The sequence below is a fragment of the Brassica rapa genome, chromosome A06 (genome assembly GCF_000309985.2).
Source record: "Brassica rapa cultivar Chiifu-401-42 chromosome A06, CAAS_Brap_v3.01, whole genome shotgun sequence".
Classification (NCBI taxonomy): domain Eukaryota; kingdom Viridiplantae; phylum Streptophyta; class Magnoliopsida; order Brassicales; family Brassicaceae; genus Brassica; species Brassica rapa.
In genome coordinates, this window is record NC_024800.2 from 23,857,638 (window position 1) to 23,981,643 (window position 124,006).

The following is a 124,006-nucleotide window of genomic DNA, read 5'->3' on the forward strand; positions in this document are numbered from 1 at the left end:
CCCACTGGAGGATAATTCCAAATAGAGTAGAAGCTTTAGATTCCGTAGAGAAGATGGTAGATGAGATCCCGAAGTCACGTTTAAGCTCAAAAATCTCAAATGAATGAGATTGCCAATGCTGGAAGGTATTCTCACTTTAAACTCAGCTCCACTATCTGATTCTGAACTCAGATCTAGGACCCTAAGTAACTGTAAATTTCGGAATCCTTGAGCTGACTGCTTCCACAAGTTGCTGTCGAGTCCAAAACCCAAAACCGATCTAGCTTTTTTATTGCTTTTACGTCCCAGCAAATTAAGTGCATTGCCACCATGAACTACGAGTCTGCGAGATTCACGAGTATGAGCATTGACAGTTGAAGTGGAAGTAGGGGCTTTGATGACTTGAAGAAAATTCTCTTCTTTGGCCTTAGATAAACATACTTCTCTCATCATGTCATGCATTTGACAATATCCCTGACCCCAACTCATAATGCTTTTTTCTACGATAACCATATTTCTCCTTATTAACTCTTCCATGTATTCTTCTCCACTCTCTCGAATGGTTGGTCCATCGCAACTTGATGTTATTATTCCTTCGGCTGCCCATAAAAAATACAGTTTATTGACTGATATCTTGTAATCTTCAGGGAAATAAGCTAGGAAAAGAAAGCAATGCTTTAAATGCATTGGCAAATCTTCATAGCTCAGAGACAATACTCGGTAAACCGAATCTTGTTTGTTGTCATCTGAGCGAATGATCTGAGTTTGAATATTGTCATATACTCTTTTCCACGCTTCAACCGTATATTTCTTGTTAGCTAACAAGCCTCCCAGCACTTTAACAGCTAACGGTAGTCCTCCACAATATTTAACCATTTTTTTACCCATAGCTTCCAGTTCTTTATCAACACTAAATTCTGCAAAACAAAAAGCATATATTATAAGATAATAGCCATGAACCATATATGTACATCCCTGAACTACTCCACAAGATTTTTGATAATAGGAGGTAAGAGATATCACATTATGTGTCGTAACGGATTAATAATATTCTATTATATAAACGTACCAGTTTTGTCTCTTCTAGATAATGCTATCTGCTCACACAACTCCCAACTTTCCTCGGGAGTAAGGATTGTTGGTGTAAAGGCAAAACATGTTGGGTCTGCATGTAAACCAACACCTCCATTGCGAGAAGTAAGAATCATTTTCCAACCTGCAAATTGTAATTTCCTTTTAAGTCAGGGATTAAAAGGCATTTATGAAACTTTTAAGTAGTGTATGTACAATTAAAGAGCTTGCCTCTTTCTTGGGGGAAAACGTCTTTTATTCTATCCCAGTCTTCATTTTGCCATACATCATCTAAGACAATTAAATGTCTACGTGCTCCCAGCAATGGAAAGAGCTTCTCCTGGAGTTCGTTCTCATCCATTTGTTTGATAGCCTGGACTTCATTCTCATCCATCTGTTTGATGTCCTTACCATGTGGTCTAAGATCTTGCAAGATCTTTTGCCAAATATCCTTCCGCCGAAACTCTTTTGAAACACATACCCATGCGAATCCATCAAAATGACGTCGAACAATGTCATGATGAAAAACTTGTCTTGCCAGAGTGGTTTTGCCAATACCACCCATCCCTGATATGGAAACCACTTGAATGTTATCATTCTTCACCAAATGACCAACCAATTCTTCAACACTCTCTTCCACCCCAACAAGGCCCCTTTCAGAACTCTTAGGAAATGTTTGTCGGATCTCCCTCTGCACCCTTTGTCTCTCTTTTAGAGACAGTGAACGACCATCATACATGATTTCTTTTATTCCAAAGCTCTGCATTTCCGCAACAACCTCAGACATTCTCTTAGTTATGCCTTCAATTTCTATAGAAATATCTCGGCGCTCCACTAAGAAACAAGAAAGCCCTTTCACACGCCTCTTGATCCATTTTTCGTTACCACTAGATTCTTTCAAAAGAAAGGATTCAATTATATCTTCAGCATCGTAAACAATGTCTTTGACATCTTCCAAGAAGCTTCTCACAGCTTGATTCTCATGTTTCTTGGCATCTGCATCTTTCAACAATGACTGTAACGTTCTCATCCGGCGTTTTAGACCAGCAACATGCTCATGCACTCCCTGCAATCGCTCAGTTTCTCCACTCCAAACGATACAACTCCCTCAACCATCGCTGACACAACTACCTCAGCCATCACTTTTAATCAAGCAAACGAATAATAAGATTTGAGTAAATGCCTCAAATTCGTGAAACAAGATTTCTAATAATCCAAGTTATTTTTAAAAATAAATCTGATTCAACAACAACATAGGGCAAAAGACAGATCAAAGCAAGTTAAGCAGAAAAAAAATATTTGATATAGAAAAAGATAATTTACCTTTTATGAAACAGCTCTGCAACTCGCTTAGCGACGTTATTTGGAGAAGAGATGTGAGTGGCAACGAAAGAGTAGACTCCAAGTCCATCTTATCAACAGAGTCAGTCTATTATGATCTGTTATGAGTCAATGACTAATCAGCAACTGCCACCTGTGGTACTAATTTTGGATAAAAAGAAAATATGTGATTTTTTAAGTCTTTGAAGATAATGGTTTTTGGTAAGGCTAATAATGCATTTGCTGTAGACCACTCGATATTTAACAAAAATTGAGGCCGCATTTACCAAAATCTCTTAGAACGATAGCTCTTCTTTTTTTGGGTATGAAATGCTAGTTTAGACCATCCCAAACAAAAAATAGAGTAAAAAATAGAGATTGATGTTTTTTTTCTATAAATAGAAGAAAAAATAGCAATTTCTATCTTAGATAAAGAAATAACAATGAATTGGAGTTATTTTGCCTCTAAATGCTACTATAGAGTAAATAGTAATGGGTTAGAGATACTCTTATTCTAAGCTCTTAAAATATACATTAATATTTTAACATTATATTCTTAGAATTTCAGTATATCTTTCATCTTTTACCAAAAAGATTTGTCTTTCATTAATTTTCCTTATCTGTAATAAGTAATAACTAATTAATTATCAATTTAATATAACTAACAATATAATCATGAAAAGAAATTACGGGACTGGTTCAAAATTAAATCTTCAAAATTGCTAATTTCAAAATAAATAAAATAATTTGTTTTATGACTTCCACAATATATACTTTATTTCTATTATATATTTTATTTATTGGCTTTTTTCTTTAATTTAATTGTATTGTTTAACATTAGGTACATCATTATCTAATCTCTATTACAAATGATAGTAAACTACATGCAATATATCTGATATTGATAAACAACTTCACAAAATTAAAACGATGAAGCTCTGCCGCTACATTTGGATCGACAACAGACGGTTCTGCATGTATGATATTTTTGATGGATTTGTTCTCTCTGCATCACACAATCAAAACGAATGACTCTATTTGTAGCACTCTGAAATATCCTATAAGCTTACATCCTATAGCTCCTATAAGCTTACACCCTAGCCATCAGGAGAGGAAGAGAGAGATTTTTCTATAGTTCAAGCCAATGGTCGGAGGCTTCTATAACTCCAACATCGGCTTGTTTGATTCGTTTTGCTTCTTTTTCTTTGATTTGCTTTACTTTCGGTCACTTGTTTTGTTTGATTGTCAATTTATTTTAAATCTCACAAAGTTTTGATTGTTCTTTTGTATGTTTCTTACCAATGGATTTGATAAGATAAATTTTTCTGTTCAATTGAACTGTTTAGAAAAGGTAATTGACAGATCTACTACAGATGGTGACGATAGATCTTACCGGCTTCTAGTTGATGATTTTTCATTTAATGGTAATGAAGTTCTTGCTGCAAACTATGTTTATTTTAAAAGGCAACATGAAATTATATGGAACGGTAATCTCTTTGACTCTATTATTATCAATAGAGCAATTAAAATTTTTGTCTTGTCTCGGTGACTCCTACGGGAGTATTAAAAGCTGAGTGGCAATCGTTTTTCATTTCAGTCTGAAGCGTGGTGTTTTGGATTAATACGAAGATTATCTCCCTTGAGATTCAACTATTCCAGAAGCAAATATGAAGTTTTTATATGAAAATCTTTAGTCATCCATACGCAAAATAGATGTGTGTTAATTTATTTTGGATCCCTACGGTTGTATCATTTTAACATTTTTTTTGTTTGTTCTCATTGTTTAAAACGGTTTGCCAAAAAAAAACTTAATAATACAATCTAACGTTAAAAAAGGTTTACATCCTATAATATACAAGAAATTGCATTTTTGGTTCAACTCTGGTTTGATGTAAAAGCTAGCTTTTAAACTTTTACCACTAAATCACAGTGCTCTACAAATTTAGTTGTTTTAATAAATCCCCTACATATTAAAAGAGAAGCATTACAACGTATTTTTGTAGCCACATGTCATCACCACAATCATTCTTAAAATCTTTAGAAAAACATGTTGGTCCATATAAATATATACTAAGCTTTTTATCAAACTAACCATAAATTAATCATAAATGTGATTCATTGTTTCTTTAAATAAAAATCACGGAATTACATAATGTGGTTAAAGTATATATGACAATTAATGACTTTGAATAATAAAGATTTGTTAAAAATTAGTCTATTCTCTATCATTTTTTTAAATCTTAATTTATTAAAATAAATTAAACAATTACATTAACTATATAATAAAATTTTAGATTTTTTCGTATATGTTATATTTTGAATTTTTAAAAACGAATATAAATGACTAAAGTTGTTAAAAATCTCATATTGAAATTTTTGTGATCCATGCTTTAAAATTTATGTTATAACAAGATACAAATGATTACGAAATTACATAAGTAGAAAATCTCATTTAATAAATATTATATATATGTATATTAATATTTTTTAAAATAAATTATAGAGAAAATGACTAAGATAGCACTATAAAAATTTTTGTTACAAATATAACATCTAAGAATAAAAATGACCAAAATAGCACTTAATGTTTTATCAAAAGAGATAAATATACACTTATACCCCAATGGTAAATTAATTTAGACATTAGGGTTTAGAGTTTAGGTTTTAGGGTTTAGAGTTGGGAAGTGGGGTTTCGGGGATAAGATTTTAAATTTTAAAAAATAAAAAAAAATTAAATTTTCAAAAGATAAAATGCTATTTTGGTCATTTTAGTTTTTGATGACTATTTTTGTGACATAAACATAGAAATGTGCTATTTTGGAGATTTGCCCATATTAGTATTTATTAAATGATAAAATAACAACAATATTCCAAACTCTAAACCTTCTTCAAACGCAACCCCCTAAATATAAAACCCTATTGGAAGAAAATGGTGTTTGAAGTTATTTTAGGACCTTTTTTTTTTGAAAAAGGGTTTATTTATGAGAAAAAGACTAAGATAGCACAAAATCAAGTTTTTGTTCCCAAAGTAGCACTCAAGGCTCAAAGTCACAAAAATAGGTTTCATTAAAGAGGTAAATATACACTTATACCCATTGGGTTAATTAATTCAAACCTTAGAGTTTAGAATTAAGGGGTGGGGTTTTTGAATTAAGGTTTATAATTTTATAAAAAATAAATACTAAAATAAAATAAAAATTTTAAAAACAGTTTCAAAAAGTATTTTAAATTATAAAAAGAAAATTTGAAAAAAAAATAAAAAACAATTTTGAAAAAAAAAATTATAAAAATTTCGAATTTGAAAACATATAATCTGAAACTATAAAAAAAAAATTCTTTTTTTCATTTTTTTAATTTTATTTATTTATTTTTTAAAAAAATTTTAAACCAAGGGTATTAGGGATATTTTACCCTTTAATGAATGTTATTTTGTGACTTTCTCCTTCTAGTGCCATTTTTGAGACATAAACTTCAAAAGGTGTTATTATTGACAATTGCCCTAAATTATATACCATATAAAATACATAAGTATTTTAATTTCAAATTTGCTTTGAATTTTTTTGATAAACATCTTGAACAATTATTGACAACTTAATATTTAGATTTTAAACTTTGCATTGAATGTTTTTAAAATTATAAATTATTAAAACTATTTTTTTGATGAAATGTGAACTTTATTGATCTTGGCAAAAATGAGCATTTACAAGAAAATAGAAGCCAAACTAATTTACAAGGCTATAAGTATGAATCCTAATTACTAAAACTATTAAACATCCCACAAATTTTTTATTGTTATCATTGATTTAAAAATTTTGTTATAAAGAAATACAAATGATCAAAAATATTTTTTTAACAGATGTCAATATTAAAAATGTACTATATATCTATGTTAATATCATTTAAACTTAATTTTATATTATATAAAATAGAAAAAATGTTTGTCTTTAATAAAATTTATTTAAGTATTTGTACCAATTTAATTATATACGTAATAGTTACTAAATTTTTAATTATTCAATATATATTTATTATTTTATAATATGTAAAAAATATATAATAAATAAAAATAATTTATATATAATATTTATTTATGATCTAGTTTAGTTGTATTTATAAACCAAGATAGCTTTAAACCTTTAACCATGTAAATCTCGGGTAATTGGACCTTACACATATTGTTACCGTGTTGGGCTCAATGTGTCTATGGATGTTTAGAACCAAGTTCACATTGTAGGATTCTTAAATGTAAACTTGAAGGAAAATAGTTCAGTTTAGGCATGGGCATTCGGGGTCCCAATCGGGTTTCGGTTTTATCCATTCGGGTTTCGGTTTTTCGGGTTTATCAAAATCAACCCCATTCGGGTTATATAAAAGTTCGGTTCGGGACCGGTTCGGGTTCTATCGGGTTCGGGTCGGGGTTAGTAAATCTTCAAAGAACCGGTATAACCCATTGTACTTTCGGGTTCGGGTCCCAATCGGTTCTTTGGTTTAAAAATATCTGATTTGTACCTATTTTGTAACTAAAACATAAATGAAATCGGTTCTTCGAATTTAAAATACATGATTTCTACATATTTTAATAGCCAAAACATAAGTAAAATCGATTCAAAAATAAGAAAAAACATCAAACGTGATCATTCAAAATCAAGCGAAATATAAACATAGATAGTGATAGAAAGAAAACCAGATAAATGAAATCATAAAACAAAAAATAAGTTCTCATGAAATGAGAAACATTATTCAATAAAAACAAAACCAAAACCTAAAAACTTCAGGCATCAACCGCCACATTCCACCATCAACCTTCATGTAACATATAATTATTTTAGAAGTTCAATAATATCTTAAAGTGTTTTGGATACATATTAAGAATTATGATCATATTTGGTAGAAGTTCTTTTTGTGATTTTAAATGTTTCGGGTTCTATCGGATATCCATTTAGGTCCGGGTTCGGTTCGGATAATACCCATAACCCAAAATACCAAAAAACAGGATCCATTCGGTATTTATATCGGATTCGGATCGGTTCGGATTCATTTTTATCGGATCGGGTTCGGTTCGGATTTTCGGATTCGGTTTATTTGCCCAGCCCTAGTTCAGTTTATTGAATTACTACTGGTTTAAACCTATTGAAAATTGTTAATCAAAATTTATTTATAATCAAAGTTTAATTATTTTAATCATTTATAAACAGGTTAAAAGCTTATTAATTTGAAAAGAGTATATTGTAAAACTGAGTATTATAAAAATATAATAAAAGACAGAATTGGACAGTTAAGAGTTAAGACTGTTGCACTATCTTGTTACGAACCACACGATCCTTTCTTCTTTCCTTAGACGAAGAACTCGCGAGTCACCACCATGAACCCAACGCAGACGCTTTACTCCTCCGGCGGAAACCCACCGTCATCTCATTCAACGCACCCGTCTTCCCTCTTCCCTCAAATCAACAGATGCCGAACCATGCGCGACCTCTCCCAAATCCACGCCACGTTCGTCAAATCAGGCCAAATGCGAGACACTCTCGCCGCCGCGGAGCTCCTCCGCTTCTGCGCCACCACCTCCGATCTCCTCCACCGCGACCTCGATTACGCTCACAAGATCTTCACCCAGATGCCTCACCGCAACACCTTCTCCTGGAACACTATTATCCGAGGCTTCAGCGAGAGCGACGAAGAAAACGCAATCATCGCAATCACACTCTTCCACGAGATGATGAAAGACTCGGTCGAACCGAACCGGTTTACCTTCCCGTCTCTCCTCAAGGCCTGCGCGAAAACCGGGAGGATCGAAGAAGGCAAGCAGATCCACGCGCTGGCGTTGAAGCTAGGGCTCAGCGGCGACGAGTTCGTGATGAGCAATCTCGTGAGGATGTATGTGATGTGCGGTTTGATGAGAGACGCGTGCGTGTTGTTTTACAAGAACATTATAGGGAGAGATATGGCTGTGAATATGATGGTTGATGGTGGTAGAAAGAGAGACGGTGAGGTTGTTATATGGAATGTGATGATCGACGGTTACATGAGGCTTGGTGATTGTAAAGCTGCGCGGACGTTGTTCGATCAAATGCGTGTGAGAAGCGTTGTTTCTTGGAACACTATGATCTCTGGTTACTGCAAGAACGGGTGTTTCAAGGAGGCTGTGGAGATTTTCTGTGAGATGAGGAGAGCTGATTTGCGTCTTAGTTATGTTACTTTGGTTAGTGTTTTGCCCGCGGTTTCGCGGATAGGGTCGTTGGAGTTGGGAGAGTGGTTGCATTCTTATGCGGGGAGTAATAGAGTGGAGATTGATGATGTGCTTGGCTCTGCTTTGATTGATATGTACTCGAAATGTGGAGTTGTGGAGAGAGCGGTTGAGGTGTTTGAGAGGTTACCGAGGAAGAACGTGATTACTTGGAGTGCGATGATAAACGGGTTTGCTATACACGGCTTAGCAAGTGATGCTATTGACTGTTTCTGTAGAATGAGGGAGGCTGGAGTTAAGCCTAGTGATGTTGCGTACATCAATCTCTTGACCGCTTGTAGCCACGCTGGTTTGGTGGAAGAAGGGAGAAAGTATTTTAGTCAGATGGTGAATGTGGATGGTTTAGATCCTAGGATTGAACACTACGGGTGTATGGTTGATCTATTGGGACGCTCGGGTCTTCTCGAAGAGGCTGAGCAGTTTATACACAACATGCCCGTGAAACCAGATGACGTGATATGGAAAGCTCTTTTGGGTGCTTGCAGAATGCACGGGAACGTGGAGATGGGGAAACGTGTGGCTAATATTCTGATGGATATGGTTCCTCAGGACAGTGGAGCTTATGTGGCTCTCTCAAACATGTACGCTTCTCAAGGAAACTGGTCGGAGGTTTCGGAGATGAGGCTGAGGATGAAGGAGATGGATATAAGAAAAGATCCCGGGTGTAGCTGGATCGACGTTGATGGTGTGCTTCATGAGTTTCTTGTGGAAGATGATTCTCACCCGAGAGCCAAAGTCATTAACTCGAAGCTTGTGGAAATCTCAGAGAAACTGAGACTGGCTGGGTACAGACCCATCACCACGCAGGTTTTGCTGAACTTGGAGGAAGAGGATAAAGAAAACGCGCTTCATTACCATAGCGAGAAGATCGCTGTTGCGTTTGGGTTGATAAGCACAACCCCGGGTAAACCAATACGCATTGTTAAGAACCTGCGTATCTGTGAGGATTGTCATTCGTCTCTCAAACTCATCTCCAAGGTTTACGAGAGGAAGATAACGGTAAGGGACCGGAAACGGTTTCACCATTTCGAAAATGGATCATGCTCGTGTATGAATTATTGGTGAAAGTAAACAAAAGTACTTCATTGTTCATAGTGTATACACATGCTCTGTTATTTCTTTGCTCTCATAACAATGATAATAATTAAATTTCTTTAGACCTGAGATGCGTTTAGACCCGTTGATACGTTAAACTGTTTATAATTTTTTGTAAATTGTAAATATTATTATCCATAGTAACATACAGTATATTCAAAATTTAAGTCATTTAACATGGTCGATTGCTGCTGGTGGTGGTTTCGGACAATTGTACATACAATTACATGTATAATTATCAGAGCCTGGTGGATTCTCAACGCAAGTTCCGAATCCATTCAACGTCTTGAAACACTCTTCCCTACAATTTAACAACAAACATTGTGTCTCGGGCGCTATCACTTTTGTGCATCTCTGCTGTGCCTCAGTTTTAGGAATGATCAATAACACTGCAGCCAATTGTGAATTGAGTGTTCACAGTTTAGAAACGTCTGCTTCTGTTTTGGCATAATGTATCGTCTAATGTGGATTTCGATGGGATAGTAGAAAAAGAATAAACAAAGTTAATTTACCTGAGAAGAGAACCATCAAAGCCATGCAAGAAGAGACTAATTGATTGGACATGGTGAGAGACTTTATTTATCTATGTATAACCTTCTTTACGATGTATGTAATATATGTTTTTTTGTAACGGATTCAAAAGAACCTCTCTCTTCTCTCTAGAGAGAGGAAATCCTCTCTTTTCCTCTTATCCATAAAAAATCTTTCAGAGGAAAGATTTGGATTTCAGAGAGAGTGTTCGTAGTCTTTTGCCGGAAGGAATCAACGGGACGATTGATGAGTTTCTTCATCGATTCACCGGATTCTCATCGGCTTATGACTCCCGGTTGTCGGGTTTCGACTCTGGAAACTGGTGGCTTGTTTAGCACCATGTTTGCCGGCACTCTCACTAGCAAATCATCGTGGCTCTATGATGATTTAGTCTAGTTCTTACCGGATTTATATTCGGTTTTGTCTGTTTATTTCTTCTTTTTTTGGTTTGACCTTGATTCTCTGTTTTTATTTTGGATCTCAATTGTGTTACGTTTACCAATTTAGATAGCGTTATCCTATTCCCGTTTTACGGGTTCTTCATCTTCAGGCTTATTTTTATCTTTAAAGATGATCTGAGCTGAATTAGAAGGATTTAAGCTATCTCTGATGTTAACTTGTTCGTGATACAACTGGATTCAAGCTTTGAATCGATGGTTCGGCTTGGCTCAACCGTTCTGGAATTGGTTATCCGATTTGCCTTGGTCCCTGTCGATTTCCGGTAACGGAAATTCATAGCATCGGGTTTCAGGCCGGTGGAGGAAGGAGAAGGTCTTCTATGCCGTGTGTCTTTACTTTTGTAGCAGCCCTACACGTGGACATGATCTGGCTTTGGACTTTGTCCTTTTTTCCTTTTGGGTTTCTAAAATTTGGGCTTTTTCTTATGCCTCTTTGTATATATGTGTTACTTATAGCTCTTCATGGGCTTTTTAATAAAATGAGATGCCAAAAAAAAAAAAAAATATATGTTTTTTTGTCCCATACAAATACTATTATATACAACATTTTAGTCAACCCACACTGTGGTGGTCAAATGAATAGATAGAAATTATAACATATGATAAGATATTATACCATATATTATAAATGCATTGACTCTTACGCATCATTTGTTGCCAGATAATTTCATGCTGAATCTAAAAGTATTGTAAAATAAAATGGGTTGTCATGATATTCTCCCCCCCCCCCCCCCCCCCCTTTTACTTTCATGGAAGACTTCCCCAAACTAAATAATCCAACCTAATTCTGCATATCTAATAAAATCAGTAGAACATGTTTTATACTCTTAACAGCGTTTAAGAAACTGCTAAAGCATAAGACCATGCTTCTTCCTCTTATTTTGTATGTGTAAGTCCGCATATGCTTTTGTAACATGTGTACACTATTTATCAGTCATGTACGAGACTAGAGTACGAGAGAGACCATGTTCTATATTTACTAACTGTGTTTGTTAATGGTCAAACCCTTTTCTTATAATCAAAACCATTTTCTTGTATCTTGATTACACCAACATGTAATTATCAAGTAAAGGAGACCAAGCATGAGCTTTCTCATTAGATTGGAGTTTGAAGATTTTTGAGTAACCATCATGCGATAGAATCTCAATACTAATTACCAAGAATACTTTCGACTTAATTATAGCTAATAGCTCTCACTAAGGAAGATGATTCGTTCTGCTAATTTCTCTATAGAAGCCAGACCAACAAGAGAACACTAATTAACTTGGTTATACGTTCATTCAAATGTGAATATTTAAAAACACTTAAAACTGTCAACATAAAGCAGAGAGTTGGTGCAGAGAAAGTTAGAGAGAAAAAGTTAGAGAGAAATTTTGGGGTTCCGGCGGTCGGTCGGCGCGTGAGCGTCCGTGCCGCCGCCGGAGTCTTTTCCTCCTTCAGAATAAATCACCAGTCTTTGTCTCCTTCTCTCCTTCTCCGGTTTCTGTCTGTCGGAGCTCTGGTCACCCAACAATCGCCGGTGGTTGTGGTTCTGGAGTCACGACGCGGTTGCGGGAAGGAGGGGATGGTTTAGTTGAGTTTTCGGTTTCCGGGAGACGGAGGCTCTCACAGATCCGTCATCGCCGGACTTTGCATCCGCGGCGGGGAAGCTTCCTTAGTTCCGCCGTCGTCGGCTCTAGTCCCCGGGGGGTGAAGGCTTTCACAGCTTCGCGTCGCCGGATCTCGTCCCCTTGTCCTTTTGGGTTTCGTCCTTTTAGTTTAATTTTTTCTCTTCGCTTAGTTTTAGGTTTTTTTGTGTTTTTGCCGGAGGAGAGTGAGGCTCTCCGGTGGAATCGGTTCAAGTTGCATGCGTTAATTTCTTTGGGTGGTTGCGGTGAACTGTGTTGGGGGAGCTCTCGCCATGGCGATCGATGCTCTCCGGTTTCAGAGGCCCAAAGAGGTTTGAAGTGAGGTTTGGCGGAGCTGCAGTGCTCCGTTTTGGTCGAGAGATCCGAAGGCTGGATCTCCGACGAAGATGAGAGGTGGTGGAGATGAGGCGTCCGTGTGACACGTGCCCCTCGTCGTCGAGGATGGCAACACGTGTCCGTGCTTCGGAAAAGCTGGACATTCGACGCGGCTGCTCTCTTTCCTGTAGGGAGATTAGGGTTTCTCTTGTTGGGCCGGAAGGTTATGGGCCCTTTTGGTTATCGGGTTTAGTTGTAGTATGGGCTTTTATTGTAATGATTCTGGGCTTGGCCCATATCCTTTAATATATAAAATCATATTGACGGGAAAAAAAAAAAAAGCAGAGAGTTGGTGTTAAAGTAGAGAATATAACACCAATTCAAAGACGTCGGGAAACAGGGTTTAAAGTTGACGGATCAGGGTCAAGTTTAATAAATTCAGATCTTTTCCCACTGGTCTAACAATAAAACGCTAAGGTTACAAATGGAGGGAGAGATCAAGACAATGATCTCTACCGTTCTCACTAGTCACCACGTTACAATTATGATCCAAAATTTGAACACGTTGCTGCTGACCAAAATACCCTCCTCTGCTATCTCTGCCTTGGTGGGATGTCGCCAACACAGCATGCACGTCGTTGGATCTGAAGATTGGATGGTCGGGTTGAGCAGCTGGAAAGCAGCCAAGGGAGGCTGATGAAGGGTAGCTTAAGAAGGTCAAGTGGTGCGGAGAAGGAGATGGTAAGAATACAGGTAGCGTGTGAAGAAAGTCATTGTTGTTGACTAAATCGTAAGCCCTTTTGGCTCTTCTAGCAGCGGTTCGCTCCTTCTTGTGGGCGTTCTGGTGGCCTCCTAAGGCTTGGGAACTCTGGAACTTTCTAGAACAAAAGAGGCAAGAGAATACTCTTGATGAAGATGTGTCTTCTTCTGCCTTGCTGGCTTCTTTAGTTTCGTTGATCTCTTTGTCTTCTACTTGATGGTGATGATCATCTTCCATTCTATGTTATCTATACAGAGGAAAAGGTACTAAGCATAAGATTAACTTCCAGTGAGTGCCAAAACAACATGTACAGCCAACCATAAACCGAGATATTAATGAAAACGATATGACTATTTATTTATATACCTTGAGTTGAAGACTAAGAGAGAGAGAATGTGTATGTTGTGGACTTGAGAAGATGAGTTTAAAAAGGCAGTGGAGAAGATGTGAAGTAGAGAAGAAGTCAAGTTTAAGATGGTGTTTGAGGAGAGTTGGAAAATGTGAAGAATCTGAATCTGTGAGTGGATTCATTAGGTGCTGTTACTGTCAAGTGTTATGTTCTCTTCTGTTGCAGAGCCAACTTTGGGGGCAGGTTCTATTACCCGTATGGGCTTGGGAACAGAGGAGATAAGAGAGAGTCAGAGATAAAGAGAAAGAGTTAAAGGTCTTGCATGTAGATGAGAAGAAGAATGATTGGTGGGAAAGAAAGAGACTTTTAAATTGGGAAATGGAACTTCTTTTTCTTCTATCTTGAGATGAGAAGTTTTTGTTCTGTTTTGCTACTAGTTTAAATGGAACTCATATTTGCTATTGGTCTAATCATAAACTTCCTCCTTTGTTAATGCTGACCATGCCTTTAATGAACTTAAGACTTCTTCACTTGTCTTTCACAGATCACAAGATTAATTGGTTTCTTTAAAAATGTGTAATTGAGAAACATACTAACAAACACACATTAAGGACACTTATCTCTTGACCAAAGATTTGGAAAGTGATGCCAAGTTGGTGTAAGAAAAAGGAAGAATGCTCCATAACTTGAGAAAGCAAATGGGTAGACATAAAGACTGATAATGTGTCCTGACTGGTCTTCACGCCCACTTCCCCTTGCAACTTGTCTTCACCTAAAAAACGCTTTATCAAAAAAAAAAAAAAACTTGTCTTCACCTAGTTGGCTACTTCTCAGTCGCACAACAAAAAGGTATTAAACCATTAGGGTTTATGTTTATGGATCTGTTGCGGCCCATTTAGCCTTCGTACAGTGGTTTTTCCATTGGCTGGGCGTTATATGTTTTGGGCTTAGCTTTAGTAGTTTGCAAGAAAATCTAACGGTATCGTTAGATGTGAAACAATGTAAAAGAGTAAAGACATCAAAGAGGATGTTATACAATAAAACCCTCAAAGTATCCTTTATTTGCAAGATTGACTATCAACTAGAAATTATATATAAGCCACCCGTCCATCGAATTTTTTGACCAAACTGTACGCAAATACGTATATATTAGGTGTTCTGCCCGCATATGCGGGCATAGTGTTCTTCTATTTATAACTATTAAATCAAAACAAACACAATAAATTATTAATTATGATTTCAAAAAGATAAATCAGACATTAAAAATTATATTTTATAATAAAAAAAAATATTTTCAGATAAAAACACAACATATTTAAGAATTATCTTATGTTTTATAAATATATTTTATTTTTGATAATTTTATTATATTTACTTATAGTCAATTATCTAATGTAACATATAAATAAAATATTATTAATATATATTCATTCTTTTTTATCAAAATATATAAATGGTTATTGTTGTGTTAAATTTTAAAAACATTCACATATTAGAATTATTTTAGAAAATCACTAGCATTTAATTATAAATTGTTTTATCTAACTATAAATTTTATAATAAAATATTATTTTCAGATAACAACATAATATATCTAAGAATTATCTTATGTTTTAAAACGTGTTTTTATTTTTGAAAATTTTATTAAGTTTATTTATAGTCAATTATCTAATATAATATATAAATATAATATTATTAGTACAAATTCGTTTATAATTATTTATATTTTAGATAATTCTTATTGTTATTAATTTTTAGATAATTCTTATTGTTATTGTTATTAATTTTAATCACTTATTTAATCAGATAATTCGTTTTTATTTTTTGATTAATTTAGATAGTTTATTCATTAAGATTATAAACGATATTAACCGCTCTAACTTTTAACGTGAGAGCTCCATTGCAAAAATTTACTTCGCAAATAATAGTATAGATATATATGAGAAATTCTTTAAAATAGCCATTTTTAAGTTTTTGTCACAAAAAATAGCACTCATTGAAGAAAATAACCAAAATAAGTTTTATTAAAGGGTTAAAAATATATTTTTAATTTTGGATTAACTAATCTAGACTTAGGGTTTAGAGTTAAGGGGTGAAGTTTTGGGATATTGTTTCAAATTAAAAAAAAAATTGAAAATTTCAAAATAAAAAAGGGTTATTTTGGTTATTTTTTTTTAAGTCTATTTTTGTGACAAACACTTAAAAATAGCTATTTAAGAGAATTGTTTTATATATATATAATTATGTAATCAACAGAAAATAATATTTTACACAATTAGGTAAATACGTAAAAGAAGGAAAAGCACGTGATTAGAGTTAAACTATTTTGTATCAAATTTTAGAAGCAACATGTAAATTGTAAATAATGATTCAAACACGATGATGGCCCCAACGAAACTTATATCATTGTAAGTTTGGTCCCAGTCGGGCTTTCTAACACGTTGATAAGTCTAAAGGTAACTTAAATGCTCTCATCTTCTTATCCTCTCTGTTACTAACACATTTTTAGTTAAATAATCGTGGATACACAGAATCATCATCTAGAAGGCTCGTAACTTGGTGGGTGAGAGACATGACAGTATGTTTTAGTGCGCCACATGAGCTCGTGACACTGCCTCAGCAGACGTCATTTTGACGAGCTCATGACATTGCTTCGTGTTTAACGTGTTATGTTCATGTTTTAAACCTACTAACTTTAAATGAAAAGACAACTGTCGGCACACAAACAAAAAAGTAGATGAAGGACATGTACATGTTTTATTCGGATCATTATCCAACTAAATACTAATCTCTCTGTTTCTTAAAAATAGATGTTTTGCAAACTTATATCCCACTCAAAACAAATGCAAAAGTATCACTGTTCCGCTCACAAAAAACCTACAATATCACTCTTGACGGTAACAGATTGTATATTGACACAGCCGACAAAAGTAAAACTCCACGGCCGTCACAAATTGGTTTTCGCGGACTTACTCCACAAAATTTTTGCAATCGTGTCGTTATTCTCCTTATTTAATAGTATTTTTATCGTGTATAATCCAAAATAGTAATGGCTTATTGTCTGTGGTCCTATGTCATCAGTATGATGATTTCTCTGGTGCAAGCGGCAACGTTTGTTGACTAGTGAATACCGCTTCCGATAATGTCTAGATTCATACATATACGTCTGAGAGTGACGATGATTTTATTTATTTATTTATTGATGTGGTTTTTCTTTTTTTTTGCTAGAATTTTTATTGATGTGGTTACAACTCAGATATTTTAGTTATTTATTTGAAGTGATTCATATGACGAGGGATCATTAAAATTATATAAATATTGAGTTCTTGAAACTTTTCTCTTGTAATTAGTGACGGATCCAGTGGTTTACTTAACTTATATCATATACTCCTTTTGTTCCTTAAAATAATAATATTTTCTAGATTTTTCACACGTTTTAATAAAACATATTAAATTTATATATTTTTTTGTGTTTATCTTTTTCATAATTTAAGCTAATCAAAATTCAGCTAGTATAGTTAAGTTTTTTGAAATTTGTAATTAATTAATAAAATATGCATTGAAAATATAAAAAATAGATTTTTTTGAAACAAATTTTTTAAAAAAAATATGTAACTTTAAGAAACAGAAGAAGTATGTATAATCCTTGAAACTAAAAATGGAAAAGTGTCAATGGGAATTTGAACCTTCGGTTATGGGGTGTTAATAATAACATCACAACTATTTCTGCTACAATTTATTTAATAAATTTTATACAATTTTATTTATTTGATTATTTTAGGGGTGTCATGTGACTCCCTATAGCCTTAATAGATCTGCCTCTGCTTGTAATGAAAGGTTGAAATGCCTTGCACCACTTGCTGCGAATCTGCTTAGACTGTTCTGTACATTACCCCCTTTGACACCTATTAAATTATCATTCGACCAAGTAATCAATAGAAATAAGAGTGTACATGAATCGGACTGAACTTTTTCCCCCTAGTTTGGAATATGAAATGTGATTAATCTAAGCTACAAAAACGCCAAGGGAAATAATAGTGAAATGTTTTTCTATAAACCATAAATCTAAAAAGAAAATTTATATTATTATTTAAAATATTGTTAAAATTCAGGTTATAACATATGCATCTAAATTCTGAATATACTACAAAGGAAAAAAAAAGTCGAAATGATGGAGAAGATAACAATTACATAAAGTTTTTGAAATATTTGTTAAATTTAGCTACCTACAAATTTAGTTAACATTAAATATAGTAATATGTAAATTACATAATTGAGATTAGTATAACATAATATACATCTATATTTAGATATTGTATACTATATACTTAATGTTATAATCTGATATGAATTTATGTAAAAGTTGCTCAAAAAATTAAAATGTTAAAATTTTCATTTAAATTAGTTACACATATGTCGTGAACCAATGATCTATATCCATGGAACTGAAAAATGACAGGCGTTATCATTGTCACAAAACACATTATATTTAACTTCACATAGTAAATGTTATCGTTGCAAACGGTTGACGAAAATAAATGGTCTTGTAAATTAGTCTCTTTATTTCATAATAAATGTCATTTTAAGTTTTTAATTTTGTTTCAAAATAAGTATCATTCCATAATTTTAATTAAATTTTGTACATTAAATCTACTTTTTACCCTTTTGAATAACCAATCAATTTTTATTTAAATCATTATCATTTAATTAATTATACATTAAATAGGGTTATCTTAGGGGGGGGGGGTTAGTGGGAGTATAATTTTTATAGAGTTGGTTGATTTTAAAAGTCAAGAGATTTGTTAAATTTGTAAAGAGTTATAAAGAGTATTTCATATTTTAAAAGTTTATGAAAATGTACTAATTCAAGGATTTTAAGAATCTAAAGGAAATATGCAAAATTTTTGAAGTTTTGTCTTATGAGTAAAATTATCTAGAATTCAATTCCCGATAACTCTAGATTTGATGGAAACTTAGAATCATTAAAAACCAAACTTTTTGAATAACAAGAGATTTTGTAAGTCATTAAACAATCATCAAACCAATAACAATAGATTTTAGTAAGAATCTTAGAATCCACCAACCAATAACAATAGAATTTGAGAATTTTAACAATCACTACAAATCCATATCCCACTAATACCCCCTTAGTGTATTATATTTTTTTTTAATCTCCGATGGAGAGAGTATTGGAAGGAAGCCAACAAGAGCGTGCAAAGGCAGTGTCCCACAAGGTAAATCGATAAGCCTTTAGCTAAAATATTTGACTGAGCGGTCAGAATTGCTAGGTAATAAGAACAACGAGAGGCTTTTGATACACCGTATGACACCGTAACAATATGAGTCGAATAAATAGAAATAGAACCTTTTGGCTTTTAATAACCTATAATATACCAATAAAGGTACCAAAAATATAGAGAGAGAAGACGGCAATGGTAAAATGACACACATTTAGCTCGGTCACCTACGTGTGGTAAGAAGTCTTCAGGTCACGTGGCATATACTAAGAACAAAGCCGAGATATTGTCCGAATTCATTTACTAAAGTTACAACAGAACGCATATATATATATATATGTATATTTTTGAAGTTGTCTCTCCCAGCGTGTATAAATTAAGACACTCTGTATAGGCTTTAATTATTCAGAGAGAGAAAGAGATGGAGAGAAGCTTGAAGAAGATGAAGAGTAACAATACCAACTCAACAAGAAGCAATCTGATGAAAGATAGTGAACTGTTTCATGTGATTCACAAAGTTCCATGTGGGGATACTCCCTATGTCAAAGCCAAACATGCTCAGGTACATATTCTTCTTCTTTGAGTTTTGCTTTTTGCTTTTTGTTTTTCAGTTTTTTTTTTGCGAATCAAACTCTTACAAGATCACACATTCATTTATATGGTAGTTTCTACCGATTTCATCTACTACTTTATAGACTTTATAAATGAAAAGTATTCAGATATAAGATAGAAGTATGGAAATACATATGTTTAGTGTGAATTTTGGTGTAATTTGGATTGGATACTGTTGTATTTTTCTGTTTGGATTAAAAATTAGTGAGTGACTTGGTCGCTAATTATAAGACAAGCCATACTTGTAATCTGTTTAAAGAAAAATTTATGCCTGAAAGTTTGGTATTCCCTCCGGTTTTAGGTTTGTACATACTATTGTGAAAAAAAAAAAGGTTTGTAAATACTACAAAGACAACTAAATTGAAACGACAACTAAATTGAAACGGAGTGAGTATTAGTAGTTGCAAAGTTGTTAAAACCGAGTTTGAACGATGGAACAAAAAGGTAGTTTTGTTACTATAATCTCAAATCTTTTTCCAAATTTTTAGCTAATTGTGCAATAAAACCAAACTGATTAATATGTTACGATGTAGACTACAGCACTAGAAAGTAATCTTGTGGTGTGCGTACGAGAGTCACTAGTTTTCTTTCGGTAAAACGAGAGTCGCTACTTGCACCAAAACGTGCGGATTCATTATTATTCGCGTTTACTTTTCATTCGAGTGGTGCAAAAAGTCTCACGTCCCAAAGATTATTCTTCTTTACAGTTTTATATTAGCACATCCTCTCATACTTTTGATGCTCACACTTGCTCACATATGATATATATATATGCACATATATAAATATTTAATGGGAATAGTGAAGTTAGATTATTAGCAAATAAGAGAACGTAAATATATGCAATTTAACCTTTTTTAAAACGTATATATATGTTGGTTTGCAGTTGATAGAGAAGAACCCGGAGATGGCAATAGTGTGGTTTTGGAAAGCCATTAACACAGGAGACAGAGTAGACAGTGCTCTCAAGGACATGGCTGTTGTAATGAAACAACTTGACCGTTCTGAAGAAGCCATCGAAGCCATCAAATCTTTTCGTCCTCGTTGTTCCAAGAACTCCCAAGATTCCCTCGACAATGTCCTCATCGACTTATACAAGGTCCTACTATAACCGCACATTTATCTACTTGCACTCAAATATAAATAAACTGTGGGTCTTGGAGATTAATTAGTCTTAAACTATTATTAATAATATGTTATCAAAGCACTCATATGTGGTGATTTCTTACAAATGAATAGAAATGCGGGAGAATGGAGGAGCAAGTTGAGTTGTTGAAGAGGAAACTAAGGCAGATCTATCAAGGAGAGACTTTCAACGGTAAACCCACAAAGACCGCTCGATCCCACGGCAAAAAGTTTCAAGTGACCGTTCAACAAGAAATCGCAAGACTACTGGTATATAATGATCCAATAACAACATGTGACCAACTTATGTTTGTTTTATTTTCCGCATGGTGGACTAACCATTTAACATGGAATAAATATACCAGGGGAACTTGGGATGGGCATACATGCAACAAGCCAAGTACTTGTCAGCAGAAGCGGTATACAGAAAAGCACAGATGGTGGAGCCAGACGCTAACAAATCTTGCAACCTCGCGATGTGTCTTATCAAACAAGGCAGGTTTGAGGAAGGAAGATCGGTTCTTGACGATGTTCTCGAGTCTAGGGTTTTGGGTGCGGATGATTGTAAAACAAGGCAACGAGCTGATGAGCTCCTGAGTGAGCTAGAGGCTTCCCTGCCACTTCGGCGAGATGCTGAGATGGAGAATGTATTGGGGAATATCTTAGACGATGATTTTGTTCTTGGGCTTGAACAGATTACGACCACTAGTTTCAGATCTAAGAGATTGCCAATCTTCGAACAGATCTCTTCTTTTAGAAATCAGCTAGTTTGCTAACAGTTTGATTTTATGTTTCCTAAATGTATCATATATATTTCGTGTTTCATAGTTTAATGTGTTAGAACATATAATGTTTTCTTGCGTAAATTCTGTAAATACAACAATAATAGTGTCACCTTGAGGACTTCTAGTTGCTTTACTTACGGTTGATATCAGTGGTTGAGTGTTAAGACTCCAGTGGATCATCGGTTGGATACGATATAAAGTTTAACATGGTTTATCCATAGATAAAAAATAAATATTTATTACTGAAGACGAACATATAAGAGTTACATGTCTTAAAATCTTTATTACACTGGATTTTTAATCACGGTAAATATACAAATATAAATTTTAGTAGGAATTGCAAAAGACGAATTTCATCCGATAAAGAACGGACGTACTGACATGACATAGAGAAAACACGCTTCTTTGTTCGAACTTGTATTGCAAGGAAATCTATAGGTACTGGATCCGGTCTCACACAGATTTGAACTCACTTACCTCAGATGCAAAAGCTGGCTTGATAGCTTTCAACTTCTTGGTTCATAGAGCCTATTACTGTGGATAAAAAATTCAATGATTAGGCATAATACCGCAATTTAATGAGTTAAATTCCATGTGCTCACTAATTGTACCGGATTAAACCAAATTCAAAACATAGCACCAGGTTCATTAATTTAAATTAGTTTGAGTACGAATCCAAAGAACCAGTTATAGTCAAATGTTGAAATCTATCGAACCGGTTAAAAGTTGAAAGCTATCAAACCAGGATACGTTTTTGGTCAAACCGAAATACTTGGTTTTGTGTTCTTCTTGGTTCAGAGAGCCTATACCGGAGAGCCATTTTTTATCTGCTCGGGAACAGCGACAAAACACCTTAAACAAACATCGAGTTCTGTCTGAATCTCCCCCAAATCCGTCACTTCAGCAGACCATCCAAACAATGGAAACCAGAGAACCAGAGGTCATCAGAGATAAAGAAGCGATGAGAAGATGGTCAAGAAGCATGAGATCTCAAGGGAAGACCATCGGTTTGGTCCCCACGATGGGCTTCCTCCACGACGGTCACTTGTCTCTCGTCCGCCAATCCCTCACACTCTCCGACGTCACCGTCGTCTCAATCTACGTCAACCCAGGCCAGTTCTCCCCCACCGAAGATCTCTCCACTTACCCTTCCGATTTCTCCGGCGACCTCGCCAAGCTCGCCGCCGTTTCCTCCTCCGGTTCTGTAATCGTCGTGTTCAACCCGAAAAACCTCTACGACTACGACGGCGTTAGGAATGAGAAGACAAACAGCGGCGGCGGAAGTGGAGGAGGGAAGGTGGTGAGCTGCGTGGAGGAAGGTGGGTTAGGACACGAGACGTGGGTTAGAGTAGAGAGGTTGGAGAAAGGTTTGTGTGGGAAGAGCAGGCCTGTCTTCTTCAGAGGTGTAGCCACTATTGTTACGAAGCTTTTCAATATCGTCGAGCCTGATGTTGCTATGTTTGGCAAAAAGGATTATCAGCAGTGGCGGCTTATCAAGAGAATGGTGAGAGTCTTACGAGAATGAACGCTTGTGAGATTTGACTTGTTTCAGATTTAATGTCTCTCTTCTTATACAGGTTCGAGATCTTGATTTTGGGATTGAGATAGTGGGATCGGATATAGCTAGAGAGAAGGATGGGCTTGCTATGAGTTCTAGGAATGTTCATCTTTCAGCTGAAGAAAGGCAAAGGGTATAGCTAACACATCCCATGTTTTGCATTACATTGCTACTACTTGCTGATTGAACGGTTCTGTTTTTTCTTCTTCTTAATGTTGTGGCAGGCGTTGTCTATAAGTAGGTCACTGGCCATGGCTAAAGATTCTGCACAACAAGGGCAAACCAGTTGTAAAGAGCTTAAGGATATGATAATTTCAGAGATTGTTGGAGCTGCAGGAAGAATTGATTATGTCGAGGTAAGCATCATATTATGACGGAACATACATTTAACTGAACCAGCAAATTTGATTGGAAGTGGAATAATCTGGTGCGAGTAAAATAGGCTTTATGCACATAACATTCAGTGTTGATGTGAGGAATGATGGTGTGTACAACATGCAGATTGTTGATCAAGAAACTCTTGAAGGAGTAGAACAGATAGAGAGTGGAGTAGTGATTTGTGTTGCTGCCTGGTTTGGAACGGTTAGGCTCATAGACAACATTGAGATCAATGTCGCAGTCTAATTCCCACTTTCCGCATCCATCTCTGGTTCGTTGACAGGAGCTTCTAAGCTTTGTTGAATGTGATTGACAATTATGCATCTGAAGCCTTGGGAGAATCAACATAAACTATCAGCTGAGGTTGGAAACACGAACGACATATGACTCGTAATGTCTATCTTTAAACTCGAACATCAAGTGTGGGAGTTTTGATTTTGTTATTCTCCTAATACAGAGTTTCATTTTATACAAAACAAGTTAGTCACGCTTTGAGGATCTATCTAAAACGTTAATTATGTTTACCCAATGAATGGAACTTGTCATGCCAATCACTTTGTCAAGCTCCTTGTAGAAGAAAACAAGAGATCATGACAAGTAGACTGAGTAAGAAGAGGCTCAAAAATAAAAAAAATAAAAGCCCAAAAAAAATTGGGTTAGATCCACCCGAGGGTGGAGAGCCTTAACCGGATGTGTTCAGGACCCGAAGGTCAATCCCGTCTCTGTCAGAGGAGATGCCAACCATCTCTCCTTTCTACGAACACGTTTGGTTATGCTCTACTCACTACATATATACTCAAAGTAAAACGACTAACTAACCGATGTGGGACGAAATATAAATTAAGTCAGCGTTTCAGTTGAGAAACAAAAAGATTAATGGGGTGAGAGAGGCTCGAACTCTCGACCTCAGGATTACTCAGATAGCTATGAGACCTACGCGCTAGCCAACTGCGCCACCACCCCTGTTGTTTACCTAGCTCAGAAACATTCTTGAACTACGACGATGAGACGAAAACTCTTCTAAGGCAATATCTCTGCTTCTTTCTCAATTCGTCCTTGCGCTGTTCTCCTTCTGAGTTTTACAGGTCTTGGTTCTTGGTTCTTGCGAGTTTTACAGGTCTGTTCGCCAGTTTCACACTCTAGCTTATCTGAGTTTTATTGTCTCTCCCCGAAGCTGACTATTTGACTCTTGAATCTCAATGTAGATTAGCCTCCCTCCTTAATGAATGTAATTTCTGTTTCTTCGGATTGTATTCTATACGTTATCTGACACTGGATATTCAAAACCTCCTCAAACTGAATGTCTTAGATACAAAACTTTGTCTTTTCTTTTCTTAGCCTAAAGCCTTGTTGCAATTCTTGTTTCTGAAATTTTGATATACTTATTTTTTTCTCCTTGTGATGTAGAGATTGGAGTGTGGGATGATCTCCTTGCGAGATTAAGCATGTGTTTGTCGTGAGTTCTAAGGTTTTACCAATGGTTGGACATGCTGTATCTCCATCACTATGCATTCATCTACAGATGCCTACGGTTCACTTTAGTAAAATAAGCTGTCTCTCTAAGAATCCTTGTGCCCAAAGGTTAGATTTTTATTCTCTACATTATCAGCTAACTACAAAGCTGCTCTGTTGTTCTTGGACATGTGATAAAATTCAATGCCGTTTCGTAGGAAGCCTTTTGGGAGTTGCGGCATCACTTGTAGACCATCAGGGGAAGCTCGCAGACGTTATGTTTCTACCTCCTTGAATCTTGGAGATTATTTATCTCGTGGAGAGTCTTCTTGTAAGTGTACTTGCTTGGCATCTCTGGCAGAGTTTGATGCTGTCGCTGGTTCCGGTTGGGTCCCTATCGGTGACCAAGTTCTCCTTATAGCCAGTGTTTTCCTTACATATATGGCTGGAGTGATTCCTCTTCAAAACTCTGCTTACTCTTCCACAAAGAACACCGTGGAGGAGAATCCAGATGTTGGGACTTCAGAATCTTCTGGTAGGTAAGAGTAGTATAGCTGTATAGTACCATCAATACAGCAAATTGTTGTGTATTAACACAGCCCCCTTTGTTCTATACTTTTGGCTTTGGGGACACAGATTTTGAGGGTGATTTGAAGTCTGTATGGGATGTGGTGAAAGCAAAGCTTTTAGATTCTTTAGACGCCATCAAGCGTGAGAGTTCACTTGGAAGCAGAGTCCTGAAAGCCAAACCGCCTCAAGGGAAACCCCCGCTGAGCTTGTATGCGATATCTGAAGGGCCACAGATGTACTTGCTCTGGTCATGTTTTCAGAAACTTGAAGAAGAGGTCAGCTTTGTACATGCTTTCTTCAGTTTTTCAGTTTGAGCATATTTGGTTTTTAAGAGTTTCCAGTGATTTATAGTTCAGGGGTGTATATCATCATTACCAAAAAATAGTGTATCAGCAAAAAGCAGCATATCCATTTTGAGTCAAGTAATTGCATCAATGTCCATGTTCTAGCATAGAAGATACCAGTTCATGTAAAAATGTTGAAACACACAAACCTGCTTAAAAAAGTTATTGTAGGTGAAGATTTGAATCAAACTTCCTTTAGCAAGAACTTATTGACTCATTTTTTTTGTTTCCTCCTTCGCTACTAGCAAGATCTGTTATTTTCTTCCCTTAGTGACATCCAAGACACTAGTTTGATATGCTTTCTCCATACCTTGTGATCAGCTATTGTATTTGTTCTGCAGACAAATAAGATATCTAATACAACCAATTCGGATGAGTGGATAGTTAGTTTTACTAATATTGTCCGCAAAGCATATCAAGGAGCATGCACGGCTTGGCTAAAAAGGGAACTGTGTATGGAAAACACTGAGGTAAGTGGATCATATATAGTGCAAAACTATATATATATTATTTTGTTCCTTTCATTATTTGAATACCAGATTTGAAATGAACTCCAGAATCTATCCCATGATGTGCAGGCGATTACTCCTTTGCTGAACAAAATGCTCAATGCAAAGGACGCTATTTTTGATAAAATAAGAAAATCAGGCAAGGAGGATCTGTTTGCAGACTTCTTATATTTTCACAGATTTGGATCTTCCAGGAAAGCTTCCTGCTACGACCTTACCTTGTTTCGCACTCACGGAGTTGCCATTTTGGAAGACTTCATCATAACTTTAGCAGATGGGGTCGCTAGCATCTATCTAGAGCTCATTTCTGTAGACAGCAAGTTTTCAAATGAAGTGAACAGCGGAGGATTAGATATCTGTAGCCTTTCTAGTAGAGCACTACAAAAACTACGTAATGAGGTAAAATAAAAACACTTCCCATTGTGTTTATAGTTCAACCTTACATCTCATCTCTCATGGAAAAAAAAGGTTTCATTTTCTACTTTGGTAGGTAGCTCTATACCAGTGGTTGCATCAGAACATGGAATCAGTTGTGTCGATGTATGAGGATCGCTTTGACCTCTACGTTCTTCAAACTCAAGTTATAAACAACCCTGATGGTGGTGATGATGTAAAAGGCGGTAATTGGTGGAGAAAGCTCACACCGGGAAAAGCTAAAGCTGCCTCATCATCAGCACCCTTACGATACTCCGTAATCAGTGACTTCTCATTGCCTGTTAAACGAACAAAGGAGCTTAAGGCTCTATCGGGATGGTAAAGCCTCTCTCTTTCTTTTACCTCTGATTACAAGACTGGAAGTACATAGAGATGTTACATGAGAAAGTGTTTGATGTGTGTACAGGAGGTACTACTTCAGTCTGTTTCTGGAGTTGTCAGATATTGGAATGCCAATCATCAAAGTGGTGCTGGATAAAGTGAGTAGCATCATATCATTCTTTCTTGTCACCTTGATCGGTAGATCAGTTGGGCTCATCTTCACCGGAATTAGACAATCTCTCCGGTGGAAGTGAAATCTTATAACTGAGAATTGTATTTATTTTTTCTTACCGTCGACCTCGTTTTTTGGTGCCCTTTTGATGATTCTTGTTTAGGAAGAGATAAGCAGATGAAATATTCTATGAACTTCCAGTTTTGGCATTGACTCAATTATTTCAACAATATTACCATTGTCCCTGGTGCTTCTGTCTCTGAAAATAGTGTATTCTTGTGCAATTCAGAAAAGTATGTTCGTTCATGAAAACTCTGACCAGTGTCATCAATAATCCCTTAAAAGTTAATCACAAATTGTCATCAGTAATCCCTTAAAGTTAATTACAAATTTGATGTCTTAACTCCTAAATTTACATGTGATTTACTTACCTGATACCATATAAAAGAAAGAAAGGGAAAATCATCGTCTAGATTAGAGGACCTAGAGTTAGCTAGCTAAACGTTGGGAATCATTACAACTTCGTGTTTGAGATTGTAAATGAAAGTTAACTAATTATGGTGCAAGTTAAATGCCTAGAGAGGGGGTTAGTCTAATATAGTGACCTATGATGTACTAAGGTTCATAATGCTTCTCGGTCTTTAGTACTTCATTGTGTAGTAAATTAGTGTCTTCACTCTTACTAGATTTGGATTAAACAGAGCTCATATCCTCATATATTATTTTATCTTAATTTCTTGTTTTTAAAACATATTAAAGTTTCCAAATATTAGCGTATATTTTCAGTTTTGTGAAATGTTCAATGATTTTTACATGAAAAACATGGTGAACAGCTAACAAAAAGTATTATGTCAAAACATATGTAAAACTGTGAGAACACAAACAAATTTAGTAAACCATTTTTTTATCAATCTTATTATATAATTCATTCTAGTGCTATTATACAATATGATAATAGTATAGATAAGTTTTTGAACAACAATAACAAAAATCTTAAAATGCTATGTAACAAATTAATTACAGGACCTGAAGAATAAAAATGATGAATTTGTGGGGTCTCAATTTAATTTATACAAAATAAAAAGGGCTCACCTTTTTTTCTCATTTTCTCTACATTTAACCCCACAAAACTCGAAAACCATTTCCCATTTTATTTTTCTCGCCTCGCTTCCCTCCTCGAAGCTTTTTCCCTCTCATTCTCTCTTTCCCGCTCTCGAGCTAAGCTTCCCCCTCTCCCCCAAAATCAACCTCCCAAAATGGGCAAATACATGAAGAAATCGAAGGTTACCAACAACGACACGGAACCCACCGAGCCAACTTCTCTGGGAGTTCGCACCAGAGCCGCTAAAACCCTAGCTTTGAAGCGGCTCAATTCCTCCGCCTCTGATTCCGCTTTGGCCGGAGACTCCTCTTGCTACCTTCAGCTCCGCAGCCGCCGCCTCGAGAAACCAATGGCGCTGACGGAGCCGAAACAGCCGCCGAGAATTAAGGAGTCTGCCTCGAAGGGTCGGGTTAACTCCGGCTCGGGCTCGGTTCGTGTAGACGGAGATGATTGGTTCGGAAAGTCTGATGCTTTTTGTGGAGAGAACAGTCCTGATTTTGAATCGAGACAAAGGTTCGTCCTTTTGTGCCCTAGCTTACCAATTCGATGCGTTTCTCTGTTTGTCTTATTAAAAAATGTTAGTTTTGGGTTTAGATTAAGACACGAGTTCGTCTGGTTTTGTGTCATAGCTTCTTTTTGCCCAAACTATGAAGAGCGTTAGGCTTCTTGTTTGCTCAAATCAAATGTTTTTTTTTAATTATTATTATTATTATTGAGATGAAAATAGCTTATAGTACAACTAGAAATAAATGTTTTTTCTTTCTTTTCTCATGTTTAATTTACCTGATTGGTTTGATTTTATATTCGACTTTACTCCTCTTCTGATGTACTGCTGTTGTTATTACTGCTCACTCTGATCTCTTTTTGGTGTTAGATTAGATATTTCAGAGTTATTGTTTGTCTGTCTCATGTGTACCACGTTGCAGAGGTTATCAATGTTAACAAAAGCTCTTTTCTTTGTGTATACATATATGTATCGTTTTATATTAACTACTTCGGTTCAGCTTATGATCCTTTTTTGTGCATATTATTTGAGTCCTCTCCTCTCCTTGAGGGGCTAGTGATTCTGCAAGTGATATGCATTAGGGTTTAGGAATAGAGCTCTGGGATTTGGTCTTTGGGACATTCACTGTAATTATTTTAACATATGGTTTTTTCGTTTTTTTTTACTAAAGGGGGTTGTTGTGTAATTGTCAGTAGCTTTTAATATGTAAGATCATATGAAAAAATGGAGACTTTCTTCATAAGTGTAGTGCAAGTACTGTGGTGTGGCGTCATGTTCATGGGACCTAGTGGGTTTTTTGCAAACTTGGGGAATACTTTTGTAGGATTCTCTGTTTTTTGGGCAACTTCTCTCAATAGAGGACAACGTGTTTTCCTTCTCTTTGTTATTTATTGCATAGCGTATCAGATGGGACCATAAACTCATAAAGTCTAGCTTTTGTTTTTTACTTAAATCAAGTTTCTCTTTTTCTCTGGATGTTCAGTTTTGGTTCAGTTTTTGATTGTCTTTGTGTTGTTAATTGTTTATTGATTTTTCTTTAGCACAAGGGAGAGCACGCCTTGTAACTTTACTGAGGATCTGGAGATCATTGTTACACCAGGGTCTAGCACAAAGTCGATGCGCACAGCAACCAGAGATTGCATAAGGGACCGAGATAGCTCAGTCCCATCAACTAGTGAACTGGAGGAGTTCTTTGCCTATGCCGAGCAGCAACAGCAGAGGCTGTTCATGGACAAGTAAGGATTTTTTTTTTTTTTTTGCTGCATTACAGTAGGATGAACACTCATGTGTTTCAAAAATCTTCAGGTACAACTTCGACATTGTGAATGATATGCCCCTCACTGGACGCTACGAGTGGGTACAAGTCAGTCCATGAAGTTCAAAGGGAGCAAGCTCCAGTGACATGGTGTGGAAGTAGAATGTGGTGAATTTAACAGACTAACCGAACATCGAAATCCTTTATAAAGGAGTGTAATCTTAAGTAATAATGCGGTTAGAAAACAAGTTGGTAAAAGTAGATTAGAGACCTGAACCTCACACCATTTGTACTAATCTCTTTTGGTGAATTTAGATGCTTAGTGAATTTGTTTGCTGATCTCTGTTTCTGTTAAGTCTTTTCTGTCATGTTTGTTTATTCAAAGCTATCTGCATATGGTGATGATGATTGATGTGGACGTGTGTAAACATGTTCAATCTTGGCATGTAGTGAGAAAATGATGTAGATGTAGACTTTAAATGGGTTCACGTGTGAACTTGGTAGCTGAGTCCTCACTCTTGAAATCTGAAATATATTACTCTTGGTTCAACTACACACAAAATGGTCCCTCCTTTTGACATAATTCTCATGATTTACAGCACGTGAACGTGTATGGGGTGTGAATAATTAGAGGTATAGCATTGATCATTAGTGTTAATTGTTATTTCAATTGTAATGTAACTTGTAACGTGCATGGGTGTGAATAATCTGAGATATTACTTGTCCCAATGCTTGAAATAGACACCCTAATTATTACAACAGAGTTTTATCAGACAGGGACAAAAAGATGAGACAACAAAATATATTGCTGTGTTCATTGAGATTGAGAAGATCTCTGTTGTTTTTAACTTTTTTCTATCGTCTCTCGGAAATTGGCCAGCCCCATGTGATGGAACTGTAAAATTTTATCTCGAAACCAATCATTGTTCTTTGTTTTCTCTAATCGCTTGAAGTGAATAAAAAGGTGAATGAGATTGAAAGTGAATCCATTAAACGTTAACAATACGTACGTACATACCTGCATAGATACAGACACACGTATGGTGATGTATACATATACACACGGGGTGTTGTTAGATCACGGGTTTCGCTGACTAATACGAATAATGTTTTGGGACATTTAGATTCGCTTCGGTCATATCTTTAACCAATGCGCACTTGGGGGTATCTGTGTTCAGTTTATTCAATGTTTTGTTTGAACCTTTTAGTACTATTTGCTAGAAAATGCCAAAAAGATGTTAGCACTCACTACGAAAGCCTTTTGTCTTTTCGTTTGTTTTCTTCTCACACTCCCCTTGCTCTGTGGCTTCATCCTTCTGATTACCCTATAGGCCTTAGCTCATAGGCATGTTAATGTGAGCCAAGGACTGAGGGCCGCCCATGAGAAAAGCAAACATTTCTTGGCTTAACTTTCAAAATTTAAATAATTATGCACAGAATAACCAAACTTCTAAACTGCCAAAATTATATAAATTAAACATGATCGTCGTTGCTTTTAGTTTCATGAAGGGACCGGTCTTCTTTTTTTGGCTAAATGGTAAATATCATTTTAAAAATAAACGGTCGAGACCTACAAGATATGATAAGTAAACTATAAAACCTCTAAAACTTACTTCCACGGCAAAAAAGGTAAAAAAACATAAAAACAAAATCAATCGAACTCAAAACCGTTATGCTTTGGAGCGAACATGACATCAAATATCAATACAAACTTATAATGGTCAGATCGGTCTTCGCCCTAAAATAAGATATTAATTAATTAGCTGAATAAGACAATCTCCACATATTGTTCACATCTCTATATTTGGTGTAAGATATCATTTGTATCATATGATTTGTATCCTTTTACTCCGTTAACCGACTGGTTTATAGGTATACTTTCATCTTTTATGATATCCTAAATTATTTTATCTAATATTTTTTCCATAAAAACTCATTTTGTGGATTTTAATGAAGTAGCGTTCCATAAAAAAAAATCTGTGTTTCTTTAACTTTATAAGTGATGAGATTTATCTGTTGTTGTTGACAATTTTCTGCTATTGAATTAGACCCCAACCTTGCTACTAATTCCTTTAAAACCAAGTTTATGGGATGCTTGCATATGCAGTTTTTTTTCCAAATGTAATTTGTTCAAGTAGCACTTTCCAGCAAATTTGTTGGTTTTAGAAAATAGCTCGAATGTAATTCAAACTTGCCAATTCTAATTGGACTACACCGAGCTATAAAATATCGGTCAGAAATTTAAACTCCTACTGGGTTGGGTTCTTTTGAGCTTAAAGAATAAGGCCAAGTCCAAGTGAGATGTGTAAGGATCACTTCAATCTACTTTTTTTACTAAAATATAAAAACAAATGATGTGATGCATAGGATGCTTGATTGTATGGTTAGCTCACAAAAATATAGAAAAATGATAGGAGAGGAGACCAAACAACAATAATGACAATCAAAGCGTTAAATGTACGAAGCGCGTGCAAGGAGACATATGATGCGTTGATAAAGGATCTCCTTTCGTTCCATGTCTACTGTGTCTTTTTGTTTTTATCCTTCTAACCCCATTACTTATTGTCTTTCACAAGTTGACCCTCTACATTTTCTTTTCCTTATTTTTCTGTTTCCATATGTTTTCAGTTTTTCTTTTATTATATGATTTTTTGAGTTTCTTTTCAAATTTCCATAATCACCGGGAGAATACAATTATTCCCATCATTTCAGTTTTTCAAAAAGTTGAAAGCATGTTTTTCAATGTTAAAACTAAAATTTCTTGAGAACAGTAAAACGATTTATATAACATATAAAAGGTCAAAATTTTATAAACAATATGAACTCACAAACTACGAAAAACACTGATTGTTACCCCTGCTTAACTTTTGTGTATACAATTTAACATTTGATATAGAAAATTAGATAGTTTATATTGGTTAGAAGACGGCACCGAGTGTTTGTGTGCATTTACCATTTACACGTAGTACTTACATAGTACTTCAACAATTTTAAGGAATTTATTTTTGATATTTGTAAACGCAAACGAAATAAAACTCTTTGGTTATTGAATATTGATCGGTGTTTTCGTCTGCATCTTACATAAAATGAGAATTTCTTTTGTTTTCCTCATATAAATGCAAACCATATAATTGCATTTGAAACAAACAAGTTTCGAGTGAAACGATGTACGGAACATGCTAAAACTATATATTGTTTGGTTTGCATGCCGTGAAACTGTGAGAGTAACGCAATTTTAATTTTATGTCCTGTTAAGTTAGTTAGCTATGCCATTTTATGTTAAAATTCGAATTATAAAAATAATTAGACTAATCAAATATCTAAAAAAACAGTTAATTTTTTTACAAAAACCAACACGTAAAAAAACACAATATGATCTAGATTTTGCTGAGTTACCCAAGAAAAAAGTATAAAGAGACGAGTGGGCTTAAGAAAGTTTTGACTTGGTAGTAGATTAAAAAAAGAGACAATGCTTTTGTTTGTATCTAATCAAAACCGAAAATAAATAATGGAGGTGGAGAAGACATCATTCTCACATAATCATCTCCGCATCTTTAGCTTTTGAATACTAACCAATTCATGGTTCGTGGTGGTCAAGTGGTTGAAGAGTTCACCCTACAAGTTGGTGAATCACTTGAACATCCTTATACAGTTTTTATCCTATGCGAAAATATATCTGCATTAAGCATTTCCAAAAACAATTAATAAGCATGTGGATGTGAAAGAAGAACGTGATTAGGGCCCTACTTGATTCAAGCAATAACACTAATCGACATCACACGCAAGACGTAACACAGCCCAACCAACAGAATATCAATTTGTCTGATTAAGAATAATATTTCGTTTCTGTAGAGGGGCGAGTGTGACTTTAAAGAGCAAGTCTTTTTCGGAATATTAAATTTTATGAATCAATTATTTACAATATTTAAGAAGAGATGTATAGTCATACAGTATTGACTTGACATGAGTATTGTGTCGAATAATGAATAGGTTAATTCCAAGGGATGGGACGATGAGTCTTTGTCTGGAATCGTTCACATGAATATGAAAACAAGAGACATACCAGTGTTAAGAACTTATACTATATATGACAGATTGAGAGCTGCAGTAATCTGTTACTTTACAGTTTAGAGAAAGTTCATAAACATAAAAAATATATGATTGGAAATAGCGAAGAGCATCTTCCACTCTATTAAATACTACAAAATAGAATAAGAAATAGAATAATGAACAAAAATAATATCGCAGCTCTACAAATGAAGTAATATTTTATTTTTTGTTCATAATTCTATTTTTCATTTCATTTTGGAGTAAAATATATAATGCGGTTAGAGATCCTCTACTTTCTAAGCCAATAGTTTCTAACTTTGAATTTGATGAGCTGACCATAAGCAAAATTAGCCAAAAACCTTTTGGTGCAACGGTCTAAAACAATTGTTTATTACTTTCTTGTGAGGCAATCTTGGTGGTTTGTATTTTTCTCATAACAGGGTTAAAATGCACGAGGTTTCTTGAATGAGAGAATAAGCTGCACAAGGAGGACTTAGAAGCGGATCACTGGTGCCAAGTCTACTGATGAGCTACATCAAGCTTTATGATGTAGGTAAACTTCAAACTACTATTGTAGGAGTAATACTCTTTCTCACCCGCAAGAGAAGAAAGAAAGGAAGAAGATAATGACAAATGATGACAAGAGACAAAGCAAAACAAAAAGATGTTTTAAGAATATAATAAAAATTCCAAAATTAACACTCCCTTTTTTTCCTTTTCTGCTTTAACTTTTCCCACTCTGCAAATCATTTTCCCTTTGGATTGAAGCCTTTCGACACCTTTTCTCCTTTTTCTCACACCTTTATCAGTATGTTTTTCTTCTTTTTGCTCATATGTTCTATTCCAACTTTGTATAGAATCTTTTTGATATCCCTAATAAAACGGAGCTTAATTCACGTTTGACAATTGTTGCTTGAAAAAGATCTGTTCTTGACATTTCAAAGTAGGGAGAAAACTATGGAGGGACAAGCAAAGGGGACCCAACTAAAGACAAAGACAAAAAATTTGGATTTGAACAAAACATGACCAGGTGTTATGATTAATGCTCATTCAACACTACTATTACCATCATTATCTCTCTCTCTGGTTTTGGAAATCTCCAGAGGAAAAAACTAACCATCACCAAACTACAACACTTTTAATTGGTTCCTTCTGCATCTTTCTCTGCTTCTTGAACATAATTATTCTTCATGGACAAGCATCACCCTCATCTTCTGCTACAGCATCATCAACATCTCCACCACCACCAGAAGCTCTCCCTTGCTAAATCTTCTAGGCAAAGCTGTAGTGAATGGTATTGTTTTCTTCTCTTTCTTCTCTTTTCACTGCCATCCTCTTACTTAAGTTTCTTTCCTGAAACTTTACAGGATCTTTCGAGACGTTCCAAGTGATATAACCATTGAAGTAAACGGAGGAAACTTTGCTCTTCACAAGGTATATCCATACTTATAAAACATTAACAGTGATATGTAGTTACTGAGAACCAATGTTTGATTTCTCCATCTCTCAGTTCCCTCTAGTCTCCAGAAGTGGAAGAATCCGTAGAATCGTCGCGGAACACAGAGACTCAGACATCTCCAAAGTGGAGCTTCTCAACCTCCCAGGAGGAGCAGAGACATTCGAGCTAGCAGCCAAGTTCTGCTACGGGATCAACTTCGAGATCACCTCATCAAACGTCGCGCAGCTCTTATGCGTCTCTGACTACCTCGAGATGACAGAGGAGTACTCCAAAGACAACTTGGCTTCGAGAACAGAGGAGTATCTCGACAGCATTGTCTGCAAGAGCCTCGAGATGTGCGTCCAAGTCTTGAAACAGTCGGAGAATCTCCTCCCTCTGGCAGACGAGCTCAGCATCGTAACCAGATGCATAGACGCCATCGCATCAAAGGCCTGCGCCGAGCAGATCGCCTCGAGCTTCTCGAGGTTGGAGTATAGCAGCTCGGGGAGGCTTCACATGAGCAAGCAAGCTAAAGGTAACGATGGAGGAGGAGGAGACTGGTGGATTGAGGATCTTTCGGTTCTTAGGATTGATTTGTATCAGAGAGTGATGAACGCTATGAAGTGCCGCGGCGTGCGTCCGGAGAGTATAGGAGCTTCTTTGGTGAGTTACGCGGAGAGAGAGCTGACAAAGACAGGACATCAAGAACATGAACAAGCCATTGTTGAGACGATCGTTGCTCTTCTCCCAGTTGAGAAACTCGTTGTCCCTATAAGTTTCCTCTTCGGGTTGCTTAGAAGAGCGGTGATGCTCGATGCTTCGGTGTCATGCAGGCTTGATCTAGAGAGGAGGATTGGTTCTCAGCTTGACATGGCGACGTTAGACGATCTCTTGATCCCTTCTTTTCGTCACTCCGGAGATACTTTGTTTGAGATTGATACGGTTCACAGAATCTTGGTGAACTTCTCGCAGCAAGGAGGTGATGATAGTGAGGATGAAGAGTCTGTGTTTGAATGTGGTGATGATAGTAGTCCGCATACGCCTTCTCAAAGCGCAATGTTTAAAGTTGCGAAGCTTGTAGATAGTTACCTCGCTGAGATTGCTCCTGATGCTAACCTTGACCTTCCCAAGTTCTTGCTCATTGCGGAAGCTTTGCCGCTTCATGCTCGCACGCTTCATGATGGGTTGTACCGTGCCATTGATCTCTATCTTAAGGTAAACTTAAACAGTTTTTGCTTTTCTTGAGTCTTGTCTTGTTGATACTTATGTTCTCACTTCTCAGGCACATCAAGGGTTGTCTGATTCAGACAAGAAGAAGCTGTCTAAACTTATAGACTTCCAGAAACTCTCGCAAGAGGCAGGAGCACACGCTGCGCAGAACGAGCGGCTTCCTCTGCAGTCCATAGTTCAGGTTCTCTACTTTGAGCAGCTTAAGCTCAGAAGCTCCTTGTGCACTTCTTACTCAGACGAAGAGACAAAGCCAAAGCAGCAGCAGCAACAGTCATGGAGAATCAACAGCGGAGCTCTCAGCGCAGCGATGTCCCCCAAAGACAACTACGCGTCTCTGAGGAGAGAAAACAGGGAGCTGAAGCTCGAGTTAGCTAGGCTGAGGATGAGGCTCAACGATCTGGAGAAGGAGCATATCTGCATGAAGAGAGATATGCAGAGGTCTCATTCGAGAAAATTCATGAGCAGTTTCTCAAAGAAGATGGGGAAGCTTAGCTTCTTTGGGGGGCATCATGGCTCATCAAGAGGATCAAGCTCTCCATCGAAGCAGTCTTTCAGAACTGATTCAAAGGCGATGGAGAGAACATGCGCAAGCATGGATTAGCTCTGTCATTTTTCTTTCTTATATATTCTCTTTACCTGTTGCTGCTTGTTAAAGTGAGTGCCAAGACTAGGCTGTGAGTGAGTGGAATGATAATGATATTATTGTCAGTTACACTGAGTTTAATCTTTTGTAAATGGATTTGATTTTGATTAAAGACAAACAAAAGGTCTCTTAAGAGAATATATAATATCTGAAGTCTTACAAAGACAGGCAGAGATAAAGAGTGTAAACCCACTTAGACAAACACTCAACGACCCAAGAACTGAGTCCTCAAGAGGAAGGAGTCTTGGTGTAAGAGCGGATACCGAGAGCCAAGCCTAAGATAAGGAGAGGAACAAGGAACTGAAGGATCTTAATGAGAAAATCCGAGCTCTTGTTCTGGTTAGACTGGGTCTGGTTTGAAGGAGGAGCAACAAACTTGGTTTTGGCTGGGACAGTGGCGGAGTCAATATCACCGACGTAGTACTCATCAAGCATGGCTTTAGCAGTGGAGCTGTGTCCCACATCCTCAAAGTCATCCGTCGCGTCTTTCCCTGGAAACCAACACATTGATAAGTGCCCAAACATGAACTACTAACAAACCAAGAAAGACGTGTAAGGTGGTTACCTGTGGAAGTCAAGATGACCTCGTCACCACCAGGATGATCATCCAAGAACTTGGTCACATCATATACCTACATATACACCATCAAAAGAACAAAAGCTTAAGCCTTTAAGCGACCTTTTCAACTATTCACATATCACACGTAGTCAACAAGTTCAATGATACGAGATCAATGAAACAAACATGGAGAGTAAGCAATCACATTCAATAAAGAATCAGTAGGATTTTTAGCAAAGGGATCCAAATTATCAGTGATTTAGAGCATAAGCAGAGCAGATCTACGTTACAGTTGATAGTGCGATCCAGATCTTATCAAATAATGAGAGATCAAACCAGAGAGAGAGAGAAGAGAAGGGAACCTTGCCGTCGATGACGATCCAACAGTCCTGGTTGCTAGTGTGCTGAGAAACCTCCTCCAAGGTGAACACTTTGCCGTCTCCGCCCATCTCCCGATGATCCTCAATTATTCAAAGGGTTTCTGGTGGAAGGTCGAAGGTAAGTGATTGGCTACTAATATAATTAGCTTAATAGATCTGGCGCCTCGCTGATAAATGCTTCTTGCTTCGCTTAATCATATTTTTTTAATTAATTAAATATTTTATTCCGTTTATTTTACTGGTTGATATTTAATTTCTTTTTATATTTATAATAAGTTATTAATATTTATCTCAGTTTCCCTCCACAAAATATTAAAGATACAGTTTCATTTTTCTGTGGACCATATGTCACCTTCCTCCTTCTCCATCGCATCCACCGTCTCTCCGGCTTCTCTTGCCGGAACTCTCGTCTCTAACTCTAAGGTAGATACAGTATCCGTTTGTATACTGACTAATAATCCTACATGTGTTGTTTCAAAGCATCTCTCAACTGAAAGAACAAGTCACACACGCATCATACTGAATGTTTTTTCAATCTTGTATTGTAGACTGTTCTTGGTAGTGGTAGTATATATTGGAAGAACAATGATGCTACCAAGACGAATAGGAATCTCAAGTACAGAGTTTGTTCTGTTTCTGGAGGGTCTAACACATCTGTGGAGAATGTACCTTTTCCTCGTGATTACTTCGAGCTCATTAACCAAGTCAGCTTTCTATTTTGCTCTTCTTCTTAACACCAAATTAGCTACTACCAATTTTGAGTTATGTAAAGCTAAAGCATTAGTGTGGATATGATGGATGAAAAACATACAGGCAAAACAAGCAGTTGAAATGGCGTTGAAGGACGAGAAACAGTTAATGGTGAGTGAGTTTTGCAATGCTTGTTTAAAAAATGGATCTCGTTTATTATTACTGTGATCCAAGGGAACCTTTTTTTTTTACAGGAAATTGAGTTCCCAACATCTGGTCTTGCATCTGTGCCAGGTAACTAACTACTTTCATCTTCTATGCTGTTTTTTTTTTTAATTCGCATCTTGCTTATTAGATATTACTGTGTGTTTTCTGTTGCATTGTTACTTGTGTTGTAATAGGTGATGGTGAAGGAGCGACAGAGATGACAGAAAGTATGAATATGATACACCAGTTTTGTGACCGCCTTATATCTCCTGAAAAGGCTCGAACCACAAGAATTGTATGCATTCAAACTTATTGTTATCCAACTATTTATAACAAGTTTCAACATCTATAAAAGTTCTGCTTAACATGATGATTTCAGTTCTTCCCGGAGGCAAACGAAGTCAAATTTGCTAAAAAAAATGTCTTTGAAGGAACTTACTTTAAGCTGGACTATCTAACAAAGCCTTCTCTCTTTGAAGACTTTGGTTTCTTTGAGAGAGTAAAGATGGCGGATCGAGTGAAGCCTGAAGACGAACTGTTCCTTGTTGCATACCCTTATTTTAATGTCAACGGTACAATACACTCAAACATTCATCATCTTGTTAACATTATATACATCTGGCTCATTCCTTTTGTGGTGTGTTCCTATTTTGCCAAAAACTCAGAGATGCTTGTAGTGGAAGAGCTGTACAAGGAAGCTGTTGTGAACACTGAACGAAAACTAATCATCTTCAATGGAGAACTTGACCGCATACGTTCAGGCTGTATCCTTTTTCTTCTTCTCATCAAATGGAACTAAAGTAGAACTCAAAAGAGAGAGAGACCTCTTGTTTCCTTTAATACATAACAAAAAGACTATCCAAAGTTCTTTTACCCAAAACTTGGTGCACTGACAGAGACACTTCTTCCCAAGATGGAGACGGTTTACTACATCCACAACTTCAAGGGACAAAAAGGAGGTGTCCTTTTCAGGTTTACTTCTGCTAAAACAAAAGAAAGAAAGACAAATTGATATCCTCTTGTTTCTTGATCTTTTGCTGAATCAGTTGTTGTATTGATGTAGATGCTATCCAGGTCCATGGCAAGTCCTGAGGAGAACGAGAAACAAGTGCATCTGTGTTCACCAGCAAGAAACCATGCCTTCTCTCAAAGAAGTTGCCCTAAATATTCTTGCCTCTGCTTGAGTTACATTCTTGTACTTAAACTTCTTCATGTAACATACCTGTATATTAGTCCTGAACATATTATCCAAAATCCAAAACCCAAACCAGAACCAAACCGAAAAAGCCGAGACCGAAACTAGACCAAAAATTACAAAAGTTCCGAAAGGTTTCTATATTTCTAAATCCGAAAACCGAAACCGAACCGGACTGAACTGGAAACCGAACCTGAGACCGAACAGATACTCAAATATTTTAAATATATTAAAAATATTAATTATTTTCATTTTAATATCCAAAAAATTATTAATTACTTTTGTAATATATAATATAAAATATCCAAAAAAAGAGAATTACCTGAATTCCAAATATTTTTTTGGTTTTTTCTGGGTTTAACTAAGGTTTTAGGATTTTTTTTTAGTTTTTGGCTTTAAACCCGAACCAAAATCGAATTATTTATAGTTCGATTCCACTTCAAGTTTTATAAAAATATAGAAACCCGACATTGTCCGAACCGAACCGATCCGAAAAATATATGATTCCTATTCCTAATGGTTACTAAACATCCCAGTCCGATTAATCCAAAAACCGAATAAACCGAATGAGTTGTCGTCATTCATAATTATATGATTTGAGTTTTTAATGGACTCTTAGGATCACCAACGGGCCAAAGCACATAAATTATTCGGCCCATTAGAATACATTAAATAGACGAAAATAACCCTTAAACCCTAGACTACTCGAATATAATTTCTCGAGTGTGTCTCTCCAGCCGCTAACACACACTCACAGAAGGTGAAGCAAAAAATGGTGTCGGGATCAGGTATATGCTCGAAGCGCGTAGTCGTCGACGCGCGCCACCACATGCTGGGGCGCTTGGCGTCTATCGTGGCCAAGGAGCTCCTCAATGGGCAGAAGGTCGTCATCGTGAGATGCGAGGAGATTTGCCTCTCCGGTGGACTCGTTCGCCAGAAAATGAAGTACATGAGGTTTCTCCGCAAACGTATGAACACGAAGCCTTCTCATGGACCCATTCACTTCCGTGCTCCCTCCAAGATCTTCTGGCGTACTGTTCGCGGGTTAGTAGATCGAAAGATCTATCCTTTTATCTTTTAAGTTTCTTAAAAGTTCCAGTTTTTAGGTTGCTTGTGTAACACGGTAGCTATTACATTTTGTGTTTTATCGCTCGTGTTCTTATTTAGATCTGTCTGTGCTTTTAGTATGGGTTTTATAATGCTGAGGTGTCAAGTTATGTATGGTTGTATTCAATGCATGATGTTTGCTGAGGGAAAAGTTTGTGTGTGGTTTGATGTTGCAGTATGATTCCACACAAAACAAAGCGTGGAGCTGCTGCACTTGCACGCATGAAGGTGTTTGAAGGTGTGCCTCCACCTTATGACAAGGTCAAGAGGATGGTCATCCCCGATGCTCTCAAGTTTGTCTCTTTACACTCTTCTCCTTTTTTCTAGTTTCACAAACTTTCTACGTTTGTGTATTAATTATTCTTTTTTTCACCTTCAGGGTCTTGAGGCTTCAAGCTGGTCACAAGTACTGTCTGTTGGGCCGTCTCTCCTCTGAAGTCGGGTGGAACCACTACGACACCATCAAGGTATGCATATTCCGCTGCACCGTTGGTTTTATTTACATAGATGAAATATCATTAGCTTATGAGGTTTTGTGGGTTGTTAATGGCTTCTGATGACTGATGTAATACTAATATCGAATGAACAGGAGCTGGAGACGAAGAGGAAGGAGAGATCTCAAGTTGTTTACGAGCGTAAGAAGCAGCTTAACAAACTTAGAGCCAAGGCTGAGAAGGTCGCTGAAGAGAAGCTCGGAGCACAGCTCGAAATTCTTGCACCAGTCAAGTACTGAGATGATGATCAGTAGTAGTTTGTCTTTGCATGTTTTTGAGCCGACCTATAATACTTTTTTTTCACTTTCACTTAGTTGCATCGGATTTTGCCCGAATGTTTTCTTTCTTCGGTTACAAACTTATTTATATCCTATGTCTTTGTACTCTCTTTTTAGCTTCAATCACAATTTATTTATCCTTTACTTTGGCATGACAACGTTACTGAAGCAATTTAACCAACAATATAAAATTATATTAGTTTCAAAAATAATATGATGTTTCCAAAAAAGGAAAAGCATTAAGAGTTGTTACTGGCTCAGGGATGCCTCTAAGGTTTAAGGCTTGCAGATACTTTTGTGTACTTTGTAACGTGTAGCTAACTTGCAACCCGGAAAGGTCATTGAAGATTGCTCACACTACCATTATTTGCATAGTCAATAAAGCTCGATTAAAATCGATTAGAGATAAAGCATTTTATGTTTCTCAGGCATTGATTAAAAGTAAAATTCAAAACTAGGGAGACGTTACTATGGGAATAATTTGTCGAAAAAGGTTTTTCCCTTTAAAAGAAAGCTTAGAGGAGAATGCAATGTGAGGATTAGTGTTGAAGCCAAGCAAAACGTAATATCATTGCTTTTTTAAGATTCTCTCTCAAGCATCAGTCTCATAATCATTCTTAAGAACTGAGCAACCAAATTTTATTTTCTTTTTCTTTTGAATTTCTACACATATTTGACACTTCTATTTTATGTGATATGTAAGGAAGGTTAAATAAACACTCACTGTACTTAAATTGTTAATGTAGATTATTAGTTGATACATATACTACTAGTGAGTGCATTATGACCACTGAGTAAAGTACCTACGAATCATCATCATTGATAACACCTTCACACATACAAATCCATTGATATATATAAAGAATGAGTTCTTAGGATAATCCTAATAACACAATAGAACAATTTTAATATATGTTCTCCAGATTTCACTCAGAAAATTCGAAGATGATCTTCTGGATAGATTTGGTTTTGCTCAGTGGCTTCTGGATGTTTGCCTTCTCCAATCCAGATGGTATGGAGATTCTTGACCATGTCTCAAGTCCTTACCGTTACTTTTGTTCTTTTGTCTTCAACTGTTTTATTCAATCTTTGTAATGGAACAGGTTTCTTGAGCTTGTCTTGTGGCGGCTCAAGTTACACCGCTGCTTACAACATCTCCTGGGTCTCAGACAACGATTATATCGAAACAGGTAACACTACTGCCGTTACTTACATCGAGGGATCTTCAACTTCTACTGTTCCCATCAGATTCTTCCCGGACTCTCAAAGCCGCCAGTGTTATAAGCTACCTGTGAGGAAGGACCTGTCTTCGGTTCTGATTCGAGCCACATTCGTTTATAGAAACTATGATAGCCAGAACCAGCCTCCAGCATTTCGCGTCTCTTTGGGGAGGAGTGTCACTAGTACTGTTGATCTCAGAATCAAAGATCCTTGGATTGAAGAGTTGGTTTGGCCGGTCAACAAGGATTCTCTTTCGCTTTGCTTGCTTGCGGTTAAAGGAAGAGGCATTCCGGTTATCTCTTCTCTAGAAGTACGTCCACTTCCTTTAGGTACTTACAGAAACAGCCTGGAGAGTTCACCAAATGCTATCCTCAGGAGAAGTTACCGGATCAATAGCGGATACACAAATGGGACTATCCGGTAATGAGTTCTCAGGCTCTTTAAATCTGATCTTTCTTGTGTTTTGTTGAACTTACTATGTGATATCTGTTGAATGCCAGGTACCCTTCAGATCCATTTGATCGAATATGGGATCCGGACCAAAGTTTTACACCGTTTCACACCTCTTGGAACTTCAACAGACTCACAAGCTTGTCTTCCTTCAACATAACTGAGAATCCGCCAGATACCGTTCTTCAGACTGCAAGAATTCTAGCTCGCAATGACAGGCTTTCATATACACTTTCTCTAGATACACTAGGGGACTACTACATTATCCTCTACTTCGCTGGGATACTCTCACTCTCCCCTTCTTTTAGTGTGACCATCAATAACGAAGTCAAACAGTCTGAGCATACAGTAACCAGTTCAGAAGCCAGTGCTTTGTACTTTACGCAAAAGAGAATCAGTAAGCTAAACATCACCTTTGAAAAAATCAAGTTCAATCCTCAGGTGAACGCTCTTGAGGTGTATGAAATCCTCCAAATCCCTCCAGAAGCTTCTTCTACCACAGGTATCCTCTGTTTGATTGCTACCTAGATAGAGCAGCCAAAAAACTTCACCTTATAAGTTATCTTTTGCAGTTTCGGCGCTTAAAGTCATAGAACAGTTTACTGGACAAGACCTTGGATGGCAAGACGACCCATGCACTCCTCTTCCTTGGAACCACATTGAATGTGAAGGAAGCCGTGTTACATCATTGTAAGACAACCCTTGCTTTTCACATTTCTGGAACTCGGCTTAGATTTTTGCTTCTTCTGGCCGTCTAGGTTTCTTTCACAGATCAACCTGAGGTCTATTAGTCCAACTTTTGGAGACTTGCTTGACCTCAAAACACTGTAAGTTTCTAGCATTTCTAGCGTCTCATGTATATGCATGTGTGTTATCACTGAGTTGCTCTCCTGCAGCGACTTGCATAATACATCACTTACTGGAGCAATACAGAATGTAGGAAGCCTTCAGCATCTCCAGCAGCTGTAATACTCATCCATATAACGTTGACGAAATATATGTTTGAAGCTTCTTGTAGTACTAAAATGCTTCTGATGGTATATATCCAGGAATTTGAGCTTCAATCAAATAAAATCTTTCGGCTCCGAACTGGAAAATCTAAATAACCTTGAAGTTCTGTAAGTTATCTTATACTGAGATTTTCTGGAATTGTTTTTGGTAATTCTAAAGCCAGTCTCTATTCCTTGCAGGGACCTGCAAAACAACAGCTTACAAGGATCAGTTCCTGAAACTCTAGGAAAGCTGAAGAAACTTCGTCTCCTGTAAGTAAACATTTAGACCAAAGAAGTAGCTTTTACCTCATACAGAGAAGGATCTTTATATAATTTCTACTCAGGAATCTGGAAAACAATAACTTAGTAGGCCCCTTGCCACAGTCACTTAACAGAACGGGTCTGGAAGTAAGGTAATATAGTTTCTGTCTCGCCATCATTTGCTACAATATTCTAGTCTGGTTGTTCTAGTGTTTACTGATTTGCTTTCTATGCAGGACAACGGGGAACCAATGCCTTTCGTTCACTTCGTCATCATGCAACAATGTGTCTTCAACAATCGACACACCACAAGTCACTATCCCTACCAATAAGAAACACAAGAAGCAAAACCGTATAGCGATCTTGCTAGGAGTTTCTGGTGGCGCCTTGTTTGCCACTCTCCTCATATTTGTTTTCATGTCGGTCTTCACGAGGAGACAGAGAAACAAAGAGAGAGATATAACCAGTATGGGGGAACAAATGCTTTCTTTTTTTTGCTCCCACATAGTTTGTGGCTTTATGATTCTTAATAGTTATCAAAATCTGGATCAGGAGAACAACTGAAGATGCAGAACTGGAACACTTCAAGAATCTTTTCTCACAAAGAGATCAAGACAGCTACAAGGAGCTTCAAGGAAGTGATTGGCCGCGGAAGTTTTGGATCTGTGTTCCATGGAAAACTACCAGATGGAAAACAAGTTGCGGTCAAAGTGAGATTTGACAAAACTCAACTTGGAGCTGATTCTTTCATCAACGAGGTTAAGCTTTATTTGAATATCATGCATTCAAATTCATCTTTAGTGATCCGAGTGCTTTGATCTGATGTATCCCTTTGTACTGTATACTTTTAGGTGCACCTTTTGTCTCAGATACGCCACCAAAATCTAGTTTCCTTCGAGGGCTTCTGCTACGAACCGAAACGGCAAATACTGGTTTATGAGTATCTTCCTGGTGGATCATTAGCTGATCACCTTTACGGTATACAACTCCCCAAGTATCTAGCCATTGCTCATCATCCTCTTTCAAAGCCATCTTCCTCTCAAAGCTAATTGCTTCTGCAGGTCCAAGTCGTAAAAGACTTTCATTGAACTGGGTTTCCAGACTAAAGGTTGCAGTTGATGCTGCAAAAGGTACATCTTCAACATCTGTCACTGGTACTAAACACACATTTGATTTTGGCAGATAGTAACAATTTGTCTTGCTCATGAAGGACTGGACTACCTGCACAATGGAAGTGAGCCAAGAATTATACACCGGGATGTAAAGTGCAGTAACATACTTCTTGACAAGGATATGAACGCAAAAGTTTCTGACTTTGGCTTGTCAAAACAGTTTACAAAAGCAGATGCATCACATATTACTACTGTTGTTAAAGGCACTGCAGGCTACCTTGATCCTGAGTAAACTCTACTGTAACCATCTCTCAGCATTCGTGACAGAAAAACAGTTTCATTAACTATTCATTAATCATACTTTTCATTCCAGATATTACTCTACCCTGCAGCTGACAGAGAAAAGTGATGTCTATAGCTTTGGTGTGGTTCTGTTGGAGCTCATCTGTGGAAGAGAACCCTTAAGTCACTCAGGATCACCAGATTCTTTTAACTTAGTCTTATGGGTAAGAATCACATGACTGTCTTCCTTTTATTATCTCCCAGAGTCATAAAATATAGAGCTACTTATATGCAGGCAAGGCCAAACTTACAAGCAGGAGCGTTTGAGATTGTGGATGATGTCTTGAAGGGAACGTTTGATCCAGCGAGCATGAAAAAAGCTGCTTCTGTTGCTATAAAATGTGTGGGGAGAGATGCATCTAGCAGACCATCTATTGCAGAAGTCTTGGCTCAGCTGAAAGAAGCGTACAGCCTTCAACTCTCATATCTAGCTGCTTCAGGACATACAGACATATAAACATATATCACAAACAAGAGCAAAGAACTATACTTGTATCACTTTTTTGTTTTTGTGTTACAAAGTTTTGTAAGCGAAATGAAATGTATTTACAATACTCTCATACTAACTACATTCCTTGGCTACTAGATATATAAATATACCGGAAAATTTAAGCTCTATTCCTCGGCTAAAAGTCCGGCTTCTTCAACACAACTTGGGCTTCACCAACGGACTCGACCACACCATCAAGTTCCTTTACATGGCTAGTCATGCCACTGATTCTGTAAGCCTTAACCATTGTCCTGTATGTAATCTTATCAGGTTTAAATCCCTTCTTCTCCATTAGTTCGAGAACACCTTTCATCTCCGCAAACTTCTCCATCCTCCCATAAGCATCTACCAGACAGTTAAAGAACACAAGGTCTAGCCTTACGTCTGAGTTCTCGATGAAACGCAAGACTCCTCCAATTTTATCCGCTTTGCCAGCTCTTCCATAGGCACGAACAAGAGAACACAGCGTAACACAGCTTGGTTTTATCCTCTCTGACTGCATCAGCCTAAACAAGTATTCCATTTGTTTCAAGTCTCCTGCCCTCCCGAACGCGTCAATGACCACATTGTAGGTGACTATGGTCCACGAGTAGTGATACTTCTGCATGAACTCCATCACGGCGCTCATCTTCTTGTAGTTTCCTGTTTTCCCATAGGAATCAAGGAGGATATTGAATGTTCTGATGTTGGGTTCGATCCCGGAGCTCTGAAACTTCTCGTAACAATTCTCCATCATTTCTATCTGTCCGTTCCCACCAAAGGCTCTAAGGGTTGAGTTCATGGTCCAAGAGTCAGGCTTGCAGTCATCCTCTCCAAGCATTTGGATAAGTGTTGATTCCATCTCCACAAACCTTCCAAAAAAAGAAAACAACTATCTCAGCTTATACATGCTTTGAACTAAACCATAATAACTCAACAAGGACAGTAAAGGATGCAAATTACATTTTTGCTTTCCCATAGGCATCAATGAGGGTATTATAAGTGATTGTGTTAGGCCTAATACCCTGTCTTCTCATATCAGAGAGCAGAGCCTGAACCTCATCAAACGCAAAAACCTGAAGAAACGACTTGATGAGGATGGAGTAAGTATGCACATCGGGCTGGCAGTTATGACTGCTTTTCATAAGTTCTAAAAGAGTAAACGCATCATCAAAGCGTCCACTCCTGCTATAAGCAGATAGTAAAGCAGTATACACTTCATGATTCACCACACAGCCTTCACCGATCATTTCTTGAAAGAGCTGATGAGCCTTTTCAGGCTGCTTGCATTTGCCAAGCATGACGATGAGCTTGACGTAGATGCCAACGTTAGGTTTGTACCATAGCTGTTCACGCAGTAGCTCAAACACCTTACACAGAGAATCAAATCCCAAAATTAAAAAAAAAATTAACAAAGTATAAGTCTGAGAGAGCAGACGAAGTTTACAAACCTGAAGAGCAGATTCCCATCGGAGAGCTGTGATTCGCTCGTGAAGAGCCTCGAGCACCGTCCTTGGGAGAAGCTTCTTGGAGTTGGTTGGTCCTTTCTTCTTCTCGATTATCGCCTTTGTGGCCTCTCTTCGGAGTATTATCGATATCGCTTTCCTAGACGCGATTTTGGAGTTCATTTCATCTTGAATCTCCTTCGAGTATCTCTCCTTCGCCTCCTCCTTGCTCTTCACCCATTTTCTCTGCCTAGTCTCTCTGAGCGCCAGGGAGGAGTCGTTACTCGTATGTTTAGGCTCGCGCGGGGAAAAGGATGCACATCGCACTGTAACATTTCTCTCCGCCGGACGGCGGTTGTGCGCCGACGGGAGTGGGTGAGCGTGGCTCGCGGAGGTGGAGAGCGAAACCATTTGGATCATCACCAGAATTTTCAAGGATCAGACGAACTTGAAAAAAGGAAAATGGAAAGTTTTATCAGAATGTTATTGGGCCAGGCCCAAATAGCCAAAAAGGGTCTACAGACTTGGAGGATTTTCACATCTCAATACACTCAAATGACTATAGAAGTGTTCCAATAAAAATGGATCATAGACAACCTCTGTTCCATGAGATCGACATGATATCAAATCAATTCGTATTTGAAAAAGATACGACGTGTGGATATTTATTGATGGTTTTATTGATTTCAGAACATCGATATGTTTTCACGTGACTTCTGTCAAAAGAGCCAAAGAGGGTCTCACTGTGAGACTCTCACATGACAGAGAAATAAATGACCAAAGTGGATCGATTATTGTTATAGGTGCATAAAACTTAGGTTCGTTGTTAGGTAAATGCAGAGCTTAGTAAGGACTTGGTTTCTTAACTCCTAAACTTAGGATTAAGAAGAATTCAATCCGAAAGCTCCAAAACAAATAAATTGTATCGTTTTATCGCACAAAGTTTAAAAGGAAACAAGATTTATTATAGCTACTATCCACTTAGATACTTGAGAGACATAAACTCAAGAGTTTTGGCATTTCAGTTTTCAGCTACATTAAGAACTTTATACAAACAAAAAACATCCTACCGCATTGGCTTACAGCTCCTTGATTTCACTTTCTTACCACAGATACCAAAACGAAACAAGAACATGATTCATGACAAGAGTATTAGCCGCTGTACTTACCTAAAGCCCCCTTCACTGGAACTATATCCGGTAAATAAAAGATTTAAGGCCTCTGAGAATAAGGCAAAAAGGTTTATAGAGTTTCAGCAGCGAATGAAAAACCTTAAATACTTTCTACTTAACTTATAGCTTAGCCTCTTGTCCTCATAATCGTGATGCTTCCTTTTCCTCCTTCTGTGCGGATCTTAGTCTTCCCAACAACGGGTTTCCCAGAGAATGCTGATGTTTGGATCACTGGTGGCTCTAGTTTGTCTTCCTTTGGTTTTGCTGCTGGTGTTCTGATTTTCTGGTTGATGTCCTTGAGAGTCATGTCGCCGTGAACCCCACATGGTTTGATGAATGCAAATGGATAGATGATCGATGATGGTAGCCTTGGAACCGGCCTTGCAAATGATTTCCGACCTGCTATTTCCCCACAACTTAAACATTATAATGATGTTTTTGTCTTCTCATTTTGTAGCTAACATCAGTGTGTGGACTATGAGAATCCATTCGTGACTCAACGTTTTGTTTTACCTTTAAAGATAACATTTGGAGAAGATCGAGTCATAGGTCGCCTAACTTCCCTTGCTTCCGGTTCTGGTGGCACATTTAGATACTCTGCGCCATACATAGGGATTGCATCAAGAAAAACCAGAACTAGAGCAAGCAAAAGAAAGAGTCCAAGTCAAAGAAACCTCACCTGATATATCTACTTGGACATCAGGAGAACCAAAGCTTTCTACAAAGCTTCTGAGAGAAAACAACATTAGTTATCAGTTAATCAAGCAAATAGGATACTGAACCGAAAATAAGCAATAATGAAAGATCGAAACATACAAGTCATCAGGTAGGATTGGAGTCTCGGCATCATTTAAGCAATCAGCGTACCATTCTTCAGCATACAAATCAAGGCCCTCTAAGTCCAAGCTTGAGGCAGATGCGTCCGCTGAAAAAAGGAGATGTTTTGAATGGAAAACGCATTGGCCAGATTGAGTTGGAATAATTTACGAGAGCTCAACCTGAAAACCCTTCTATAAGCTGAGATCCCTCAGGCAAAAGCTCATCAAATGTTTCCTCTCTAGCCTGAACATTCAAAGAAGAAACATCAATCAGAGCATCAAAGATAGTAGCAAAATCTAACGCAACGTCCTAAGCTATCAGATGTTGCTTAGATAACATAACTTGCCATGGTAGGTACCTAACAATTAAATTAGGCAGTCAGATACCACGAAGCTAGAATTTATTATACAAGTAGAAGAAAAGGGACCACAAAACAAAACAGATTCCTCCTTTGCAAACATTTGAAACAATAACATAAATTAAGATTGGTTCGGTGATCTATGGTTTCCAACTGATCTCTGATATTAGTCTGTATCCAAACAAAAGACCAATGGGGGTTTGTTATATGGCAATGAGTCTGAGGGTGCATAGGTAAAGACGAGGTATTGGTTTATTATACTCACGCTTGATTTTAAGATCGAAGAGAAGCTCTCACTGCTGAAAAGGGACGTTTCCATAGGCTGCTCATCGAATAGTAACATCCGACGCCTCTTAACAGCAGAGCGTGTCTCACTTTGCACTTCCAGCTTCTTGGTCGTTTCATCTGAATCCCACAATTCATCATATTAGGAACCATCATGACATCTGGGATCGAAATGATAAGTTGAAAAAAGAAGAAGCACAAACCGGTTGTGACATGATAACCCAACTCGGCACAGGCCTTGACAGGGGTGGAGTGATCATCAAACATGTATGAGTGATCTTCTTGGTTCAATGTGACTTCCGTCATTGTCACATCAGCTGGAGTTGGAGAACGACTTAGTCACGCTTGTCACAAAGTACTGTCAGAGTTAAATAATATAAGAACTTACAGAAATGAGACTGTGGCTGGTGATCATAGTTCTGCACTTGCCAATTCCATGAGGCGCTACTGTAAAAAAAAAATTAGACATCAAAACCATGGTACATTAACATGTTAACTATCTACTCTACTTGGAAGCTTCGTGTAGACTGGAGAGTCTTAACCATATCTTGTAAGTTCCCAATGATCAAACGAATCTACGGGTACTAAGCTACAACTCAAAACTATACAAATAAAGTAGCACATTGCAAACATCATATCCCACAACATCACAATGTGTGCAGTTTTAACGATTGAAAAACAAAATCACAAGAGTAAAAAAAAAGAGGATTTGATGAAAAACATTAAATGACCAATCAATCATTTCATTAAGAAACCCAACCGAATCTTAAATCACATTTATTTCATCCTCAAATCAATTAATCAGAAAACCCAGCATTGACCGAGGAACCACGACCAAATCTAAGCGATTACAGTAAAATCACAGGATCGAAGAAGGCGAAATGAAACTAATCAAATCAATCATGACAAAGCAAACACACACTAACACAAATCAAATCACAAGAGCAGAGGAGAAACGAATAAAGCAGGAAAAGGTAAAGAGAATCTACCGATCTTCTCCGTAATCCATCGATCTTCCCACACCGAGTAACTAGCCGTTGCCTGGAAAATGAAAAGTAAAAAAGATCAACAACACTGTAACATGCACGCGCCTGGTAATGGAAGAGGGAGAGCGTATATAGCTTGAATAGAGCAGTTTTGACTGACCTTTCTGCGCTCGAGATATGTGCTTAGTGCTACCTTCAGAGTCCAACAAAAAAGTAAAAGCGGCGAGTTTTTCTCTCTCTCTCTAGAACAAGGACACTGGTCACTATTTATATGAGGAAGTGAGAGAGAGGAGAGGAGAGGAGAGATGATGGTCTTTTTTCTTTGGGTGTGTGTAGAAAAAAAAAAAAGAGAAGACCAGTGCGAAAGCACGCTCTCTAGTTTCAATCCTCTTTTCTCGCGATTTTCTCCTTAATTGTTCGCCATTTATTTATGACAATAAATCACTTTCCTTCTCTTTCTTTATTCTTTTGGATATTTCAATATTCGCTTTTTAGATTTTTTTATCATTCTTCTTGTTACTCCTTTATTGGTTTTTTAACCCTCTCTCAACTGCAGCGTTTAATTGAACTAACTTTTGATGCATAAAATGTAGAGAAAATGAAGATATTTAGATATATTTTTTTATTAAAAATTAGATTTTTATGTTATTAGTCAATGGTGAAGCTGTGTAAATTGTCGTTTAGTCGTTAAATCCTCTAAAACCGTTACAATTATCTTTTAAACCGTCTAAAAATTATAATATTATAATAAATAAATAATATAAAATTTATTAATTATAAATTATAATAATTAATAGAATTATATTATAAAATAATTTATTTTTTCTGTTTTATATTAATATGTTGTATACTATATTATATATCTAGTATATTTTAAGTGGTAGATGTATAAATTGCCATCTCTCATTATTCAATTGTGTACTGTCACATTTTACTTTTGATTCAAAGTTTCTTTTGTCAAAAGTTAATACTCTTCAGATTTGGATTGCCATTTATTTCAAAATTTTCCATGTTTCAATGGATTTTATGTTCACAAATGTCAAAATTTTCAATTGATTCATTTGTGTATTTGATTAATATGTTAACAAAAAAAGCATTAAGACTAAAAAATTTAAAAATCATCGTTTTAGCAGAAAATAAAATAAAATAAACAAAAAATGGTAGAAAATTATAATGTTTAAAAGAAGAAAAAATCATTTTTAAACTTATAATGTTCAGTGTACTACAACGATAAAGAAAAGAATATAACTCCTTAGCCGGAGGCCGGTGATAACACTTACCTCAAGCGAGTTACCGTAGAGTTCTCGTTTTTACAGACCCACATAAGTTGTTCGACAAAATAACCAAACATAAACTTTGTTTGGTCACAGAACTGAGTTCCAGAATAACAAAGCATCAGTCTTTTTATATGGCTACCCATGCAGCTATTAGGCCTCACAGGATCAAGTCTGCGTCGGAGCTAATTGATCGGTACTAGACTCATTATATCATCCGTTGATCCATCCGTCTATGGCCAAACTATCAATCTATGTGCTGCTTTGTTACTCTTACAAGCTTTTTTGGTTTAGCCAAAAGATGTCGAAGAATTCAACGAGGAACTGTTGTTGAAGTCTTTGCCTAATCCAAAAGTGTTAGCGCATTTCCTTTTCAAGAGTCGAGCTTCTTTCCTGTCAAACGCCAATGGCCACCATCGGTCCATCACCATCTCTTCCGCAAAGTTATTTTTCAGTTGGTAAATACTCTATCAGTTTCTCTTTAGTTGTCATTTTAGGTTTATGTACACATATCAAAAAAATATTTAATTTTGCATATTTTCAAAATAAATCATCATTACTTATACACCTAACTATATTTCAACCAATAGAAAAATAAAATGGAAAATATTGTTAATAAATTTTGCATTGAAAACATAATACGACACTCAAAACGAAACAAAATTTTAACTCTAAAGAGACAACTAATATGAAACGGATGAAGTAACATTTTAAACTATTGTTTAGTTGAGGTTGGAAAGTAGTACGGTGAAGAAAATTTCATTTTCTTTAGTGGAAGTAACATGTTTCCTGTTTTCTTGTGGACATGTTTTGTTTTTGTTTTTCTTACCTTGAATTATGGAAGAAACTAAACTGTGTCAAAAAAATTGTTTCAAAATTTTCTATTTTTAATGCATTATTTAATGGTAAACTATAAATTAAAAAAAAAAACATAATTTTGTTTATTGAAAATAGTAAACTTCAAAAAGCATAATTGCATTTATTAAAATTTTGTTGATTAAAAGTTACAGGAATTTTTTTTTCAAAGTTATGGGAAATAAATCTTTTTGGATCAAATTTATGGAAAATAGTTTTCTTGTCAAAGTTATAGGAAATAGTTTTTGTGGTCAAAGTTATGGGAAAAAGTTAATTACAAAAAATAATGCATTGATAATCAAAATTTTAAAACATATTTTTTAAACAAAGGAAAAATCGTTAGTGCCTTTCACAACCCCTGATTCTAGCATGCCTTACAACGTGATCTTGCTCACAAGCCGTGTTTGTTCTCTGTATTTCAAAGAATTGCTTTGTCTCTTCCATATACGTGTAGATGAAAGTGAAAAATCCCTGAAAATTTAAGGTGGTTTGTCCGATCCTTACAGGACAGCTTTGAGACCATTTGAGGCTAAATTATCGTAACAAGTTCACCTTTTGATTCTGATTTTTATCTTTCTTCAGCAGGAAAGAAGAAAGGAGGTGCGCTTAAGCAGTTGTTATCAAGAATCTCAGCCTAGATCAGAGGGAGACCAGAAGCTGGTTCATTGGTCTTCTCTTCTATAATTGTGTTTATTGAAAAATAGTAAACTGTAAAGTTCCAAAAACATAATTGTATTTATTAAAATTATGTCGGTTAAAAGTTATGAAAAATAGCTTTTTTTGTCAAAGTTATGGGAAATAGCTTTTTTTGGGTCAAAGTTATGGAAAATAGTTAATTACAAAAAATAATGTATTGGTAATTAAAATTTTAAAACATAATTTTTGAAACAAAGGAAAAATGGGATGTTGCATTGCATGGACTCACAATGGAGCAGTACTCGTTAATGGTCAAGTATATTTGTGTTTGTTATAAAATTCATAAAAAATACCATCAATTCTCCATAAAAAAAAAATCTTTGACTGATGAGCCCTCCCCTCTTACATTTAAAAGCTGTCTTCGTATTTTCATCTTCATTCAGTAGTTTGCTTTATAAATACACATCTCATCCAATCTCTGTAATCAGTATTTGAGAGCTCAGTGATCTGATCAATTCGATTAAAGTAATGTCGACAAAGCAAAATAGAGAAAGTGGAAGCACTAGTGTGAAGAAAGAAGAGAAAAAGGCCAAAGTTGAGTCGGCGTCAACTCATGTAACTCTGAGATTCAAGGGTCAGGTAAGAGTTGGTGGTAACTGAATCTTTACATCATCTTCTTTAAACAATGACTATATAATTATATCTATGGAGATATTAGGACGAGGAGGAAATCAGAGTTTTTAGGATGAGAAGGAACGTCGAGATGCGTAAAGTTATGAAACGGTACGGTGAGACGAGAGGAGTGAAGTGGACAACGTTTGTTTTCATATTGAAGGATGGCACGAGGATTCGAGAGTCTCATACACCTGATGAGGTATGTATAGAGATTTTTATAATAGAATAAAGTCGTCCATAAAAATGATTTTTGTTTCACTTGTTTCTGTTAGCTGGAGCTCAAGGATGGAGCTAAAATCGACGCAATGCTGCATCATGAGGGAGGCGGTTACGGTCCATCTTCTATAATATTTTGAGTTGTTGAGTCTATGTTGGTGATGTATCAGTCACATATCAATATGAATAAACAGCTTGTTATGCATGTAATAAAGGAATAAGTTCGGTTGCTTATGTAACACGATTTGAATCGAATCAAAAGCTGGAAACTTTGAGGAAACGAAAGTAACAAAAGAAAGATGTTTTTCTGTATACCGAAAACAATTAAAGAATCTAATTGTTATCATCAATAATGCAACATCCTATATCAAACACCATTGTACTATTCTTGCATCGGCTTCTCACACCAAATACAGAGATCCAAGAATATGCCGGCAGAAACAGGTAAGATTTGTTAGTTCTTGTCTGTGTCAATGTCAAACCAGATCATATATAAATTTTTTTTTTCATACGTGCGTATATGGAAGTGATTCTTGATGTGTTTTGGTTGAGCAGAAAGTGATGTAGTTGAGGTTAACCGTGGGTTGCTTAAGGAGCTTGAAGATATGGGATTCTCAATGGCCAGAGCAGCTTGGGCTCTGCATCATTCTGGTGTGTATAAAACCACTTCAAAAATATCCTAGATTCATGTCATGGATCACTTATATTTTGATTCTCTTCATCTCCAGGCAACTCTAGCCTCGAAGAAGCTGTGAACTGGATCGTAGACCATGAGAACGATTCACAGTTTGACAAAGCGCCTGTGGTATGTCTTCAGTCTTCATCTTCATTTCTTTTTCACTCCTTCCATAGAATCTTTGATCGAGGGGGTGGTCTTTTGCAGGTGGAGTTCAACATTGAGATTGAGTCTCCAAGTCCGCATGATGATACATCTCAGGCTAGAGCAAATGAACTAAAGTTAGTCACATATGCGTGTTTTTCGTAAGTTTCATCCTCCACATGGGAACATGACTTGTTTTATGTATTCCTCAGGGAACGAGCTCGTAAGCTAAGAGAAGAAGAAGAAACTAAACGTGAAAGAGAAAGAGAAAAGGTACAAAGGAATTGGTGGCAGTACATAGCGTGTACACGAAGAATACTAATAGTTAATACCTTTCTTGCAGGAAAGGATACGAGCTGGAAAAGAGATGATGGAGACAAGGAGAATCGCTGAAGAAAACGAAAGGAAACGGTATGTGAGACAGATAGAGAGTGTGTTTGTTTCTCACATTCTCTTCCTTTGGATTAAATGTAACAGTGTTTAGTACTTTAAATAAAACAGGAACATAGCTTTGAGGAAAGCTGAGAAAGATGAAGGGAAAAAAGCAAGGGAGAAAGTTATGCTAAAAGTGAATGCAGACAAGGTGAATCTTTCATCTTTTTTTTTTTACACTGTAAATGGAAAGCTGATGATCTCTATTATGTGTTTAGGCTGAGAGAAAGAGCAGGCATGGATTGCCAACAGAAGCTCAATCTACTTCAACGTCAACTCTAGTTGCTCCACTTGACACTAAGGTACATATAGTTTCATCCTCCATTGTTTGTTAGTCACTTAGTTGTTACCTCTAAACTCTATGAAGAATGTGATAATGTTTCCTCCAACACTAATAACTACCAGAGGATACTAATGCCGTCTCCAAGCCCAGTCTCGAAAGCAGAGGAGATGAGAGAATGCTTAAGATCACTAAGAAGAAACCACAAAGTAAGAACAACGTTTTATCTATTATTTAAGAAGATGAACTTGAAAACAAGATGCATATAAAAGTGAAATCTTGTTGTTGTTACAGGAAGAAGATCCAAGAACGATGAGGAGGGCGTTTGAGACGCTTCTGATGATTGTGAGGAACGCAGCTAAGACTCCAGATGAAGAGAAATACAGGAGGATCCGTGTCACGAACAGGTTGTTCCAGGAGAGAGTTGGGAGGTTCAAAGAAGGTATGGAGTTCATGGAGCTTTGTGGATTCAAGAGAGAGGGAGGATCAGAGTTTCTGTCTCTGGCGAACGACGAGGGAGACATGTCGCGGCTTCGAGACGCCGCGTTTCAGTTGCAGTCTGCGGTTACTAATCCTTTCTTTGGTCTTCTCTCCAAAGAAGCAGCTGAAGAGTGAAGACATGTGAACAATGAACTTTGTCTGCCTGAATTGTTGTGTACCGTTAACAGATTAATAACTGAACTATTATTATCTCTTTCTGCTCTAAAATGTTTGGTTAACGCATAATACTGTTAAGCTAAACAAAGCGACGTTAGAAAATGGTTAGCGTCTAATCATCGTCTTCCTAAGCGGCAAATCAAAGATTAATTGAAACATCTAGCAATTTTATTGAACACCAGGATAAGACTTGTGCCTTGCACATGGTGAATTTATATGACAATTATTTAAGAAATATCGTATGAAAAAAATAAAAATTATATTTTTGATCGAATTAATATTTTTGGCCCTTAAAAATTTTTAAATTTTTTTTGTTAATTATATATTTTGTTTACTGATAAGCTAATCTCATTTTTAAAAATATTTTAGGTCAAAAAATTCACTTATCGCATAAGAACTTAACGTTTAGGCCGAAGAATCTCAGACCTACTATTTGGTTACAATGAAACTATGTCTGTTTGATTTTATATCATAATTTAGCAATATCAAAGTTAATTATGATTATGAGAAATTTATGTTCACGTGTCAATCCTATCTATCTTCAATATTTTCTCGTTTTTGTGTCGTTTTTTCATTTTGGTTATTGTTCGATATAAATATTGATTATTGAGTCTATTCTCATTTCGTTATTTTGTTTTAGTATGAGATTTAAAAATTATTAAATATTTAAAATTATTAAAGAGATACATACTTAGATTAAGATCTGCACCTTGTGCAGAATAAATATTTTATATTTATTATTTATTTTATGTTTTTCTGCATATTATGAAATAATAAAAGAATAATCTAATATATTAAAACAGAAGTCATGACTTCTTTTCATGTGTGATTTTTTTTAGTTTGGATCATTCCTAGAAAATATCATATTTTACATAAGTTCATTATTATATCTTTTAATATCTTATCTTTTTATTTGAAATACAAATGAATATATTTAAAATGTTCTAACAAAATCTTTTCAAAATCTTCTTAGAATCTTTTTAAATTTACTTTCAAAAATTAGTTAGTTTTAATTTAAATTATCATAAAGTATAATTAGAAATTAAAATTAAATATAGTTTTGGTTTATAAACGAAAATTTAAATAAAATTAAATTAATTAATTTCAAAAATACATTTACTAATAATTTTTAAAGATTTTGTTAGAAATAAATATTTATTTCTATTTTAATTTTTTCAAATTTGTTTTCTAATAAAATAAAAATCATGATTTTTTGATGACTGATATTTTTATTTGGACCGTCATTTAAATTTTATATTAAATGTATATCACTAATGCTAATATATATAATATTTTTAACTACTTTAATCATAATATCTTTTATATCTTTTAATTTTCTTTGAAAAAAATTAAAATGCTAACAAATCTCTTAAAATAAATTATAATAAGATCTTAATTTTCATAAATTGAATATAAATATTTTCAACTAATTTTGTAATTAGTAATGAAATGTTACTAAAAGAATAAAATTATATCCTATTTTATCAATTTTATAATAATATCTACCATTTTAAAATAAAAATGTTATATTGAACAAAATATGATAAAATTATTTTAAATTGATAAGTTAACATATTTTATTTTCATAAATATAAAATATTTATGCTAAAAATATAATATGTTGGTAGAACGGGTTAATATTAGTAAAATATATAATACATGTATAAAATTTTAACTTATCTTAAACTTTTTAATAAACAGTAATTTATTATATAGAATTAATAAACATTAAAAAATTACTAAAAATATCTAGCGATTTGAATTACGGATCATGATTATAATAAATTAAATACAAAATTGTTTTCATATATGTTGTTTCATGCATTAAAAAATTTAGTTTAGTATTCAAATGCAAATTCAATAGGACAAATATATAATGAGCAACATATATATGTGATGATTTTAATTTACAGCATGAAAACTATAAAATTATTATATTTGGCATAATTATACAAACATTTAAATATGTGAGTAACATTAAAAATATATAATAATTATGTAAAACAAATATCTATATATATATTAATGTGAAAATATATACCCGCACGGTTGTGCGGGTGAAAATCTAGTTATATATTAAATAGCTAAGAAATGAGTTACTATTATGTAATAAATTGGTGTGCACATATAAATCAAGCGACCGTTTTTGTTTATTCGTACTCATTTTAGGGTAAATAAATCAAAACAATCAATCTTATCTATTGTATATGATATATAATTAAATTTAAATAATATTAACATATATATATAGTATACTTTAAATATAAATATTTATTAAATGAGGTTTCTACTCATATGATTTTATCATTGTGTAACAAAATTTTACACCAACGATTTTTTTATAATGTGGAATGTTTAGTGGTTTCAATAATTTATAATTAAAACAATGAAGATTTCAAAATTAAAATATTTATTTTTCAATATATGTTCAACGCAGATATCAAAATATAAGTATGTATTTTCATATGATGTATAGGTTAATTTAAATGATATGATTTATATATATATATAGTAACATAAACACCTATTAAAATAAAAATTATTTATTCATATGATTTTATAATCATTGTATCTTATTATAGAAAAAAATTTAAACCTTGATCACAAAAGTTTATGTGAGACTTTTAAGAGTTTTAGTAATCTATATTCGTTTTGAAAAATTCAAAATACGACATATACAAAAAAAATCAAAATTTTATTATATGATTAATGTAGTTATGTAATTTATTTTAATAATAAATAATTAAAAAAATAATAGAATTTATACAAATTGTTAACAAATATTTATTATTTAAAATAATTAATTGTCATTTATATCTTAATCACATTAGGTAATTCTGCAAGTTTTATTTAAGGAAAAAATATATAATAATTTCAATTTGATAAATGAATGGTCCATAATGTACATACTATATAATATAATATTTCTTACCAATTTAATTTTTGACTAACAAAATTCTCAATTGATTTTCAAACCGTCATTTTAAAAAAATTGACATTTTAATTACGTGACAAGTCAGCAGAATATTTTTTTTAATTAGTACAAACAACATGTTATAACTTGTAAATGTTTTTCTATTAATATACAGGGGATTGATTGCGTAGTTGCAATATGAAACAATTAATAAGAGAATGTTTTCCGGTTTGCTACATACCAAATTGATGGCATGGTAATCTTAACCAACCATAAATGCAGGCCTCTTAGTAAAAGTTTGTATGAAAGTCTAAAGCCCAATAATAATAATACCATATCTTTGACCTATCCGACCCGACCCACCCGGCCCATTCCATCCGGCTACATTTGATGGTACTGACGGATACTATCTTTGAGCTGCCGCTTAACTGTGGAATCGAAATCGGAATTGGAAATATCGTTTTCGTTCGAGGCGACGGCGTCACCTCTCTCTGTGATTATCGTTTTCGTTCGAGGCAGTTCTCTCTGAGAGGTACGTAACTTGGAGACTGTTAGTAAACCTGGAGCTCTGCTCTTTCTCCCTCTTACGCACTGTGATTTTTTTTTTCTTTTAGGTTTTGACATATTCGAGATGTATTCTGATCGAGTGGTGGCTGAGACTGTAAGCAAGAATACGGTGAAGAACCGTCTCAATGGCGGCTCCGGCGACGGGAGACAAGTCACCAGGAAGAGGTTCTTCTCTCTCTCTCTCAACACTTCGTTTTTTTTTTCTCTCTATCGTAATTTAAACTTGCTTTTCCCCAAGGAAGGATCCTTCGAGTAACTTAGTGTTTAGGTTTTACTTAATTAGTCAAAGCTGATTCTCTCGTAGCTCTATGAACTCCTTATGATTCGTAATAGGAAGAGTAGCTGATTCTCTGCTTTGTTCAATTCACGCAGTTAGTTTCTACATGGATAGTTAGTTTCATGAAGGAGATGTTTAGCTCTCTATTCACACTTTGTTTTGGATACGTTTTGATGTACAACTGTTATATCTTTTTTTTCTCATTGTGTAATCTAAATCGTATAACTGCACAATCATTCATTGTGTTCTTTACCTTTTCACTAGCATAAGATTGGGAAAAGAAAGTCTGATGAACGTATTAACCTGATTGTTTTCAGAGGACGGGAGGATGACGATAAGTGGGAGCATGATCTTTTCGATGACGACACCAAGCCTCGAGTTTCAAGTATATATCTTTTTAGCTTTGTGGCTTTTCCTTCCTTGTTTTAGTTTACAAAGTATCTCTCTCTTTTGGTTGTTGACTCTGTGCTACCAAGATCGCAAGGTTGACCCTAGAGATCTCCGCTTGAAGCTCCAGAAGAAACATCATGGCTTGCAGAGTCGACTAGGAGGAGCTCGTTTGGGGGAGCGGGATCTGCGTGAGAAGCTATCTGGGACAAAGAATCCACCACCAAGGAACACTAACCTACAAAAATCTACAAGGGAAGCTACTAGACCAGCCGTAAAGAACGGTTCAGGTGAAACCAAGTCTGAGACCAGAGCAGCTTTGAACAAAGCTGTCAAGAAGAAACCACAAGAGGCAAGATGATTTCTCATTTTCTGCAAACCATAGTTCTCTTATCAGTATTTTATTCCGTATAGCTTTCATGACTGAATGGCTGTGTTAGCTGCACTCTTTCTCAGTTTGTTTATCTTTTTTTTGTTCAGGCTGGTACGTCAGTTGATAGCTTCCTGGAATCATTGGGTCTTGAGAAATATTCAACCTCATTTCAAGTGGAAGAAGTATGTGAATGTATTTACTGTTAGATTGATTCCTGCGTGTTCTCTTCTTACTGTTTTATGTCTTTTCCAGGTTGATATGGATGCTCTGATGCATATGACAGATGATGACCTCAAAGCTCTGCTCATACCAATGGTAAAAGTCCCTAATAAGCTGCCATAGCGTTTGTTTTCACCATGCTTGATTTTAGATTGCATTACTAGTTCTTTAGAACAGTCGTTATCTCCTGTTCAATTAATTCATACCACATCTATCATCATGTGATAGACTTTAGTTATCCAGAACTCCTTTATTGATCTTCAATGTCAGATTACAAGAGTAACGATGCTCATAAAAGATAGAAATACGATCTCATAGCGATCGCAGAGATGATCTCATGGCGATCATCTCCTCCAAGCTCATAGCGCTTGAATCACATCAACATCATAAGCATAAAGAACAAGTGAAGAAGACGAACTATATTTATATGAAGTCTTTCTCCCTTAGTCTTCCCAACTGCAAACATTCTGAATCGCATAGAGTCTTCACTCCTTTTGCCAGCTCAGCCACTCATTTGCCACGTCAGACTCAAGATGATAGAAGTCTATCAATACTTCCCCCATGAAAACAAGCTTGCCCTCAAGCTTGGGAGAAGAAAAGAAACTACTGGTGCTCATGTAAAAGATCAAGATAGGACTTATCAATGCTTCATTCATGCAGGTCTTACAGCTTCTGCAAATGTCGAATGTAACAGCTGAAGTCTCCACCTTATCTTTATACTTGAACATCCAGGACTTGGGCACTTTACTTCTCCGCCTTTGTTGCATGACTTTGTTGCCCTTGTGAACAGACAAGCCACTCCACAATCCTCCGCAATCACGGCTTTGCACCTTGCCATCATCTCCACTTATATCATACATATACGCCTCTTGTACGTTAGTTTGCAGAACTTCTGTCCAAACACTTGTCTTGCTGAGTTGTTGTTTGTACTTAAACATATACGTCTTGAAAGACTTTTTCTTCTTATGACTTTGCTGTACTCGCACTCGTAGCAGATTACCCTCGTGCTGCATTAGTAACAAGCCGTTGTCATGAGGTAACAAACGACTCAGAAATGATGAAACTCTGAACAGCTCTTGTATCAACAGCTCAGATTCCTTCTTTTCTTCTCTATCATATCTCCAAAACAACACAGCCACTATCCATAAGCAGATAAGTATACTCTCATATACTCCCACCCTTGAAAACAAGCTTGCCCACAAGCTTGAACAGAGGAAAATGAGAGGAAAATACTGCAATTCTGGTTTTGTATCTGCCACTGACTTAAACCTCCATTTATGCTTCACGTGGAACTCTCCCTCACCAACCAAAAAATGTTGCAACACTTGTAAAATCTGCGGCATCTGGAACAGAAACATCTGCCCTGTCCTCTTGCTCATCAGATATGTATGGTATAGTACGTGGCATGGAAGAATCATGCTACTAATCCAAACACTGCCATTCTCCACTCTGAACCTCTCAAATGTGTGGATAACCAAGATAAGAGTAATAGCTAAGTTCTCACACTGAGACATTCCTGCAACTGCCTTGTTCTCACCCTGAGTTATTATTTTGCACAATGATCTCCATATTTCAGCCAGGACAGGAACGCATGGAAACCGAGAGTGCCAAAATTTCAAACACTGTCCATCCTTGCGCTGCCGCAACCAGTCTCTCATATGCAGAATCCAACACGCATAATATAGGACATGATTGTATTGTTTACACAGCCCCACGTTCTCAGCTTTATATTTGAAGTGCCATGACTTGGAACTCCTCCTCTTTGGCTCCAAAGTTTGTTGTTCTGAAGTCAACAAGGTAATTACATCCAAACTTTTCATTTGGACATGACACAGTTGAGCCTGCAACAACCCACTCAACTTCTGAAGGCCCTTGACAGTTCCTGCAGATTCCTTCCTTGAATGCAAGGCCTCCTTTAGCTTCCTATCAACCAGAGAAGAACTTGGAGCTTTCTCAAGAAACAAATCAGGTTGCTCCACACAAGCACTGTCTGATATCTCACGTTTAACATCAGCTTGTTGCTCCATACCCGGAAGTGACGCAGGCTTAAGCTCTACTTCTGCCTCTTGAGCAGCTTCTGAACTTGAAACATGCCCATCACTAGAACTCACAGACACACTATCCAAAGTCGTTAATGCCATCGTCTTCACCAAATCTGGCCCCTTTAGAGACATCTCTGCAACTAATCTCTCCTCCTGAGCTGCAATACATAGTGACTTTGACACCTGCTCTGCTTCTTTCTCTGCTTCGTCCTCATGACCAGTCTCAGCAAAAACATCTTTCTCGAGTATTGTTTCAGATTGTACAGAAACTTCTGCAGCAGGGACAGTCTGTATCACCCTAACTCTTTCATGAACCGTCTCGGAATCTAAAGCTGGCTGAATCAAATCTGACAGAGAACAGTTCCTCACTACTCCAGTCTCATGAACAATGGCATTGTGTGAGGTTGATTCATCCGTGAAAGTTATGTCACCAGAATCACCTGAACACAGTCGGGAACGTCGTCGCTTGTCTGCTTCCCACTCCAAGAAAGCTTTGTGGCCTCTATCATAACTAGCTTTCATTCTGATCTTCTCTGGATCATCATCAGCACCAAATTGCCACAACAACGTTTCTTTCATATGTTTCCAGCTTCGAATAGGCCTCAAAGAATCGATACCACTAATGTACCTCTCAGCTTCATCCACAATGAATCCATAAGCCATGTGTAACTTCTCGAAGTCAGTGAGTCCCTTCCGAGCAAAGTAATGCTCCATCCACGAAATCCACTGCCTCAAGTCGACATCCGGAAACACTGGAACCGTAACGATTCCCATGACTGCGCTTGAATCCTCTCCGATCGTTGCGATCTGCTTCTCCACAGAATCCAATCGCTCTGCCGTCGCCTTATCGTTTCGCGTCACCAACGGATCTCTCTGCATCGTCTTGTTCGCATCATCTCTGGAAACTCTGCGATTTCCGTAACTTCCGTAATCTTCGCATCGTTCGTGAAACTCAATAGCGCCTCCTACGAATCCAGCAACAAAACCATCGCTTCCCTTGATTCTTGCCGCCGATTCACCGAACTTCATCATCACCGTAACACCACCGCGTTAGATTCGATCACAGTTTCACCGCACCAATGATAGACTTTAGTTATCCAGAACTCCTTTATTGATCTTCAATGTCAGATTACAAGAGTAACGATGCTCATAAAAGATAGAAATACGATCTCATAGCGATCGCAGAGATGATCTCATGGCGATCATCTCCTCCAAGCTCATAGCGCTTGAATCACATCAACATCATAAGCATAAAGAACAAGTGAAGAAGACGAACTATATTTATATGAAGTCTTTCTCCCTTAGTCTTCCCAACTGCAAACATTCTGAATCGCATAGAGTCTTCACTCCTTTTGCCAGCTCAGCCACTCATTTGCCACGTCAGACTCAAGATGATAGAAGTCTATCATCATGCTTTATATTAAAGATCTCTGTTTGACATTTGTTTGCAGGGACCCAGGAAGAAGATACTTCTTGCTTTGGGATCTAAACGTTGATAGATTTGCTTCTTGCTTCAAGCTCTGAAAGATCCTGAACCTCTCTTTTTCATTGTCCCTTTTTGGTTTCTCATATGTAATCTCAAGAGACGAAAGTAGGTAGACTTTTGAGATTAAAAGAGTTGTAACTCAGAAATGAACTCTTAACTACTGAAAAAGGAATGCTGGAATGAGAAAAATGCGTTTTGCACTTTGGATCTTGTTTCTTTTGATGAACCCTGTAGAAACGAAGGGTTAGAAACAAACTTGTTCTCGTTGGTATATAAATCATGTTGGAGAAGTGACTGAAGCTTGATACAGAGTTGAAGGCTAGTTGTACTTATGCGTTTGTTTAGTTTCAGTAACTAAATTGAACACCAAGCCGTCTTAGCTCAGTGGTAGAGCGCGTGACTTTTAATCCCGTGGCCGTGGGTTCGATCCCCACAGACGGCGCATGCTTCTCTTTTTTTTTCAAAAGCTCCATCAATTAATTGTCTCTTGTCCCATGTTTCATTTCCTTCAGTTTTAATCATGATCTGCCTTTGCAGTTTGTTTATTAAACTCAACATGGATTTTGATATGACTGTCGGCCAAACACAGGTTTTAGAAGACAACCAACATTCTTATACTTAAAAAACAAAAATGATGCAACACTTCATGCAACTGCAATCCTTTCTCTTCTCAATCATTAATGCACCATTGTCAACAACATTTAAAAAAAAACACTTGTTAAATGACAAACTCAACAATCTAACATCAGCTTTACGTTTTTCCCAGAATCTGGCTTTGGAGCTTTTGGTTGTCTTCTAGCAATCTATCATACTCCAGAAGCAGCTCTGCAGACTGTTTCTGGAGAGCCGTGACATGTGTCTCAGCGGTTTCCAGCTTCTTCTCTTTCTCTTTTGACTCGGTCTCTGCTTTCTTAAGTCTCTCTGAAACAGATGACAGTTTTTCTTGCAGCTGCTTGATTTCCTTGGACGCTTTGTCCTCTTTCTCTTTAAATTCGGTTCTCTCTTTCTGAAGCTGTTCAAGTTCTTCTTTAGATGATCCGACGTTACCCCTTAGATTGATTAGCTTTCTGAGGTAGTGGTGCATCCTGTCAATTATGAAGCCGAGGAAAAGTACGACTCCTGCAAAGATCATTAACGTTTTGCTGAGCTTCATTATGTGCATTTTGCAAAGCTCTATCACGTTTCAGAACAAAAGAGTTCTTTAAACGCAAGAAAGAAGATTTCAAACAAACAAAATAAGTATTGAAAAGAGAGTGCATCAACTCTAATTACCAAGGCAGCTTCTCAAATAATGATGAACGTAAGCAATAGTATGGAGCATCAGATACAATTAGAAAGCTCTTCAGACGTGTGGTATGATAACACAGTAACATTGCTTTCTATACCACCGACCATCCACTCATTTGAGATACAAACTCTTACAAAAAGTGTCACCCGCAACCAAAAAAACCAAACATTTTAATTTCCCCACTCACTCGATCTAAGCCTTCTAGTTTTTGTTATTCAAATCACCAGTCTAGCTACAACAAAGCCTAGATCATGAACTCATAGCTGAATTAGCCTTGAAAACCATGGACCAAGGAGAGCAGCTAGACGTCCAGCCAAGATCTCAGTTATTAATCAGAAGCTACAAAATCCAACTGGTGACGGACAAACCAAGGCAATAATCAACTGAACTATTCACTCTGCTTCTATACTAGCAAAGCTCTATGGTTCTGCTTAAACCACACTTTCATACAAAACCCAATCAAGAAAGAAGAGAGAGAGAGAAACTGACCCATTAGAGAAGCTTCAAGCAAGTGAGTTCTCCAAAGGACCTGATCCATAGGAGACATTGTCCCAAGCTTTGCACCTTTGTTCTGGATCTTGACGATGCTCATGAGATTGGACAAGAGGATAACAGACATGGTTCCAGCGATGGTTTTCACAGTGGCAGGACCTTTCCCCATCTTCATCTGGTCAAGGCTTTTAATCACGAGCTCCCTCAATGGGCCAATCTTAATCAGCAGCAAGAATGCAATCGCACCTTCCACGAACAGAACCATAAACAGTAGCTGAATCATGTCTGATTGATTTCACTCTCTCCCTAAAAAAAGTTTGTTCCTTACCAGAATTCAAGAAAGATGGTAAAAACCCTAAACCCTCCACCAGTGAATCATAAAAAGGAGAGGATGAAGTCAAGATTCAAGTAATCGAAGAAAGGCTTGGAAGGAGACACTGAAGAGCTAAGAAGGATCTGAGAGGGAGAGGACTTCAGTAGAAAGCATTAAAAAGTTGAAAAGCTGTTCACTAATCTAGAGAGAGAGAGAGAAGAACAATGGTGTGAATGATTAATGGTGTAATTATGTAAAAACTCAAGATACAAGAGTGAACTCTACTCTTAAGTCTAAACTACTCATGCCTTTTTCACTTGCTTTTACTTTTAGATAGACTAGGACCGGCGTCCGCGCTGCGCGCGGATTACATGTTTAATAAAAATCAGGTGAATTAAAATTGTGTGTTTTTTGGTTTCTGAAAGGATAAGTTAAGTTTTGTTTTTTTATACAGGGGAGAAGTTCGAAACGGTGATCATTTTTTTTTAAAAAACAACTGTAAGTATGAATAATAAATAGTTTTGAGGAATTCGATATTTGAATGAGAAAATAATCTTTGTGTGTGACAATTTAATTGATGTAGGAAGTGGTAACGTAAATGTTTTAAAAGTTGACTGGTGGTGTTTGCTATGAGGCTTAAGATAGCAGTTTATTCCTCTTTTGGAAGCGTTGAATGATATCAATTTCGTTGTTAAAGTAGAAGCGCGTTCCAGGTGTTGCTGTAAGTGATAGTTTTTCTGAAAAAGGCAAATATTTGTTAGCATTTAGTTTTTTGTAAAGTTTATGTTTAGTTTATTACCTTCATGTATCCGTGGAATGATACTTGTGATGATTACGACTTGTTTTTTCCTTGTTGATATGCGATTTAACTCCCTGAAATTAGATTCATCCTTGTCCCATAAAGTTAGACGTACCAATTTCGATCTACAAATAATTATTGTATTAGATTTTGTTTAGTTGTAAACCAATTATTACTTAATAAAAAGTTTGTACCTGTCTAAACGTAATCCAATGATGATTTTTGAATCTGTGTAGTGGTTATATAAATCACTTCCTTGGATGAGGCAAATGCGGCCAACAACATCTGTAGAAATAATTTGGTTGTTTGGAAAAAAATTAGGATTTATTTTTGTGTGAGAGAGTTTTTGTTTTTTTTTTACCTGGTAGGAAGTTGGTTTCACTTGCTAAGCTGATCAACTGGGTGTAGCGTTGTGGCCGGAATATGTATGAAGGAATCGGTGCAATGTTTTCTTGAATCAGTGTAATAATTGTTGTTTCTTTGATATTGATTATGTATGGTTGATCGGTAAGCCTGTAACGTTGGTTATTGGGGAGGAGATTAAAATATCTAATGTGATAAATTTTCCCTTCTTCGAAGCGTTGGTACATTGTGTCAGACGTAGAAATAGGTACCTTCCCTTCCATTTTTTGTTCCTGTTTAGTGGTTAGAAGCAATCATTTGAAATATAGTTGGAATAATTAAAAATATGAATTTTAGACAAACCTGGATGTCAAGACATATGAAAGTTGTCCCTAGGAAAGCATCTTTATTTTTGTGATTTGTGATGGGCCAGACCCTAAGGATCCTAACGATTATTGGATGAGGTTCGAGGGTGTTGTCCTAATTGCTTTGATCTTGTGGTGCATGTGCTACATAGATAAGAATGAGAATTAGTATTTTTTTGGCAATTTTGTTTAAATTTTTTTTTTTGAAGTGAACATAGTTAGAGTGTGTTTTTTTAAAGTATTGTCATGGTTTTTTTTAAAGTTTAAGTAGGCCGGGCCATAATTATAGGTGGTAGTAGTAAATTTGTTGGGTGGGTTTGATAGTAGAATTTAGTTTTTTATAGAAATTTACAGGGACTGTGTGTGAAATGAGGGGGTTTTGTTATCTTGGGCGTACTATTTTAAGATCAAAGGGAACTTAGGCGGTTTGCACATTGTTATAGAAAACAGTTGAAATAAAAAATTGTCTGAAATAATAGAAAATGCAAAAGAAAATAGTTTGACAGTTGAAATAAGTAATGGGATGGGCTGGAAAATTTTTTAATCTGGCCCAACAGCAAAGAGACGGAGACAGCAATTTCGTGAGCGAAACCGGTTAACGGGCTGGGCTGCAATTACGATTTGTTGGTCTGGATTACCAGTGACGTGGCAGAATGAATGGCTGAGAATATTTTGCCTATGTGACATCCTTTATAACATCCAAAATTAGTAGCTTTTATATAGTGGGATGACGAATTAGTCTTTAGCATCTGTTTCTTTCTTTTTTTTTTGCTTTCGAGGATAAAATGTAGCTTTAACAATATTCACACCGATTAAAAAAATGAAAGGTATTTTTATTCTTATTAATTACATATATTTAAGAAGTAATATTTGAAATAAAATTAAAAAATTCAGTTCGAAAAAATATCTATAATCTATACTATTATTTATAAAGTGATTTTGCTTATTTGTCATGTTCTCCATAATTTTATGTAATTTTTCTTATTTGTCATGTTTTTATTAGCTTTTAGCTAAATCATTGATTTATTATTTGTTATTAGTTGAGTCATTAATATATTAATTTAAAATTATCCTTAATAAATCTTGTATATAATTTAAAAACGAATGTTAATAATATTAAATTTCTATGTTATATTAAAAACGAATTTTAAACAATAGCTTTACTGAATTTTATATATAATTAAAATTGAATTTTATTTTAATAGTATAAAGTTTATATGTTATATGTTACATTAAATAATTGATTATAAAATAATATAATAGAATTATAAAAAATAACATTATTCTTATATATATTGTGTTGTTATCTGAAAATAATATTTTATTATAAAGGTTAAAAAAGTTAAGATAAAAAAAACAATTGATAATTAAATATTAGTCAAGCAAAAAAATTATATAAAGATATTTTCTGAACTATTTCTAAGATATGAATGTTTTAAAAAAAATTAACACAATAGTAAGTATATATTTTGATAAAAACATATAAATACTTTGACATTTGATTTAATTATTTAAAACCATAAATAATAACTTATTATGTTGGTTTTAGATTAATAAACCATAAACTAATAAGTATTCATAGGAAGTGTATGCCCGTATGTGCGGGTAAAACACCTAGTATTAATGTATTTTTAATAATATTAACTCAAAATAAATATAAATTATATTAAATTTCTAAAATAATATTCTTTTGTATGACAAAAAAAATATGTGCAATAAACTAATTGCACAACAAACTTTTTGGTTCGACAAGTTCAGTTTGGTTAAAAATCTCAGCCATAATTTGGTGCATATTTCTCTAGAACTATCCATATGAGTTACAAAATTTAACTTCATATTTTACTAATTAAAATAGTTTTGCTTTGTAAAGTGCAACACTCTATTTTGCTAATTAATATTTTTTGTATACAAATTAAATAAACCTAAAGAACAATAAAATAATAAAATCTGATATAAAAATAAAAGATTTAATTTTAAATAATTATATGAAAATATCAAAATTCTAAGATCATGCATTATTACAATGAGATTGTTGAAAAATGAAATTTGATGATGTGAATTTTTTGGTATTGAATATATTCAACATGTTGAATGAGAAGAAAGTGGAAACCAACGACGACACATGTCACTTTCTAAAACTTTGATATTTTCATATCTTCCTAGTTATTTAAAACAAAAATTCTTATTATGAACTAAATGATTTATTGTTGTTTCTTATAAGTCGTTTTAGAAAAAAATTTATGTTCCAAATTATGTGACGTTTTCGATTTTCTATGTAAAATTTATTAACACTTACTGTTATATGACCAATAATAATATACCTTCTATCTTATTATTGGTTGATTTATAGTTAGGTAAATAATTAATGAAAATTTTGATTAAAAAATATAAAAATTAATAATTTTTTTAATCTATGTGCACAATTCTAAAATGACTTATATTAAAAACAAAGAGAGTATTATTTTTATATTTTACTTTGTTATGCTTTTAAAATGGTGAATAGAAAACAAATGCAGTCCAATTATCTCAAAATTAATGTTCTGCAATAAATCTGTATTTTAATATGTATGTTATTCAAATCCTTAGTGATTCAACTGTTGAATCTTTTGTTCAACACCACCATTATAACTAGTCTAATATTTTAAGATTATATTTTTATCATATATTCAATTCCTTTTATTTCGATTCATTTTATTTCAAGTCAAAATCCATAGATTCAATTCCTTTTATTTCAAAAGAGAAAATCCACCAAGTCTATGATCCGATCCATTGAAGTTTAACCATGGGTATTCTTTTATAAATATGAGAGTCTTTTCTTTCTTTTCCCCATCAGAAAGAAGTCTAATGAATCTTTGCAGAGGTCCCGAGGAAGTGCAACAGTGAGAATCCGAGTGGTGCCATATTTTGAGGTAAGGGATTTAGGTTTACTACATTATGAAATTTAAGTGTACCATGGTTGGAAATAAGATTAATAAGATACAGTGATTTGCCTTGTGGTGTAATCACGTGTCTCTAACCTAGTGCTCCGGATTGTTACGGGAGATTGGTGTTACAATTTATTCATATATCCGTACATGTTATTTATTGTTATGCAATCGATACATGAGGGAAATTACCCTGAAACCAGTTTGGTGCTTACTTCATTTTGTTAGTTTTGTTTGACAGCATAAGTTTTATATGTAAACCACGCATGAAAAGCGCGTCGTACGTTTGAAAATATTCTGTTCATTAAAATACAAAGAAGATAAGTCGGCGTAGAAAGAGTCGTCGTCGTTTTACGCAATCACAAGAAAGACTAGTCAACGTCTTCGTGTTTACACGTCTCCTATACTATATATCTCACCAGCTCTATTTCTCAGGACTAATCTCTCTTTTGTTTCAGACCCATTGCCATTGAAGCATTTCTCCATTTCTAGCTTCAAGGAACCAACAACATGGCAGCAGTAAGTCCTTTTTTTGGTCATATTTCTGTGTTTTAATTTTTGTAAATGGATACTAAATATCATCAAACATGTTTTTCCTTTTGAAAGATATACTATCCAACATATCTAGGTTATTGTAGAGTTTTTTTTCCTAAATCTGCAAAGTATCACATGTTTACACGATGAAGTTCTATAAGCGATAGAATCTACAGTTCTATAGAATCTACATGCATGAGTACAATATTGTTCTGCTTAATTATGATGAGATTTTGTTTGTGTATGAACATCAAGGTTCTTATTTGTTTTCCTGTTATTAATGTTTAGTAGGATGATGATTAACATCCATGAAGATTAACTTATGCTTCTTCTCCAAAAGCAAATAATCAGATCTAAAACTAGGCACCTATATATATTATATGGTCTTCATTTCAAAGCTGGCTATTAAAAGAACAAAATAATGAATTAGTGAGTAGTCTATATATAACAATAATGTTCTCATCTCATACGAGATTTCTAAATAGTCACGACTCTTGCTTGCAAATTAAATACTAGCTAGCCTTCTAAGACCTTTCTTTCCTTGTGCCTACAGAATCGTCAAAGCTTACCTAAATTCGGAGAATGGACAGAAGATGTTCCATTCACAGTAGTGTTCGATAAAGCCAGTAGGTCGTCGAGGAAAAATACAAACAAGTCTAATCGTAATCCCAACGAGTATCCAGAAATGAATCCAACCGCTGCGCAAACTCGAAATCAAAGACATGACCAACCACCAAACCACAATGTAAGACCGAGCCAAGAAAGATTCGATAGAAGAGAAGAAACCGAATTCAGACCGTCTCCTGCTTACAGTGAAAGAAACAATCGAGTCAGAGCTCCTCCTCCAGCAGAAACATATGACCATCAATCATACGGTGGCGGAGGTACAAATCCATCGGAAACAAATAGACGCCAACCATATGATCATACACCGGTGAAACCTAGGCCCATAAGCAATCTTAGAGGTCGGGGCAGTGAAAGGGTACGTACTACTCTTTTATTGATTAATCCAACATGTTTATCTCTCGAACTCTTACAACTCTGGACCGAAAATGGGCCACTCTCCTGACATGATATCATTTGTAACCATTTTTTTTATTACAAAATGTGTTACGATTCTTAAAAAAATTGTTCATATATATAGGTCGCAACTATTCCGCCGTTTCCTGGATCGGGTTCTGAGGATCAGAGTTATACACTCATCTTTGAAAAAGTGAAAGAAAACAAGAGACAAAGTGGGACTGTGAGCTCTTACGATGAAACTGATCATAGCAATCCGACTCCACTCATCAACGACGACCAACATCATCAACCGCTACCTTCTAGTCCCAAGGTATACATGTGTGCTTGTTTATTTGTTTAAATTGTCATGATAAATTATCTGAATAAATATTAATAATTAGTTAGAAAGTACAGCCATGCATCAAAGTTATAGACAAGTGGCCTTGACACTCAGTAACAGGCTAATTTATCATTCTTTTTATTCCAAATAGCATAATTCAACATTCAAGACTACCCCGGTGTGTAGTGGTATTATTTATACCTTCGTTTTTTCCCTTCTTTTTGTCAACACGAAAAACATTTTAACTTTTTATATAAGACTTCTAGTGTGGTCGGAGAAAAGATGTAGTGCTTCACATTTTGATCTGGGTATTAGATATATTAAAACATATAAGTTTTCAGCAAAATCCACATCATCATACGTACACATAACACATTTTAACTAGCACATACATAACTTGACGTTTCATTGTAAATTATTGATGTGTAGGGTTGCTGCTTTCCTAGATGGTGCCGAAAGTGAAGCTACTGAAGATAATTCGTTACTTTGTTTTCATGTTTAATTTGTTTTCTGCTTCTGGTTATGGTTTGGCTCAATCGAGTATTCAATATTATAAATAAAAATATTATTTTGTGTTCAAAAAAAAAATATATATATTATTTTGATATGTTCTATGTATGTATGGGTGTTTTTTTTTTTTTTTTGCTAAAAGTGTATGTATCGATGTTATGGGAAAAATGCTACGAACATAGTTAATCGTTCGTTATCTAACTCGGAAGCACCCCCAGTGATGGAACAATGGGGTTCTCACTAATAAAAATATTAGAAAGAAAAAAGTTGAAAAAGAAAGATATAGTTTCTGAATTAAGGACCTTTTAGAACTCTTATAAATACTCATTTTACAAATGTCCATTTTTTAAGGGCAAATCTCCAAAATAGCACATTTTTAAGTTTATATCACAAAAATAGCACTCAAAAACTAAAATGACCAAAATAGCATTTTATCTTTTGAAAAATTTAAATTTTTTTATTTTTCAAAATTTGAAATCTTATCCCCAAAACCGCACTTCTCAACTCTAAACCCTAAAACCTAAACACTAAACCCTAAACCCTAAATTCTAAACCCTAAACCCCACCACTTGAATGCTATTTTTGTGACTTTTGGCTTTGAGTGCTAGTTTGGGAACAAAAACTTGATTTAGTGTTATTTTGGTCTTTTTCTCATTTTTTAATGGCTTGACTCTTTTATAAATAAATCAAATGTAATTGTACAATATAATAACACTAAAATACTAAAAAAATTACCCTAAAATACTAATGTAATTTTGTTAAAACCATTATTGAGTTTTTTAACGGTTGGAAGTGCTCTAATAAAACTAACTCGGAATCGAACGTAGAGGATGGAGAAGAAATCACGAACAGAAATCCACGTCTTGTATGTGCTGAATAAAAATATTTGTAGTAGCCAATTATAATTGAGAAACTCTCTCAGATATCTTAGATATCATATTTTTAGTTTCTTTTCACAAAAATAGATTTTAAAGAAAAAAATGACTAAAATATGTTTTATTAAAGGGTAAATATACATTTATATCCAAAATTTAACTAATCTAAATTTAGGGTTTAGAGTTAAGAACATGATTAATGGAGGTTTTTAGATTCTTAACATTTTTCTTTGTTTAAAAATCGGTTCTTAAATTACGCTAAAAACCCCACTCTTAAGAAATCCCATTATGAAATTTTGGGGATACGGTTTCAAATTTTTTTAAAAAATAAAATTATCAAAATAAAAAAGTGCTAGTTTGATCATTTTATTTTTTGAGTATTATTTTTATGACAAAAACTTTTAAAAAATTATTTTAGAGAATTGTCCATTATAATAATTGTGTTAAAAAAAAGTCAATAATTATCCGAGCCCAATGGGCTATTTTACATTCCCTCCTTCGGGGAAGCAGCATGGTAATTACGATGAAAACACCACGAAGTGCGGATGTGAAAGGGCAATTTCTAACCAAGTAAAAAGAAAGCCCTGCCGTTTCGTCCAGAAGACCAGAAGCTTCGTTAGCGACACGTGTAACGATCTTAGTTGATACAACGACCGCGTTTATGAACTCAAATTTAATCATTTGCCGTTTCTCTCCTTCCTCCTCCTTCGTCTCTCTCTCTCTCTCTCTGCAAAAAGGATCGTGCAAACATTTCAAAAACCCTAGATACCCAAAAGAGATTCGGTTCCTAATCCTCTCCGGCGATTCTCCTCGATTGAAATTGGGATCACGGTGAGCATCTCAAACCTCGAATCGACTCGATCGAAGAGGTCCTTCACTTACTTTCAATCCCACCTCTGTGCTAATCATTTATCGTCGATTGAATGATAAATTCTCAATTTTTACAATCGAGATCGTCGGTTGCTGACATTTTCAGGTACAAAGGTTTTGTAAAACTCTTGTGTTGAGAGATGAGCTCACAAGAGTCGAGAGCAAGCCGAGGAATTCGACGGAGGAAAGCTGTGATTGATCTGAATGAGGTGCCCAGAGATCACGAAGGTACGACCTCCGCTTCTGTGAGAGAAGCTCCTACGGTGGTGCCTAGTGGTGCGTCTGTACCTTCTCAGCCTGTTCCTACCATGATTGATGTCGATGCTATTGAAGATGATGTTATTGAATCATCCGCAAGTGCTTTTGCTGAAGTATGATCCTTAAAGTTTCTCACTTTTTTGCAGTGATGTGATGGTTTATTGATTTTAGTTGCGTTTTGATGATAGGCTAAGAGCAAGTCAGCAGGTGCACGTCGGAGGCCGTTGATGGTTGATGTAGAGTCAGGTGAGTTTCATCTATTGATATTCAAGAGATAGCTGTTTTAGAGTTTTATATTCTTTGTGTTTGTTTTTTTGACTTGGATGGGGTAAGTGCAGGTGGTACGACTAGATTGCCTGCCAACGTAAGCAACAAACGGAGAAGGATTCCTCCTAATCAACCTGTCATCGACTGTGAGCATGTCCCTGTAGATGTGGTAGGATACACTGATAAATTTCTGAAACCATGTATTATGATGATGCTATATGGTCTGAGGTTTTTACCTCTTTGTTTTTTGTCCCTTGTGCAGAGAGAGTCTAGCCCTAAGCCTCCTCCACCACCACCAGAGGAGCCAAAGTTTTCTTGTCCGATCTGTATGTGCCCGTTCACCGAGGAGACGTCAACCAAATGCGGTCACATCTTCTGCAAGGGATGTATAAAGACGGCAATATCTCGACAAGCCAAGTGCCCTACTTGTAGGAAAAGGGTGACTGTTAAAGAGCTGATTCGAGTATTCCTTCCAACCACCAGATGAATTGTACATCAAACAGTCACCAGTCACCTTGTAAGGCTTGCCAAATGATAGTTTTTTTTTTTTGCATATACGATTGTGCAATTAACGAGATTTGCTTTAGTTAACAGGACAATGGTTTTGTCACAGGTCTAACAGCTCAACCTAAATTCGCTTTGGAACATTGGAGGGACTTCAGTGACTTGGCATTTTAGTTTGAATGTTTCACTTTATTGGAAGAGAAATGTTCATTGTTTAAGAAGGCCCCCTTTCATTTAATGGATATCATTGGTAATATCGGATTTGTTTGTTTCCTAGTTGTTGTTTTATGTAATTTAGGTCTCTGCAAACTGCTCAGACGATGCCTTACTCTCTCTGATAGATGAAAAATATATATATGGAAGAAACAAAATTTGATATTGAATCTCAACTTTGTTGTTGCTTCCTGATCTTGTGTGTATGCCAATTCTCTCATCTCACATTACTGATAATTCCGTTATCTGAGAAAATATTGGGAACTAGACGGGGAATATATTAGTGTTCCATGCACTAGAAGTAGAGTGCTATGATAATTTACATAAGCTAATAGACAAGGGTCTGAACTGATGTTATATGGCTAGTATGCATGATCTTCTTCGCAATGTCATGGATCCACAGTTATTATTATTTTTTAACATCAAATGAAACCACATCCCAAGAGTGTTTGGTTAGTGTGTCATTTGAAGGAAGTTGCCTAGTCTTTGCTTTTCTCTTTTGCTTTGGAGTATATTTAGAACAATAGTTTCTTTTCTCCCGTTGTCATGATCGTGAAGGTCGTGCCGTCAGACCAAACAGAGAACTAGAGAAGTGTCTCACGTGTTTTATCTTCCGACATAGTTTGTACCTCACGTTCTAAATTGAAAGAAACAAAAGGATAAAGCTTATATAACATTCATTCATTCATTAGTACTAGTTAGAACAACACATAATCCCCAATAGATGGTCGAATTATAAACTTTTTCTTACACTAATACCCTCCTGACAAATCATTGTTTATTTTTTCTTTTGCCTCCTAATATTATAATACCTGAGAGAAACAACTATCAGGCCAACTAGAGACGTGTATAGTCTCCGTTGCAAAAATCGGTTATCATTAGATCATCCTGTTACCCCCTCCACAAAAGCCCAATCCGGTTTAGTAAGAGTTGTTGCTGGCGACGTATTCATAGCCGCCTCTGCGATTAAAAGACCTTCCTCCTCCTCTTCTTCCCCTATTGTAATAGTTCCCATGTCCATAACGTCCACCTCCACCCCTTCCTCCCTCATTCCTTATTCCATATCCGTTTCCGCCATCTCCTATCACATCTCTGTGTCCGTATTCATTTCCACCACTTCCTTCCACATTCCTATTTCCATATCCCCTTCCCCTGTTACCTGTTACTCAAGCAAAAAATACAAAACGTTCATCCTCATCTGCCTCATAATCATTAATCAGAGATTTTCCTACTCACACTAACTCACCTCTTGCTGTAGATCGCTTCTCTTCCACGAAAGCTTTTTGTCCACCGATCATCAGAGGTGAAGCCTGTTTCATGGAGATGTTAATACCAATTTAAATGTTAAGATACTCATTGCTCTATATTGTCAGATTGTGTACCTCTATTGCTTTCTGGGCGGCATCTGCGTCTTTGAACTCAACAAACCCGAAAGGATAACCAAAGCCCTACCAGTCATACAGTAAACTATCAGTCTTTAAGGGTAAAGAAAATCAGTGTTTCTTCATCCCTGGGCAAAGGGACTCAGACTGCCGATTCTGAATTGTTAATTTACCTTTTGGCTTACAACTTGAACGCCACCATTGCCAATAGCTCCAAATTTCTTGAATTCACTCTCAAGCATGTCAATGGTGGCATTTCCAGGAAGATGTTTCACATAGATAGATGTGCCCTCAGCTACTGCTAATAAAACCAAAAAAGAAGGTTGATGTCATGAATAAATTAAGAGAAATCGAACGACCATATGCGCTATTAAAAAAAAAAAACTCGAGAAACAGCTTTTCTATGAAACCCCTACCGTCAAACCCCTGATTATGACCATATTCTGTATCGTCAACAGCCTCAAAAACTGCATCATATTTTTCGACTGGAGAAAGATCTGAAGACACTTGATGGCCTTGATCTTGGACTTTCTGCTCTGTAGAAACATCTGAAGTCACTTGATGTTCCTGGTCTTTAGGTGTCTGCTTTGGAGACAGTGACGAGCCAGCTAAGACTCCAGATTTATCCTTTGCAACCTTCAAGCATATGAAAGTCATTGAGAGTATCAACAGAAAACTCATATGATCAAGACTCTAATAAGATGAAACAAGGTCGAGTATTGATTCTCTCTAATTATACTTACCACGGAGGCATAAGATTTCTTCTTGGAAACATTTCCTTGTTCATTATCTGGGTCAGAAACTTTCATGGGGTCACCTGCAACTTCTTTGTAATTTTTCTCAGTATGCGGAACTTCTTCATTGACAGAGTCAGGTACCACAATACTCTCCTTAGCAACTGAAGCATTGTTGCTATTCAAGGGCTTAGACACTTCCTTACAAACAGAATCCACCGAAGCAAATGCAGCTTGCTCAGAACCCTGAGTGCCTCCGGTAGGAGCTGAATTAAGAAAATGATCGGAATACAATGTGCGTTAGAGAAGATTAAAAAAAGTGATGGAGAATGGACACATGTTTAACCTACCAGCAACAGGACAGGGTGTTAGAGAGCCATCCCCATCAAGGGCCTCGGGTCCATTGTCAAATCTGAGGATGTCATTCAGAACAAAGTACCCATTTTCTTGGGGAGCAAGAAAAAAGGTCTGTGTGAATTTCCTTTTAAGCGCATCTTTTAGAGTGAACCAGCCAGTGACCAAAACGACAAAACCCCTGTTGTGAGACTCTTGGGTATGATAACTGGTTATCTTAGCGGATACGAAATTTCCAAAAGACAGTGTGTCAAGCTCCTCACGTATACCCTGGTGCTCAACAGTAAAAGAGACAACTTTAAGCAAGTTTTACTTAAAATTGACCAATTTGACTCCTCAATCTCAATGCCTTTTTGCTATTTACTAAATTAAACAGTAATAATTCCTGTAGATCATAGACTCATTTCAACCACACACACCAGGTAAATTATTTACAACAACTTACATCCAAGGTGTAAAAGTCACGCATGACACCATCCTGTCCCACACGCCCAACCTTACTGATCTCATGATAGAAGCGGTGCAGATGCTGAGGATGCTTATGCAGAACCTCGTAGTACTGCATCACAAATGCTCTCCCAACCTACATTCACCAACAAACAAAACAAAAACAAAACACAAGTCTAATCACACACAAAAACGCCACAAACAAAAACCACATGAGAGGAGAAGGAAACCCCCATGAATGAGAGACATACAACGGGTGGGTCAACAACAGGAGCAACAGCAGCAGGATCCATGGTAATAGCTATAACCTTCAGATTCATAAAATTAGCTGTTAGAAATCTCTTTAAATCACAAAAACAACCGAAAGATCCTTTAAAAGTTACTGTTTTTTCAACATCACAATCAATCTCCCTAGACCTAACTCATGAACTACACTACACACACATATATAACCTCGAGAAACACACAATTAGCAACAAACCAACTAAATCAACTTCACATTTCGCATTTGAGACACTGTAGATGACATTAGGCGAAGTAAATCGTTAGTCATACAAAAACGAAAGAGGAAAGAGTGGGAAGACGAAGAGACAACCTGAAATTAGAGAGAGTGAGAGCGAAGTTTGGAGCTCCGATTTGGTCCCCAAGCCCTCCTGAGAGCAAATGTGCGGGTCCTATCTAGGGTTTGATCTCGAGAGAGAGGGGGGCCAAGTGTACTTAGTGAAAGCGAAAAGGTGAACGGGGGAGAGAAGTGGGCTTTTAGTGTGTTTATATAGGCAGAGGGATTTACGTTGACGGCTTTTTGGTTCCTTCCACTTCTACATCTCACGTGCCAACAGGGTCCGTTCCGCTTCCCTTCCAATTAATTCTTCTACAATATTTTATTTTTTCTCTCCACTATACTCGTATTAAAGAAGATTTTAATTGGTAGAGTAGATGATTGGTTTCGGTTACACTAATGACAAAAAGCAAATTGTTTATTGTATATCCAAAGTAAACCAACAACAATATTCTCTTGAGTATACACATGTCCTTCATTTTTCTATCCAACCGAATTACTCCCAACGTTTCAATAAGATAAATTTTGTTGTTTCATAATGTATGATATTTACACAAATCTATATAACTTTAACTTTATTAAAAATTGTGTAACTAATTAATTTTTTATTATTTTTATTTATAACTAAATAAACTAGTTTCAAATTGTAATTTAATGATATTTTTGATAAAAAAAAATAGTTTTTTGTTTTAATATGTGTGCATTAGAGTAAAACATCAAGTAATATGGAACAGATGGAGTTTTACTTGTTATAATATGACCGGTTTTGAAATTTTTAGAAGATTTGGTTCAGTTACACAAATGACAAAGAAAATCATCTATTGTGTACTATATTCAAAAGAACCAACATTCTCTTGGAGTATACACATGTACTTCATTTTTCTATCCAGTGAACAATTACATTTTTAATATCTTTAACTAATACTATATGCTTTTGCTACTTGTAACTGCATGACCGCTTCTTAGATTTATAGGATCACAAACAGTTGAGTAAAAAATTATAACTTAATTGTAATTTAGGATCAAGACAAATGTTTTATTGGGCTCTGCAGAGTACCTACCACAGACCATGTGTATGATTTGGTGAACCATCCCCTATTTGTCGGAGTACTAGCAAGTCACCATGACACTATTCTTTAAATAGAAAATGCTATGCATGTTAGGCCCATTCCTGGGCCGGATCTAGACCTCATATCGTATGGGCTGGGTATGGGCCTAGTCTTAATTAGTTTTAATAAACAAAAGCAAGGGCGATTTGATAGATCATGAGATTAATAAGATTTGACAGATAACAGAAAAAAGGTTGAAACTTTAAAAGTTGGTGGGGATATTAATAAGCTTCTCATCTTCCTTACCCTTCGCGGAGATCGGAGATAATGGCTGCCAATTTCTGGGAATCGTCTCAATAGTAACATTATGTTGCCTTTTCACTCCCCATGATAACTACTACTTACTGGTAGTCTCGTATTCAACTTTAATTTTGATTTGTTTTGTGTGTTGGTTTTTGGTTTGTACGAGCAGCAAACAGCTTCTGGACCAAGAAGAAGTGGATGTAGTTCAACCTCTCGACAAAGAACGTGGAATTACAATCGAGGATTTCAAGCTCATCAAGTTCCATATGTCTAATCGTACGTAGCTCCTAAAGTTTGATACTTTAGATTAGGATCTATCAAAAGAAAGTGTTTTTTTTTTGTTTGCTGTTGAGTTGTTGATGCCCTCTTTGTGTTTCAGATATAATGAAATTGGCTCAGCACATTAAAGTGAGGCAAAGGTTGGTTCTTTTGCATTTTTTGGGATCCAATTTGCTATTCAGACATTCGACTTTGTTGCTTCTCTTACATCACTTTCTGTGTGTCCTGTAATATTATGTGAAACCCTTGCCTTTGTTTGCTACTTAATGCAGGGTTGTGGCTACCGCAATTACGTATATGAGACGGGTTTATACCAGGTATGCTATGTGTATTTCTCTACGATCTTACTCCAAAGTGCATTTTGTATTTGTGAGGAATGAAATGAGTTAAGAGAAATGTATACCAAAAAAGTTTTCGGCTTTAGCCTCTAATATTTTCCTTTTGATGTTATACTTGTCTCAGGAAGAGCATGGTGGAGTTTGAGCCCCGTCTTGTTGCTATTGCATGCTTGTACCTGGCTTCTAAAGCTGAAGAGAGCATAGTGCAAGCCAGGAATCTTGTTTTTTACAGCAAAAGATTGTGTAATGCCTTCAAACTGTGTTTTGATTTTTTACCGTGCTGTAAAACTATATTGAGATGTCCTTCAATATGCATTTTTTTTATACTTATCAACAATGGCTCTTTATGTTATTGCAGATCCGGATGAGTACAAGTATGAACTAAAGGATATATTAGGAATGGAGATGAGGGTCTTAGAAGCACTCGACTATTATCTGGTTGTGTTTCACCCTTACCGGTCTTTATCTGAGTATGTGCCTACCTCTCTTTACTGCCTTTCAGAAGCATATGTAATAATGAATACGTTTTGTCTTATTTTCTGTGAAGCGGAAGTGATAATACATATAAAAACTGACAGTCTTCTTCACATTCTGATTTTCTCAGGTTTTTGCAAGATGCTGCATTGAACGATGTCAATATGAACCAGTTTACATGGTAAAGTCATCATGTGTTGAGAAGTTTTGCTTAGAATTCATTTCCTAGTTACAACACTACATCTAAGGACCTGTGTATAAATATCATCTAAAACCCGAGATCTTCTTTTTTTCGTGATTCAGGGGAATTGTCAACGATACTTATAAGATGGACCTGATTCTTGTACACCCTCCTTATCGCATAGCGCTAGCGTGCATATACATAGCAAGTGTCCAGAGAGAGAAAGACATCACTGCATGGCTTCAAGATCTTAACGATGACATGAACTTGGTCAGTTCATACTTCTAAAAGACTTTACAAACATGTTCTGACTTTTGCATTTATTCAAGTTATTAATGTCCAGCTAAGAGCTCGTTACCGTTGACTTTGGAACCTTTACTGGATTAGTGTTAAACATGTGGGCAATTGGTTTCAGGTGAAGAACATTGCCATGGAGATTCTGGACTTCTACGAGAACTACAGAACCATCACGGATGAAAAAGTGAGTTCTGCGTTCAGCAAACTGGCTTTGAAGCCGTGACAGCTGGGGAATAGCCTCCTTCTCTTCAATTTATCTGATGCTCTATTTATACAGGAAAAAAAGATTAAAGACTTCCTCAGTTGCCCATGTTAGTTTTGTGTAGGACATGTAACATTGTTGAATCTTACCAAACATAATTCTTAAAGTGATAACTTCATCTACTGAAACGTTTTTTGGTCAAAAAATTCTTATACGGGGATAGGAGAAACAGTTCTTCCCACATTATCGCATACACGCAAAGTTGAAAACATAACACATGAAGGTAGTTGTGCAGGACATGAGGAAAACTTCATGTTCAGTGAAGAACATGTAATCTAATTATGATTACATGATTTCCATCTTGAAGTTCTTCCTACATTATTTCATCTTTTTCTTGGCTTACCCCAAGCTTCAATCAAACCTATTAGGATCAAAAGAGAAGGGTGCAAAATCACCCAGTGTCTTGTAAGAAAAAAAGAAAATGTCGAGTATAAGAAGCAGAAGTGGTGGTCTCGCACCCTCTAGCTAAGTTGGTTTAGAGGAGAAAAAGAACATATCATTTACTTCTCCCCAACAAAGTAGACAGTAATCTGAGGTCTGCACACCACATTGGGTATGCAGCTAATAAGAAGTTAGCGTTTACATTAGCATGACACCATTCACATACCCGCAGTAACACACACACGGAACCCTCTGCGATACAGTGCATAACCATATGCCACATATACCTTTGTCCTTACGACACATCTTAAACAAATGTTCAACAGCATTCAACTTCTCTATGGATCTACTCTACTTACATCTTCCTCATTCATTTTCCCACTCAGGCAGAGCTTTATGGGTGCGAGTATTATAGCCGTGTAAGGAACGTTATATATTTTGGGAGCCATGAAGTGCTGTGTCCGCCTCCTTTATGTGCCCATCATTGATGCTGCTAACGGAGCAGAAACTGCTGCAAAGTGGGAAGTTTCTTCTCATGGGTTGTGGCGTGGGAAAATCAGAAAATACAAGTCACAGCTAAAATGGAACAACATACGGAAGAGCTAAAATGTCGGCAGATTCTATTTTGAACGCTTGGTTCCAGACCTGCAAGGATTCGCCAGAATCAGGAGAATACGTTCTTGCCTTTTTTAACTTGACACCCAACGGACTATATAGCCATTCTTCGTCATTATCAACCTCCAGAAACAGCTCTCTTTTTGGTACACTGAGTATCTGATCCAGAAGCTTTAGGTCCGGATGAGGCGGCTTTGCGGATGCTTCACCATTTTCTTTGACTTTGGCTTTCGTTGTTGCAGCCACATGACTCTGTGAGCAGACCTTTTCTTTTTCTCCAGAGACAACAAAGCCGTTAACCTTAGCTTCCTTGACTTCTGGCTTGCAGGTCGTTCCTTGCACCTCAGAAGCAGGACTTCGGTGTGAACCTAACGTTCTTCCATTTTCCACAGATGATACAGATGCTGAGTGTCTCTGTAACTTGTTTGGTTTGGTTCCATTCTCTGCACAAGAATTAAAGACTAGTGTCAAACGAAAAGTATCCCTGGAAGAAATTACAATGTCAACGTTAAAGGAACAGGATCTTGCATCATTAGTCCAAATAACAACCACACTACTCAGAAGAAAAAATAATTAAATAGTATTTTGAAGGTAAGAAAACATACCACGATTGTTTAAAACTATAATATGGCAACTACACACATATATCCTTCCTCATTCACCAGACAGGGAATTGGATCAGGTAATATAACTCACCATACAAGAGCCCATTTGTGTCAAGATCCATCCGCTTGCCAAGACTTCCCTCAGCAATAAGGTCAGGCGGTCTGCCATTCTTTATATCCAGAGAGTCCTTTCCCCTCTCCTTTAATTTGGGCCCTTCTATCAGTTTTGACTTATCCTGATGACTTTTATTTATTGACTCTGTTTTCTTCTTTAAACCTGCTTCATCCCTTGGTTTATCACTCATGGCCGCACTTTCCTTGAGGTGACTCTTCTCAGGTGATTTCGTATGCCTCGCCTTGTCTCTGTTCTCCATTGGTTTACCCATAGCCACAGCTCTTTTCTGATCTGCACCAAATGATGCTCGAGCAACTGCAAAGTTCTTCTGAGTACTGATGCTCTGATCGTCATTTTCGCCATAGTTTGTTTCTTGAACTGGGCAGAAACTGCTGCTCAAAAATGCTTTTCCTGGTGTTCCTTTTTGGTTGGTAATCTTTTGTGCATTCTGACTTCCTGTGGCTTCTTCGTCATATCTGATCCTTCTTCCCAGTTCCTGTACATACTTTGACTCTCCATTACTATTATTCTGCACGGTATTTGTTACAAGTTTCTCTCTGTTCCCTGTGTTTGGCAGCACTCCAGCTTTCTGCTCCTCCAAAGGTTTGCATTTTTCTTTATCCTTCTCCTTGTCTTTACGATCTTTATGTTTCTCTCTTTTCTTCTTTCTTTCCTTATCTTTGTCTTTGCTTCTATCTTTACCCTCTCTTTTTTCTTTGTCCTTATCCTTCTTGTGATTCTTTTCCTTATACTTCTCCTGCAATCCCATATGAAAAGCATACACATATTAGGGGGGATCACAAGATTTTATATAAACTTATGGGCAACAGCAGATAGACTGTACATGGCAGAAGCGTCGACATAGCATACAAATGCATTTCAGTAGTTTTTTTCATTTTAGAAATAAAAATTAAATATTGCCATTCAAGGTTGATATCCTCTAGTGGGTAACTAGTATGCTGATTAGTCTGCTGTAAACTACTAATAGTTAGTTCACCCTCCTCACTAATCTTTCTGAATATGATTTACTACAGCGTCTTTAGAAAGCTAACTACATCAACTCGAACGAATACTCAGAGCTTGACCAACTAGTAATGAACTAACTATACAGAGTCTATAATCCCCCTACTCAAAGGGTTTCACAAGTACGTTTATATGTCCTAGGAAAGAACACAAACGATACAAAGAGTTCCATGTACCCATTAGACTCCAGTCTCATCATGCTATGCTTGAGAAGTTTACTCCAAAACTTTTGTTTCTAAGTTTTAAAAACACCAGACGGACCGTTATTCAATCAAAGTAGAGTAAGTTCCAAGGGTCAACATACGGAAACCTTTATGAGAGGAGGGTCAGTTTCGTGAGTTGTAATCTTCTTGTCATATCCAGGTGGAGGAAATGGGAAGCAGCGAGACATGGCACTTGTCCTCGCAAACTGTACTCTCACCACACTCCAACTTACGCCAGCACTTGACCAGATCAGAATCTATGATCCAGTACACCATTCCAGCACGGAATTACACTTTTCTGACCCACAATAAACCAATTCCAAAGTCCCACAAGCTCTACTATATCCCTTATAACTTAGCCAAGTTATACACCTCAGAACCCCCAAAGGTTGGTCTTTTAAGATTTGATTATAGCCTGCCTGCCACCAGAAGTTGAGATCAGAAACACTCACTTTCAATAACTCATAGTAACAGCATCTCAAAAGCACCTTATATTGTTATTATTAGCTTTAATTGACCAAAATTAGCAACTTCCTGGCAAGACCCAACTAGTGGTCTCTCTAGCTCAGATTGAATGCTATCAATCCCTCAAGCTTCAAGTGCTGAGACCTTCCACTAGTATATGATCCGATTCCACGGGAGATCCAATCAAAACCTGAAAAAAAAATAATTGAGAGCACAAAATGTCAAATCAAACATTTCAGTTTAAGAAAAACAGAAGACAACTTCGGTTTAATGAAAAAAAAAATCAAAAATCAATCCAGAAAAGAAATCAATCTACAAGTGTTGCAGATACCTTCTGTTTCTGTATATATATATAGATACTGTAATGTTCTTCTTCTCTATTTAAAAACTACGGGCGTAATTTTGATGGGTTGGCTTTTAGATGGGAAGATTTAAAAAAGAAACCTCTCTCTCTCTCTCTTTTCTCTCTCTCTTCTTTCTCTCAAAATCACAGCCAAGGAATGAGAAAAGTTTGGACAGAGAATGGCAAAAGTTAATTTATAAATGAAGAACGACACGTGTCACTCTTATACATAACTTGTGGACATTCGCTTAGCCTAAAAGGCTTTTTTTTTTTGGGCTTAGCCCGAGTCATTGACTATGTTATATGCTGAGTTGTGTCACATGCCGAATAATTGAGATGAGGTTCTAAAGTTTTCATAAATCTCAAGTTTTCTATTGTTTTATCAAGTCAAAAGAGTGTGTGTACATATAAACTAGGTGTCTTGCCCGCATATGCGGGTTTAATCGTTTAACAAATATTTATTAGTTTATTTTTTATTAATTCAAAAACCATCATAATAACTTATTATTTATGTTTTCAAAAAAATTAAATCAAACATATATATATATATGACAAAAATCTAATTAAATATATATGTTTAATTAAAATTTATTAAAGATAACATTGACTTTAACCACTGAATTTATATAATTGTTTTATAGTTTATTTTTAAATTTTATAATTGAAAAATATGTTTTAAGATAACAACACAATATATAAGACTTATCTTGTTTTTAAAAAAGTTAATATTATTAATAAAAATTCGTTTTTGGTTATATAATTAATTATATATAAAATTCATTAAAGGTATTATAGATATTAACCGCTCTAACTTTTAACGTGAGAGCTCGATTCCAAAAATTTACTTCGCAAATAATAGTATAATTAATTAAAATTTATAAAAGATAACATTGACTTTAACCACTGAATTTATTATAATTGTTTTATAGTTTATTTTAAAATTTTATAATTAAAAAATATGTTTTAAGATAACAACACAATATATAAGACTTATCTTATTTTCTAAAAAGTTAATATTATTAATTAAAATTCGTTTTTGATTATATAATTAATTATTTAGAAAATTCATTAAAGGTATTATAGATATTAACTGCTCTAACTTTTAACGTGAGTACTTCGCAAATAATAGTATAGATTATACTTTCCAGGGTTATTGAAGTTTAGGATATACGCAGGTAACCTTTTTCTTCTCTATTAGTAACGTGTTCTCTCCGAATGTTGATCAATTTTAAGTATGCCATGCGATTTTAACAGTTACCATTCGAAGTGTTAGGCTTTGTATATAACCAACACAAAACAGCTACAAAAGAAACCAAACTGTCACTCTATATTAAAACACTATACATATAATCACGCAAACTATAGACAAAAACAAATAGTTCTCATAGCCCTGTAGAAACAAACCTTTCTACGCTCCCTCTCTCTATATATATATATGGAGTGTGCACCCAAAAAAAAAGATACCAAACTGGTTCACTTCAGACACTGCTATTCTCTTCTGCATTCTCATTCTCCTTGAGCTTAAACGCGCCGTCTACATACTCCTCTGTGTCCCACAGAAACGAACCAAACGCAACCGCCTCCAGAAGCAGCCTCTTCAAGCTCGAAAACGATGTCACAATCACGCTCTCTTCCTCCTTTTCCTCGGGACCGAAAAGAGCCAGGCTCTGCTTCTCTATCAGGTTCTTAGCCTCACGTGACCTCGGCTTTGCGCATCTCTGCAGTATCTTCGGATCAAACCCGGAGATGTAATGTCTCAGCTGCTTGGTGATGCCTTCCGACAGCGAGCATTCGAGTTGGTGCCTGAGGGAAGCGGATTTCAAAAAGTAACCGTACAAGATCGAAGCTGTGTACACTCTACTGAGATGATGCTTATCGATCTCGGTCGTCTCAAGATCATCAGTCAAAGTCGAATCAACTCTCAAGCTGATGACTGCGTTGCTGTGTTCTTTGATGAGTTCAAGAACGTCTCGGCTATGGATTGATTCGAGCTCCCAGTCTTTCGAAGGCCATACCTCGAGCTTTCCGTTGTAGATGCAGGTGGAGAGCTTAGGGACAAGAGGCACTCTTATCTCAGAGAATTTGTACAAGATCAACATGTACATTATGTCTTCTATCGCGGTCTGGCAGTTACTCTCCTTGAGTTGAGCTATCCTTCTGGAAAAACCATAGAAACAAAACAGAGTCCAAATAGATTAGCCATAATATGAACTGAAACAAAGAAAAGACAGAAGCTTTAAAGTAGATTAAGCCATAATATGAACTGAAACATAGAAAAGACAGAAGCTTTTAAGTAGATTAAGCCATAATATGAACTGAAACAAAGAAAAGACCGAAACTTTAAGTAGATTAAGCCACAATATGAACTGAAACATAAAAAAAGACGGAAGCTTTAAAGTAGATTAAACCATAATATGAACTGAAACAAAGAAAAGACCGAAACTTCAAGTAGATTAAGCCGCAATATGAACTGAAACATAGAAAAGATAGAAGCTTTAAAGTAGATTAAGCCATGATATGAATTAAAACATAGAAAAGACTGAAGCTTTAAATAGATTAAGCCGTAATATGAACTGAAACAAAGAAAAGACCGAAGCTTTAGGGAGATTGATGTGTGTGTGTGTGTGTTCATGATTGAATCATATGATTGGGGAAGGGAGAAGGTTAAAGAAGAAGAGAACCTGTGGAGAGAAGCTTCATCGGAACCAGAACTGAGGAACATGCGAGATAAAGCTGCTTCCTTGTCTTCCGCGAGCTGCTTGAGCAAATCAGCGACGGCGAAGTGAAAAAGCGGCCGCTTTTTCATCAAGACGCAGCTTAGAAACTTCCCCTGAGCCGAGCGGGGTACTAGAGGCGCGTCGATGCTCGCTCCCGCTCCCGCAGCGGCAACAACCACCATCGAATCGTACCGGACCTTACGCCGCCAGGGGAGAAGAGCGCAAACGCCGCCGGTTATTCGTCGTGGGGAATCGCGGCGCGACGGGAGAAACGAGAGGGATCCCTGGTGGGAGAGAGAGGTGTCCATGATGAAAAAAGAAAACAGAGAAGGCAAAGCAGAGGGAGATTGAAGAGTCAGTGGGAGGAGGAGCAGAGAGATTGGATAAGGTAAAGGGAATAAGAGTATTTATTTTGTGTTTTGTAATAAAGAAAAAAAAAAAAGCTTTGATTCGATCCTGGCTTCGATATTTGCCTTTATTGTGTGTGGTTATTGCTGCCTCTCTGCAAGTTGATTGACTAGTAAAAGCGATGTTGATTGTGATATCTTTAGCGATTCACCTTCATGAATCATGAACAAGATGGGCTTTTATAACGAAACATAATAAGGCCAGGCCCATATTAAAGGTCCAATAATATTGCTTCCACTCTGAGCTTAACAAGAGACAAGACACTGTGAAGAAAAAAGGAAAATCAAACGGAACGAATTTGGCGAGAGAGCAAGATGTGTCTCCGTTACTCCATTTGCTTGATCTTATTCTCTCTCATTTCACTTCAAGGTTTTCTCATTTACATGTTTCGATCTTAGTCTGTAACAATTTGCGTCGATCTAATCTATTATTTGTATTGGATCTGTTTGTTTTTATAGCTTTTGCCAAGAAGACAGGAGATGTGTCTGAATTGCAGATCGGTGTTAAGGTACATTTTATTATTATTATTATTTTCTCCGATAATGAAGGATCGTTGTAGATCTGTAGCTAACAGTTTTAGCTATAATAGTGATGTTGGATCCCCCTCCCATCATTGTAGATCGAGTCTACTATCTATTAGGTTTGCTCGATGATCTAAACAACATTGGTTCTTCTGTTTGATGGTGTGGTGTTCTTCTAGGTAGAGGATCTCTTTTAACAAAGATACTTATAGCTTATTGATTGTTTTTTTATGTTTCAGAGATGATGAATGAGAGTTTGATCCTTGACTTTTCTTTTTTTGTGACAGTTTAAGCCAGCAACGTGTGAAGTGAAGGCTCACAAAGGTGATATGATCAAGGTGCACTACAGGGTAAGCTTGCTTAGACCATGTCTCTCACGAACAAAATCGGAGTCATCACCGTCCTGAAGAGATATTTGGGCATGATGTTTTGTCACAACGTATGGCGTTGTTTTGCTGTTGTTTAATTTAGTGTTATGCGGCAGGGGAAACTTACTGATGGAACAGTATTCGATTCGAGCTTTGAAAGGGATGAACCGTTCGAGTTTGAGTTAGGAAGTGGTCAGGTTATCAAAGGTTGGTGGCTTGGTTCTATCCACTTTCTTTGCACTTTTGAATCTCTCTCTTTTCGATCCATTCTCTTAATTCTTCCAATGCTAAAATTGGTTGTTTTGGTGGCAGGTTGGGATCAAGGTTTGCTAGGTGCGTGTGTAGGGGAGAAGAGGAAGTTAAAGATACCTGCTAAACTTGGATATGGTGAACAAGGCTCTCCTCCTACTATCCCAGGTATATAATACATTTCAGCTATAACCTTTTAAAATGTGTATTAGATGTAGTGAAGAACACTGGTTTTGGTTTCTGAGCTTATAACTAAAGACCAAACTTGCAAACTTCAGGTGGGGCAACACTGATATTTGACACAGAGCTTCTTGCGGTAAATGAAAAACCAGCTGGTGGAGAAGAACACCAAGAAGAAGATGACGGAGAAGATGTAGACGACACATATGGAGCTGACGAGCTGTGATTGAATCTCCTTTCTCCAACCGTTTAGCTTCAGAGTTCCTCTACGAATAAAATGTCTATGTGCGTTTGCTTTTTAATCATTGGATGCTTTAGTTTTGCTTCTTTCTAAGTTATCAACAATTGTACTTCCTTTTGGTTTGGCTTTTGGAGTAGTAAAGATAAATAAACAGTGAGACTGGGCAACACGCTTCAAATAAAAGAAAAATTGTTCCACTAACAAATCCATCTATCTATCTTATTAAAACTCAAGTACAAAATTGGAGTGTTTGGAGACTTGAATAGGACTTTTAAAAATTTGGAGTGTTTGGAAACATGGATTGCAGTCTTTTAAAAAAAAATATTTTTGTTTGAAAACAAGGATAGTAGTATTAAGAAAAAAAGTAATGAGCTTATGTTTTTTTTTAAAATTGAAAGTTATCTAGGCCACTTTTAAAATATACCAAAATGGATCAATCTAATTCCCTAAAAAATTTTTTTCTAAACTAACCATAAAACAAAATTTAAACTTTATATACATATTTCAAATCAAAATAATAATTCAAATTTGATTTATATCAAAAATTGATTCAAAAATATACATATATTCAAAAATGGATTTTTACTAAACTATTTTTCAATAACCATTATAAAAAAATATTGTCAATATATATAAGAAAAATATAATACAAAGCCCAATTTGAAATACCAACTCAAATTATGGTTTTCATATTTCATATTAAGTTTTAAAAATATAATATATGTAATTATTTATATGATGGTATGTATAAAATACTATTAATTATATGATTACTTATATGATGGTACATATAAAATACGATTAATTATATGATGATAAAATACGATATATAATAATGACTAGGGATGGGCTTTTGGATACCCATACGGGTTTAGTTCTGATCGGTTTGTATTTTGGGCTTTCGGGGTCAAAGATTTCAGCCTTATTAGAATGTTTCTAAATTTTGGTTTGAGTTCGATTTGGATCTTTGCGGGTTTGGTTTGGGTTTGGATAACTAATTTAAATTATTTTTAAAGTCTTAAATCATTATATATTTTAAATTTCTCAAAATGTATAAATAAAATAATATATTACGTATAAATTTGAATAACATATGTCATAATACTTAAGCTTAACATATCAATTGGCTTGATTTAAAATTTTGGATACGAAATCAATAATTATTTTAAGTATTTTTGGTGATTTGAGTATACTTTAACTATTTCAGATATTTACTTTTGACTATCTATATATATTTTCAAGTATTTAAACCAATTTAAAAGTATCATTTTTGATGTTTTATATACGTTAAATCTAAAAATAATTAATATATATAAGTATATAAATCTATTTTTAGATAAATTCGGATACCCAAATACTTCGGTTCGGATCAGATTCGGTTCTCTAAATAACAAAATTTTGAATAATTAGAATATTTAATCAATTTATGTTTGGGTTTGGTACTATATCTTTGGATCGGTATCGGTTATGTTCCTCGGATTCATTTTTCCAAATCCTAATAATTACATGAAAAACAAATATCAACATATTTTTCAAAATATACACCCGCGCGCCTGCGCGGGTCAAAATCTAGTTTTCATTATAACAACAATGTTCTAAAAACCGGTTAAATCGATTTAAACCTAACTTATGCAATTTCGTTTTGAATTAGTTAGATTTGGTATAGACTGATTTAAAATAATTTAAATCTAAATTTGTTAAATTATACAATAATATTATTGTATAATTTATCCACAAATTTATTTTTTTTATCTATATAATTTTTATAATTTGTCATGATAATTTTATAACTAAATCTAAAAATTAAAATATTTAACATCGTCTAAATTGTTCAAGAGAAATGAAAAATATAAGATATATAAAAATAAATTAATAATTCGATAGTATTCTACTAGCCTTAGTTACTGCTTAAAAATTTGTTGGACACTAATCAATTTTTTGACGAACATTGAGAGTATCTGCAACTTCGTTTTAATTTTTCCTCGAGCACAAAAAAAATAGTGACGGTTATAAAAGGAAGACCCGCTCAAAAGGAACTAAAAAAAAGTAGTCACTAACGGTATCTGGAAACATCGGGAGGTTTCAACGGCTCTTGACCATAAAAAAAAAAAGAATTCTCCAGAACCTCTCTGCCCTCTCCCTATATATCTCATCACAATGTTGCCAAACAACCCACCTGTGGAAAATCTCTTAAACGCTTTTACAAACTCTCTAAACTTTGTGGATAATTTTATACAATCTCTTTTAAGCTTTCATTCTTAAAGCAGAAAAATGGCTGACGATTTCGACATGGAGATTCCGGCAGAGGAGGCGGAGGAGATGGACTTGGATCTCGAGGACGATGCCGAGTCTGATCCTTCCCTGAAAGTGGGCGAGGAGAAGGAGATTGGGAAGTCAGGACTGAAGAAAAAGCTCGTCAAGGAAGGTGAAAAGTGGGACACTCCTGAGAGCGGAGACGAAGTTGAAGGTAATCTTTTAAATCACTTGGTCCCTTCCTTTGGTATCCAAACATGTATCCTGTGTTCAGGTTCTGAGTCTCCTTCATGGTGTTTTTTTCTTGCAGTGCATTATACGGGAACTTTGTTGGACGGGACCAAGTTTGATTCAAGCCGTGACAGAGGAACTCCTTTCAAATTCACGCTTGGCCAAGGTAATTTAGGCTCAGCGTGGGGTTGTTGTTGTTGGTATTAGGAATATATATCTCACATCGGTAATTCTAAAGAATCTTAAGTAATATATAAAAGATTAAGGTAACGCTAATCTACTAATCACCAATTGGTTTGAAGTTCATAATAAACCCGAATTTAATAGTTGGTGTGAGGGATTGTTCTGAAGTTTATTTGGTTTGCCTTGGCTAGGACAAGTGATCAAAGGATGGGACATGGGGATCAAGACGATGAAGAAAGGTGAAAACGCTGTTTTCACCATTCCTCCCGAGCTGGCATATGGTGAAACCGGTTCACCGCCCACCATTCCTCCGAATGCTACTCTTCAGTTCGATGTGGAGCTGTTATCGTGGAGGAGCGTTAAGGATATTTGTGGTGATGGTGGTTTGTTCAAGAAGGTTATTGCGGAAGGAGAGAAGTGGGAGAAGCCAAAGGACCTTGATGAAGTGTACGGTGAGTGTTCTCCGGTTCCTGTGATTATGGTTTGTTTCTTTGCTCTGGAGTGAATCTCATTGATTTTTTATGGTTTAATACTGTTGCAGTCAAGTATGAAGCTCGGCTCGAGGATGGAACTGTTGTGGGAAGATCTGATGGTGCAAAGTTCACTGTCATGGATGGTCAGTGTTGTATTTTCTTTACTGAGAGTATTATTTTCCGGTTAATGGTGATGATTTGGACTAAAGGGTTATATAATGCATCTTAATGAATCAGGCCATTTCTGTCCTGCGATCGCTAAGGCTGTCAAGACCATGAAAAGAGGGGAAAAGGTGCTCCTAACTGTCAAGCCACAATGTGAGTTTTGTTTTAAGCTGGTGCTTGTCCTTTCGTTAGAACTTAGGTGGGTCTGACTTGTGTATGTGACCAATGTAGATGGCTTTGGGGAAACTGGAAGAGCAGCGTCCGATTGTATTCAAGCTGCAGTCCCTCCGAATGCGACTCTTCAGATGGACCTTGAGTTGGTGTCTTGGAAGACGGTGGTGGAAGTAACTGATGACAAGAAGGTCATTAAGAAAATACTGAAGGAGGGAGAAGGATATGAGCGTCCGAATGAAGGAGCAGTTGTCAAATGTAAGTGTAAAGAGTTCACAAAAGCTAAACTAATTTTCTGCTATCTGACGACTGAGTCATGTGATTTATTGCAGTGAAGTTGATTGGTAAGCTTCAAGATGGAACTGTGTTCTTTAAGAAAGGTCATGGAGAAGACGAGGAGCCGTTCGAGTTCAAGACTGATGAAGGTATAAACAGAAGAAGCTCAGATTTCGTTTACTATTGCAATTGTCACGATGATTATATTGAAAAGATAAATCATTGGTGTGTTGTGCAGAACAAGTTATTGAAGGGCTGGAGAAAGCTGTGATGGGCATGAAGAAGGGTGAGGTGGCTCTCATCACCATCTCTCCTGAATATGCCTTTGGTTCCTCTGAATCAAAACAGGAGCTAGCTGTGATACCACCAGACTCGACAGTTTGCTACGAGGTCGAGCTGGTATCCTTCATTAAGGTGAGAGAGTCTTTATTTACTTCCAAGTGTTACCTCTTTCTCCGTGGATACTTGTGAGCTAATATCGTCTTCGTTTGTAATGCTGCAGGAGAAAGAGTCCTGGGACATGAACACACAGGAAAAGATAGAAGCTGCTGGCAAGAAGAAGGAAGAAGGGAATACTCTATTCAAGGCTGGAAAATATGCAAGAGCTTCAAAAAGATACGAGAGGGTTAGTACTCGAACCCGGGCCTCTTGTGATGTTTGTGAGAAAGTCAAGTTTGGTTTTTGAGATTTAAGGTCGAATTTTTGTATGCCAGGGTGTCAAGTTCATAGAGTATGACTCCTCTTTCGATGAAGAGGACAAAAAGAAGGCTAAAGCTCTGAAGATTGCTTGTAACCTGAACAATGCAGCTTGCAAGCTGAAACTGAAAGATTACAAAGAGGCGGCGAAACTGTCCACTAAGGTATTGGAGATGGACGGAAGCAACGTGAAGGCAATGTACAGGAGAGCACAGGCGTATATGGAGACGGCTGATCTTGATCTTGCTGAGCTCGATATCAAGAAAGTCCTTGAAATCGATCCGGACAACAAGTGAGTATCGCGTTCTTCATACGTCAATTGTTTTATCTTGCCTGCAGTAAGTGTACTAACATCGTATCTCTACAGGGAGGTGAAGATGGAGTACAAGAAGCTCAAGGAGAAGGTGAGGGAGTACAACAAGAAAGACGCTAAGTTCTACAGCAACATGCTGGCCAAAATGCTCGAGCCACATGTAAGTAGTAGTTTTAAGAAGAGAGTTAACGGGTAAAGATAAGAAAGGTCTTTTCTTGGAATTATAATTATTCTTGTTTGTGTTAAATTGTGCAGAAAGAAGCACGCAAGGATGCACAAGCGATGAGCATTGACGCCAAGGCATGAGTCGAAACACCATTGCGCCACAAAATGTATTACAAATTTCTTTCTGTCCCATTTTGTAAACGATCTTTGTGTGTGGTGTACTGTTGTGGATGATTTTGCTCTTATAATAAATCAGACTTTGTAATAAACAGTCTCCGAGTTCTTTACCAACACCGTCTTACGGTTCAAAACAACCACAAAGTTTAGCTTCTATATGTATTACAACACGCAACCTTCCTCTCTTGAGCTAACTATAAGCTTCTTGACAAAGCTGCCAACAGTATCAATGCTAGTGCCAGTTTCTATTCTATACGGACGGTTCCTTACGTTACGTTCCTAACTTGCTAATTAGCTCGCTTAGTCCTGATTCATAGGAAGATCGTTGGATGTTTGTTGGACCAGCCTCTGGCAAACGAAAGTAATATTTAGATGGGCTTTGAGAATTGTCAAGAAAGCACTTGTAGATAATTTGGTGCTTACATAGACCTATAACTATTGATGCCCTAGAATGAAGGTAACTTGTAGGTTTTATTTTATCACTTGGCCATTTCTATACTACTAGTTTCATTTGTTGTATTTTTTTCAAAAGTTAGGTAAATATTTTTGTATACGTAACTCTATAGTACAGTATGCCAGTTTTATAAATAATCTGCAACTAAATTCAAACTTAAGTCAGTAACAACCCCATCTAAATCAATCAAATTTTTTGTCTAGACTCTATACAACATGTATTTGTAGATGCATGAACCTGAAAATAGAAATATACGAATGCAAAGGAAACGTCCACTGGTTTGATATTCATTTCTAGATAGCAATCAAGGAAGTGCCGTGGCACAATCTGTGGTTCCACTAAGTTATGTGTCCTTGGGAAGAAAAAAAGCTATTAAATTACATATCGCCCACCACAGTGTATTTTAAGAGGAACATACTATCGGATATCGATCAATTTGACTATGAAACTCTTAGATATTTATATAACCTTTCGTTGATTAAACCATACTTATGTGATAGTTTGACCTAGCTTTATGGTGATTATTAATTGACTACAAAAATAGTGTACAAATCCAACCATAAAAACTATTGACGTTTCATTTTCCAGGATCTTTAGAAAATAGCGTAACAATGTATTTGCAAAACTGCCCTGGAATGGTGTCAATCAACTGGAGTAACACTTTGGGTAAGCCAATTTTTATTGATCATGGTATCATATTTTATCAAACATATTCTTTTCATGTGGTAATGTTTAACTCTTGGTCAAGTTATTGTTTCTTCTCTATTTAGTTAGCTGGTATTTTATGTGTTTCATTGAATTCTTATTCTCGTTTCTCTTGTTTTTTTTTTAGTTTTTGCTTCTTTTCGCTGCTAGTTATAAACAAAATTGGTATAAAATTTAACGTATTTACACACAAAAAGATGAATGGACCATAACCATAATAATGTATTAGGCCATTTGAGATATGTTCAAACAAAGAAAGAATAGGCCTTTGGTTGCCATAACATAACACTAAGTGATTTGCCACTATGCAACATTTCAGGGATAAAAAAAAGTGTATGTCACATGAAGATTGTCATTACTCCGAACAAGTTTTTAATGTCGTTAAAGTTCCGAGTGAGATGCAACTACTCTTCAATAATACCAATACTATAGAATATATAGACCACCCACATTCAAAGCATCTTCTTCTTTCTTTTTTTTTCTAGCTTTCAAAAATAATATATTATAAAGCATTAGTAAATTAAAAAAAAAAACAATTCACCCTAACCTATGCCTATGTTCAATAATTCAATCCGTAATTTTATATATGTAAAATTAAAGCTGCAACTGAAGACTAATAAAAGCAGAAAGGATTATTAAACTTACTTTAGAGATTTTTATTAACAACTTCTCAATTATGATAATGAAAGTAGTTGGTGATTAGTTTAATCCATTATCATTATTCCTTCAGCTAATTCCACGAATCAGAGTCCATACATGCCCATGTGATTGCTGATTTTTTAATTCCCTTTCACACTAAGAATTCATCAGTTAATCGTCGTATATCCAGACACGATTATACGTATAATTGATTTATTATTACATTGTAGATGATTAATTGTAGGTTACTGAATGAATGTATTTATCTGTCCAGCTTTCACGCATCATCAAACTTGTGAAGAAAACATAGACTATAATACACTTGTGTAAAATCTTGTTTTACTTACTCGTTTTGAGCTATTAAAAATATACGAAAGAGTTAATTTTCTTATAAACCAACTACGTTTGGTTGAAATCACATCAACTTACAAGGCAAGATTGTGTAATACTCAAACTATCAACCACCATTTTCCTGAAAATGGAACATGTACGTCGTTGATCAATCAATAGAAATTAGATGTCTTATGTCTAGTCTTATTAGTACCTAACTCCTTCTGGAATATTGTTTATATATTTGATAATGAATTTTAATAAAACCTACATAATATTGAGCTACTACTAGAGTAATTAACGTAATTATTGATAAGAGAAGTATATTTAGCTGATCGAATTCTTTATTGTTTATAGGATTTCACCGGTAAAAGAAAACAAGAGAGGAAGAGAAGTTTCTGCGTTTTCTCAATTGACACATACACCTAAAAATCACAATCGGTCCATTTAATTTCCAGAACTAACAATTAAAACCCCATTATAAATTTGTTTTTCAATCAATCCTCCACTTCATAGACAGTTATCTCTAGAGATAAAGACATAACACCGCACCCAGCTGGTTAACATTACCAAATATCAAATCAACAAGAATCTAGGAATGAAAGTGATGTCGACCAATTTAGAGATAAAAAAGTATGAAATTAAGGATAGGATAATAATCATCTTAATCAAGTTTATCAGATTAAAGTCTATTATTACGAATTGATTAATCATGCAAATATTACTTTTTGCTTCATGATATTTGTCGGAAAGTTCTTTTTCGTAAAGTGTATGATGTAAAGAACTAGACTTGGACATAATCACATACTATTTTCTTGTAAACTTGATTTCGATCTACCCAAAAAAGGTATAATTATGTGGAATACTTTTGCATAGGATCCAAGTTAGGGTATCGCCGTTCACTTACTCTAAAATATAAAATAGTTTTTTTATTAGATTAATTATCTTGGATTGTGGTGGAAGATTATGAACTTACAAATTACAATGATATCACATCAGAAAAGCAAAAAGAATCCAAAGATAAACAATACAATTGAACCCTAATGATGAACAGAAAATTACATAATTTGATTAAAAAGGGGTAAAGTAAGAAAATAAAAGTAAAATATGTTATTTTCATAAATGTGTATATATATGATGATGATGAGTATATGAATAAATCACAGAGATTGGAATGGTTATGTACACCCATCAATCTTTTTTCTTCTTATTATCTTCCTTAAGACCTTGAAAATAAACTGGTTGATCAAAGCTCAATTTTCATATTTTGAGATTGAGATTCATGGTTGGGGTTATGTGCCACTCCCATCCCTACAATGCTTTGTAAATCTTCTTCGCTAAACATTTGGTACTGAAAACAAACACACGACAAAAGATACGTTAGAACCATCTTACTATATTAAAATGGAACAAAAGAAGAAAAGTTACAGCTTTGATCAGAAAAAAAAAAGTTCATGAATAATTTAGAAACCTGAGAAATTGTGTCAGTGAATTGGGTAAGTGTTGGTAAGTGGGTGAAGCCTCTGGCTAAGGCAGAGGGTTCCAGTGATTTCATAGGAGAATGGAGCATCATGTTATTGGAAGAAACATTGGTATTTAACTGTGAATTATTATTATAATTATGATGACTTAGAGACTCTAATTGGAGTCCTGATTCATGCACCCGGCTGCCGCTTGATGAAATCATCTGAAGAAATTCAAAATTTATAAAAATATGAGATTGTATTTTTAGTGGAAAAGAAAATAGAAAAAGGTCCTTTCTAAAAGAAATTATAAAAAGTTTAACGAAAAGTAATTAGGATTAATGCTAATGGGCCGAACGAAAAAGGTATTGTTAACACAACGACAAAAAAGTACTACTAAAAATGATAACTATCAATTTCAAATGATAATTATTAATGGTTGTTAATTGATGTTAATGTTTAAGGTGACTTACAGCATCCTTTGACACAAGAGCGTCCACGTTAAATTCCAGCCTGGTGTCGTTCACTGATGATAACTTCATTGACAAGAACTGCCAATTATTAAAACAAAAAATATTAGAGAGATTAATTGCAAAATAGTTGATATTCGGTGATTAATGAAACAATTAATTAGATTTAGATGAAGCAAACAAAATAATAATACCTCAACTTGTCTTTGCAATGATTGTACATAGTTTATAATTTCATCCAGCATCAGTGCCTTTCCAGTAACCTTTCATCGTATAAACAAAAGAAGAAGAAAATACATTAATCACCCTAATTATGCTAATCAATAATTATATCCAGAATCAAAATTTATTTTACCTTATTGCACCCAGGCACAAGATCTTGAAGCAGCTTCATCCTTTCACCAATTTTCTCCCTCCGAACCTTAACCAACATTAAAAAACTAATCAAACCAATTTCTAATCTCATACTAAACCATAAATTAGCATAGCTAATTTAATTTAAATCTTAATTACTAAAAACAAAGCAAATGCTCAAAGTAAAAGAGAATTACTCTTTCGGCGAGACTGTGACTGTCGGTGGCTTGGCCTCGCCGAGCACGAACATGGATGTAATCTTTAGGAGGCTCAGGTGGCTTTGTGTCATTACCACCTTTGTTCCCTTCTTCTTCCTCTCCTTCGTCCTCTCTTCTCCTTTTCCCTCCCTTTTCTTCTGAAACTTCTTTCCTTTCCGCCGTCTGAGAAATTTGAAATTATTCAAAAAGTTAATTACTTTATGTAAAAGCATGACTTTTCAGAGAACTGGGTTATTCGAAAAAACGTTGAAAGTACAAAACTTTGCGGGAAAATCTAAAGAAAAAAAGAAACTTTGCGTGGGAAAGTTTAAGAAACTTTTTTTCCGGGAAAAATGATTTACCTTAGAGAAACTGGGCGACGGCGAAGCCGCGGGAAGAGGGTTATCCTTAGATTTCCCTTTAGAAACAGATTTTCTCTTCCGGGAGAATTCTCCGGGGAGTTTCGGAGGTGAATCGCCGGCGGGGATCATCGGTCTGGCGGCAGACGCGAACTCCGGAGAAGCAAGGGCCTTGAGAGCCGGTGTGCTGGAGACACGTGTCAGTTTCCCGGAGTTCACGATCTTGCCGTTGTTAACGGGGATGCCGGAGTTAGTTCTTCCGTTAAAACTCCGGCTACCGAAGCACGAGAACTTCGCCGCCCTCTCCGCAAACCCCGGGTCCCCCGAGAATTCCGTCAACGGCGCCGTTCTGTTCATCATCGGCGGCGGCGAGCTCATCGGAGTCGCGTAGCACGAGGCGGAGCGAGAAACGTTCCCGTTCATCGGAGCTCCGTAGATGTCGCCGGAGGTGTTCCCGATGTTACCAAGCTTTCCGATGAGTTCTCTGATAATGAACCCGTCGCCGCCTCCGCCGGAGAAGTTTGAGTTCGACGGCGTCGGCGAGGAGACGAGTGAGCTCAGAGCAGAGTCGAAGATGCTCTGTTGCTGTTCCGTTGACTTTTCCCACATGAAGCAATCCTGCGGCGGCGAGTTCCGAGCGAGATTCGGATCCATCAACCCCCAGTTAAGCATCGCCGATGAAGAGGACGGTTGTTCAAAATGCATCGCCATCTCAGACGGTGGAGGAAGCTCTGTGTTCATAAACAGCTCGTTGTCCATCCTTATTACACTTTCTTAAGACTGACTCAAGAAACTAAATATAGTATAAAGATTCTGAAAGTTACGCAGAAAACAATAACAGATACTAATTCACGCAATAATAGTCAAGACGTTCACATCAAGATGAGGTTTGGAGTGTGCCGGAGGAGAAAGAAAGAGCGTAAATGGTAGGGAGATGCTCAAGTGGTGTTAACGGGGTTTATATAGTTGTATTGTATAGTACAAAGATTAAACAATTAATTATGTTTTTATCTATAATCATTTAATTGATTTAATTTTTTTAAAAATAGTAAATCAATATGAATTTGTGTGCTGCACCGTAACGTCCGGAGATTAGGAGTTGTTGCCGGGCCTTTGACGTTGAGCGATATTGCTAATAAATATGTAAATTGTTTTACAATATCGACGTAGAATTCTACATGAACGTCTAGAAATGTCAACTGAAGAAAGTCTACTATAAGGAGGGTTTGAGAGGTGTGACTAGTTATTTTCATATTCTTCACCATTGTCTTTTCTGTCGGTTCCTTCCGACCGAAGGTGGGTCGTGTCGTTGATCTCTTCTGGTTCTGGTAAAGATTCTCTTTGCCTTAGGATTTGTCCTTTGCCTTGGTGAAGCTCTCTTTAAAACGTGTCTCTATATTGTTCACAACCACGGACGGTCTCATTCGTTTTTGTCCGAAGGAACAATACTTACTTAACCATCTCTTATTTGATTAGATATTCTCAGAACCCAATTTATAAATTGGGAGAAATATCCATCAATGACTGCTAATTCATTGGATATTAACTGTTATAACTCTTGTAACAATCTCTGTTAGACTTGGTTGTATTTTACGCTTCGATGTGTTCTTTCAGACCTCCTAATGATTTCTTTCAGGTTCCCTTCACATCTGGAATCTTTGAATATGCGTGTTTACTTGACTTTCAATTTCTTATTCTCTTTTCAACTTCATCCAACATTTCTCTCGTTCTTTTTTTTTGCTGGAAATGGCTAATCACCCATTTGTGCTTTGATACACTGTTTTATTGGTAAGTTTAGCTTCTCTTTTTCTAAAAGAAACCAAGTGATTTAACATATACCAATCAAACAATCATTGGACTCAACAAGTGGGGGTGGGGGTGGAGGAGGGGAAGGGGAGACAAAAAAATATATTGCGATGTAAGAAAATCAAGTTGAACGAGCAGAGTTCATGCCGCCGCTTGGTAAATTATTGCATTAAATTCCACAGCCTTCTCGGATTTGGTCGGGTTAAGTTATGAGACCGACCTTGTATTTAACTGCTTATAGATTATTTTAATAATAAAAAGACTAAAAAACATTATCTCTCTTTACTGCATCAATAACAATAAGATTGAGTAGAAATCTTGGACTCTTATATGATAAAATATTTGATGAGGTGACGTGCGCTTTGTCTCCATGACTCTCTAGTGAATGCTTGAGTTCGACTCATGACTCTAAACATAGGTCTTGTGTCACCTAGTTTTGTTTATATTTGGGCTTTGAACATTTATAGGCCCAATACATCTAACCTTTAATAACAATCTCTTATTCCGCAGCTGTAAAAAACCACCGACCCTTTCAACGCGTTGACTTCATTTGTGCAGCCTGTGCTGTTGGACCAATGCTGCCTGGTTACAGATAGATCAGCCGCTACATTTATAGCCTTATAGGTTATAAGTTAACAAGAAGTACAAGCAAGATAAAGAAACTAATATATATATTTGTTAATTTATGACATTAATTGTGGATAAAATGGATATGCATGTACAGTACATGTATGAATGCAATTGGTTAACATCTAGGAAACACAATGATGTAACATTTGCCTAACGACTTGAGAGAAGTAGGTTTGGTGAAGTACAGTTTTGAAAATTGTACTGGATAAGGTTTGTGTACACACTCTTTATTGCGTGATTTTTTTTTCTACTTAATGACCTTTTATACGTACCTCAAAGCTTGAAACCCTGATAAACTAACCAAACAGACTGAAGAATGTATTATATAAAATGAAGATGAAGCTGAAAATGAACTATACAGAATATACTTTTTGTGTTGGCACATTGTAATTGTAAAGTTCACAACAACATGTCTCTTGAAGAGGGGACTTATGAGGGCTGAACCAATTGTTCTTCAGGAAGTCTGCACAATTGTTCTCGAACACGAGACGCCAGTTGAGATGCTTCCTTGTCCAGTTTCAGTGTGTGTCTATGCAAGCTCTGTTAACAAAAACACCACCAAATCAGACAACTTTCATAAACCTTTCAAAAGATAATGTTTTATCTTGTTTTGTACCTCAGAAGTCCATAAACAGTCACGTTCTTTACGAGGGATTATGTGAATGTGTGTCTGCAAAATAGAAAGAGAAGTGTTTAACAGAAACTTCCCTCCTCAGGGATTAAAGAGAAGCAGAAAATGTGAGTATGTAGCTTACGTGAAATATGACTTGCCCAGCTGCTGCTCCGTTGTTAACCAACAAGTTAAATGAATCTGATGAAACAATTTAGAAAACACACAAATGAGAATCAAAAACTTGGTTCATTGGAGCATGACAACAAGTGGCTAAACCAAATGCAGATGTTTAGGAAGATTAGACAGAACATACCACTGTCAGTAGCTTTGACGATGGCGTTACTGATAAGAGGCACTTTAGAACACATGGCAGCAACTACCTGCATGCTCCTTGGAGGAGACCTTTAATCAATATCTTATATACACTCGCATATACATACTTTCTGATGTAAATAAAAAGTTCCCCAACAAAGCAGACATTTGCCCACATATATATAAAAATCACAAAACAAACGAACTAATGCGATTGATAGGATTCAAAATAAGCAAAAAAAAAAACCTTTAGCAAAAAAAAGAAAGAAAGAAAGAAAGAAAGAAAGAGGAACTTACTGAGGGAGGTGTTTCCTCTAAAGTTGGATAATGTAACTTTGGAATGATAAGTGAGTGCCTGAAACATGCCACAGATTATAAAAAGAAAGTTGATAGCTTTTGGAATTCAATAAAGCAAAAAACATATTCATAATGCAATCCACTAATCAAAGATTTAGTAGTAAAATGAGAATTTGATTACCCATGGATAAGAGGACTCGTATCCAAAATACACAAACACATATCATCCTCGTACAACTGCTTCCCCCAAAAAAAAAGAGAGACTTTTGTTAGTTCTGTTATATGCGTAAGGAACTGGAAAAAAAAAACAGAAAGTTTAGACCTTGAGACATGGAGACTCGCCACGGACAATCTTACAGAAAACGCAGTCGTTTTGGAGATTGGATGATTCCACCTTGTCTTCGCTGGAGCTACAATCGGAAACCCTGAGAATCGAGTCTCGGGCTGGGTACGGACCAGAGGGGTTGAGATGGGAGCAGAGGATCGCGAGTCTTCTAGCTTCCATGAAAATAGATGAGTTTTTTTATTTATTTGAAGAATACGATTCTTCTGATATAGAACACAGTAAGTGATGAAGATTGAGAGGAGAAGAGTGTGTGGGGGTGGGTCGTCGTGTATGGAGGGAGGGAGAGTTGCTGTTTTGTTTTATCCACAACCTTCCATGTGATTGATGACTCTCTCTCTCTCTGTTCTGTCTGTCTTCTGTTTTATTCCGTTAATAATAAATCAGATAATCTCCAAATATGATTTGGGAGAATTGTTGATGGGCTTGTTTGTGTATATGACCCATTATGATGTTGGGCATCAGAGTGACTCCTCTGAACTCTCTCTAGGCCCAGAAGTCCTCTGAACCTTTTTGCTATTATAGCTTTACAGTAAGGCTTTAAAATGGGAAATAGTGATCCCAATTTCCGAATTATATTTGTAAATGATTAAAATTTTGATTTGGTTATTTATGTTATCAGAATACATTTATTTTTTTGATTATTTGTTTAAAATATATTTACGTGTTAAACATGGAATGAAATAGACATAACGACCTAAAAAAACGTTGTAGAAATATGGGAAGAACGGACAAAACCGTTGCAAATACAAAACTAGATTAAATAGAATATGACCGATTCCAAAATAAGGAACTTGGTAGAAATGATTAAACCTATTGTATTGGAAACGATATGACCAAACCATACATTGCAATTAGCAACCTTAAAAAGATATTCTTCTCAATTTGGGGTCTCTGCACACTTCTCGTCGAATAGAGTACATTCTTCCTGCTTTATTATGTATTGTGCTCCTTGTAGCACTTGTAATGATGATGTACTATAAAGATGACTAATTATAATAGATATATTAGGTTAAGACATGTGCCTTGCAGGGGATGAACATTATATATATAAATAATTATATATACTATATGTTTTTACATGAAATAATAAATATATATTGAATAATTAAAAATCGTTAATTATTACATATATAATTAAATTGGTGCGAACATATAATTAAATCAATTTATTAATCCAAACATTTTTTTTTCTATTTGATAGGATATGTAATTAAATTTTAAATGATATTATCATACATATTGAATTTTTAATATTAATGTCTATTAAATGATGCTTTCTACTCATATGATTGTTTGATTATTTGTATCTTTTATAGTAAAAACTTTAAATTACTGATAATAAAATTTTCATGAGATTAATAGTTTTAGTAATTTATATTTAAAAAAAAAATTAAGTTGTCAATGTTCATTCAAATCTTTTATCAAAAAATTGTTCAGATTAAATTTCGAAATTAAAATATTTGTGTATTTGATATGGTTTATAATTTAATTTAAAATGATATTATATATATATATATATATTAATAATTATTTAAATTAGATTTTTTACTTATATGATTTTGTAATCATTTGTATTTTTTCATAACAAAAATTTTAACCATGGATCACAAAATTTGAATGTGAGATTTTTAACAGTTTTAGTAGATTATATTCATTTTTAAAAATCCAAAATATAACATATACAGAAAAATCTAAATTTTAATTATATGGTTATTGTGGTTGTTTAATTTATTTTAATAGTTTAAAATTAAACAAATATGATAGAAGATACACTAATTTTTATCAAATGTTTATTATTCAAAATCATTAAGTATCATATATATGTTAGCCATATTAGGCAATTCCGTAATTTTTATTTAAGGAAATTATAAAGAACATTAATAATGAATTTATGGTTAGTTTAATAAAAAAATATATTATATAATTAGATGTATCAATATATTTTTCTAATGATTCTAAGAATCATCATAGTGATGACATGTGGCTACGAAAAGAAATTGTAATGCTTTTCGAATAATATATAGGGGATAATAGTACATCATGGCTATAATATTTTAAGAACTTCTCTTTCTCTTTCACTTCATCTTCGAGTGATTAATAAATCCGATGTTGAATACAAACTTTAGTCATTTACAAACCTAAGAGAAAGAGAAGTTCTTAAAATATTTTTCTAAAGATGAACATCAAATTAATATGAACCAAACAGTTTAAATTGGACACCAGTAGATATATAGAAGCATCGTTCCTCGTTCAGATTCATTACGTTTCCACGTTTACAGGTTCTTATCAATGCACAAGAGCTCAACTTCATCTCACCATAAAAAAGTTAGAAAATGGCCATTATAAAAGATCATGGTCCCTCAATGGTAGCCTGGTAGGGATGTTTGTTTATTAGGCGTGGAGACTTTTTACAAAGAGACAAGTGGTCGACGTTGCTCCACTTTCGCGTTAACGTTGACGTTGAAGCAATAAGATTATCAGTCATCCACAGTCAACAATTTCTGCTCCATTTATATTGACCTTCGCGTGATGCCATCTAGAAATCTTCCAGCTAATTAATACTTCCTTTTTATACATTCTGATCTATTTTGTCATTAAACAAATACCAAAATACCAATCTCTGGTGAGGGCATAAGTTGACGAATTCATTAGTTTGATTGGTCACAAGTGTTGCCAAAAAAAAAAAAAAAGATTGGTCACAAGTATTTGGCTGCTATATAGACTTTGTCTGTGTATCATAATTGTATTTTATTTTTGTAAAACAATAATTTTCCAACTTCCAACTTGCCGATGTGCGTTTTGACCGACTTTTAGAGATATCACGTTCTAGAATAGATAACGTTTGTTATAAAATAGGCTCTCCTCCTAGTGAATAATTCAAGATATACACCCACACAAAAAAACAAAGTAGTTTATTAAACCAAAAAAATGAAGACATTCATTTCCAGATGTCTCCTTCTATTGGCCCTTGTATGCAGCTGCTCCGCCGCAGATTCAATATGGGACCTCTGCAACAAAAACTCAAACGTCTCAAGCAGCAGCCAAATCTCCAAGAACATCGATTCTATTCTCGCTACCCTCGTCTCAAAGACTCCTTCACAAGGCTTCGTTACAACAACTTCCTCAAGTTACAACAAGAAAGACAATGTCTACGGACTTGCTCAATGCAGAGGTGACATCAGCAAGACCGATTGCACCACCTGCATCCAAGACGCTGCCAAGAAAATCCGTGAGGTCTGTCCGAACCAATCTGACGCAAGGATCTTGTACGACTTCTGCTTCTTGCGTTACAGCCAAGAGAATTTCATAGGGAAGCTCGACACGGGTGCTGGTCTCATATACTACAACGTCGCTAACGTAACCGAAACAGATCCCAAAACGTTCGATAATGAACTCGGGAAACTCTTTGATAAAATTAGGTCTGAAGCGGTTTTGCGTGAGAGTCAAGGTTTAGGTAAAGGTAAGACAAAGCTGACACCGTTTGTGACACTAAACGGTTTGGTTCAGTGTACTAGGGACTTGAGCGCATTAGATTGCGCACAGTGTTTTGCAACTGCGGTCCAGAGCTTCATGGGGGCTTGTCACAACAAGAAGGGATGTCGTGTGTTGTACAGTAGTTGCTATGTCCGGTATGAGTTTTATCCGTTTTACTTCCCTCTTGATCCGGCTAAGACCGGCACTAGTGTCGGTACTATTTCTTCCGTTAGGCTCTGATAAGGGCCAGAGAACACATATGTGTGCAGACCTTTGACAATAAAATGATAAATAAATCTATTTCCCTTTGTTGCTTCTATAACATGTAAGCAAATTATAAGTTGAAAAGCTATTTGTGTTCTAGATTCCTATCATGCGTGCAAATCTTTGGATCATATACATTTGGTATATCCAAAAGAACACAATAGAATTATCACACTTCCTAAAATTATTAAGTGTTATTGTTGTTATATAATTGTTAGATTACATTTTATAACATGTAAGAAAAATTATCAAATAAATTTGATGATGTAGATAGCCTATTGTTTCAAATGATAAAAATCTAAAACAGTGAACAAGAAATGTTGTTGTTGTTATATAATTGTTAGATTACTTTTTTATAACATGTAAGACAAATTATCAAATAAATTTGATGATGTAGATAGCCTATTGTTTCAAATGATAAAAATCTAAAACAGTGAACAAGAAATGAGTCTCTCTCAGTCAAATATTGTGTTCTAGAAGAAAATATACAATGAGCATAAATTAGAGTTTCAAAATTTCGATAAACTTGTAAAAATAAAGGAAAATCCTGAAACTTCAACTATATTGGAAGATTATGGAACAGAAATGAAATCATTTGGGGTAATTGGTTGGGATTTATCTCGCTACTTTAGCTTTATTTATTTTTAAATCACTAAATTTTACCAATTATGTTGTAGCTTTACTTTTAAAAATTAAAATCTATATCAAGTTTTATTTAGTTTTACCAATCATGCTTTATCTTTATTTTTAAAGCTACAACAAAAAATAAAATTGTTTCTTATGTATTTTAGGCAAAAATACTACATCATCTTATTATAGGCTGTAGAATCTGTAAAATGAAAAAAATATCTATAATATCAAATAAATTATATAATCATAATAAAAACTTTTATAAATATTTTAATTTTGAATTTGAGTGTTTTTTAATTATTAAGATATTTAAATAATATAAATATTATTTACATATCACAGTTTAAATTACAATAAATTTTGATAATTTATAAGAAAAATATTAATATAAATTATTTTAATTCATATAAAATAATAATTTTATATATACAACACATATTTCATATATTTTATAATAAAATATCTACAGCCGATAAGTTACAAGTACAACAAATTTAACTACATCAAAAGTTCCTGGAGAAAAAGTCTAAAATAACAACTTTACAACTACAACCAATTTATCCACAGCTAAACATCTACAGTTAAATTATTTAAGCCACATTCGAACCAATCATCACCATTGATATATTAACCAAAGATTTAAAGTTGTTTTAGTATAAACTATATGATATAATACAAAATATAATGTATTTAAACACTTGAAACAGTTGGTGATTCTAATATTTGAAGTCTATAGAAATTTTTCTTTCGTTTACGACATTTATAGTATGAAAATTTAACAGTAGGTGAGGTGACAGTCAATTCATAAAACAATTTTTTGATAGAGAGATTAATTTCGGTTTGGTAGTTTCAAACCAAACCAAACATATTGGTTCCGGTTTTATTCGTAAATCATAAACCCCCAAGTAGGTCGTCTCAGCTCTCTTCACTTGCGACGGCTCTCTCTCACTTAACCACTCTCCCAGCTGCCGGAAAACACAGATATGCTCTCCGTCGCTAAACGCCTCGTCTCCGCCTCACCGTCTCTCCGTAACGGCGCCCCCCTTCTCCAATTCTTCAGAACGGAGGCAGGTCAGCCGAGACGGCGAACCAAATCCCACTCTCCGCCGCTCAAAAAGAAGGAAGAGAAGTCGGAGTGGTGGATCGTCGACGGAGAGATGCACGAGATCGGCGATCACGTCCCTCTCCGCGAGCGATTCACCATCCCCAGAGACAATATCCCCAACAGGCGCCGCAAGCAGCTCCGCGAGCAGTTCATGCGCCGCACTCGCCTCGTCCTCAAAGAATCGGTCGGTCCCTTTTCACAATTTTAGGGTTTTAGAAGTGGTTGTGATTAGTAATTCTGATTGAGTTGTGAACGATAGGAGCATGAGCCATGGTGCAAGAAGTACATGGAGCTGTACAATGAACTTAGGGAAAACTGGGAGAGGCTTTACTGGGATGAAGGATACTCCAAGAAGATTGCTAGGGATCATGCTAATTACGAGTCTGCTGAGGAAGACGATGAAGATTTTAATCCATACAGGTTCTTCTTTTGACCGTTGCTTATTCGCCAGTTTCATGGTGTGTATTTATATTGATGGGTTTGGTTCACTTTTCATTACAGGAACAGGCGGACATTTAATGATCCAACAAAGGTAAAAAAAAAAGTTTTGATTTTGTTTTGTTGGTTTCTTGTATTCTTGACATTTGATGATTCGTCTGACAATCTGATGTGAAAGCAGGAGCAGGGGTTTGTTAATAGAACAACGCAACAAGGCGATGGTAACTGGGACAAAGTAAATCAAATCCGGGACAAGTTTGAATATGACAGAGAAAGGAGAATGAGAGAAAAAGGTGAGTTCTACTTATACATTAACAAGTATCTTTTTTGTATTCATGCATGAACAAATGTTGAGCTATATAGTATATGATATGTGACAAAGTTCTTGTCGAGTAGTTGATCCATGTTGTTGTTGCATATAAGTCCGATGCTGGGATATATCATAAGTGGGGAAGTTGCTTAGTATTTTCAGCCTCCAGCTACGGGGAAAGGTGAATATGAAATTAGATAGATTATCATCTGTTGTCTACAATCAGCGCTAGAGGGTGTGGTAGTTTGTCTACGAGGTTGTTGATCTTTCTGCCATATAGACCATGTCTGGTTTCTGTAGACAGATATGCATCTTTGAGTATTCTGAATACACCTCATCTGTATATGTTTCTTCCATACATACGTACCTACCTAGTGAGTTTATTTGCTACCGTGTGTTCGCATCAGTTGTGTTTCTGTAATATCTCTCTTATGTTGCAGCCTTTGCACCAATGAACGCCGCACCGGACGCTAGAGACTCAAATTGGAATGCACAGAGACAGCCATTTGATGCTGAGAGATACACTCGGGACTGAATTTGATCGTTTTGGCATCTATTTCAGTGTGTTAACGGAAATGTTGTTGTAGCAGATGGTCATAATCTCTACGCAGTATCCCCATAAGTAGTAGCTTATTTGGCACAACATGGCTTCGCATAAGAGACCGTCAACCACAATACACTTGGAGAAACCGTGCTGCATTTACAGTGTGATTATATTTCGTAAACAATACTTTTTTTTGGAGCATTAGCATCGCGTGTTGTAATCCCCTTCTTCACCTTAAAGAGTGTTATGAATCTTTTGATAAATGACTATGTAGTTCATTTTCACAATCAGAGTAAAATCTCAAAATAATCCAAGGAGAAGATAAGTAAATAGAAATGTTTTTGCTCATGGAACTTGGAAACAATAGAAGTCGGGCAGTAAATAGTACAAATCCATAGACATCTCAGAAAATGAAGAGTAGACAGGCAAACGAGAAAAAGACGGAGAGAAAACGCTTTGTATACAATCATAGAGTAAGTGAATTGGCAAACGAGAGATAACATGTGCTATATATACTTGTGGTGAGGACCTAAGATGAGGCTTGGCGAGCACGAACCAGTGCATTAAGTTCCCTCACTTGGCTTCTAAGTCTCTCTGGGTTGCAGAAAAAGTCCATGAATACTCGTCTTTGAAGTTCCACGTCCTTGGAGTGATGCTTGACGATCTGCAACAATAAATATTTTAAGGAGCTGAGTTTATTCAAATTTTATATCCAATACGATACAGACGTCTTCGTTCGTGAGAGAGGAATCAAAATGAGTAGATTAAGGCTCACCTCCCTTTTCTCGCGGTGCTCTAACGTTACCTCCTCCACTGCTGCAGAGAGTTTGGAGTTGATTTTTCCCATCTCATCAAGTTCTTTCATCAGCGGCTAATGTTACATTACATGGGAGAAACAACATAAATCAAAATTCCAGGTCTTTAGGTGAAGGATTGAAATTGGTAATAGAGAACTCAGATTTCTTTTACCCATGGTGTCAATATGGGCTGTGCCGTAGTTGAAGATGCAAAGAGAAGTTGCTGCAGATTCTGAATAAGGGTACACCTGAGAAACGGAGAGAGGCAACAGTGACATGATCATAATAAATACTTGTTTCTGTGGAAGAAGTTGAGGAATGTTATGATGACTTTGGACTCACAGCTCGTTAATGCATCTATTTCTGTCATCTGGAAGGGAATTCTCGAGGTCAGACTGAAGAGATGATAGATCCGATTGAAGAGAAACTATCTGCTGAATGATGGCTGGAGCTGAGACATAAGTTGATAACCCGGCTTGGACATCTATAGACGAAAATCATCAGCCTCAATTAGGTTGGGAGATATCACGCAAAGGAGAATAATTTTGTAAAATGATAGTGTTGACTACTTGAGTGAATGCTCAATAGATCTCTAACTCCATGTAAAAAGCTGTCACGGTCATCCACTGCTCCCTGTTCTTGGACATCAGATGCAGCTTGGATCAGTGACAAACACCGTCCCTGTATATATAGTGCAAAGATAAAATTAGTTTCATTATTCCCATAATTGTAGGAAAGCATGGACTGTAACTATGGATATGAACATACCACACGGCTTCTTGTGGCGGAGAGGTAACCCTGGAGTTCGGATTCGATTACTTTTAGCAGAGAGAATGCTCCAAGCATGTTTTTCTTTTCTAGCTGACATGCTAATTTCAAGAACTGGTGTCTTGCAAGCTGATTAACCAGGTGATTGATGAACTGCGAAAAAAATTTCGGAATATCAACGACAGAATGAAAGTATCTCAAACATGAAAACCACGCAGTCTTGTGGCGACCCAACATACCACTTTCTGTTTACTGATATACAGTTCTTGACGCATGACCTTTAGATCGTAGTCACCTACAAGGTTATGGTGAGTAAAAGCATATGAAATCTCAAAATCATCCAAAAGCTACAAGTAAATAGCAGAGAGTAAATGCTGAGTACCTTGCAAGATATAGGTGTCCTGGAGTTGAGCGAGCTCCCAACATAGTTCAGGAATAGTCTGCAAGGAAGAACATATTAAGCAAATATGTAGTTACGAAATTAAAGTCATACACCTTATAGTTTAGAAACACAAAACTTGAAACGTTAAGCATTGGGTACATGAACAGACCTCAGATAAGAGTTTTTCTTCTTTCTGATAAAGGGTCGAGATTTCTTCGACTAGATCTGCATGTTTTCTCCTGCCAAAGTAAGAACATGATCACATGAATCAAGTATGACAGAGAGAATGACTCAACGATGATATTGTCAATATATTGCTTTTCTACCTTAGAGAATGTAGATCAAAATGAATATGAGCCTCAACTGATGTTACTTGAGATTTCAGTGTCAAGAGAATAGCTTGTTGCTTAGCGTTCTCGACCTGGGCTTCAATCCATTGTCTCTCACTTGTTCCAAAGCTGTGAACAATAGGAATATATCTTTGACAGTGAGAAAACTTGTATGCGTGAAAAATTCATAAGAAAAATTATGCAGTGAGTGGTCTCTAGTATATCCCTGGCTTGGCCACGTAACAAGAGAGACCTTTGGACGTAAGTAACGTGAAAGCTAAAAATTATACTGTAGGAGTACCACGCAATACATACATGGATCGAAGCCGCTGCAGTTCAGATACACGTTCATGTTGTGACTTTTCCAAATCTGCTGCATTGTAAACAGACAAGTTATAGATGCACAATAGCTTCAAACAAGTCAGAAACTATACACCATAACAAGATATATGATTTCTATCATAGAGGGGGAGTTGCATAACTGCACAAGGATATGAGCATTTCAGGCAAAACAATAGTATATGAAGACAAAGATAACACTGTAGGAAAGTTACCTCGCAACATGTTTGATGTATCATCGAGACTAACCCATGAGCATTTAGATTTTCCTTCCTCTGCAACTAAACGGTATGGCCCCTGATATGATTGTGGATAAATTACATCAAACAGAGTACAAAAAAGTGCAAGAGAAATAACACTTGATACTTTCTCCATTCTCAGAATTCTTCAAATTATGGTATTTCTCACTAGGTATACTAAGGATAAGATCTCAACTAGATTGGCTTTCCTATATGATGAAGAGAAACTGAAATCATCAGCAAGGTATTCACTACTAATGCCATCCACTTACTGTGTCCAGCTGCTTAGTAAACCACTGGTTTAGCTCCTTTGTGCATGCTGAATCTCCAGCCAAGTAGGCATGAAAATCGGAGTACGCTAAGTAGATTCCATCCTCTGCACATGTGAAACAGCCAATTAAGTTGGCAAAAAGAGTTGATGGCAGTTAACCACGATACATGTTCTTGAAAATAATCAGTAACAAAAAGTTTCTACTAACTTAGAAGTCAAAACCCAACTCTTTGTCTATCAACCAGAAAAAAATGACTACAGAAAAAACAACTCGCTGCCTACGTGAAACTCTAAGTACAAATAACAAATAGAATCGTTCTATAACTAAAATACTGGCTACGAATACAAACCCATTTTAACTAAACGCGACTATCTTATGCAGCTACAGTTCCAAATGCTAATTTAAAAGTACAATGCATTCAAGCCAATTAAAATATTCAGCTTCAAAGCAGATTTCCGGTAGCTCACCAGATATGGAAATGTTAAATCAAAAGATAGAGAAAGGGGACGAAGGATACCTTCGCCGGAATGATAATGCGCCAGCTCTTGAGAAGTGGAAGCCAATCTTCCTAGAACTCCATTCATCTAAATCACAGGAAAATACCGAAAGGACACATCACAAACTTATTAAAGACCAAAAATTGCAAATCCCTCAGACACCTGCGTAAGGGCATGCATGTATCAAACCTGCAAATTTCTAGCAGACAAACTGTCTTCTATAGCTGTTATCTGTCCAGTTACAGCAGAAGTAGCAGCAACTCGAGCACGTCTCCCTTGAATCAGAGATGAAGATTGGCCAGTTAGTAAATCATATTGTGTCTGTAACCTTCTTAGCTGCCTCTGCAGCTCCAAAGCTTCAGCCTTATGCGCCAAAGTTGCATCTCTGTCGATTGGAAATAAACTGTTAGGGGGTGTTGATGTGGTATTCGGTATACAGGACTAGGTAAGCAAAATAACACCTCTGATGACATAAGGAGACCTCACACAATAAGAACTTGAATGTAGTCATACTTGAAAACCAGGTGACGTGAAACAAAGTACACGGAAAATTCTCACAGCCTCACAGGAAATAACAAAATGCATTTAAATAAAACACCACAAGGTCAGAGAAACCTAAAGCACTCATGTAGACGCATGATGACCTAAGGAGATAAGTGACATTAGACTGAATTTCTCAATAAGATTACGCCACTTTTTCACAAGGAACAAATAACATTTAACAATGCACCTTCATATGTAAACAAAACATACACATGATATGATTAGGAGATTTCACACACTAAGAGACAGTTGTACTCGTTCCAAGTGACGAGAAACTAAGATGTTGGCAAAATTTCCTCAAAACAGAGAAAATAATAATAGTACAAACTACCCTTAAAGCATGAAACAGAAATACGGAATCGAATGTGTGATATGAAGGTCTAACCTTACTTCTTTTATGCTTTCTTCTGCTCCAAAAACTGCCTCCTGATTATTTCTCCTGGAAGAAAATGCTGATATGCTATCATAGGCCTGGTCTAGATCCTCGCCCTAAATCCGTGAAAAAAGCCAAGGAATTAACATCATAAGACGAACGCATATAGGTTTCATGAACTCTCAAATCCGAAAAAGAAAAAATAAGCAGAATGGCACAAAGAAGTTACCTCTAAAAGCTTCCCTTCTCTTTGAAACTGCTCATATCTAGATCCAGAAACAAGAGAACAACCCATTAGCTACTGATATACAAACTAACTACATAGGAAGAACTATCTTGCAGTATAACTCTCATAGAATAGCTAGGATGAAAGAGCCTTCGATTCACCGGATTCTTCAGGGATTATACAATTGAAAACCTTTATATATGACTGCATTTCTGGAATATGACATGCAGCTGAAACTAAAATCGAGAAAATCATCGATGAAATGAGAAAATAACCTATGTAGCAACAATAATCGTATATAAGTATTATACTAATTACATCAATGCGAGGTTCATCAGCTAATATATACCTAATTCACTAAAAGCTAACCGAATCTGATTAAAAAGCAACATTGAGAAGTGAAACAATCGAGCTCCGGAACGAGAAAGAGCAAAAATCGAGAGAACGCACAGGGAGAGTTCGGGGAGGGAGAGGACATTGGAGGGGCGAAGAGAGGAACAGATCCAGTCGAGGATAGGGCGTGCGTCGTCGTACTGGAACGGCCATTCGAAGCTGTCAGGGTCTAGCTTCCCGGCGCCTTCGTAACCTAGCTCCGCCACCAGAGAGCACAGTCTCGCACCGCTCATCTCCGATTTGCTTCTTCAGCCAAATCAGCCGGTTAGATCGCAGACTCTAAATTGAAATTTGAATTTCACTGTCTCATTTTTTCTTTAGAAGGTGGTTAGATTTTGAAAGTTTTGTGGAAAAAAGGCGTTTGGTTTTTTTTTTTTTGTCAACTTTGAGTTTTCATTAACATGCCGTAAGGCATTGTTTTACAAGATGGCATCAAGTTTTTACAAGTTAAAAGCCCAAACAGAGAAATAATAGTAAAATACAGCCCATTTAAAAAGGAAACTCGAGAAGCTTCAAACTCTCCACGTGCTCTTTTCCTTTGCAAGGTGGAAGACTTCTTGGACACGTGTCTGACACGGATTTAACGCCTGACACAGTCACCGCTTCAGAGCTCCACCGCCAGAAATCTCTCTACACCGCAACTCGTATTCCTGCTCCCACCGGAGTATCTCTCTAAAATATGAACAGAGCAAATAAGGCAATCATGGCCTTTGCTCCATCCAAGCATCACAAAATTGCTGGAGATTTAGCTGGGGACCTTCTCTGTCTCATATCTTCATTAAAACTCTGATGCCACAAAACCTTTCGCTCAAACCTCAACTACTTGACTGAAAATTCTTTATTCTTCGTTGATTTAATCAAGAGAGACTTCAATCCGATGAAGATAGATTTTTTGTTGGACTGTTATCAAAACACCAACTCTGCTAAATCTTCTTCAAAAGGACCAAAGAAACCCAATAAAACTCAATCATCCCTTGACAAAGAAGCTTTACCTTGAACGCCTATTTATGGCTATATAAAACGGTAAAGCCTGACTCTTATAAAAGGATGTTCAGTTGAAACAAAGAACAAAGCATCCAATCAAATAATTGATGGAATTAAACACGAAGAAACTGCGAAAGGAAAGAACTTTCAAGAACTTTATTCATCTTCAACCTTATCGGAGAAAATAGGAATGACAAACACTCCGATTTGGATGAAGCTACACAACAAAATCGCCTATGCGAACAAAGAGTCGCCTACGCGAAAACGAGAGTCACCTACGCGAAAACGAGAGTATAATACAACCCAACGAAAACAAAAAAAACAAAAGGTTAGGCGACCGGTGGCGGAAGGCCACCGGCCACCGGAACAAAGATCTTAAATCTGTAGCTTTTTAGAAAGAGATCGGAGAAAACAAGAGAGAGAAGTTTTCGAATCTATTGTAAAAGGCATTTGGTTTAAAATAATTTTATTGTTATTTGGAAATCCATATTATTATTTATAAATCTAAATAAAATATACAATTGAATAACATTTGATTTAGGAAGTGTTATTAGTTTATATATTTTTATTAATTAGAAATCTATATAGTATTTATAAATCCAAGTAAAATATACAAATTTTCAAATTTTCTCGGATTAGTATTTACAAATTCAGAGGTTTTCTTTCGGATTTGGGTCTTTGTATTTTTCACAAAGAAATTCATGCAAATCCATTCAAATACATTATGAAATCAAATCTATTAGTAAATCCGTATGATTGAATGACACTTGATTTGAATTAGAATTTATGAATTATTAAACGAATAACACTTGATTTGAATTAAAATTTATGAATCATTAAACGAATAACACATGATTTCAATACATATTTTAAAATCATAGAACCAATAATACTAGATTTAGTTTGGATTTTCAAATCCATCAAAATAAACCAACCAATAACCCCCACTTAATATAAAATTTATGAATCATTAAACCAATAACACATGATTTTAATACAGATTTAAAAATAATAGAACAAATACCACTAGATTTAGTTCGAATTTTCAAATCCATTAAAATACAACAACCAATAATTAACCTCCACGTACGATTTTCTTTCTCATCTAATGTGTTATTGTTTTTTAGATTAGCAAGATAAATCGATTATATAACTTAAAAAAAAAAATCAACCAGTTTGCGGTAATTATTTTTAGGGCAATTCTCTTAGATATATTATTTTTAAGTTTTTATCACAAAAATATACTCTAAGGTAAAAATGACTAAAATGTTTAATTTCATAAGTAAAAAAAACTAATACCTTAGATATATATATATATATATATATATATATAAATTATAGTTGAAATTTTCTTTTTTTGAACTTTTTTTTTATTTTTAGTTTTTTTTGAATTTTCTTTTGTAATTCGAAATACTTTTTGAAACTATTTTCAAAATTTTATTTTCAATTTTTTAATATTTATTTTTTATTTTATAAAATTTTAAACTTTAATCCCAAATCTCAATCTATTAACTTTAAACCATAAAGTTTAGCTTAGTTAACAATATGGGTATAATTGTATATTTACATTTTTAATGAAATATTTTGATCATTTTGATCCTTATAGTATATATTTATGACAAAAACTTTTTTAGTATTATCCTAGAATTTTTTTTATTTTTAACTATAGTTAATTATATTATCATAAAAATACTTACATAAATGATTTTATAGCCAATAATTATATATATGTTGTCGTGACTAATATGTGACTACATTATTCTTAGCCGTGATATTTTTTTTGTTAAAGAAAGTTGAACAATTAGCCGTGATATTTTTATACGGAGACTTTCTATAAACATTTTTTTCATTAATCTAAATATTTTTTTCTTGAACTAGAAATCCAAATCGCATAGTATAAAAGTATTTAGTGAATATTTAATTAAAATCATTTTGCAAAATTATAGTCTCAGTTAAGAAAAATAGACAATTATGTTAGAGATTCCAGCTTGCTAACATCCTATTAATGTCCTGCCAGATCCAAAACAAGATTTTCTCAAAGACAAACCCAAGAAATATGGTCTAACCAGCTCGCTAAGATGTTTCAAAAAAAAAAAAAAAAAAAAAAAACCAGCTCGCTAAGAAGATTATTAACGCCAAAAACAGCGTGACGAGCTCGAATCCATACCTCCGACATGCATGTTGACTGGTTAAAGAGGTACAAATGATACATGAATTGGCATTAAATGCCTATATAGAGACGAGGTGAATTGAACCCGCGTCGTAGCGAATATGTAATCTTATTCTGACGGGGACCGAATATATAATTTCATTATGAAGAATGACGAGCTGTCTTTTGTGTCATCTGAGACACTCTTCGCCTATAAAAAAGATCTTTGTTAACCGAACAAAAGACCGACTTTTCTCCCGAACAAAGAGAGATAAAATTTTATTTAGCGATCTCGAAACTCTTGTAAGCGTGAGTTCTGTTTGTATATCGACCTTGTTTCCTGTAATTTCCGTTACTTCAGTTTACTTCTAATACAAACGAGGTTTTCCGACCTACTTTATTCTTTTATCATTTCTTAATTAAAGATCTGAACTCACACTTCGATAAACCCAAACACCACAGTAAATGCAAAAACATTACACGAACTCCATCACGAAGAAGCGAGCATCGATGTATATATAAACCATGCATGAAAGTGGAATCACAACTGAAACAAAGGCAGAAAATCGTAGGAACTAAAACTGAAACAGTAAACCAAAACACTATAACGTCCACTTCCTTGCAAGAAAAAGCTTAGAGATTATAAGCCATTTCACATTCAAAAATAATAAGCTTAGAGATCAAAACCACTTCATGGCTTTGAATTTAGCCGTACACTTCAAAAAAATTTAAGGAAGAGCTCGAACATGACCTACACACGTTGCCATGTCTTGTTTTACAATAATGTTTGATCGAACTTTTTGCATAGTTTAACATTTGCACCCAAAAAAAAAAAAAAAAATTTGCATAATTATATTATTGTTTGACGAATTATTCTTAGGTTCATCCCCAAGAATGAACCAACCAATAGGATTTCATTATTTCATATTCGATATTCTTTAGAAAATAAAGCAAAATATTATCAATTATATTATATTTTTAAAATACAAAGTTAAAAAATAATAATAATAATAATAATAATAATAGTTACAGACAAAAAAAATTTTTTTTAAATATTTTTAACGTCGTCAGCAAAACACTAAACTCTAAACTCTAAATCTTAAACATTAAACTCTAAATCCTAAACCCTAAACCCTTGAGTGTTTTAGTGTTTTAGTGTTTTTGATTTATAATTAAAGATCTATCCAAGAGTTTACCTAAGAGTTTAGGGTTTATGATTTAGACTCTAGAGTTTAGTGTTTACTGACGAAGTTAAAAATATTTTTTTTTTAAATAATTTTTTTGTAACTACTATTATTTTTTATTTTTTTTAAACACAGTATAATTTAACAATATTTTATTTTTTTTATATCAAATATAAAATAACAAAATTTAATTGGTTGTGAATCTAGAGTTTCACTCCCTGGTGTGAACCCAAGAATTGACTGTTAATTGTTGCTTTATCTAAATTAAGTCTTTGATCCAATGTTTGTTTCACGTT

The 124,006-nt window shown here is 35.8% G+C and overlaps 32 protein-coding genes, 1 long non-coding RNA gene and 3 other non-coding genes across 58 annotated transcripts in view; 21 read left to right on the forward strand and 15 right to left on the reverse strand.

Moving 5' to 3' along the window:
• LOC103875039 (probable disease resistance RPP8-like protein 2) overlaps positions 1-2,595 on the reverse strand; it is a 70,453-nt gene extending 67,858 nt beyond the window's left edge. For 2 of the 6 annotated variants that reach the window (XR_004448671.1, XM_033273706.1), the window contains exon 1: positions 2,374-2,556. Coding sequence is in view for 5 of the 6 variants with exons in the window: in XM_033273706.1 (XP_033129597.1) it covers positions 2,374-2,461 (88 nt within the window). In the remaining variant the exon portion in view is untranslated. Of the gene's footprint in view, positions 1-1,390; positions 2,193-2,373 lie in introns of all 6 variants that reach the window. The other 4 variants (XM_033273716.1, XM_033273715.1, XM_033273717.1 and 1 more) reach the window with 4 other exon arrangements.
• A 4,988-nt stretch (positions 2,596-7,583) lies between these two features.
• On the forward strand, positions 7,584-9,773 carry LOC103875002 (pentatricopeptide repeat-containing protein At5g48910). The gene has a single exon (XM_009153444.3). It carries the CDS (start codon positions 7,733-7,735, stop codon positions 9,677-9,679), a length of 1,947 nt encoding a protein of 648 aa, XP_009151692.1. The 5' UTR covers positions 7,584-7,732; the 3' UTR covers positions 9,680-9,773.
• Positions 9,774-9,798: 25 nt separating this feature from the next.
• On the reverse strand, positions 9,799-10,344 carry LOC103874996 (putative defensin-like protein 165). The gene is made up of 2 exons (XM_018659655.2): positions 10,222-10,344; positions 9,799-10,098 (listed from the first exon to the last, which is right to left on the reverse strand). Exons 1-2 carry the CDS (start codon positions 10,271-10,273, stop codon positions 9,878-9,880), a joined length of 273 nt encoding a protein of 90 aa, XP_018515171.1. The 5' UTR covers positions 10,274-10,344; the 3' UTR covers positions 9,799-9,877.
• Positions 10,144-12,968, forward strand: LOC117126209. Its single transcript, XR_004448715.1, has 2 exons — positions 10,144-10,336; positions 11,183-12,968. It is a non-coding gene; the product is annotated as an uncharacterized LOC117126209 (long non-coding RNA).
• Positions 12,467-15,113, reverse strand: LOC103874995 (protein LATE FLOWERING). Its single transcript, XM_009153439.2, has 3 exons — positions 14,566-15,113; positions 13,768-14,522; positions 12,467-13,648 (listed from the first exon to the last, which is right to left on the reverse strand). The coding sequence occupies exon 3, from the start codon at positions 13,636-13,638 to the stop codon at positions 13,120-13,122; it is 519 nt and encodes a 172-aa protein (XP_009151687.1). The 5' UTR covers positions 13,639-13,648; positions 13,768-14,522; positions 14,566-15,113; the 3' UTR covers positions 12,467-13,119.
• Positions 15,114-19,285: 4,172 nt separating this feature from the next.
• On the forward strand, positions 19,286-21,636 carry LOC103874994 (protein SULFUR DEFICIENCY-INDUCED 1). The gene is made up of 4 exons (XM_009153438.2): positions 19,286-19,549; positions 20,486-20,698; positions 20,839-20,994; positions 21,090-21,636. Exons 1-4 carry the CDS (start codon positions 19,409-19,411, stop codon positions 21,498-21,500), a joined length of 921 nt encoding a protein of 306 aa, XP_009151686.1. The 5' UTR covers positions 19,286-19,408; the 3' UTR covers positions 21,501-21,636.
• Positions 21,637-22,308: 672 nt separating this feature from the next.
• LOC103874993 (pantoate--beta-alanine ligase) lies at positions 22,309-23,937 on the forward strand. The gene is made up of 4 exons (XM_009153437.3): positions 22,309-23,013; positions 23,087-23,200; positions 23,292-23,423; positions 23,569-23,937. The coding sequence occupies exons 1-4, from the start codon at positions 22,429-22,431 to the stop codon at positions 23,689-23,691; spliced, it is 954 nt and encodes a 317-aa protein (XP_009151685.1). The 5' UTR covers positions 22,309-22,428; the 3' UTR covers positions 23,692-23,937.
• Positions 23,938-24,089: 152 nt separating this feature from the next.
• On the reverse strand, positions 24,090-24,209 carry LOC117126336. The gene has a single exon (XR_004448908.1). It is a non-coding gene; the product is annotated as a U6atac minor spliceosomal RNA (small nuclear RNA).
• On the forward strand, positions 24,207-27,554 carry LOC103874992. 5 transcript variants are annotated; one of them, XM_033273769.1, is made up of 9 exons: positions 24,207-24,500; positions 24,533-24,562; positions 24,853-25,026; positions 25,116-25,436; positions 25,526-25,742; positions 26,153-26,281; positions 26,390-26,719; positions 26,811-27,073; positions 27,162-27,552. In XM_033273769.1, the coding sequence occupies exons 3-9, from the start codon at positions 24,923-24,925 to the stop codon at positions 27,328-27,330; spliced, it is 1,533 nt and encodes a 510-aa protein (XP_033129660.1). In that variant the 5' UTR covers positions 24,207-24,500; positions 24,533-24,562; positions 24,853-24,922; the 3' UTR covers positions 27,331-27,552. The 5 variants fall into 5 exon arrangements, with proteins under 5 accessions (XP_033129660.1, XP_033129663.1, XP_033129661.1 ...); XM_033273772.1 differs by having other exon boundaries at positions 25,116-25,432; positions 25,534-25,742; XM_033273770.1 differs by having other exon boundaries at positions 24,207-24,562.
• Positions 24,323-24,408, reverse strand: TRNAM-CAU. The gene is given in 2 exon segments: positions 24,323-24,358; positions 24,371-24,408. It is a non-coding gene; the product is annotated as a tRNA-Met (tRNA).
• Positions 27,555-28,284: 730 nt separating the features above from the next.
• LOC103874991 (cyclin-dependent kinase inhibitor 3) lies at positions 28,285-30,512 on the forward strand. The gene is made up of 3 exons (XM_009153433.2): positions 28,285-28,863; positions 29,896-30,090; positions 30,161-30,512. Exons 1-3 carry the CDS (start codon positions 28,505-28,507, stop codon positions 30,228-30,230), a joined length of 624 nt encoding a protein of 207 aa, XP_009151681.1. The 5' UTR covers positions 28,285-28,504; the 3' UTR covers positions 30,231-30,512.
• A 712-nt stretch (positions 30,513-31,224) lies between these two features.
• On the forward strand, positions 31,225-37,611 carry LOC103874989 (BTB/POZ domain-containing protein At5g48800). The gene is made up of 4 exons (XM_009153430.3): positions 31,225-35,454; positions 35,528-35,594; positions 35,671-36,813; positions 36,881-37,611. The coding sequence occupies exons 1-4, from the start codon at positions 35,351-35,353 to the stop codon at positions 37,427-37,429; spliced, it is 1,863 nt and encodes a 620-aa protein (XP_009151678.1). The 5' UTR covers positions 31,225-35,350; the 3' UTR covers positions 37,430-37,611.
• On the reverse strand, positions 37,548-38,633 carry LOC103874990 (cytochrome B5). The gene is made up of 3 exons (XM_009153431.3): positions 38,393-38,633; positions 38,037-38,103; positions 37,548-37,962 (listed from the first exon to the last, which is right to left on the reverse strand). The coding sequence occupies exons 1-3, from the start codon at positions 38,477-38,479 to the stop codon at positions 37,700-37,702; spliced, it is 417 nt and encodes a 138-aa protein (XP_009151679.1). The 5' UTR covers positions 38,480-38,633; the 3' UTR covers positions 37,548-37,699.
• On the forward strand, positions 38,591-40,570 carry LOC103874988 (protein LOW PSII ACCUMULATION 3, chloroplastic). The gene is made up of 9 exons (XM_009153429.3): positions 38,591-38,833; positions 38,959-39,114; positions 39,224-39,271; positions 39,355-39,394; positions 39,502-39,602; positions 39,687-39,879; positions 39,973-40,071; positions 40,162-40,279; positions 40,371-40,570. The coding sequence occupies exons 1-9, from the start codon at positions 38,756-38,758 to the stop codon at positions 40,489-40,491; spliced, it is 954 nt and encodes a 317-aa protein (XP_009151677.1). The 5' UTR covers positions 38,591-38,755; the 3' UTR covers positions 40,492-40,570.
• Positions 40,571-41,223: 653 nt separating this feature from the next.
• Positions 41,224-42,524, forward strand: LOC103874986 (60S ribosomal protein L13a-4). Its single transcript, XM_009153428.2, has 4 exons — positions 41,224-41,546; positions 41,786-41,902; positions 41,989-42,076; positions 42,199-42,524. Exons 1-4 carry the CDS (start codon positions 41,275-41,277, stop codon positions 42,340-42,342), a joined length of 621 nt encoding a protein of 206 aa, XP_009151676.2. The 5' UTR covers positions 41,224-41,274; the 3' UTR covers positions 42,343-42,524.
• Positions 42,525-42,769: 245 nt separating this feature from the next.
• Positions 42,770-47,344, forward strand: LOC103874984 (probable LRR receptor-like serine/threonine-protein kinase At5g48740). Its single transcript, XM_009153426.3, has 16 exons — positions 42,770-43,393; positions 43,485-44,022; positions 44,103-44,554; positions 44,625-44,742; positions 44,811-44,879; positions 44,949-45,017; positions 45,102-45,170; positions 45,243-45,314; positions 45,389-45,457; positions 45,542-45,771; positions 45,858-46,063; positions 46,157-46,283; positions 46,367-46,435; positions 46,516-46,705; positions 46,791-46,923; positions 46,995-47,344. Exons 1-16 carry the CDS (start codon positions 43,294-43,296, stop codon positions 47,214-47,216), a joined length of 2,733 nt encoding a protein of 910 aa, XP_009151674.1. The 5' UTR covers positions 42,770-43,293; the 3' UTR covers positions 47,217-47,344.
• On the reverse strand, positions 47,222-49,127 carry LOC103874985 (pentatricopeptide repeat-containing protein At5g48730, chloroplastic). Its single transcript, XM_009153427.3, has 3 exons — positions 48,680-49,127; positions 48,192-48,598; positions 47,222-48,100 (listed from the first exon to the last, which is right to left on the reverse strand). Exons 1-3 carry the CDS (start codon positions 49,091-49,093, stop codon positions 47,386-47,388), a joined length of 1,536 nt encoding a protein of 511 aa, XP_009151675.1. The 5' UTR covers positions 49,094-49,127; the 3' UTR covers positions 47,222-47,385.
• Positions 49,128-49,616: 489 nt separating this feature from the next.
• On the reverse strand, positions 49,617-53,489 carry LOC103874983 (protein XRI1). 5 transcript variants are annotated; one of them, XM_033273814.1, is made up of 10 exons: positions 52,454-53,489; positions 52,297-52,348; positions 51,696-51,751; positions 51,511-51,624; positions 51,288-51,427; positions 50,844-50,907; positions 50,662-50,770; positions 50,525-50,574; positions 50,359-50,442; positions 49,617-50,247 (listed from the first exon to the last, which is right to left on the reverse strand). In XM_033273814.1, exons 2-10 carry the CDS (start codon positions 52,314-52,316, stop codon positions 49,973-49,975), a joined length of 912 nt encoding a protein of 303 aa, XP_033129705.1. In that variant the 5' UTR covers positions 52,317-52,348; positions 52,454-53,489; the 3' UTR covers positions 49,617-49,972. The 5 variants fall into 5 exon arrangements, with proteins under 5 accessions (XP_033129705.1, XP_009151673.1, XP_009151671.1 ...); XM_009153425.3 differs by having other exon boundaries at positions 50,525-50,571; positions 51,696-51,754; positions 52,454-53,488; XM_009153423.3 differs by having other exon boundaries at positions 51,696-51,754; positions 52,454-53,471.
• A 122-nt stretch (positions 53,490-53,611) lies between these two features.
• LOC103874982 (putative small ubiquitin-related modifier 6) lies at positions 53,612-56,229 on the forward strand. The gene is made up of 3 exons (XM_009153422.3): positions 53,612-55,697; positions 55,777-55,932; positions 56,006-56,229. Exons 1-3 carry the CDS (start codon positions 55,587-55,589, stop codon positions 56,087-56,089), a joined length of 351 nt encoding a protein of 116 aa, XP_009151670.1. The 5' UTR covers positions 53,612-55,586; the 3' UTR covers positions 56,090-56,229.
• On the forward strand, positions 56,138-58,204 carry LOC103874980 (UBX domain-containing protein 1). The gene is made up of 10 exons (XM_009153421.3): positions 56,138-56,393; positions 56,505-56,600; positions 56,678-56,754; positions 56,833-56,906; positions 56,982-57,042; positions 57,113-57,180; positions 57,271-57,352; positions 57,420-57,503; positions 57,607-57,690; positions 57,776-58,204. The coding sequence occupies exons 1-10, from the start codon at positions 56,378-56,380 to the stop codon at positions 58,094-58,096; spliced, it is 963 nt and encodes a 320-aa protein (XP_009151669.1). The 5' UTR covers positions 56,138-56,377; the 3' UTR covers positions 58,097-58,204.
• A 3,222-nt stretch (positions 58,205-61,426) lies between these two features.
• LOC103874979 lies at positions 61,427-66,612 on the forward strand. 2 transcript variants are annotated; one of them, XM_009153419.3, is made up of 7 exons: positions 61,427-61,584; positions 61,667-61,784; positions 62,214-62,281; positions 62,373-62,635; positions 62,764-62,838; positions 62,909-62,971; positions 66,369-66,612. In XM_009153419.3, the coding sequence occupies exons 1-7, from the start codon at positions 61,443-61,445 to the stop codon at positions 66,411-66,413; spliced, it is 774 nt and encodes a 257-aa protein (XP_009151667.3). In that variant the 5' UTR covers positions 61,427-61,442; the 3' UTR covers positions 66,414-66,612. The 2 variants fall into 2 exon arrangements, with proteins under 2 accessions (XP_009151667.3, XP_033129713.1); XM_033273822.1 differs by lacking the exon at positions 66,369-66,612 and adding an exon at positions 63,146-63,841.
• Positions 66,613-66,773: 161 nt separating this feature from the next.
• TRNAK-UUU lies at positions 66,774-66,845 on the forward strand. Its single transcript has one exon. It is a non-coding gene; the product is annotated as a tRNA-Lys (tRNA).
• A 178-nt stretch (positions 66,846-67,023) lies between these two features.
• Positions 67,024-68,466, reverse strand: LOC103874978. The gene is made up of 2 exons (XM_009153418.2): positions 68,181-68,466; positions 67,024-67,522 (listed from the first exon to the last, which is right to left on the reverse strand). The coding sequence occupies exons 1-2, from the start codon at positions 68,464-68,466 to the stop codon at positions 67,155-67,157; spliced, it is 654 nt and encodes a 217-aa protein (XP_009151666.1). The 3' UTR covers positions 67,024-67,154.
• A 4,098-nt stretch (positions 68,467-72,564) lies between these two features.
• Positions 72,565-75,513, forward strand: LOC103874975 (RPM1-interacting protein 4). Of its 2 annotated transcripts, XR_004448684.1 has the most exons (6): positions 72,566-72,911; positions 73,385-73,445; positions 74,014-74,442; positions 74,605-74,793; positions 75,232-75,364; positions 75,396-75,513. XR_004448684.1 is itself a non-coding variant. In XM_033273833.1 (5 exons), the coding sequence occupies exons 2-5, from the start codon at positions 73,437-73,439 to the stop codon at positions 75,262-75,264; spliced, it is 660 nt and encodes a 219-aa protein (XP_033129724.1). In that variant the 5' UTR covers positions 72,565-72,911; positions 73,385-73,436; the 3' UTR covers positions 75,265-75,513. The 2 variants fall into 2 exon arrangements, 1 of the variants encoding a protein (XP_033129724.1); XM_033273833.1 differs by having other exon boundaries at positions 72,565-72,911; positions 75,232-75,513.
• Positions 75,514-76,764: 1,251 nt separating this feature from the next.
• On the forward strand, positions 76,765-78,489 carry LOC103874974 (probable E3 ubiquitin-protein ligase DTX3). Of its 2 annotated transcripts, none has more exons than XM_033273834.1 (6): positions 76,765-77,018; positions 77,164-77,428; positions 77,504-77,561; positions 77,654-77,751; positions 77,845-78,099; positions 78,196-78,489. In XM_033273834.1, exons 2-5 carry the CDS (start codon positions 77,198-77,200, stop codon positions 78,067-78,069), a joined length of 612 nt encoding a protein of 203 aa, XP_033129725.1. In that variant the 5' UTR covers positions 76,765-77,018; positions 77,164-77,197; the 3' UTR covers positions 78,070-78,099; positions 78,196-78,489. The 2 variants fall into 2 exon arrangements, with proteins under 2 accessions (XP_033129725.1, XP_009151664.1); XM_009153416.3 differs by having other exon boundaries at positions 76,819-77,056.
• Positions 78,490-78,957: 468 nt separating this feature from the next.
• Positions 78,958-82,784, reverse strand: LOC103874973 (nuclear transport factor 2). 2 transcript variants are annotated; one of them, XM_009153415.3, is made up of 10 exons: positions 81,812-82,784; positions 81,468-81,524; positions 81,215-81,352; positions 80,766-81,039; positions 80,425-80,681; positions 80,098-80,317; positions 79,855-79,979; positions 79,682-79,747; positions 79,546-79,609; positions 78,958-79,458 (listed from the first exon to the last, which is right to left on the reverse strand). In XM_009153415.3, exons 2-10 carry the CDS (start codon positions 81,507-81,509, stop codon positions 79,220-79,222), a joined length of 1,425 nt encoding a protein of 474 aa, XP_009151663.2. In that variant the 5' UTR covers positions 81,510-81,524; positions 81,812-82,784; the 3' UTR covers positions 78,958-79,219. The 2 variants fall into 2 exon arrangements, with proteins under 2 accessions (XP_009151663.2, XP_009151662.2); XM_009153414.3 differs by having other exon boundaries at positions 79,855-79,982.
• Positions 82,785-83,033: 249 nt separating this feature from the next.
• On the forward strand, positions 83,034-85,110 carry LOC103874972 (cyclin-C1-1). The gene is made up of 9 exons (XM_009153413.3): positions 83,034-83,183; positions 83,297-83,403; positions 83,507-83,546; positions 83,679-83,723; positions 83,869-83,987; positions 84,103-84,214; positions 84,349-84,399; positions 84,522-84,669; positions 84,815-85,110. The coding sequence occupies exons 1-9, from the start codon at positions 83,152-83,154 to the stop codon at positions 84,917-84,919; spliced, it is 759 nt and encodes a 252-aa protein (XP_009151661.1). The 5' UTR covers positions 83,034-83,151; the 3' UTR covers positions 84,920-85,110.
• Positions 85,111-85,387: 277 nt separating this feature from the next.
• LOC103874971 (TRAF3-interacting protein 1) lies at positions 85,388-88,932 on the reverse strand. 3 transcript variants are annotated; one of them, XM_009153412.3, is made up of 5 exons: positions 88,697-88,910; positions 88,389-88,555; positions 88,008-88,315; positions 86,651-87,431; positions 85,388-86,397 (listed from the first exon to the last, which is right to left on the reverse strand). In XM_009153412.3, exons 3-5 carry the CDS (start codon positions 88,086-88,088, stop codon positions 85,916-85,918), a joined length of 1,344 nt encoding a protein of 447 aa, XP_009151660.1. In that variant the 5' UTR covers positions 88,089-88,315; positions 88,389-88,555; positions 88,697-88,910; the 3' UTR covers positions 85,388-85,915. The 3 variants fall into 3 exon arrangements, 2 of the variants coding, with proteins under 2 accessions (XP_009151660.1, XP_009151659.1); XM_009153411.3 differs by having other exon boundaries at positions 88,008-88,319; XR_004448679.1 differs by having other exon boundaries at positions 86,157-86,397; positions 86,560-87,431; positions 88,008-88,319; positions 88,697-88,932.
• A 1,030-nt stretch (positions 88,933-89,962) lies between these two features.
• Positions 89,963-91,887, reverse strand: LOC103874970 (UV-B-induced protein At3g17800, chloroplastic). Its single transcript, XM_009153410.3, has 2 exons — positions 91,390-91,887; positions 89,963-90,865 (listed from the first exon to the last, which is right to left on the reverse strand). The coding sequence occupies exons 1-2, from the start codon at positions 91,731-91,733 to the stop codon at positions 90,187-90,189; spliced, it is 1,023 nt and encodes a 340-aa protein (XP_009151658.1). The 5' UTR covers positions 91,734-91,887; the 3' UTR covers positions 89,963-90,186.
• Positions 91,888-91,981: 94 nt separating this feature from the next.
• On the forward strand, positions 91,982-93,593 carry LOC103874969 (peptidyl-prolyl cis-trans isomerase FKBP15-2). Its single transcript, XM_009153408.3, has 6 exons — positions 91,982-92,202; positions 92,292-92,341; positions 92,642-92,704; positions 92,839-92,929; positions 93,035-93,139; positions 93,250-93,593. The coding sequence occupies exons 1-6, from the start codon at positions 92,148-92,150 to the stop codon at positions 93,375-93,377; spliced, it is 492 nt and encodes a 163-aa protein (XP_009151656.1). The 5' UTR covers positions 91,982-92,147; the 3' UTR covers positions 93,378-93,593.
• A 1,955-nt stretch (positions 93,594-95,548) lies between these two features.
• LOC103874968 (peptidyl-prolyl cis-trans isomerase FKBP65) lies at positions 95,549-98,632 on the forward strand. The gene is made up of 12 exons (XM_033273746.1): positions 95,549-95,859; positions 95,956-96,042; positions 96,251-96,511; positions 96,601-96,675; positions 96,770-96,850; positions 96,929-97,126; positions 97,201-97,293; positions 97,383-97,558; positions 97,647-97,769; positions 97,858-98,132; positions 98,208-98,313; positions 98,409-98,632. Exons 1-12 carry the CDS (start codon positions 95,664-95,666, stop codon positions 98,457-98,459), a joined length of 1,722 nt encoding a protein of 573 aa, XP_033129637.1. The 5' UTR covers positions 95,549-95,663; the 3' UTR covers positions 98,460-98,632.
• Positions 98,633-101,555: 2,923 nt separating this feature from the next.
• On the reverse strand, positions 101,556-104,385 carry LOC103874966 (transcription factor bHLH78). 2 transcript variants are annotated; one of them, XM_009153405.3, is made up of 7 exons: positions 103,470-104,385; positions 103,108-103,290; positions 102,912-102,977; positions 102,751-102,819; positions 102,560-102,637; positions 102,095-102,310; positions 101,556-101,974 (listed from the first exon to the last, which is right to left on the reverse strand). In XM_009153405.3, the coding sequence occupies exons 1-7, from the start codon at positions 104,223-104,225 to the stop codon at positions 101,870-101,872; spliced, it is 1,473 nt and encodes a 490-aa protein (XP_009151653.1). In that variant the 5' UTR covers positions 104,226-104,385; the 3' UTR covers positions 101,556-101,869. The 2 variants fall into 2 exon arrangements, with proteins under 2 accessions (XP_009151653.1, XP_009151654.1); XM_009153406.3 differs by lacking the exon at positions 102,095-102,310.
• A 1,814-nt stretch (positions 104,386-106,199) lies between these two features.
• LOC103874965 (adenylylsulfatase HINT3) lies at positions 106,200-107,931 on the reverse strand. Its single transcript, XM_033273836.1, has 8 exons — positions 107,689-107,931; positions 107,447-107,629; positions 107,306-107,361; positions 107,125-107,182; positions 106,829-106,895; positions 106,658-106,713; positions 106,519-106,572; positions 106,200-106,442 (listed from the first exon to the last, which is right to left on the reverse strand). The coding sequence occupies exons 2-8, from the start codon at positions 107,627-107,629 to the stop codon at positions 106,332-106,334; spliced, it is 585 nt and encodes a 194-aa protein (XP_033129727.1). The 5' UTR covers positions 107,689-107,931; the 3' UTR covers positions 106,200-106,331.
• Positions 107,932-110,313: 2,382 nt separating this feature from the next.
• LOC103874964 (cysteine-rich repeat secretory protein 55) lies at positions 110,314-111,315 on the forward strand. The gene has a single exon (XM_009153403.3). The coding sequence runs from the start codon at positions 110,399-110,401 to the stop codon at positions 111,182-111,184; it is 786 nt and encodes a 261-aa protein (XP_009151651.1). The 5' UTR covers positions 110,314-110,398; the 3' UTR covers positions 111,185-111,315.
• Positions 111,316-112,731: 1,416 nt separating this feature from the next.
• Positions 112,732-114,525, forward strand: LOC103874963. Of its 2 annotated transcripts, none has more exons than XM_009153401.3 (5): positions 112,732-113,127; positions 113,203-113,363; positions 113,445-113,475; positions 113,560-113,674; positions 114,132-114,525. In XM_009153401.3, exons 1-5 carry the CDS (start codon positions 112,822-112,824, stop codon positions 114,224-114,226), a joined length of 708 nt encoding a protein of 235 aa, XP_009151649.1. In that variant the 5' UTR covers positions 112,732-112,821; the 3' UTR covers positions 114,227-114,525. The 2 variants fall into 2 exon arrangements, with proteins under 2 accessions (XP_009151649.1, XP_009151650.1); XM_009153402.3 differs by having other exon boundaries at positions 112,733-113,127; positions 113,563-113,674.
• A 28-nt stretch (positions 114,526-114,553) lies between these two features.
• LOC103874962 (AUGMIN subunit 3) lies at positions 114,554-120,826 on the reverse strand. Of its 2 annotated transcripts, none has more exons than XM_009153399.3 (18): positions 119,451-120,826; positions 119,004-119,040; positions 118,787-118,890; positions 118,048-118,243; positions 117,879-117,945; positions 117,362-117,465; positions 117,066-117,147; positions 116,827-116,884; positions 116,509-116,640; positions 116,352-116,421; positions 116,183-116,240; positions 116,040-116,095; positions 115,801-115,953; positions 115,602-115,713; positions 115,375-115,516; positions 115,205-115,280; positions 115,011-115,106; positions 114,554-114,899 (listed from the first exon to the last, which is right to left on the reverse strand). In XM_009153399.3, the coding sequence occupies exons 1-18, from the start codon at positions 119,624-119,626 to the stop codon at positions 114,765-114,767; spliced, it is 1,854 nt and encodes a 617-aa protein (XP_009151647.1). In that variant the 5' UTR covers positions 119,627-120,826; the 3' UTR covers positions 114,554-114,764. The 2 variants fall into 2 exon arrangements, with proteins under 2 accessions (XP_009151647.1, XP_009151648.1); XM_009153400.3 differs by having other exon boundaries at positions 116,827-116,881; positions 119,451-120,825.
• Positions 120,827-124,006: the final 3,180 nt, after the last annotated feature.

Coding starts and splice junctions, on each gene's coding strand:
- LOC103874982 (XM_009153422.3), top strand. CDS start 55,587: ATGTCGACAAAGCAAAATAGAGAAAGTGGAAGCACTAGTGTGAAGAAA. Junction 55,698..55,776: donor CTCTGAGATTCAAGGGTCAG/GTAAGAGTTGGT, acceptor TGGAGATATTAG/GACGAGGAGGAAATCAGAGT. Junction 55,933..56,005: donor AGTCTCATACACCTGATGAG/GTATGTATAGAG, acceptor TGTTTCTGTTAG/CTGGAGCTCAAGGATGGAGC.
- LOC103874983 (XM_009153423.3), bottom strand. CDS start 52,316: ATGGATTACGGAGAAGATCG. Junction 50,908..51,287: donor CTTCGATCTTAAAATCAAGC/GTGAGTATAATA, acceptor TTGAATGTTCAG/GCTAGAGAGGAAACATTTGA. Junction 50,771..50,843: donor GCTTATAGAAGGGTTTTCAG/GTTGAGCTCTCG, acceptor TCCTTTTTTCAG/CGGACGCATCTGCCTCAAGC.
- LOC103874986 (XM_009153428.2), top strand. CDS start 41,275: ATGGTGTCGGGATCAGGTATATGCTCGAAGCGCGTAGTCGTCGACGCG. Junction 41,903..41,988: donor GTCATCCCCGATGCTCTCAA/GTTTGTCTCTTT, acceptor TTTCACCTTCAG/GGTCTTGAGGCTTCAAGCTG. Junction 42,077..42,198: donor ACCACTACGACACCATCAAG/GTATGCATATTC, acceptor TCGAATGAACAG/GAGCTGGAGACGAAGAGGAA.
- LOC103874971 (XM_009153412.3), bottom strand. CDS start 88,088: ATGTCTCGCTGCTTCCCATTTCCTCCACCTGGATATGACAAGAAGATT. Junction 87,432..88,007: donor CTGACCCTCCTCTCATAAAG/GTTTCCGTATGT, acceptor ATGGGATTGCAG/GAGAAGTATAAGGAAAAGAA. Junction 86,398..86,650: donor CACAAATGGGCTCTTGTATG/GTGAGTTATATT, acceptor ATTCTTGTGCAG/AGAATGGAACCAAACCAAAC.
- LOC103874990 (XM_009153431.3), bottom strand. CDS start 38,479: ATGGGCGGAGACGGCAAAGTGTTCACCTTGGAGGAGGTTTCTCAGCAC. Junction 38,104..38,392: donor GGATCGTCATCGACGGCAAG/GTTCCCTTCTCT, acceptor GTGTATATGTAG/GTATATGATGTGACCAAGTT. Junction 37,963..38,036: donor GGTCATCTTGACTTCCACAG/GTAACCACCTTA, acceptor GTTGGTTTCCAG/GGAAAGACGCGACGGATGAC.
- LOC103875002 (XM_009153444.3), top strand. CDS start 7,733: ATGAACCCAACGCAGACGCTTTACTCCTCCGGCGGAAACCCACCGTCA.
- LOC103874972 (XM_009153413.3), top strand. CDS start 83,152: ATGGCTGCCAATTTCTGGGAATCGTCTCAATA. Junction 83,184..83,296: donor TTCTGGGAATCGTCTCAATA/GTAACATTATGT, acceptor TTGTACGAGCAG/CAAACAGCTTCTGGACCAAG. Junction 84,400..84,521: donor AATATGAACCAGTTTACATG/GTAAAGTCATCA, acceptor TTCGTGATTCAG/GGGAATTGTCAACGATACTT.
- LOC103874964 (XM_009153403.3), top strand. CDS start 110,399: ATGAAGACATTCATTTCCAGATGTCTCCTTCTATTGGCCCTTGTATGC.
- LOC103874970 (XM_009153410.3), bottom strand. CDS start 91,733: ATGGACACCTCTCTCTCCCACCAGGGATCCCTCTCGTTTCTCCCGTCG. Junction 90,866..91,389: donor GATGAAGCTTCTCTCCACAG/GTTCTCTTCTTC, acceptor TGGTTTTTCCAG/AAGGATAGCTCAACTCAAGG.
- LOC103874995 (XM_009153439.2), bottom strand. CDS start 13,638: ATGGAAGATGATCATCACCATCAAGTAGAAGACAAAGAGATCAACGAA.
- LOC103874996 (XM_018659655.2), bottom strand. CDS start 10,273: ATGTCCAATCAATTAGTCTCTTCTTGCATGGCTTTGATGGTTCTCTTC. Junction 10,099..10,221: donor TTTGATGGTTCTCTTCTCAG/GTAAATTAACTT, acceptor AATTGGCTGCAG/TGTTATTGATCATTCCTAAA.
- LOC103874984 (XM_009153426.3), top strand. CDS start 43,294: ATGTTCTCCAGATTTCACTCAGAAAATTCGAAGATGATCTTCTGGATA. Junction 45,171..45,242: donor CTAAATAACCTTGAAGTTCT/GTAAGTTATCTT, acceptor TATTCCTTGCAG/GGACCTGCAAAACAACAGCT. Junction 45,315..45,388: donor CTGAAGAAACTTCGTCTCCT/GTAAGTAAACAT, acceptor ATTTCTACTCAG/GAATCTGGAAAACAATAACT.
- LOC103874962 (XM_009153399.3), bottom strand. CDS start 119,626: ATGAGCGGTGCGAGACTGTGCTCTCTGGTGGCGGAGCTAGGTTACGAA. Junction 116,641..116,826: donor CTGCAGCGGCTTCGATCCAT/GTATGTATTGCG, acceptor TATTGTTCACAG/CTTTGGAACAAGTGAGAGAC. Junction 115,954..116,039: donor ATATCAGTAAACAGAAAGTG/GTATGTTGGGTC, acceptor TTTTTTTCGCAG/TTCATCAATCACCTGGTTAA.
- LOC103874968 (XM_033273746.1), top strand. CDS start 95,664: ATGGCTGACGATTTCGACATGGAGATTCCGGCAGAGGAGGCGGAGGAG. Junction 97,559..97,646: donor AGCTGGTATCCTTCATTAAG/GTGAGAGAGTCT, acceptor GTAATGCTGCAG/GAGAAAGAGTCCTGGGACAT. Junction 98,133..98,207: donor GAAATCGATCCGGACAACAA/GTGAGTATCGCG, acceptor GTATCTCTACAG/GGAGGTGAAGATGGAGTACA.
- LOC103874985 (XM_009153427.3), bottom strand. CDS start 49,093: ATGATCCAAATGGTTTCGCTCTCCACCTCCGCGAGCCACGCTCACCCA. Junction 48,599..48,679: donor GATGGGAATCTGCTCTTCAG/GTTTGTAAACTT, acceptor TCTCTGTGTAAG/GTGTTTGAGCTACTGCGTGA. Junction 48,101..48,191: donor GCCTATGGGAAAGCAAAAAT/GTAATTTGCATC, acceptor TTTTTTTGGAAG/GTTTGTGGAGATGGAATCAA.
- LOC103874994 (XM_009153438.2), top strand. CDS start 19,409: ATGGAGAGAAGCTTGAAGAAGATGAAGAGTAACAATACCAACTCAACA. Junction 20,699..20,838: donor TCCTCATCGACTTATACAAG/GTCCTACTATAA, acceptor ACAAATGAATAG/AAATGCGGGAGAATGGAGGA. Junction 20,995..21,089: donor AAGAAATCGCAAGACTACTG/GTATATAATGAT, acceptor TAAATATACCAG/GGGAACTTGGGATGGGCATA.
- LOC103874973 (XM_009153414.3), bottom strand. CDS start 81,509: ATGGATCCTGCTGCTGTTGCTCCTGTTGTTGACCCACCCGTT. Junction 79,983..80,097: donor TCATAATCAGGGGTTTGACG/GTAGGGGTTTCA, acceptor TGGTTTTATTAG/CAGTAGCTGAGGGCACATCT. Junction 79,748..79,854: donor TTCAAGTTGTAAGCCAAAAG/GTAAATTAACAA, acceptor TATGACTGGTAG/GGCTTTGGTTATCCTTTCGG.
- LOC103874979 (XM_033273822.1), top strand. CDS start 61,443: ATGGTACTGACGGATACTATCTTTGAGCTGCCGCTTAACTGTGGAATC. Junction 62,839..62,908: donor CCTCATTTCAAGTGGAAGAA/GTATGTGAATGT, acceptor TGTCTTTTCCAG/GTTGATATGGATGCTCTGAT. Junction 62,972..63,145: donor AAGCTCTGCTCATACCAATG/GTAAAAGTCCCT, acceptor CTTCAATGTCAG/ATTACAAGAGTAACGATGCT.
- LOC103874963 (XM_009153401.3), top strand. CDS start 112,822: ATGCTCTCCGTCGCTAAACGCCTCGTCTCCGCCTCACCGTCTCTCCGT. Junction 113,364..113,444: donor GAAGATTTTAATCCATACAG/GTTCTTCTTTTG, acceptor TTTTCATTACAG/GAACAGGCGGACATTTAATG. Junction 113,476..113,559: donor CATTTAATGATCCAACAAAG/GTAAAAAAAAAA, acceptor CTGATGTGAAAG/CAGGAGCAGGGGTTTGTTAA.
- LOC103874991 (XM_009153433.2), top strand. CDS start 28,505: ATGGGCAAATACATGAAGAAATCGAAGGTTACCAACAACGACACGGAA. Junction 28,864..29,895: donor GATTTTGAATCGAGACAAAG/GTTCGTCCTTTT, acceptor ATTTTTCTTTAG/CACAAGGGAGAGCACGCCTT. Junction 30,091..30,160: donor CAGAGGCTGTTCATGGACAA/GTAAGGATTTTT, acceptor AAAAATCTTCAG/GTACAACTTCGACATTGTGA.
- LOC103874992 (XM_033273770.1), top strand. CDS start 24,923: ATGGTTGGACATGCTGTATCTCCATCACTATGCATTCATCTACAGATG. Junction 26,282..26,389: donor TGTGTATGGAAAACACTGAG/GTAAGTGGATCA, acceptor CATGATGTGCAG/GCGATTACTCCTTTGCTGAA. Junction 26,720..26,810: donor TACAAAAACTACGTAATGAG/GTAAAATAAAAA, acceptor CTACTTTGGTAG/GTAGCTCTATACCAGTGGTT.
- LOC103874993 (XM_009153437.3), top strand. CDS start 22,429: ATGGAAACCAGAGAACCAGAGGTCATCAGAGATAAAGAAGCGATGAGA. Junction 23,014..23,086: donor GGCGGCTTATCAAGAGAATG/GTGAGAGTCTTA, acceptor CTTCTTATACAG/GTTCGAGATCTTGATTTTGG. Junction 23,201..23,291: donor CAGCTGAAGAAAGGCAAAGG/GTATAGCTAACA, acceptor ATGTTGTGGCAG/GCGTTGTCTATAAGTAGGTC.
- LOC103874969 (XM_009153408.3), top strand. CDS start 92,148: ATGTGTCTCCGTTACTCCATTTGCTTGATCTTATTCTCTCTCATTTCA. Junction 92,203..92,291: donor CTCTCTCATTTCACTTCAAG/GTTTTCTCATTT, acceptor TTGTTTTTATAG/CTTTTGCCAAGAAGACAGGA. Junction 92,930..93,034: donor AAGTGGTCAGGTTATCAAAG/GTTGGTGGCTTG, acceptor TTTTGGTGGCAG/GTTGGGATCAAGGTTTGCTA.
- LOC103874978 (XM_009153418.2), bottom strand. CDS start 68,466: ATGATTCAGCTACTGTTTATGGTTCTGTTCGTGGAAGGTGCGATTGCA. Junction 67,523..68,180: donor GCTTGAAGCTTCTCTAATGG/GTCAGTTTCTCT, acceptor TGATCTTTGCAG/GAGTCGTACTTTTCCTCGGC.
- LOC103874974 (XM_033273834.1), top strand. CDS start 77,198: ATGAGCTCACAAGAGTCGAGAGCAAGCCGAGGAATTCGACGGAGGAAA. Junction 77,429..77,503: donor CCGCAAGTGCTTTTGCTGAA/GTATGATCCTTA, acceptor TTTTGATGATAG/GCTAAGAGCAAGTCAGCAGG. Junction 77,562..77,653: donor GATGGTTGATGTAGAGTCAG/GTGAGTTTCATC, acceptor GGGTAAGTGCAG/GTGGTACGACTAGATTGCCT.
- LOC103874980 (XM_009153421.3), top strand. Junction 57,353..57,419: donor TAAAAGTGAATGCAGACAAG/GTGAATCTTTCA, acceptor TTATGTGTTTAG/GCTGAGAGAAAGAGCAGGCA. Junction 57,691..57,775: donor CACTAAGAAGAAACCACAAA/GTAAGAACAACG, acceptor TTGTTGTTACAG/GAAGAAGATCCAAGAACGAT.
- LOC103874966 (XM_009153405.3), bottom strand. CDS start 104,225: ATGGACAACGAGCTGTTTATGAACACAGAGCTTCCTCCACCGTCTGAG. Junction 102,978..103,107: donor GTCACAGTCTCGCCGAAAGA/GTAATTCTCTTT, acceptor ATGTTGGTTAAG/GTTCGGAGGGAGAAAATTGG. Junction 102,820..102,911: donor TTGTGCCTGGGTGCAATAAG/GTAAAATAAATT, acceptor ATACGATGAAAG/GTTACTGGAAAGGCACTGAT.
- LOC103874975 (XM_033273833.1), top strand. Junction 74,443..74,604: donor GAGGTCGGGGCAGTGAAAGG/GTACGTACTACT, acceptor TCATATATATAG/GTCGCAACTATTCCGCCGTT. Junction 74,794..75,231: donor CGCTACCTTCTAGTCCCAAG/GTATACATGTGT, acceptor ATTGATGTGTAG/GGTTGCTGCTTTCCTAGATG.
- LOC103874988 (XM_009153429.3), top strand. CDS start 38,756: ATGTCACCTTCCTCCTTCTCCATCGCATCCACCGTCTCTCCGGCTTCT. Junction 39,272..39,354: donor AGGACGAGAAACAGTTAATG/GTGAGTGAGTTT, acceptor TTTTTTTTACAG/GAAATTGAGTTCCCAACATC. Junction 39,395..39,501: donor TGGTCTTGCATCTGTGCCAG/GTAACTAACTAC, acceptor GTGTTGTAATAG/GTGATGGTGAAGGAGCGACA.
- LOC103874965 (XM_033273836.1), bottom strand. CDS start 107,629: ATGGAAGCTAGAAGACTCGCGATCCTCTGCTCCCATCTCAACCCCTCT. Junction 106,896..107,124: donor TAGAGGAAACACCTCCCTCA/GTAAGTTCCTCT, acceptor AGGAGCATGCAG/GTAGTTGCTGCCATGTGTTC. Junction 106,443..106,518: donor ACTGTTTATGGACTTCTGAG/GTACAAAACAAG, acceptor TTTTGTTAACAG/AGCTTGCATAGACACACACT.
- LOC103874989 (XM_009153430.3), top strand. CDS start 35,351: ATGGACAAGCATCACCCTCATCTTCTGCTACAGCATCATCAACATCTC. Junction 35,455..35,527: donor AGGCAAAGCTGTAGTGAATG/GTATTGTTTTCT, acceptor GAAACTTTACAG/GATCTTTCGAGACGTTCCAA. Junction 35,595..35,670: donor GAAACTTTGCTCTTCACAAG/GTATATCCATAC, acceptor TCCATCTCTCAG/TTCCCTCTAGTCTCCAGAAG.